General features: G+C 47.3%; 5 protein-coding genes, 1 long non-coding RNA gene, 1 other non-coding gene and 1 pseudogene across 7 annotated transcripts in view; 3 read left to right on the plus strand and 5 right to left on the minus strand.

The window, feature by feature from the left end:
• Nucleotides 1–15,389: 15,389 nt before the first annotated feature.
• Nucleotides 15,390–17,989, minus strand: LOC102273556 (seminal plasma protein A3). Its single transcript, XM_005907167.3, has 4 exons — nucleotides 17,914–17,989; nucleotides 16,797–16,871; nucleotides 16,044–16,175; nucleotides 15,390–15,529 (listed from the first exon to the last, which is right to left on the minus strand). Exons 1-4 carry the CDS (start codon nucleotides 17,987–17,989, stop codon nucleotides 15,390–15,392), a joined length of 423 nt encoding a protein of 140 aa, XP_005907229.1.
• A 12,511-nt stretch (nucleotides 17,990–30,500) lies between these two features.
• Nucleotides 30,501–31,840, plus strand: LOC102274708 (BRISC complex subunit Abraxas 2-like; annotated as a pseudogene).
• Nucleotides 31,841–34,806: 2,966 nt separating this feature from the next.
• TEX101 (testis expressed 101) lies at nucleotides 34,807–39,167 on the minus strand. Its single transcript, XM_070386729.1, has 6 exons — nucleotides 39,143–39,167; nucleotides 37,070–37,171; nucleotides 36,797–36,940; nucleotides 36,467–36,652; nucleotides 35,200–35,328; nucleotides 34,807–35,042 (listed from the first exon to the last, which is right to left on the minus strand). The coding sequence occupies exons 1-6, from the start codon at nucleotides 39,165–39,167 to the stop codon at nucleotides 34,807–34,809; spliced, it is 822 nt and encodes a 273-aa protein (XP_070242830.1).
• Nucleotides 39,168–47,130: 7,963 nt separating this feature from the next.
• Nucleotides 47,131–58,054, minus strand: CD177 (CD177 molecule). The gene is made up of 9 exons (XM_005907169.2): nucleotides 57,874–58,054; nucleotides 57,658–57,798; nucleotides 57,238–57,420; nucleotides 56,390–56,524; nucleotides 56,093–56,209; nucleotides 51,282–51,422; nucleotides 48,509–48,685; nucleotides 48,244–48,372; nucleotides 47,131–47,598 (listed from the first exon to the last, which is right to left on the minus strand). The coding sequence occupies exons 1-9, from the start codon at nucleotides 57,923–57,925 to the stop codon at nucleotides 47,351–47,353; spliced, it is 1,323 nt and encodes a 440-aa protein (XP_005907231.1). The 5' UTR covers nucleotides 57,926–58,054; the 3' UTR covers nucleotides 47,131–47,350.
• Nucleotides 58,055–58,419: 365 nt separating this feature from the next.
• Nucleotides 58,420–82,674, minus strand: LOC138991672 (uncharacterized). The gene is made up of 3 exons (XR_011467541.1): nucleotides 82,038–82,674; nucleotides 73,086–73,134; nucleotides 58,420–60,171 (listed from the first exon to the last, which is right to left on the minus strand). It is a non-coding gene; the product is annotated as an uncharacterized lncRNA (long non-coding RNA).
• A 13,841-nt stretch (nucleotides 82,675–96,515) lies between these two features.
• Nucleotides 96,516–103,090, plus strand: CXCL17 (C-X-C motif chemokine ligand 17). Its single transcript, XM_005909937.3, has 4 exons — nucleotides 96,516–96,824; nucleotides 100,493–100,573; nucleotides 101,515–101,613; nucleotides 102,648–103,090. The coding sequence occupies exons 1-4, from the start codon at nucleotides 96,746–96,748 to the stop codon at nucleotides 102,743–102,745; spliced, it is 357 nt and encodes a 118-aa protein (XP_005909999.2). The 5' UTR covers nucleotides 96,516–96,745; the 3' UTR covers nucleotides 102,746–103,090.
• An 18,841-nt stretch (nucleotides 103,091–121,931) lies between these two features.
• On the minus strand, nucleotides 121,932–122,056 carry LOC138991885 (U6atac minor spliceosomal RNA). The gene has a single exon (XR_011467783.1). It is a non-coding gene; the product is annotated as a U6atac minor spliceosomal RNA (small nuclear RNA).
• A 16,540-nt stretch (nucleotides 122,057–138,596) lies between these two features.
• The window catches only part of LOC102278964 (carcinoembryonic antigen-related cell adhesion molecule 7-like), a 25,498-nt gene continuing 21,780 nt past the window's right edge, over nucleotides 138,597–142,314 (plus strand). Inside the window, 3 exon segments of the mRNA XM_070387608.1 lie at nucleotides 138,597–138,660; nucleotides 139,570–139,700; nucleotides 139,702–139,933. Of these exon segments, the coding sequence (XP_070243709.1) occupies nucleotides 138,597–138,660; nucleotides 139,570–139,700; nucleotides 139,702–139,933 (427 nt within the window).

Raw genomic sequence — 142,314 nt, forward strand, 5'->3', positions numbered from 1 at the left:
AATACTTGGGCCACGTCATGATGAAACAACTGATTCATTGGAAAAGACACTGATGTTGGGAAAGATTGAAGGCAGGAGGAGACGGCGAGATGGTTGGATGGCGTCACCAACTCAATGAACATGAGTTTGAGCAAGCTCTAGGAGATGGTGAAGAACAGGGAAGCCTGGTGCACTGCAGTCCATGGGGTCACAAAGAGTTGGACATGACTGAGTGACTGAACAACAAAAACTCTGCTACAAGTTATAAAAGCAGGGTGACAAAATCCAGCCTTGGTGTACTCCTTTCCCAGTTTTGAACTAGTCCGTTGTCACATGTCCGGTTCTAACTGTTGATTCTTGACCTGCGTACAGTTTTCTCAGGAGACAGGTCAGGTGGTCTGGTATTCCCATCTCTTTAAGAATTTTCCACAGTTTCTTGTGACCCACACAGTTAAAGGTTTTAGGGTAGTCAATGAAGCAGAAATAGATGATTTTTGGAGTTCTCTTTCAACAGATGTTGGCAATTTGATCTCTGGTTCCTCTGCCTTTTCTAAATGTAGCTTGTACCTCTGGAAGTGCTCAATTCAGGTACTGTTAAAGCCTAGCTGGAAGAATTTTGAGCATTACCTTGCTAGCATGTGAAATGAGTGCAATTGTGTGGTAGTTTGAGCATTCTTTGGCATTGCCTTTCTTTGGGATTGGAATGAAAACTGACCTTTTCCAGTCCTGTGGCTACTGCTGAGTTTTCCAAATTTCCTGGCATATTGAGTGTAGCACTTTCAAAGCATCATCTTTTAGGATTTGAAACAGTTCAACTGGAATGCCATCACCTCCACTAGCTTTGTTCATAGTGATGCTTCCCAAGGCCCACTTGACTTCACACTCCAGGATGTCTGGCTCTAGGTCAGTGACCACACCATCGTGGTTATCTGGGTTATTGAGACCTTTTTTTGTATAGTTCTTCTGTGTATTCTTGCCACCTCTTCTTAATCTTCTGCTTCTATTTTGTATATCACTGGTATTTTCTTTATGTCTAATGATGTTGAAAACTTTTTCATGTGTCTATTAACCATTTGTACACATTCTTTGGTGAAGTATCTCTTCAGTTGCTTTAGCTCATGTTTAAATTGTGTTGTCACTTTATTATTGAGGTGTCAGTGTTCTCCACATGTTCTAGATTCAAGTTCTTTATCTGATACCTGACCTGCAAATACTTGTCTCCCATTCTGTCAGTTTTCATTTCTCTGAAAACTAAAGCATAAGTTTAATTCTGACAAAGTCCAGTTTATAAACCTTTTCTTCTGTCATTTGTCCTTTCAGTGTCACCCATAAGAACTCATTTCTTAACCCAAGGTCTTGAAGATTTACTTGTATATTTTTTCTAAGAATTATATAGATTCAGCTTTTAAAATTAAGCGTATGACTCATTTTGACTTTACTTTTGCATATGGTATGAAGTAGGTATCCAGTTTATTTAGTCTGCATGCAGATATACTTGTCTTGTAGAGAAAGGATTGGCAACTCACCCCAGTGTTCATGCCTGGAGAATTCCATGGACAGAAGAGCCTGGTGGGCGATGGTCTATGGGATCGCAAAGAGCGAGTGACTGAGCAACCATCACACACACACAATATGCTTGTCTCAGCACCACTTGTTGCAAAAAGTATAATATTATTCTTGCCATGTTGAGCTATCTTTTTTTTTTTTCCTTGACCACACCTCGTGGCATATGGGATCTTAGTTCCCTGATCAGGATTAGAAATTGCATCCTCTGCACTGGAACTGCAGTCTTAACCATTGGACCTCTAGGGAAGTCCCCACATTAAACTACCTTGATGTGTTGTTGAAGATCAATTGCAAATGTGAAGGATTATTTCTGGACTTTCAATTAGAGTTCACTGATTTAAAAAATAAGGAATGAAAATAAGGTTCATTTTTTATATAACATTTTCTATTTTTTCTTTGGCATGGCCAGTGATATCTAATATACCAATTATTTAGCATGTATTGTCTGAGATGTGCTAGTTTTTTGGTTTGTTTTTGGTAGAAGCATCAAGATTGGTTTTATTTGTATTTATTTATTTATGTTTTGGCTGCACCAAGCAGCATTTGAGATGTTAGTTTCCCCACCAGGGACTGAACAGTGAAAATGCTGAATCTTAACCACCAACTGCCAGGGAACTCCCTTAGAGATTGGTTTTAAATCTTTTTTCTGCCTATGCTGTAGACTTTTCTTTATTCTTCAACTGGGAATGCATGTGTCTGTGTATGTGTGTGTGTGATCTTTCCATTTTTCAGTTGTGTGATTTCAGTGCCATGAACCACTGTGTGAAGGGCTTGGAAAAGACTTCACCCAAAGGCCAGTATTTCTATATAATCTGTTCAGAGAGTCAAAAATGGAAGCTTTTTTGCTCTTTATCTAGGACCAGGAGAGATTTTCTGATCCCTATTAACTGCATAGCCCTTACATTGTCTGGCTTTCTTTTAAAAAAATGTTTTTTAAATTATTTATTTTATTTTTGGTGTGCTGGTTCATCCTTGCTTAGCAGGCTTTTCTCTAGTTGTGGCGAATTGGGACTACACTCCAGTTTCGGTGGGCAGGCTTCTCAATGCAATGGCTTCTGTTGTTGCGGGCACAGGCTCTTCTGTGGTTGCAGCACGTGGGCTCAGTAACTGTGCCTCCCGGACTCTAGAGCACAGGCTCAATAGCTGTGGTTAGGCTTAGTTGCTCCAAGGCTTCTGGGAGCTTCCAAGACCATGGATCAAACCCATGTCTCCTGTATTGCCAGGCAGATTCTTTACCACTGATCCGCCAGGGGAAGCACTGTTTTTTACTTACTTGTATATTTTTATTAAGCATTTTTTTAACATCTTAATTTATTCATTTTTAATTGAAGCATAATTGCTTTACAATATTGTGTTGGTTTCTTCCATACATCATCACGATTGTTTCCTTTTACTTATTTTTATTAAAACATTTATAATGAAAACTTTTTATTTATTACCTTAAAATGTATTTATTTATTTTTATGTCCTGGTTTTAAGTGAGGCTCCAAGTTTCTGGCCTTAAATCACAGAAGACAAATATTCTGTTGATACCTCCTTCCTGCACAGTGATTAAAAGTCTGTGCATCTCTTCCCAGATAGTGACTGAACATCCATCACCAGATCCCGAGGATCCTTAGATAGACTCTAGATGTTTTTGAAGAGGATAAAATTTAGTGTTTAGCCCCTTTCAGGCCCTTCATTATTTCTGACACCTATGAATTTGACCTTTGTTCAGTCAGACCCTGTTAGTGATAGAAAAAATATTTGTCTAAAATTCTATTTGTTTTTTTTTTTTACAAAATTCAAATCAAATTTAATTCTCCCACCCAGATTATTCACTTATTTTGCAGCATTTCCTTTTGATTTTAAAAAATTAATTAATTAATTTTAATTGGAGGCTAATTACTTTCCAACATTGTGGTGGTTTTGCCATACATTGACATGAATCAGCCATGGGTGTACATGTGTCCCCCATCCTGAAGCGTCCTCCCACCTCCCTCCCCATCCCATCCCTCGGGGTTGTCCCAGTGCACCGGCTTTGAGTGCCCTGTTTCATGCATTGAACTTGGACTGGTGATCTATTTCACATATGGTAATATACATGTTTCAATGCTATTCTCTAAAATTCTTTTTTGTTTTTAAAAGGAGAGTAGTCCTTTTGATAAATGCAAAGGATGTTAGGACTGAGGTCAGGGCAAGCACAGTTCTCCTTGTTCCCTTCCTGTCAATTATAGTCCACCTGGAAAGATGGGCAGTTTAACTGTAAGGTGAGAAAGGATAAACTGGGAAGACTCCATTGGGCCTCCTTATACTGGGGAATCAGAGAATAACTCCAGGAAGAAATAACATTTCAGCTATGTTGGGAAAAGACAAATCGTTTATGACAAGGACCGGCCCTCCATACCCTCTGGGACTCTTCTCCCACCCCACCTCAGGTCTCATCACTAGGTCTTCAGCTGTCAATCAGGCCCCCAGGAGGGACAATCAATTGTAATGTGTATTGATGTTCCAACAGGATTCCGAGGAAGGGAAAGGAACACTAGAAGATCCTGCCTGGTTAACCCGAGCATGCTGAGACCCTCCTATTTGATTCATAGGTTTCTTTGTGGGACAAAGAAAGACCACATCTGCAGAGAAAGTGGTTTATTGATTGGACCTATGCCCAGGGGGAACATGGTGGAGATGCTGAGAAAGGATTTCACCTCTGTCATTCAGAGCATCACCTTCATGCTTGAGAGTTCTTGATTTTCTTCACTGAGGTTTCAAAGGCTGGATTGCATCCATGGCCAAGGGTGGATGCACTGGACAGTGACTGAACATAGCTTTGGGGTCAAGGTTAACGAGTCAGTTTTGTTTCTCAGTCAGTCCTACGGAGGGCAAAGGTCTATTTCTCCTTTGCTCTCTGCTCTTTCTATCTCGATTCCTGCTGTCTCATCCTGCTCCAAGATTATGTTGTCCTGTCTCTGCCCCTCTCTCACCTTCTCTTCCACCTCGTCTTGGCAGTGATCCTCCCCAGATCCTCCTCCTTCCATTTGTCATCCTGCAAACTCTCTTTCTCCTTCCCTCTGGGACTCTCCTCTCCATTGTTTGCAGTTTGCCTTTGTCTCTCCCTCTGTTTCCATCTTTTGTCTCCTTTCTCCTCTTCATGCTCTCTGCAAGCTTCTCCTCGTGAAACTCTGCTCCTCACTCTTCCTCCTGCATCTTTCTCCCTCATCCCATCTCTGCACCTGCCTCCTCCCTCCATCTCACTGCAGCATCTGACTCCACCTCTTAATCCAGCTCTGTCTCTTCCCTGCTTACCCTGTCTCTTCCCATCCTCCCCAGAACACACTCACCTTTTTTTTTTTTTTTGCTAGCAATACTTCCAAGCTTTATCCCGGTCATAGTTTGAAGTGAGTGAGCACCAACTCCTCCGGAAAAAACTATGCACCCGTGTGCAACTTTCATAGGATTTCTTGTGATAGATAAAGGGGAAGACACATTCGGGTTCGTCTGAAAAAATAGAAGGAATGGGTGAAAACATTAATGGTGGAGGGCTTACCAAAAGAAAAGGGGGCTTCCCTGGTGGTCCAGTGGTTAAGAATGCCTTGCAATGCAAGAGACACTGGTTCCATCCCTGGTCCAGGAAGAAACCAATGCTGAGGAGCAATTAAGTCCAGGCACCTCAACTACTGAGCCCACACACTGCAATGAGGGAAGCTGGTGCACCCAGACCCTGTACTCCACAAGAGAAGCCACCTCAGTGAGAAACCCACACACCAACGAAGAGCAGCCTCCACTCGCTGCAACTAGAGAAAGACCACGTGCAGCAACAAGACCCAGCAGAGCCAGGAGAAAAATGAGTCGAAAGGGAGATGAATGGAACACAGGGGGCTGGGTCAGAAGAAGCCTGGGTCTTCCATCTAGGAGTCAGTTATGAACCAACCCTCTTCATCTGGGAAGCCACATGCTCCTCACATGAAGACAAGCTGCACACTTACCTCTCTCAGTACAGAATTTCCAGTTTCCTTGATATTCTGTATCGAGGGAACACCATAGTAATACGGAATTTTTGCGTGTGCACATATAATACTTTTTGCCTTTATAGGTGAATGGGAAAGCACATGCAGGACCTGGAAGAAGAAAGTCCTTGTTCCCTTCTTTGACTCCTAGGCTTTCATGATCTCTGGTAACTCTGGAAAATTCTCCATTCGAGACTGTCGTCTACAGAGTCCCCCGCTAAGCCCTGGGCATGTCAAGGTCTGTCTATCATGGTCCCTCCCTCAGGGACTAGTTAGATTTCTTTAACTTTGGACAGTCTCTACTTTAGCATGTGGCAGCAGGTCTGAAACCCAGACCGTGGGTTCAGGTTCCGGTCCCACCATCTCTACGTGCTCACCCTTGATGCTCTCCAGGGTTGCCCCCCTGGGGAATGTGGACACCTGCCTCCTCCTGTGACTGAGAAGATAAAATTCACTCTTGCCTGTAAAGTATCTTTGGAGGATCCCCATCACAGTCACCAGGGCACAGGTGTTAGTTTATTGCATTTGATTGTTGTTTTGCTGTCATTCTATCCCTTGTTGATTACCTTCAAAAACTGCATTAAGATCGTTGGCTTTGCTCAACAAGCTAGGAAAAGGTTTGTCGTCATACGGCACCTCCTCTAGAAGAAGAGCAGGTGTGGAGGAGGTTGATGGAAGAAGAGCAAGAACAAAGTAGGGTTAGGTTTAGGAGGGAGGAACTGCCTGAGTAGCATTGACATATATACACTTCATGAGTGAAATAGCTAGCTAGTGGGAAGCTGCTGTATAACACAGGGATCCCAGCCTGGCGCTCTGCGCCATCAACCTAAAGGGGTAGGATGGAGGGTGAGGTGGGAGGGAGGCTCAAGAGAAGGGCAAATGTATATACTTATGGCTGATTTGTGTTGTGAAATGAACACAACATTGGAATGCAATTATCCTTCAATTAAAAAAAAATAACAAGAAAGTAACAACAGCAAAAGAACATAGCAGAGCCACAACTCAAATATGACCTGTAGTGGGGCCTGCCCTGCATCTCTAACTTTTATTTTCTTTTATATTCTGAAGTCCTGGTACCCTGAACGATAGACCTGATGACTAGAGGGCTAAACAGAACAGGCGAGGGAGACCTTGTCACATTATACACGTGTCTATAGATACAAAGAAATAGATGTAAAGAGCGGCTAGTTGACATGTTAAAAGTATATAAGTTGTGAGGGTTGGTGTACTGATGTGAATCTGGGGAGTTGCTACTTTACCATGTGATACCAGCTCTGAATCCTGGACCCTGGGTTCAGATTCCAGCCCCACCATCTACAGAGGCATATCCCTGATGCTCTCCAGATAAGCCCTCTTGGGGAATGTGCACACCTGCCTCCTCCCGTGACTGAGAGGGTAAAACTAGCTCCTGCCCTTAAGTGTCTTTGGAAGAGCCCATCACAGTTACCAGGACACACACGTTAGTTCGCTGCATTTGATTGTTGTTTGGTTGTCATTCTCTTCCGTGGTTGATTACCTTGAGGATAAATGGTGCGAGGCAAAAATGTAGTAGTGTAAATTTCGGGAGGAAGGTCATACGTCTCTGTCGGCAGCTCATCTAGAAGAAAGGCGGGAGCAGAGGAGATGGATGGAAGCAGAGTAAGAGCAAAGCAGGGTGAGGGTTAGCTGGGATGAATTGAGAGAGGAGCATTGACATGTACACCACCATGTGTGAAATAGAGAGCTGGTGGGAAGATGCTGTATAACAGAGGGAGCAGAGGATGGGGTGGGGTGGGAGGGAGGCTTGAGAGGGAGGGGAGATATAGGGGATATATATATATATATATATATATATATATATTTGTGGCTGATTTGCATTGTCATACGGCAGAAATCAACACAACATTGTAAAGCAGTTATCCTCCAATTAAAAATAAAAAACAAAATAAGAACAACAAAAAAAGTAGCAGCAACAACCAAAAAAGCCCAAAACAGAGCCACAACCAGACTATCGTCGGTAGTAGGACATGCCCTGTGTCTCTTTTGTTTTCTTTTCTATTCTGAAGTCCTTGTTTACTCTGAACAGATACACTCGATGACTACAGGGTAAACTGAACAGGGGAGGGAGACCCTGACACATTCGCATTGCTCCCCTGCCGAGACACATGGATTCAACCACAAAGTCAGACACTCACTGTTCTTTGGACCTGCCCTGAGACCACACGGTCCCTCTTACTTGGTTGGCCCAAAAGTTGGTTCTGGTTTTTCCATACAGTGGTATGGCAAAACAAGAAGCAACATTTTTTGGCCAACCCAATATTTCAAACAGTCAACTCTACAAACATCAGAAACTCTTCATTTGAACAACATAACCAACCCTGGCGTAGGTTGCCCATGTCTGGGACAGTGCAATGGAGATTTAGGAATGAGACATCTCCCAGAAAGGCCCTTCACTCTGTTGCCAAACTCACCCGGGTTTCAATTTCATAGAGTTGCTGGAAAATCAAATAAAATGTGAATGTTATAGCAGCTGGCCCTTCTGACACATTCAAGAGATGGCAGCGGTATTAGTCACAGTATTATTATTGTCATGACTTACTCATCAGTCCATGTCTGGGGTGGGCTTCCCTGGTGGTTCAGCATTAAAGAACTCACCTGCCATTCCAGAAGGCGTGGGTTTGCTCCCTGGGTCGGGAATATCCCCTGGGGAAGAAATGGCAACCCACTGCAGTATTCTTGCCAGGGAAATTCCATGGACAGAGAACCTGAAGGGCTACAGTCAAGTGGGTTGCAAAAGGGTCAGACACGACTGAGCGACTAGCACTGCACAATCGCCGTGTCTGGGGCAGGGTCTTTCTCACCAATTCTAGTCTGTCTCCCCTCCCTCACCTCCATTCACAGGGTGCAGTTGTTGAAACACAGACGCACCAGCCCAAATCAGAAAGAGCCCCACTCTCGGTGCCATGGTAGCTTGCTCTCCTGTGGCTGACCAACGTCGATCTGCTTTTTAACCGGTGACCCCCACGTCCCTTCAACCTGATAAGAATCAACCTCACCTGGTAGATGCTTGATCGTTCCTCAGCCTGAGAGCATGCAGGGCAAGTTTATCTCTCCGATGGAAAGTACAGGACATTGGCTGGCAATGTCCCCAAGCCTCAGGGGTTTGAAATGCACTTAAAACGAAACCTGGGGCTCTGTCTTCCACTGCTGAGGCACAGATTTGATCCCTTGCTGGGAACTAAGATGCTGCAAGTCACACCATGTGACCAATAAATAGGAAAAGACACTAACGAACTCCCAGGCTTAAAGCGACTGATCTCAGAGGGAGAGCAGTGAATAGTCCTCTAGAGAGACCTTAGCTCCCTGCCCTGGAATTAAACCTGTGTCACTTGGATGAAAACTAGGAGTCCTAGCCACTCTACCAGCTTAGGCTAGAGTCTAGAAGCTAAGGAGCCCTGGCTCTTGCCCCTGTTTGAAAGCAAGAAAGTTTCCAGGAATCAAAAACTGTCAAAATAAGTACCAAGGTTATTATTAGAGACATTGCACAACAGATGCGAGACCACACAGAAAAACAGTTTGTTTATGCAGCTCAGAAGTTAGGCAGAGATGCACACCCTGACAGACAAAGGGAATGAGCATCCTCTCCAATGAGAAGAGTGTAGTAGGTCAGCAGTTAGGCAGAGATGCACACTCTGGGAGTAGTGCCGGTGACCTGGAGGAGGAGTGTGAGTACAGAGGTGACGTGCACCACTTTTACAGGACAGTCCCTCAGGGTGTCTGTTCACATTTGGGCAATTATCTTGTTTCTTTCTTCACAGCTGCCTGGTCCATGGACCCTCTGCAAGATGTGTGCTTAACTTTTTGCTAAGATGGATCCCAACACAGAGGCCTATGGCTGCTTGTCTACACTTATTCTGGAGTGGGGCCGCCTCCCTCTTTGACTCCAAGAAGCCTTTCTGGACAAGTGCAGACGGGGCAGTCAGCCTTGACTTCTTGACCTCAGGAGTGGGCACCTTATCTCTTTGTTTTAGCAGAGCTCAGCTCCTGCCTCTAGCTTTGTCCTTGGAGTGTCTGAATTTTACTTGAATTTTACTCCACTTGATGAATACCAGGTGTCCAGCCCAAAGACCCACTATCTCCTACCTTAAGATGACTTATAGTCCATGGTGCGAACTGTTTTAGAATCAGGCAAAATGTCTGTTAGATATGCCTAATCAACCACTTACAACAGTCAGGGTGCTCTGTGACTCTGTCGGGGATACTTTTGAACATTTGAGGCGAACCTAAGGAGTATAATGGCCTTGGTTGCTTGCTCCGAACGTCACTGGTGAAAGAAAGAGGGGAGCTCAGGAATTCCAATTTTCAGTCCAACTGCTGCCTAAATGACTTAAGAGGTTCTTGATCCCTTTCTACTATAGCTGCTGGGCTGAAACTGCTAGAAATCAAACATAGCACCTCATCCTGCCGTTGGCTGATTTGCCAACTTGATTCTAAGACAAGTTGAACTGTCAACTTCTCAGGGTATCTACCGGTTTTTTGGTTTGTCTGTTTTCGCTGGGCCTCGCTGCCTGGTGGCTCACTAGTAAGGAATCTGTCTGCCAGGCTGGAGACATTGGTTCCATCACGGCTCTGGGAAGATTCCACTTTTCCCAGAGCAACTAAGCAACTAAGAATGGGGTTTCTTAGTACAACGACCAGCAGAAGCTCAGAGTGCTAACCCCTGGGCCACCAGGGAAATCCCTGTCTCCTTCTTTTGTTGTTGTCAGCATACAGCATTTATGATATAGAGCTTATTTATTTTTATTAAATAACTTCTATTGCAGTATAGAAGTTATTCTATTGCTTTAGGCTTCCCTGGGGGCTCAGTGGTAAAGAATACCCCTGCCAACGCAGGGGACGCAAGTTCGATTCGTGGATTGAGAAGATCCCCTGGGGAAGGAAATGGCAACCCACTCCAGTATTCCTCCCTAGGAAATCCCATGGGCAGAGGAGCTTTGAGGGCTACAGTCCAAGGAGGTTACGAAAGAGTTAAGACATGACCTAGTGACTAAACAACAGCAACAGCAACATACTTGCTTTACAATCTTGTGTTAGCTTCTATCGCATAGCAAAATACGTCAGCCATATATATCTCCACTCCTTTTTGGATTTCTCTCCCATTAGTTTTATTTATACTTTTTATTTATTTAATTATTTTTTTTTTCCTCCATTGGGTCTTCATTGTAGTTCGGGCTTTTCTCTAGTTGTGGCAACTGGGGGCTTGTCTCTAGTGGGCAGGGGTGTCTCATTGTGGTGGCTTTTCTTGCTGCAGGTCACAGGCTCTAGGGCACTCAGGCTTCAGTAGGTGCAGCTCTTGGGCTCTAAAGTAGGCTCGTAGTTGGGACACGTGAGCTTAGTTGCTCTGGGAAAAGTGGGATCTTCCCAGACCAGGGATGGAACCAATGTCTCCAGCATGGCAGACAGATTCCTTACTACTGAGCCACCAGGGAAGCCCCTGGTTTCCTTTTTATTAAAACATTTTCGGTTAAAACTTTTTATTATTTAACTTAAAAATTCTGTTTTATTTTTACCTCCTGGTTTCAAGTGAAGCTCTGAGTTACTGGCCTTAAATCACAGAGGACAAACATTCTATCAATACCTCCTTGCTGCACAGTGATTAAAAGCCTGTGTATCTCTTCCCCGGATGGTGACTGAAAGTCTATCACCAGGTACCAAGGATTCCTTAGATAGGCACTGAGTGGTGTTTTTTTTTTTTTAATTGAAGGACAATTGCTTTATAATATTGTGTTGGCTTCTGCCATACCTCAGTATGAATCAGCCATAAGTACACCCTCCCTCTTGAACCTCCCAGCCCATCCCACCCCTTTAGTTTGTCACAGAGCCCTGATTTGGGCAAATCCCCACTGGCTATCTATTTTACATACGGTCATGTATTTGTCTCCATGCTATTTCCGTTTGTTCCACCCTCTCCTTCCCCCACTGTGCCCACAAGTCTGTTCTCTCTAAGTCTCCATTGCTGCCATGCAAATAGGTTTCATCAGTACCATCTTCTAGATTCTATACATATGCATTAGTATACAATATTTGTTTTCCTTTTTCTGACTTATTTCACTCTGGCTACCTCCTCCAGTATCCTGGCCTGGAGAATTCCATGGACTGTATAGTCCACTGGGTCACAAAGAGTCGGACACGACTGAGTGACTCTCACTTTGTTCCCAGGAACCACCTTATTAGAACCGACTCAAATGCATTCCTTTTTATGGCTGAGTAATATTCGGGTCCGTCTAGTCAAGGCTATGGTTTTTCCAGTGGTCATGTATGGATGTAAGAGTTGGACTGAGAAGAAGGCTGAGCACCGAAGAATTGATGCTTTTGAACTGTGGTGTTGGAGAAGACTCTTGAGAGTCCCTTGGACTGCAAGGACATCCAACCAGTCCATCCTAAAGGAGATCAGTCCTGGGTGTTCATTGGAAGGACTGATGCTAAAGCTGAAACTCCAATACTTTGGCCACCTCATGCGAAGAGTTGACTCATTGGAAAAGACCCTGATGCTGGGAGGGATTGGGGGCAGGGGAAGAAGGGGACGACAGAGGATGAGATGGCTGGATGGCATCATCGACTCAATGGACATGGGTTTGAATGAACTCCGGGAGTTGGTGATGGACAGGGAGGCCTGGCGTGCTGTGATTCATGGAGTTGCAAAGAGTCGGACACGACTGAGCGACTGAACTGAATATTCCATTGTATGTGTGTACCACAGCTTCCTTATCCATTTATCTGTCAGTGGACATTAAGGTTGCTTCCATGTCCTAGCTCTTGTAAATAGTGCTGCAATGAATATTGGGTTATATGTGTGTGTTTTTTTTTTTTTTTCAATTATGGTTTTCTTTGGGTATATGCCCAGTACTGAGATTGAAACGGAGCAGGACTCTATGATCCTTCACCACCCGCTCATGCCTTCTGCCTGCCTTTTGCCTGTGGAAAACTCTAGTCAAAAGAACAAGTCTAATCAGAGAAATAAGAAATGCTGAAACAAAGGAAAACAGTCTAAGGAGACTAAATAATAGTAACGTAGTCATTAAGCATAGTCAAGGACCTTTAGTTCTTTCTCAAGGGCTGTAGATAATATTCTGAGTCATATCCTGTGGGCTGACTTATAGATAGCAAAACAGCAGGTGGAGAAGTTCACTGCATGATGACCAGACTGTACCCAGGACTTGAGTGGGCAGAATTCCAAGAACTGATCACAAAGAACTGGGGACAAATGGACCCTGGAACTGAAGATTAACTGTACCTAAAACACTCAAGATGATGCTGGTCAGACCACTGATGACCGATTTGAAGATGACTCTTAGAGATGACTGCACTGTTTCTGCATGTAACCCCCACACACACTTTGTCTATAAAACCCTCACCCCCTACTTGTCAGGTGGGGAGTCGGCCTTCCGACAGATGTCCGCCACGCTACCACCCCCAGGTGCAGCATCTGAAATAAGCAAACTTTCTTTTCACCAACCTGGCCTGTTTCCTGGCTTTTGAGCTGCAAGCAGCCGGACTCCCCATGCGTACCTTTAGGTAACAAGATACAGAAAGGTCATATGGTAGGTTTATGCCTACTTTTTTAAGGAATCACCATACCGTTTTCAATAGTGGCTGCATCAATCTACATTCCCACCAACAGTGTAAGAGGGTTCCCCTTTCCCCACACCCTCTCCAGCGTTTATTGTGTGTAGAGTTTCTGATGATGGCCTTTCTGACCGGTGTGAGGTCATACCCCACTGTAGTTTTTATTGACGTGTCTCTAATAATGAAGGAAGTTGAACATCTTTTCATGTGTTTGCTAGCCATCTGTATGTCTTCTTTGGAGAAATATCTGTTTAAGCCATCTGCTCACTTTTTGATGGGGTTGTTTGCTTTTCTGGTATTGAGTTCCATGAGCTGCTTGTATATTTTGGAAATTAATCCTTTGTCAGTTTTTCATTGGCTGTTATTTCCTCCCCACGCTGAAGGCTGTCTTTTCGCCTTCTTTACAGTTTTCTTTGCTGTGCAAAAGCTTTTAAGTTTAATTAGGTCCCATTTGTTTATTTTTGTTTTTATTTCCATGACTCTAGGAAATGAATCATAGAGGATCTTGCTGTGATTTATGTCAGAGAGTGTTCTGCCTGTGTTTACCTCTAAGAGTTCTCAAGTTTCCAGTCTTAAATTTAGGTCTTTAATCCATTTTGAGTTTATCTTTGTGTCTGGTGTTAGGAAGTGTTCCAATTTCATTCTTTTACATGTTGCTGTAAAAGTTTCCCAGCACCACTCACTGAAGAGACTAATCCTTCATTGTCTATTCTTGCCTCCTTTGTCAAGTATTGGAGAAGGCAATGGCACCCCACTCCAGTACTCTTGCCTGGAGAATCCCATGGAGGGAGGAGCCTGGTGGGCTACAGTCCATGGGGTCCCACAGAGTCGGACACGACTGAATGACTTCACTTTCACTTTGTCAAATATAAAGTACCCGTGGGTGCATGGGTTAGTGTCTGGGCTTTCTATCGTAGTCCATTGGTCTGTATTTCTGTTTTTGTGATAGGTACTGAGTGATTTTTTGGGATAAAATTTAGTGATCAGGCCTTTTCAGGCCCTTCATTATTTCTAACACCTGTGAATTTAACCTTCTTTCAATCAGGCCCTGTTAGTGATGGAAAAAATATTTGTCTAAAATCCCTATATATGTGTTAAATTCTGCATTTAGGACTGAAACCAGGGCAAACACAATCCATCTTGTCTTCGCCCACCCCAATTACAGTCCCCTTGGAGAGATGGGCAGTTTAATTGTAAGGAGAGAAAGGATGAACTGGGAAGACATGATGGGACTCCTTATACTGTGGAATCAGAGAATAACTCCAGGAAGAAATAACATTTCAGCTAAGTTGGGAAAAGAAAGATCTCTTATGACAGGAACGGGGCCTTGGTATCCTCTGGGACTCTCCTCCCATCCCACTTCTGGCCTTACCACCAGGTCTTCAGCTGTCAATCAGACCCCTAGGAGGGACAATTGTGATGTGCTTTGAAGTTCCATCGGGACCCCAAGGAAGGGAAAGGAAAACAAGATCCTGCCTGGTTAACCGGAGCACACTGAGACCCTCCCATCTGATACACAGGTTTCTTTGTAGGACAAAGGCCACACCTGCAGAGAAAGTGTTTATTGATTGGACCCATGCCCAGCAGGCACAAGGCAGAGATGTAGGGAAAGAATTTCACCTCTGTCGCTCAGAGCATCACCTTTGCTTGAGAGTTCTTGATTTTCTCCACTGAAGTTTTGAAGGCTTGATTGCATCCGTGGCCATGGGTGGATGTACTGGACAGTAACTGAACATAATTTTGGAGTCTGTGTTAATGAAGTCTGTTTTGTTTCCCAGTCAGCCCCACAGAGGGCAAAGATCTGTTTCTCCTTTGCTTTCTGTTCATCCCATCTTGGCTCCTACTGTCTCAGGCCTGCTCCTAAAACTGTGTTGTCCTCTCTCTGCCCCTTTCTCACCTTCCTTCCATCTTCTCTTGCTACTGATCCTCCCCAGATACTCCTCCTTGCATTTGTCATCTTGCAATCTCTCTCTCTTCTGGATTCGCCTCTCCACTTCTCTCGCATTTCGCCCTTGTCTCTTCCTCTGTTTCCGTCTCTCCTTCCCCCTTTCCTCATCCTCATGTCTGTATCGCTCTCCTCGTGAACCTCTGCTCCTCACTCTTTGCCCTGCATCTTTCTCCTTCATCCCCTCTCTCCCCCTGCCTCTTCCTTCCTCGCTCTGGCATCTTACTGCACCTCCTTACCCAGCCCTTCCTCTTCCCTGCTCACCCCTGTTTCTATCCATCCTCCCTGGACACTCTTACCTCTTTTTACTGCTAGCAATACTTCCAAACTCCATCCTCATCATAGTTTGAAGAGAGTGAGCACCAATAGCTCATAAATGTACTCCCAATTATTGTGCAAGTGTCATATGACTTGCCTTCATAGATAAAGGGAAAGACACATTTGGCATAGTCTGGAAAAATAGAAGGGATAGGTGAAAGTATTAATTGCAGGAGGATTATTTTTAGTGTTATCAAGAGAAAGTGGGGCTTCCCTGGTAGTGCAGTGGTTAAGAATACCTTGCCATGCAAGAGACTCTGGTTCCACCTCTGGTCTGGGAAGATTCCACACACCGAGGAGGAAATAAGTATGGGCACCTCAACTACTGAACCCACGGGCTGCAACGACTGAAGCCCTTGTGCCTAGAGCCTGTGCTACCCAACAAGAGAAGCCACCACAGTGAGAAACCCACACACCAGCAAAGAGGAGACCCCACTTGCTGCAACTGGAGAAAACCTGGGCCCAGCAACAAAGACTGAGCAGAGCCCTCCCCACCTCCCCCCAAAAAAGAGAGAAAGGGACAGGAACGGAACACAGAGAGCTGGATCAGGAGACGCCTGAGGCTTCCCTCTAGGAGGCAATTTGGACTTTCCGCCTTCATCTGGGAAGCCAGGTGCTTCTCACACGAGGACAGGCTGCATGCTTACCATTCTTAGTACAGTATTTCCATCTTCCTGTATAGTCTGCATCGAGGGAACACCACAGGAATAAGGAACCATGCAATGTGCAGTCAAAATACTTTTTGTTTCCATAGATGAATGGGAAAACACATTTATCATCTGAAAGAAGAAAGACATTGTTCGCTTCTTTGGCACTCAGGGTTTCATGATGTCTGTGGTAACTCTGGCAAAATCTCCTTTCACGCCTGCCCATCAGCGCCAAGCCTGCTGTGTACAGAGCCCCTGCTAAGCATCGGGGATGCCAAGGTCAGTGTGGCGTGGTCCCTCCCTCAGGGACTAGGAAGGCTTCTCTAATTTTGGGAAGTTTCTACTTTACTGTTTTTTGATAGTGAAAAAAAAAATCATTTGGATATATACACCTGTCTGTAAATACAAAGAAATACAAATGAAAAGTGACTAGTTGACATGTTAAAAATATACAAATTGTAAGGACTGGTGTACAAATGTGACTTTGGACAGTTTCTACTTCAGCATGTGGCACCAGCGCTGAAGCCTAGATTCCGGGTTCAGATTCCAGCCCTGCCACGTACACATAGTTCTGCTGTCTGGGATCGCCCCCTTGGGGGACGTGCACAGCTGCCTCCTCCCGTGACTGAAAGGGTGCTATGAGCTCCTGCCTGTAAAGTATCTCTGGAGAATCCCCATCCGTTCCTCTGCCGCACATGTGAATTCGTTGCCCTGGACTGTGGTTTGTTGTCATTCTCTTCCGCTGTTGATTACCTTTGGTTTCTGCACCAGAAGCAGGGTCTTTCTTTTCTTTAGGAAGAATGACGTTGTCCTCAGACAGCTGCTCATCTGGAAGAAAAGCAGGAGCAGAGGAGATGGACGGAGGAGGAGCAGGAACAAAGCAGGGTTAGGCTTAGGTGGGACGAATTGAGAGAGTACCACTGGCATATCTACACCACCCTGTGTAAAACAGACAGCTAGTGGGGAGCTGCTATATCACGCAGGGAGCCCAGCCCACCCTCTGTGTTTTCAACCTAGAGGAGTAGGATGGTGGGTGGGGCTGGAAGGAGTCGCAAGAGGGAAGGGATATATATATATATATAAACTCTGTAAAGCACTTATTCTCCAATTACAATTTTTAAAAAACAAACACACACACAAAATAACATGAACAACTAAAAAAACCAAAAACAAAACAAAGCAGGGCCATGACCAGAATATCATCTATAGTAGGACCTGCCTAGCATCTCTAACTTTTATTTTCTTTTCTATTTTGAAGTCCTTGTTTACCTGAACAAGATACTCGAAGACCAGGAGCTAAGCAGAATAGGGGAGGGAGACCCTGACACGTTCTCACTGCTCCCCTATGAACATCCATGAATTCAACCGCAAAGTCAGGGTCTGCTGTAGTGCACTGTTGATTGGACCTGCCCTGAGACCACACTGTCCCTGTGACTGGGTTGGCCCAAAAGTTGGTTCTGGTTTTTCCATATGATGTTATGGCAAAACCAAGTGGACTTTCTTCTTGGCCAACCCAAGATTTCAAACAGTCAACTCTACAAACATCAAAAGCTCTTCATTTGAACAAAATAACCAACCCTGGGAGTAGGTTGCCTGTGTCTGGGACAGTGCAATGGAGATTCAGGAATGAGGCAGCTCTCAAAAAGGCCTTTAGCTTTGCTGTCAAACTCATCTGTGTTTCAATTTCATAGAGTTTCTTGGATATTAAATAAAATGTGAAGCCCTTCATAATGTCTGTCCTTTGGGACGTACTCAAGAAATGGGAGATGATTTGTCACTGCTATTATTATTATTATTATGACCTTAATTATCAGTCCATGTCTGGGGCAGGGTCTTTCTCACCATTTCTAGCCTGTCACCCCTCTCTCACCTCCATTCACAGGGTCCAGTTGTAGAAACATAGACACGCCAGCCCAAATCAGAAAGAGCCCCAAACGCAGTGCCATGGTAGCTTGCTCTCCTGTGGCTGACCAAGTCATTTTGCTTCTTAAATAACTGGGGACCCCAACACCCCTTCAACCTGATAGGAATCAACCTCACCTGGTCAGTGCTTGATCATTCCTCAATCTGAGAGCATGCTGTTCAAGTTTATCTCTCAGATGGAAAGTACAGGACATTGGCTGGCAGTTAAATGTCACCAAGCCTCAGTGGTTTGAAATGCATTTGAAATGAGACCTAGGGCTTTGAATTCTGCTTCAGGGGTACAAGTTTGATTCCTGGTTGGGGAACTAAGATCCTGCAAGCTGCGTGGTGTGGCCGAAATAAAAGACACTAATGACCTCCCAGTTGTAAAGAGACCACTGATAGGCAAAACATCTGTTCAGTTCAGTTCAGTCACTCAGTTGTGTCTGACTCTTTGTGACCCCATGAATTGCAGCACGCCAGGCCTCCCTGTCCATCATCAACTCCTGGAGTTCACTCAGACTCACGTCCATCGAGTCGGTGATGCCATCCAGCCATCTCATCCTCTGTCGTCCCCTTCTCCTCTGCCCCCAATCCCTCCCAGAATCAGAGTCTTTTCCAATGAGTCAACTCTTTGCATGAGGTGGCCAAAGTACTGGAGTTTCAGCTTTAGCATCATTCCTTCCAAAGAAATCCCAGGGCTGATCTCCTTCAGAATGGACTGGTTGGATGTCCTTGCAGTCCAAGGGACTCTCAAGGGTCTTCTCCAACACCACAGTTGAAAAGCATCAATTCTTCGGCGCTCAGCTTTCTTCACAGTCCAACTCTCACATCCATACATGACCACTGGAAAAACCATAGCCTTGACTAGATGGACCTTTGTTGGCAGATATGCCTAATCAATCACTTAAAATAACAAGCAGGGTTCTATGTGACTCTGTTGATAATACATTTGAACATTTGGGGAGAAACTAAGGAATATAATGACCTTGGTTGGTCGCTCCTAATGTCATCAGACAAAATGGTGAAAGAAAAAGATGAGCTCAGGCACTCACACTTTTAGCCCAAGTGCTGTCTAAATGCCTTAAGACTTTCTTGACCCCTTTCTCCTAGAGCTGCTGGGCTGAAATTGCTGGAAATCAAACATAGAACTTCATCCTGCCATTGGCTGATTTTCCAACTTGATTGCAAGGCATGTTGAACCCGTAGTCACTCAAGTTGTCTTCTGGTTTTCTTTCTGTTTGCTTGTTTGGCTGCATCTCATGATACAGAGGTTCTTAGTTCTACAGCCAGGGATGGAACCCAAGCCCCTTGCACTTGAAGCTCAGAGTCTTAACCACTGGCCCACCAGGGAAGTCCCTGTCTCCTGCTTTTGTTCTGCTCTCTGCTAAGTCGCTTCAGTCGTGTCTGACCCTGTGCAACCCCATAGACGGCAGCCCACCAGGCTCCCCCGTCCCTGGGATTCTCCAGGCAAGAACACTGGAGTGGGTTGCCATGTCCTTCTCCAGTGCATGAAAGTGAAAAGTGAAAGTGAAGTTGCTCAGTCATGTCCGACTCTTAGCGACCCCATGGACTGCAGCCTTCCAGGCTGCTCCGTCCATGGGATTTTCCAGGCACGAGTACTGGAGTGGGGTGCCATTGCCTTCTCTGACTGTCTTCGTTAGCATATAGTATTTATGATATAAGCTTATTTTTTTATTAAATAATTTTTATTTCAGTATAGTTACTTTGGGCTTCCCTGGTGGCTCAGTGGTAAAGAATCTGCCTGCCAGTGCAGGAGACACGAATAGATCCCAGGGTCAGGAAGATCCCCTGGAGAAGGAAATGGCAACCCACTCTGATATTCTTGCCTGGGAAATCCCAGGTGCAAAGGAGCCTGGTGGGCTACAGTTCATGGGGTCACAAAAGCGTCGGTTATGACTTACTGACTAAACAACAGCATCATAGCTGCTTTCCAATGTTGGGTTAGTTTCTACTACATAGCAAAATGAGTCAGCCATACATACGCACATATCCGCTTCTTTCTCGATGTCCCTCCCATAAGTCCCTGTGTACTATCAGGATTCCCAAGTGTCTCATTGGTAAAGAATCCTCTTGCCAATACAGGAGACCCACAAGAGGCAGGAAATAAGGGTTCAGTCCCTGGGTCGGGAAGATCCCCTGGAGAAAGGAATGGCAAGCCACTCCAGTATTCTTGCCTGGAGAATTCCATGGACAGAGGAGCCTGTCGGGCTACAGTCCATGAGGTCGCAAAGAGTCAGACTCAACGGAGTGACTAACTTTCACTCATTCACTCAGACAAATATCATATGATATCACTCACATTTGGGATCTTTTTTTTTTTTTTTAAGATATAAACGAACTTATTTACAAAGCAGAAGCAGAGTGTATACAGTTTGAAAACAAATGGTTACCAAAGGGGAAACATGGAGGCTGGAGGGATAAATCAGGAGCTTGGGATGACCGCATTCACCCTGCTCTATATAAGATAGACGACCAATGAGGACCTCCTGTGTAGCACGGGGAACTCTATCCAATACTCTGCGATAACCTGTATGAGAAAAGAATCTAAAAGAGAATTAATATATGTATATGCATAACTAAATAACTTTGCTATACGCCTGAAACTAACACAACAGAATGTGTGCTCAGCCACTTCAGTCGTGTCTGACTCTTTGCCACCCTATGGGCTGTAGCCCACCAGGCTCCTCTGTCCATGGGGATTCTCCAGGCAAGAATACTGGAGCGGGGTCCCGTGCCCTCCTCCAGGGGATCTTCTCGACCTAGGAATCGAAATCACGTCTGCCTGCATCTCCTGCATTGCAGGTGGATTCTTTACCCACTGAGCCACCTGGGGAGCCCACATAACATAGTAAAACAACAACACTCCATAAAATTAAAATATTAAATAAATAAAGGATTTGTTCTTTCCTGACCTATCTGAAATGTTATTTCTGTCTGGAAATATATTGGGACTCCTCAGTATGAGGATCTCTGGTCAGGTCTTGCCAGTTTTCTCACTTCCTTCTTGCAGTTAAATTGTCCCCCTTCCCCAGTGGACTGTAATCTTTGGAAGAACAAGATGGACTGGGCTCTCTGCCCTGGCATCATTCCTTAATGTAGAATGTGGCACAAATTTGGTCCCCTGATGTTTTTCAAAGGGCATGTTGCCCTTTTAAAAAAAATCAGATATTCTGGAGAGCAATGTATGAGTTAGTAGCTGAACTTGAATAAGACAAAGTTAAATTCACAAGTGTCAGAAATAATAAAGGACCTGGAAGCCAGAGCCTAATCTTTAGAGGCTGTGGGAGCTGGTGATGACCTTTAAGTCACCATTCAGGTGAGGTTGCCATTCTTGGCTTCTATGATGTGGAGACTGATAACTGAGACTAAAACTAAAAACCTGGAGAAGAGCACAGCAACAATCCAGTATTCTTGCCTAGAGAATCCCATAGACAGAGGAGCCTGGCGGGCTGCAGTTCATAGGGTTTCACAGTGTCAGACACAACTGAAGCGACTTAGCGCGCACAAAACTAAAAACCAGGTGATATTAAGGGCTATCCAGTTAGGGAACCTAGAAAAACTTCACCTGTGTGTCCAGAAAAGCAGTAAAGAAATTTTCATTTTTGTCACTCTAAATGGATTACATAGAAACATTTATTTAGGGACCTGCCCAGCAGTCCAGTTGTTAAGACTCTGAAGTTCCATCCCTAGTTGGGGGAACTAAGATCCCACATGCTAGCACTGTGTGGCCAAAAAAAAAAAAGAAGAAATATTTCTTTAAGGAAATACACTGAATATCAGTAGAACAGCAAAAGTCTGTGAGATTTGGAATAATGCTCTGCATGCACCTCCAGCTCTGGGTGATGAAAGTAACATTAACTGGGTGTAGCAAAAAGAAGGTTCCTGGGCTTCCCTGCAGGTCCAGTGGTTAAGAATCCACTTTGAAATGCAAGGGACACCAGTTCGATCCTTGCTTCAGGAAGATCCCACATGTCTCAGGGCAACTGAACCCATGCACTGCAAGTACTGAGCCCATGGGCCACAATTACTGAAGCCATCACACCATAGAGCCCGGGCTCTGTGACAAGAGGAGCCAGAATGATGAGAAGACTTCAAGCAGTCCTGGAGAATAGTCCCTGCTTACCAAACTAGAGAAAGCCCTCACTCAGCAAGAAAGACCCTTAAAAATAAAAAATTAAAAAATAGAAGCCAGATTCTCTCATCCCCCTTGTCCAGCCAACGACTATATAGCATCATTGTCAGTGGGGCAGGCTTCCAGCTTTACTCACCCCACTCAATTCCGTGTCGCAGATGGATAGAGGGAAATTTCAGGCAGGTGCGATCAAGAGGCTAGAGACTGTCTCCTCCAACGCAACTTCAATCATGGGGCTGAGGAGCCATTCAACAATAGCAAGCTGAGAATACAGGGATCTCCATCACCCTTACTCCAGCCTGCTTGTAGTGAAGATTCTACACGCCAGGAGAAGCAAGCCAAGAAGACCAGAGGCTACCACCCCTGCCAAGTGTCCTGTTTGCCGGGAGCCGGCAGTGAGGAGCTCCACTCGTGGCAAAGGTTGTGAGGAAGGAGGCTCAGCATACGCAAAGGCGGGATCGAGCCTCAGGAGTCCCCCTGGAAATTCTCGAGCATCTACCCCCAAAACCAGAGTCTGCCTACTTTCTGCTTTGTGCTCTCACCTACACCTCTGACTTTACGGGAGGCTGTCCCCCGCTACCTCTCTATGAAAAAAGAAATAACTTACAGCTCCAGTTAATAATTCCTGCGTGTGACAGTGTTTCAACCTACAAATTCCTTTGGAAGTCCTCTAGCCTGCCTGAATAGGTTTTTCCGGCCACATGTGATTGTTCAGAGCCTCCCAACTGTGAGAGGCATGAGATGTTCTAAACTGTCTAAATACAGATTCCTTTGAGCAGTTAAAAGATTGATTAGAAATTGTATTGGTGAAGGGTTTTTCACTTGTTGGGCCAATGTTTGCTGCTAAGTCTCCATATCCCTTACCTACTGTGTCCTTGGTGGTGTATTGATTGATATAATTGGTGTATAGAGATGTAAGTAGTAGCCTCAATGTTTGTAACCTTGGACCCTTGGGTTAATTCTTTTCTTGATTGAGCCCACCACACCTTTGCCCTATAGGAATGCAACTTTATCTAATGCTTTTTGGAGGCTGGCGCCTGACTTTAGAATAATCACCTTTAGAGAAAAATAAGTTTCCTAAAATGTTAACAGGCTTCCTGGCCAGAAGATGATGTAAATCACCTAAACTTTTGCATATGATAAGTTTGAAAGCCTGGCTTTGATTAGGATCAGGAACTGCTGTCCTTGCATGACTCTACCCCTTCCCCATTATCCTCTATGCATAACTTAAGGTATAAAAACTACTTTGGAAAATAAAGTGCAGGCCTTGTTCATCAAAGCTTGGTCTCCCCATGTCGTTCTTTCTCTCACCTTCTGGCTGAATTATTCAGCCTCTTTTCTCCACTAAATTTTCTCACTGAGCTATCCTTATTTAACCACTCTTTATATCTTTAATTAACATTTAAGTAAGCAATTGTTTCCTGATCCTCGCCGACGCCGTCCCCGCTTCGAAACCCCTGACTCCACCGGGGCTGGCCCCCGGCACCTGTTAATAATAAAGCAGGTGTGGCATTCTAAAAAAATCTCTCCACTGTCCTTGCCTCCAGCTCCCAAACTGTGGCTCAGAGATACAGATAAGAACAAAGAGCTTTAAGGTTCTACCCACAGAAAGTGACTTTATTTGGAACAGAAAGGGAGGCTGGGGGTGGGGGGTGGGGGGGAGTTCATGACTAATGACACTCTGCAAACAATGCAGATCAAAAATAATTTTTTTTGATGAAGGCCATTTTTTAAGTCTTTATTGAATTTGTTACAATATTGCTTCTGTTTTATGTTTTGGTGGGGTTTTTTTTGGCTGTGAGGTATGTAGGATCTTAGTTCGCTGCTGCTGCTGCTAAGTCGCTTCAGTCGTGTCCGACCAGTGCATACCCTTCAGTGGAAGGTGAAGTCTTAACTGGACTGCCAGGGACATCCCCAACAATGGAGATTTTGGTGGTAAGCAATAAAGAGGAGACTAGTAGCCCCACCGTGTCAACTAATTAAACCCTAGGCTCACTGTCTAACAAAAGAGAACTAGGGAAAGAGATAACTAACAGGAGTCCTCTGGGGTCAGGACAAACTCAAAGCTTGGCCTCAGAAATGACCCTTGACTGAATTTAATAGAGTCTGAATGTAAAGCAATTTCTATCCCAGGCACTGTCAAAAACAATAGGATAGGTGCTTTCCTGGTGGTCCAGTGGTTAAGAATCCACCTGCCAATGCAGGGAGCACGGGTTCCATCCCTGGTCCGGGAAGATTTCACATGCTTTGGGCCAGCTAAGCTCATGGGCCACAATTACTGAGCCCTAGAGCCTGTCCCCTGCAGCAGGGGAGGCCACAGCAATGAGAAGCCTGTGCACTGCAGCAAGAGAGCAGCCCCTGCTCACCGCAACAAGGCAGTAGCCTGTGCACAGCAGCAAAAGCCCATTGCAGCCAAAAATAAATTTAAATTAAAAAAAAATAATAATAGAATAATCAGCCAGAAACTAGTGGAACCTAAGGGCTGGGTGTGATAACCAGAGAGATCGAGGGAAAGACAGACGGCTTTGGTAGAACCAGTGTCTTTCCAGGTAGACTGTGTGTATGCCCAAAGGAAGTGCCCTCCCAAAGGGAAGACTAACATCAGAGGCTCTCTGCAGAGAAAACAGACATCGCTGAAATAGTCTAGTCAAGTCACTGAACAAACAAAAAGACAAGCAAAGAACAACAAAAGGAAGCCTTGTTGTTTATTATGATTGCTGGTTATAATCAGTATTCAGAGTAGGGACAATATATTATATAAAATGTTCAGGTTTCAATAAAAATGTTGGACACTTATAATGATACAAGAAAGTATGACTCTTGTACAAAGTTGCAGGTTACAAAATAAATGTAAAAATCAATTGTATTTCGATACACTGGCAATGAATACTCTAAAAACAAAATTAATAAAAATATCAAAAATAATAAAACACTTGTTCAGTTGCTAAAGAGGCACAAGAGTTATTTTAAAAAATCAGAAAATATTTCTGAAAGAAATTAAGAAAGGCCTAAATAAATGGAAAGACCCCATGTCCATGGATTGGACGACCTAAAATACTGTTAAGATGGCCCGTGCCCTTGCGCTTCGTCACTCAGTCGTGTCCGACCCTTTGAGACCTCAGGGAGGGACTGTAGCCCGCCAGGGTCCTCTATCCCATGGGATTTCCCAGGCAAGAATGCTGGATTGGGTTGCCATTTTCTTCTCCAGGGGATCTTCCTGATCCAGTGATTGAACCCACGTCTCCTGAATTGCAGGCAGATTCTTTACTGTCTGAGCCACCAGGGAAGCCCATTAAGATGGCAATACCCCCTAACTGATCCAGAGATTCAACTCAGTCCTTATCAAAATTCCAGCTTTCTTCTTACTCTAAAATGTGTATGGAAACTCAAGGGACCCAGAATAATCTAAACAGTCTTTTTCTTTTTTTCAAGATTTGTGGTTTAAAGTCATTTAATTTTTTTTTTTACTTTGGCCATGCCACACAGCTATTGGGATCTCCGTTCCCTGACCAAGGATTGAATCTGGGCCATGGCAGTGAAAGCCCAGAATCCTAACCACTAGGTCACCAGAGAACTGCCCAAACTAGTCAATTTATACAAGTGATATTTTGCTACAAAATAATTTACTTACTTTAAAAAAATACATATAGTGCAAATTTAATGTGTTGCACACCTAAAGATTATGTCTGCCACATTTTGTTTATCTGTTCCCCTGGTCATGGATATCTGAGTTGCCTCCGACTCCCTACAAAAATGCACAGAGGGATTATACAAATTGTAGTTCTAAAGTTTTTAGTGTAGAGCAAGGAATGGATAAATTGCCCAATAAATGATTATTGTCTTCATTAACATTAAACAATAATAAAAGAATCTGAACAACTCATTTTGCAACCCCTGATCAAAATCAACTCCTACTCTGACATTACTGCCCTAAACCAGGATGTGCCCACCTGGCTACTAAAACATCATCACAAAATAGAGGAATTTTCAAATTCTTACCTTTCTGCAGTGCTCATCCTTCTCAGACTTCTGCCTCTCCTGTTGTCTACTCTCTAGAACTTACTGCCTTTTTTTTTTTTCTCATTAGCATCAAGTTTCAGGTAATCAGCGGCAGTTGTTGGTGATGGTTAGTTTTGTTGTTTCTTTTTTTAAAAGATTTCTTTGGAGAGGGTTATTGGAGGAATAAGGAGTTTAGGGTTTTATTATTCAGCCTTTACATTTTATTTATTTATTCGTTTATGGCTGCACTGTGTCTTCATTGCTTTGAGTGGGCTTTCTCTACTTGTGGCGAGCTGGGGCTACTCTTCATTGCGGTGTGTGTGGGCTCTATACTCCAGCTCAGTACTTGTATCGTACAGGTTTAGTTGCCCCACAGCATGTGGGATCTTTCCAGGCCAGGAATTGAACCCATGTCCCCTGCATTGGCAGACAGATTCTTAACCACTGGACTGCCAGAGAAGTCCCTAGTTTTGTTGTTCAAGAGGAATGTGTGTGCATGCATAGCAGAAGTTTGAAAGTGAAAAGTGAAAGTGTTAGTCAGTCGTGTCTAACTCTGCGAGTCCGTGGACTATAGTCCACCAGGCTCCTCTGTCTGTGGAATTCTCCAAGCAAGAATACTGGAGTGGGAAACCATTCCCTTCTCCAGGGGAGTCTTCCTGACCCAGGAATCAAATCCACATCTCCTGTATTGCAGGCAGATTCTTTACCATCTGAGTCACCAAGGAAGCCCCATCAGCAGAAGTTTGGTTCACTTCAATAAGCAGTTCTGGAAGACCCATACATCAAGTTGCCAGTCACATTTTATGGATGCTATTAAGTCGTAAAGCTGTCGGAAACAAAGCCTGTCCCTGAAGTGTTGTTACCTTGTCTGGGGAGGTTATACATTGTGTGGGAACAGTATGATATTGAAGGGAAGCTAGCAGGTAGGTACGCCAGGGCTCTGCGGAGGGAGATCAGTGCCAGCAAAGTCAAGAAAGGTCTGCTGGAGTTGCAGGGAGGCATCTAGTGGGACCCTCCAGGGTGGGTAAGTGGGAACAGGAGATGGAGTTTCAGAGAGGAAAGGACATGAACACAGCCCTGGAGGGAGCAATGGGTATCATGGGTGATGTGGAGGCTGACGTGGGTGGGTGAAGTATCTACATGGCAGGGTTATATTTTGCTATCACTTGTATCTGCCCACATTCCCGTTCTTTTTTTTCCCCATATTTTTGGCTGCACTAGGTCTTCCTTGCTGCGCACAGGCTTTCTCTAGTTGCAGTGCCCGAGCTTCTCGTTGTGGTAGCTCTCTTGCTACAGAGCACAGGCTCTAGGGCATGTGGGGTCAGTAGTTGCCACGCACCCGGGCTTAGTTGCCCCGCAGCATGTGGGATCTTTCTAGGACAAGGATGGAACCAGTGTCCCCTGCACTGCAAGGTGAACTCGTGACCACTGGACCAAGGGGGAAGCCCCCCATTCTATAGATTACTTCTCTTGCCCCGTCTCCTCTGGTCAGGCAGTAGGCCTATTACCCTAGAAATGCAAGGAGCCAAAAACACCTTTATGTTGAGCCTTGAAGTTTCAAAAGAGATTATGTAAATTGAAATGGAAGTAGATGTGATTCCGAAGGCCTAACTTTTGCTTATTAGACATGGAATTTTTAAGTTTCAGTGTAAGAATGAAGGCTTTATGGCATGATAGGTTTTTTTGTTTGTTTGTTTTTAAGCTGTCCATCTTATAGAATTTCAGTTTCTTGGTCAGGGATTGAACCTGGGCCCTAGTGTTTGTTGGCGGTCAAAATCTTGGCTTTCTCTGCCCTCCAGAGAGAAATAAAAATAGAGACAGAGTTGAAAAAAATAGGTGGCTTTAATTCTCAGCTGGTGGAGGGGGAACACTAGGCTCATGCCTCAAGAACTGTGCCCACCCCACTGTGAGGAGTCTGCTGCTGCTGCTGGTAAGTCGCTTCAGTCATATCCAACTCTGTGCGAACCCATAGACAGAAGCCCACCAGGCTCCCCCGTCCCTAGGATTCTCCAGGCAAGAACACTGGAGTGGGTTGCCATTTCCTTCTCCAATGCAAGAAAGTGAAAAGTGAAAGGAAGTCGCTCAGTCATGTCCAACTCTTAGAGACCCCATGGACTACAGCCTACCAGGCTCCTCTATCCATGGGATTTTCCAGGCAAGAGTACTGGAGTGGGGTGCCATTGCCTTCTCCAGTGAGGAGTCTACAGGCTTATATAAGATGAAGGCTCGAAATCAGGGGTCAGTGATGAGGATCAAAGGTGTTAAGATCTTGTCTTCTTCCTCTTGCATTGTTTCCAGATAGTCACAGGCTGGTGTCAGGTAGCCTCTGGCAGTCTGGTGGCCCAGAAGTTGGGTCCATTGTCTTCTGTGCATTGTTACAGAGGTCTTCTTTCTGATCTGTAAGAAGAAAAAAACTACAAGGGTGGGTTTGCAGAGAGTGGTAAGCACCAGATACAGGATGTAATTAGAATAGAATCAAAGGATAAGAGGTGTGAAATGTAGCTCATGCAGAATTAGGGGTCAGAAAAGAAAATTTAGTTGCAGACTACAAATAAGAAAGTGAAAGTGAAGTTGCTCAGTTGTGTCTGACTCTTAGTGACCCCATGGACTGTAGCCTACCATGATTCTCCGTCCATGGGGTTTTCCAGGCAAGAATGCTGGAGTGGGTTGCCATTCCCTTTTCCAGGAGATCTTCCTAACCTAGGGATTGAATCCAGGTCTCCCACATTGTAGGCAGATGCTTTACCATCTGAGCCACCAGGGAAGTCACACAAATAAGAAACAAAGTAAAAACATCCCTGTGGCTCAAATGGTAAAAAAAAAATTTGCCTGCAATGTGGGAGATCCAGGTTCAATCCCTGGGCCAGGAAGATCCTCTGGAGAAGGGAATCGATACCCACTCCAGTATTCTTGCTTGGAGAATTCTATGGACAGAAAAGCCTGGCAGGCCATAATCACTGGGTGTTGCAAAGAGTCAGACATGACTGATCTACTAACGTTTTCACTTTCAAAGTAAAAACTAGGAATGTTCAGGCCTGTTCACTGTTCTGTTTATCTTTGTTCTCAGAAAAGGGAAAGAAAAACTCATTCCTCTTTTTTCCTTTTCACTGCAAAATAGGCCCTCAGCAGTGAGAGGGCCAAGTCCCCAACCACTGGACTGGCAGGGAATTCTTATGGCATGATTGCTGAAAAACAAAAAATGGATATGAGAAGAATGTAGCTAGTGGCCTGTGGGTGGTGGGTAATAAATTCCAGGGTCTAGGTCCCATCTCTTTCCCAAGGACCTTAGGAAAAAGCAAGTCTCTATGAAATTATCTTTTCTCCAGAACTTGGAGGAATTTCATCAATTATATGGGATTCCTAGGCTGCTTCAGATTCCTGAAGGACCTCAGTGGGATTTGAGGGCAGTTGGAAGAGGCTCCAAAGTGGTTAAGAGGGATGGCAGAGCTCACAGGGCCTGCATGGAGCCCATGAACACCAGACTGGATCAAAGGCTTCCCAGTGGAAGCCAGCAGGAATTGAAGCTGAGAACCAGACATCAGTAAGAACTTGAACTTCAGCAGCACGAGGGGTGAAAACTAGACAGTCCATCCTTCCCACCAGCACTACTGCAAAGCTGTGGATAAAGAGAGTGGAAAGGAAAAGAAGCCCTGAATTGATTGATTAGAACTGAAATGAGGCTTCCCCATCTGCCTGCAATGCAAGAGACCTGGGTTCAATCCCTGGTTCAGAAAGATGCCCTGGAGACGGGAATGGCAACCTCCTCCAATATTCTTGCCTGGGGAAATCACATGGACAGAGGAGCCTGGCAGACTACAGTCCATGAGGTTACAGAGTCAGACACGACGGAGTGACTAAGCACGAGCAGGGGATCTGAAATGACTGAGAAAACCCCGACTGAATTTATAACAATTTATTCAAACAGGTTAAGTTTCTTCTTCTTCTTCTTTTAATAATTACTTGGCCCTGCTGGGTCTTAGTTGCAGCATGAGAACTCTTGATTGTGGCATGTGAGATCTAGTTCCCTGACCAGAGATTAAACTGGGCTCCCTGCAGTGGAAGCAGAGTCTTAGCCACTGGATCACCAGGGAAGTCCCAAACTGATTAGGTTTTACCTACCACCAGGTAGCAGCAGCAGGTAGAATGGGGAATTGCTATAAACAGAAGTATCATAAAAATTAATCATACATTTGAATAGCTTATATATTTATATTACGAAATTAGAAAGTTTGCACACTTGAGTTTTTGGCCTGAGAAATTTGTTCCTGCCATGTCAGGCTTAGTAGCATATTATAATTTTTAAAATACTAAAACTATTCACAGGCCAAATTTTTTTAAATGGTAGCTCTCCTTCATTCACTCAGGAATGTCTTCTGCAACTGTATTCAGCGCCATTAAGAAACCAGCATCAGATTTCCATCATGGCAGCTTCCATTTCAGGCCACACCTTCAGGGCTGTGTGTTTCCACAGCAGCAACAGCAACGCTGACCACCTGCAACTCTTTTCTTCCATTCCTCTCAGGAAGGATTTTTGCTGGGAGAGGTAAGGCAAGAGGAAACCTTCAGCATCAATGACTCCTAAGTCAGCAACACAGAATTTCTGCAAGTAATTGAAATCCATAACCATCATCCTTGTTCAAGACTTTTTAGTTTTTATGAGTATGCAAGCAAAGTTAATGAAGAGAGCTTGGACAGGATTCTTAAAGATCAGAGAAAGAAAGTTATTGGGTGGTACCGATTCCAGTGAAACACAAAGCAGCAGATGTCATACAGACAGCAAGTGATCCATAAGCAGCTCACCTGCACCATCGGGGTGGCCGACCTCATCTTCCTCCCCTTCAGCTTTATCTCCACGCCAACAATTCCACTCATGCTTTAGAATATGTTCTCTTTAGATAGAAGGTATAATTAAAGGCTATCCCTCACTATTCCCAATCTAGGCAATACTAGCCAGCAAGAGTATAAGGTATCTTCAGTGCCAAATACTTCTCAGAATTATGCCAAAGTTATTAAAGAACATGGTACTGACTTTTTTGACAAGGACAGACTAATGAAATACATCAGGGCAATTTATCAGGTTTATAATGCGCTTCAGGAGAAAGTCCCAGCAGTGTGTGCAGCCGTAGAAAAGAGCGAGTGAGTTGTTGAATCTTGTCAGGCAGAAGTGAATCAATTAAGAAGACAAATCACTCAGAGGAAGAATGAAAAGGAACAAGAAAGATGATTGCCACAGGCAACACTAAGCAGACAGATGCCATCTGAAAGTGTGGACCCCACCTTCAGCCCTCAGATGCCCTATCCAGGGTTCACAGCAGAAGGTCCAAGTACAGCTGGAGATGCAGAGCCCTCAGACCCGCCTCCGCCTAATTCTGATCTTCACCCAAATAATCAAGAAAGTACTCTGAGCCATTCTCACATGGAAACTAGCATCTTTATGCCTCGACCTCAAGCCATGGACTCCTCCAGTTATGCCTCCACCAGTGCTGGACTGACATATCTTGAAAGTGGAGCAGACCCCCTCCTTCCCACAGAGCAGCTGGAGACAGTGCAGAGTAATCAGACGACAGTGATTGTGAAAATTTGATTGACCCTACAGAGTCCTCTAATAGTGAATACTCACATTCAAGGGATTCTTGACCCATTGACACATCCTGATGAGGGCTCCAGGAATGCTCAGACCTCCCAGATTTACCTGAATGCAAGAAACTCTCCAGTTAGCACTGTTTTTCTTAATTGCTAATTGAGAGAGTTTTTGAGGACTTCCTCTTGGGGAAGAACTGCTTTTACAGACCCCTGGACTCCCCAAGACAAGAGTTTTTGGGCACAGACTTTGGAGGAACCTCCAAGGGGCCCATTCGGGGTCCTCACGTGCAGACGCAGTGTGCAAGGCTCACAACAAAGTCATTAAGATAATCAAATTGTCCGAATTCTGGTGCAATTCATGATGTACTGGTAAATTTAGGCAAAGATAAATTTATCAATGCCATTTCTGTTCTTTAAAATAATTTGGAAATTAGAGACCAAGCACAATTAGTCTATAAATGTTCTATAAACAAAAACCTTGTCTCTTGCACTATCATGCCTTGAAATTTACTTTTTCAAAGGAAAACTAGTTTAGCAGCAACGTTCAAAGATTGGAACAAATCAGATGTACCTTCTTTTGTCTGCATGACTTTGTGAGATCAAAAGAGAGGGCTTTGTTTCCACTTGTTTTCTACTAGCCTGCCATGTGTTGTCACTTAAAATGGTTGCCTTAAAAAAAAATGTAGAAATACTAATTACCAGTGAGTAATCATCCAAATAAGTATGTTATAAAATAAATTACTTATTTTTCTTTCAGGGAATTCCAGTGACTGTTATGTTGCACTAGCCATGTTTATGGTCTCTGTTCTGGAGTCTTAAATGAAGGACACACAACAGTATAACAGAAAGGAGTTATGTTCTAGACCTGAGTTTTACAAGGAACAGACTCCAGACACCGTGGATTTAGCCAAGTTCGTACATAAAGGTGATAACTTGTGTAGATCTTCTGACAAATCCTAGTGTTAGTCTTATTTATGGAAGAAAGACATCTAATAAACTGTTTGGGAAGCTTGGTTATTGAATAGAGATTCATTTTCAATCGGAATAACCATACTTTTTTAAGTTACCGTTCAGCATATAGCTGTGGAATGTGTAGAGACTTTCCTTGGGGATGCACTTAACATTTTTATTTACTGCTTCTTTTCTAGTTTTGCCCAGAATGTGTGAAACCACTACAGACGTTCATGAGTATGACATACTCCTGGTTTGGAAAAGACAAGACCCCCTCCCCCATTTATGGCAGGGTCAACCCACAAAGCTAATGCCATGGATTATAACTGCCTTTTCTTTGGACTAGTTACAACCTGTACGAATAAGGAAGTTGTTAAAAAAGCTTAAAATCCAGGTTCAAAGTAGTTTCATTTTACAAGAAAGAAGTTTTAGTCTGACTGGAAATTAAGTGCTCAAACTGCCATTCTTCAGGTAGCTACTCGACAGATTCTGTGTCTTCCTACTCTCCAGTTTCATTGGGCTTATACCACTGCCATTTGATTTGAAATGTTTCAGGGCTTCCCTGGTGGCTCAGCTGATAAAGAATCTGCCTGCAGTGCGGGAGACCTGGGTTTGATCCCTGGGTTGGGAAGATCCCCTGGAGAAGGGAAAGGCTACCCACTCCAGTATTCTGGCCTGGAGAATTCCATGGACTGTACAGTCCATAAGGTCACAAGGAGTCGGATATGACTGGGCAACTTTCACATCACTTCACTTCAGACGCTTTATCTGTGAATGTGTTCCAGTGTTTACCAGCCACCTTCTAGTGGCTTCAGCACCAGTGTGATTTTTTTTTTTTTCTTTTTAAGTGCCATCGCCATCTCCTCTGTTCAGATTTTTACATTCAGGAAAATATTTTCATTTTTATGCCATACTGAAACCTACAATGTATATCTGACAAAGCAGTTAAATGTGACAATAAAAACTTAATCATGAAAAAAAAAAAAGAAACCTGTGTCCTATGGGAAATACCAACTTGGCTTTTTTGGTTTATTTAGTTTGTTTCTGATTTTGTGTTTTACCCCAAATAATATTTACCAGTCATGCCTCTGAATGCTTGTAATTTCCCACATTTATATGTCCCCTCATTAAGTTAAAATTTTGTTGGTGTTTCTTCTCACTCTTTAGAGAGATTTACCAAACTGACACAATGGAGAGCTGGATGCCTAAGAACAAAGATAAAATATTAACTTGTGTGGGGAGACTTTAACTCCAAAAGTTAGTTAGAACTAGAGAACTTTCTAGAAAGAACTTGGCTGGACTATGCTATGATCAGGCTCCCTGTCCTTTGTGGGAGGGGTCAACAGTCTGCAATAAAAGTCTTTCCTCCCACCTCCAGTGCAGTTTATTGTATGTCAGTTAAGCCTCAATAAAGCTGCTTTAAAAAAAATGAAAAAAGTCTGTTTCTCTTTACTGTTTTACTTTGCTCTATATAGCTCCTGTATCACGGGAGTCTTTTACAATAACATAGACTTTATGTATTCTTGAGTAATAAGTTAAATAAAAAAGTGTAAGAATTTGAAAAAAAAAAAGTCTCCCCATCCACATTATCGTTTGGCTCACACTCACCAGAACCTATGGAGCCCTAGCTCCATCCTAAGTTCCCTCTGTCCACTGAGCAGGCATTATGTAGGCCTGAAAAGGAATGATTTAAAGTGGGCAAGGAACAAACAGGATAGGGGAGACAGGGCCCATTGTAACTGAAGAACTGGAGTCTGATTTTTCTGACACACCTCCCCAGGAACTATTAGAACCCCAAAGCACATGATTTTGGCCTTACGACTGGGTTGGGAGTGTTCTAGAGGAGGATAATGTTAGTCTCCTGTCTAGCCAGCAAGAGAAGGAAGTCTACTACAGTGAAAGGAATACCAGACTTTATGGCTTTGTCCATAGCTATGTAAGTGTAAGGAATTCACTCAAGTTTTTGAGATCTTTGATTCCCTTTCTGCAAATGTGTGGGTTGGACAGCACAAATTTTAAGGACCCTCTTCTTAGCACAATAACACCACTTCTAGACTTGAGGCATACACAAATCACAGCAGAAACTTTATTAGAAATGTCAAATACATTCACAGAAGCTACTCTTCAAATCTCCACCTGCTCAAGCTGCCGATGATCAGTCTGAAGAGATGATTAGGGACCAGAAGCACTCCCTCCAAGGATGAGCAGTAACAGCATCAGCAGTAGCTTTAACTTCCAAACTGAAGTGTGAAGCCACGTGGCCCCATTGTCAATCTTTCGGGTCGAGATGGACATGGAGGGGCAAGTTTCCTTCACCCACAGGGGTCCTATTTTAAAGACCCCAGACATCAGCCTGCAACCAATGATCGATGTACAGCCTTTGATCTCCAAAAGTGAGTTGACATTTCCTGTGGAACAAGGATGGGGCGACACACAGATGTTTGAGGAAATCAGAGAGGAATCCAGTCCTCACCTCACTTCTGGAACTCAGTGTCAGAACCTCTTAGGCTACACGCAGATGCCTGAGGTTTTCTGGCCTCTGAAACCATCAGATGTTCAGCTTACCTTCAGAGACCTGAAGTTTCCCCTGATAGCATCGATCTGTATTGTTGGGGCAGGCAACAGAGGGAGCATTCAAACAGGACCCCAGAGCCAGACAGGTTGGGCAGTGGAGGCTTGTTGTCCCTTTGGTTTCTGAAGAGCGAAAAGAGAGAAAGTTAAGGATGTGTCCTGCCTCTGGAGTTCTCTCTCCTTGCTGCCTTCTCTTCCTCGAGTCTTTCCTGCTGATGCCTCTCTACTCAACGCCTGTTACTACCACCTCCCCATCCCTCTCCAACTGATTTCTGTGTTGTCAGAACACAATCCAACGTGACTTCCAAACTTTGTACAGGTGTGGAGGTACAGATAAACAAAGGACACAGTTCCTGCCATCTAGGAGCACTGCCCTGAAAGAGACAGACATGTAAGTAATTTACTACCATACAACTCTGTGGGCCAGATAAACAAAGGACACAGTTCCTGCCATCTAGGAGCACTGCCCTGAAAGAGACAGACATGGTAATTTATGGTACCAAACCAAAGAAATGGAAGAACGCTGAACTATCTAAAATAATTTGGTGGAATTTTTTCCCAGAATGGACACCTCAGTTGAGATGGAGGAAGAACAGAGGTTAGTTGTGTGAAATGGGGGTTGCATGAGGGTAAAAAAGCCAACAGCAAGGACAGTGGCCTGAGACCTGGAAGTGTGAGCTGGCTTGGTGGATTTGGAAATTGTGAGAAATCACCAGGTGTTGATATTCAGCTGGCAGGCACAGACAGGCAGGGCTGGACTGTTTTTTATAGCCAGCATCCATTCTGATTGGTCAGTACCATCTCCATTGTTAAGTATTTTGAATCCTGCCCTAGCTAAAACACAATAAATGAGAGAGGGAAGAGAAGAAAATGACCTGAAAAGGTAGGTGTGGCCAGGTTACTGTAGACTTTGAGGACAAATGCAGGAACTGAGCTGTGGCCACATGGCAATGGGGAAGCTGGAGCAGTTAGACCGCCACCAGCCTGCTCAGAAACCTCCACTGACATCTTATTGCTTAATAAACCCCAAATCCACTTTACACTGCAGCCTTCACTGATGTCCTCTGCTCAGAGTACACTGTTTACAGTACTCCAAGGTGACAATTTAGAAAAAGAGAGACAAGCAAAAGGTCTGAGGTCCTTTTGTGTATGGCCCACTTGAACCTAAACCAAGTAAGAACACAAAGAAGGAAGCCTCCCGTTTTCTTTTCCGGAGTGTATAGAGTTTCCCTTAGCACCCATCTCTTCCCTCGCAGGGTACCTTCTTCAGTCTCTTGTATATTCCATATATCATATAATCCCTCTCTGTTATTGCAAAAGGGATCCTCGCAGTAGTTACTGTAGGAGATTGCAGCTAGACTGGGGGCTGCAGTGTGCTGGATAAACGTTATTGCCGGTGTCCCATCCAAGCTGCAGCTCTTAGTGGCCAAAATCGCTGTCTTGGTCCCTGCTGTGAGACAGGAAGGAAAGAAAGTGGGTGGGGACGCTACTGTTTGGCCTGGGGAAGGTGGAACAGTCTTAACATAATGAACATAATCATCTCCCCCCGTCCCCTGCCCCCACCAGCCCAATTGCCCCTTTCTCATTTTACCAGTTTTGATCAGCAGGATGGTTTCCTGGCACAATGTTCCATTGTCACAAGCTTCAACTTTCTCTGAGGTCCAGTTGAACATGTTTGTTGCATCCTCCTGGATACCCATGAATGTACCCTTTTGACAAAACAATTTCTGTGCCACTGGGGAGAAAAGGAGATAAAGATGAGCACTTGTCCTTCTCTGCCGGAGCCCCAAATCCCTCTTTTTTCACCAGAAATCCATCCTCCTTGACCCAACCACTCCCCCACCCCCACATCTCCAATACATACTGATCAAGGTCGGGGCTCCTACAAGAAAGAGGAGCAGCAGACCCTGAAAGTGACAGGCTCCCATGGCTTCTTTTAGAGACGTTTGGAAGAACTGATCAGGATCTGTGGTTTGATAGACATGGACAGGAAGCTTTTCAGCCACATGGAATAAGATAAAATCTAAGCAAGCACCGACTTAAGGGCAGAGCTTACTGGTATATATAAAACGATGACTTCTAAAGTCAGTCTGTCCCGATCTAGCTTGTGAGTTTGGGCAACTTAACTAGTTAACAAGCCTCAGTTTCCATAGCTGTACTTCTCAGACTCGGCCACCCAGACCAATGAGCTCAACAATCCGTACTCTGCAACCTCTGGAGCCATAATCCGGCCTACAGGTCCCTTCTCCCTCAGACTCTGGAGTCCAGATTAAAACCTATGCCCTGGAGGCTCAGGTCTCTCGGCCCCCATCTTCATCCGAACCCGGATTCTGAGGTCTCAGCCTGGTCCTAACTAAGGATCCAGGAGTTTGGGTTCAGCCACCTTTTCTGGCAGGACGCGTGATTCGGGGTACCCAGCCCTCTCCCCCTCTCAGATCAACGAGGCCAAGACTCCAGCCTTCGCCCTGCTAGCTCAAGGAGTCCCGCTCCCACCCCAGCCTTATCTTTACCCAGGACCCAGGAAACTGGGTCCCCAGTCTCTCTTTTTCTCTTTAAGGGACCAAAATTCCTCCTGACTTCCAGATAATCTCACAAAAATATACTGGTGCTGAAGTAACGCCTTGGAACGCTACACTCTCGCAACCCGGCCTTCTCCTTCAAGCTCCCCGAGGCACGGAAGGCGGGACCTGTTTCACTCGACAGCTCATTCGAAGCCCCATTGGTTGACACAAAAGCATCTGATAGCTCATTGGATGAGCCTGGAGGAACCCCACACCCATTGGCCTACTCCTGACCGGCTTGGAACATACACATACGCAGAATGGCGAGTGGCCTGTAAGCCGGAGGACCGAGAACTCGCTGGTCTTGGCAGTGCTAGGCCCGCTAAGTGCGGGGGCGGCACATCCCCAAATGACTTTGCTTAAACTTTTCTGTTTGATCTACAGAGTTATACTTCCCTAGCCGCACTAGGAAGGCAAACCTTTGGCTTTCATCCCCCGAACTCTTCTCCTAGCCCAAATTCCTGTCATGGTACCAGCTTGGCCCGTTCCCAGCATCCATCCGGTGGCCGTATCTGTTGGGAGTCAACTTGGTCCCCTCACTCTTTACTTGCAGTGGTTCCTGCTCAGCTCAGGCCTCATCCTCTGTACACACCAGGGCGCCAGCCTCCTCCGTGGTCTTTTGGAAGACTGAATAGAGGGATGCTGGCTTCAGCGTTATTTCTGGCACCCTTGAACGGCAGAATGCCATTGTAGCTAACTCACATATTGGTGTCAGTATCATGAACAAGATGCATCATTCAGATTTCTTGTTTATGGCTGGAAATCATTTATATATATATATATATATAACATATATATATACTTAAATATAAGTTCTCTGGATGTAACAAAGATGCCATATGTGTTCTTTCAGACTTGATACTGTTTCTATGAGTTTTGTGGTATAAATGAATATTTATTTTTCATAGAGAAAATGCCACAGTAAGAATGGTGTTGGTAAAACTCTTAACTTTATGTGAAAATATATTAACAGCTTCCAGTTGGGGACTGTTAACATTAAGAATATAATTATTAATATTGTTATTCATGTAAATATTAGAAAGAGTTAATATACATAATAAGAGAGCATTCTGGTCCAAACACCCTGCCCCTCAGGACCCAGGAATCTGAGCCACACTCCCTTATTTTGGGGACTCAGGCCTCCAGAACTCACTTCCTCTGATCTGTAACAGTATGTGGTTTTCCTGGGTTATTGTGTAACTATAGGTCTGGAGCAAGGTCTCAGATCTTGGCCACCATTGCCAGTGCGGGACCAATGAGTTAGGGGGAACTGGAGGGCAGAGAGGGTGGTTGGAAGCTGCATAGACACCTGCTTGGATCTCCAGAATCTTGTCTTAAGACCCTTATCCCTTCCCATGCCTCTGAGTAGCACTCACCCTGCCTCTTCAGTTCTAGCCCCATACCTGGCATTTAGCAACTGTAGTGAAGGTCATCTTAAATAACACATTGGCCTGTTGATTAGTTTGCTGAGGCTGCCATAGCTAAGTACCATGGGACTGAGAGGCTGGAAGACTCTTTCTGTGTGAGCTTTGGACATTGTTCCATGTATTTCTCCCTGGAAGGTTGTTTGCACCCAAATGCACAAGCTTAAATAAAGGGCTTCCCCCACGCCGCGCCTGCTCTATTCTAAAGTAAATTGCCTGTGTCTGCTCACTTAGCCCTGGTAGGGAGACATGGCATTTTACTTGTGTGTTTTAAATTAACTTTTGGCATGATTAAGATGGCCCCAAACCACCTCTGAATAAAGTAACTAAAAGCAGACATTTTAACAAGAGCTAGTGCTGCTTTAAAATGTTAATCACTGATATAAATATAGTAAATCTTTCTTTGGGTTCAGTTTTTAAAGCCATCAGTAACTCGGTAGAAATTCTTTTTTTTTTTTTTATTTCTTTATATTTGTCTGTGCCAGGTCTTAGTTACCACACATGGGATCTGTTAGTTTCAGCATGCGGTATCTAGTTACCTGACCAGGGATTGAACCCAGGCTCCCTGCATCAGGAGGTGGAGTCTTAGCCACTGGACCACCAGGGAAGTCCCCATCCTTCTCATATCCTGGGAATTGTAGGTGTTGGTCATCTCGGGTAGGTTCTCAAGACGTAATAGGGAGACCCACAGTGTTGCTGGCTTCAATGCTCACACACCACAAATCTTGGATATTGAGGTGCCCGTGCTTCTGGCAGTGAGCCAACTTGGTCCCTTACCCACCCACACTGGGTGAGGTTACCCTGATGGGTTTAGAGATGGAAGGAAGAATAAGGATCTGTTCTTTAAGAATTGAGAGCTCAGGGGATCTTTGAGGGCTGTCAGGGTAGGTTGTGCAAGAGCACTTGTGCTCACTGGCTCTCTCTGGGATATGGGCCATGCTGTGCTGGGAGTGGTTCAGTGGTTCCACCTGGTTCATGAGAGTCAATTTTCAGTTTTTCAAGCCAGTTGCTAAATACAACCACTATTAAAAATTAAATTTTGTCAACTTAAAACTAAATTATGTTGAAGCAAAGGTAGGACTTCCCTAGTAGTCCAGTGGTTAAGAACCTTCCTGCCAATGCGAGGGGACCCAGGTTCGATCCCTGGTCTGGGAAGATTCCACATGCTTCAGGGCAACTAAGCCCACGTGCCACAGCTATTGAGCATGTGCACTGCAGCTACTGAAGTTCGCACACCCTAGAGCCTGTGCTCCACAACAAGAGAAGCCAGCAAAATGAGAACCACGTACACTGCAACTAGAGAAAGCCTGCTTAGCCATAAATAAATAACATTTTTAAAACAAAGGTAATAAATACTCAAAAATCATCACTTCCTAAATTATCTACTATTTTACTATTATCTATGCTCTTGAGGCTATTTATAACTATTGTATTTGTATGGTGTGTGTGTGTGTACACAATCTCTCAATCGTGTCTGACTCTTTTATGACCCCATGGACTGTAGCCGGCCAGGCTCCTCTGTCCATGGGATTCTCCAGGAAAGAATACTAGAGTGGGTTTCCATTTCCTCTTCCAGGGGATCTTCCTGACCCAGGGATCAAACCTGTGTCTCCTGCATGGTTATTTCTTCCCAACTCCATAGGCAGGGACATCGTGATAGCTTGAAATCAGCCACAGTGGGAGTATTTACACCAAGGACATTGGCAAATGCTACAGATCAGAGCTTTTATTTCTCCCTTCAGGGAGGCAGATGTTCATTTACCAGCACACCATGAGTGCACGTGGCTTTGTGTTCGAGTGTGGATTTATGTAGAAAGGAGCTCTCTCCCGATGTGGGGAGCGAACTCCGCCCGTGACAAAGGTCATGAGGAAGGAGGCTTGACATACGCAAAGGCGGGATCAAGCCTCAGGAGTCTCCCTGGAAATTCTCGAGCAATCTACCCCCAAAACCAGAGTCTGCCTACTTTCTGCTTTGTGCTTTCACCTACACCTCTGACTTTACGGGGGGCTGTCCCCCACTACCTCTCTCTGAAAAAAGAGTTAGCTTACAGCTCCAGTTAATAGTTCCTGCGTGTGACAGTGTTTCAACCTACAAACTCCTTTGGAAGTCCTCTAGCCTGCCTGAATAGGTTTTTTCCGGCAACATGTGATTGTTCAGAGCCTCCCAACTGTGAGAGGCAGGAGATGTTCTAAACTGTCTAAACACAGATTGCTTTGAGTAGTTAAAAGATTGATTAGAAATTGTATTGGTGAAGGGTTTTTCACTTGTTGGGCCAATGTTTGCTGCTAAGTCTCCATATCCCTTACCTACTGTGTCCTTGGCGGTGTATTGATTGATATAATGGGTGTATAGAAATGTAAGTAGTTGCCTCAATGTTTGTAATCTTGGACCCTTGAGTTAATTCTTTTCTTGATTGAGCCCACCTCACCTTTGCCCTATAGGAATGCAACTTTCTCCAATGCTTTTTGGAGGCTGGTGCCTGACTTTAGAATAATCACCTTTAGAGAAAAATAAGTTTCTTAAAATGTTAACAGGCTTCCTGGCCAGAAGATGATGTAAATCACCTAAACTTTTGCATATGATAAGTTTGAAAGCCTGACTTCGATAAGGATCAGGAACTGCTGTCTTTGCATGCCTCTACCCCTTCCCCCATTATCCTCTATGCACAACTTAAGGTATAAAACTGCTTTGGAAAATAAAGTATGTCCTTTTGTTCACCAGAATTTGGTCTCCCCATGTCGTTCTTTCTTTCACCTTCTAGCTGAACTTTTCCTCTGAGGCAGGGAAGCTCGTCAAGCCTACTAATTTTGCCTGGGCTTCTAAGATCTGACCGGGGAGGCCTTAGCATCTCCTCTCCTTCGGGAGAACGGGAGGACGCCTGCGGCCTTCGTAGGTGACGTAAATTCCCTGCTTTGGAATTTTATTCAGCCTCTTTTCTTCACTGAATTTCTTCGCTGAGCTATCCTTATTTCACCACTCTTTATATCCTTAATAAACGTTTAATTAAGCAGTTGTTTCCTGATCCTCACCAACGCCGTCCCCGCTTCGAATTCCCTGGATCAGCCAGGGCTGGTCCCCGGCACCCCCATTTCAGTACTGGGCCTTTTCATGCCAGTTATAAATCGATGAAGTGCATGGCACCCCTCGCCCTAGATGTAGAGCATTTGTGGTCAGAGCAATCCTCTTTGTTATATATTGTTGCAATCATATGTTTCAAATACATGGAGGAGTTCCCTGGTGGCTTAGTGGATATGATTCTGGGCTTTCACTGCCATGGCCTGGGTTCCTAGATGGGGAACTGAGATCCTACAAGCTGTGCAGCACAGCCAAAAATAAATAAAATTAAATAAAACATATGATTACTCCCAACTCCTGCACCATCCTTTGTGGTTTCCCTGGATCCAGTATTAATAATTGTAATCAGCTCTCCCCTTAATAAAATTCTACTTGTTACCCAACTTGGGTGAACAATTTATTTCCTGCTACCAGGTAGCTCAGTGGTAAAGAATCCATTGCCAATGCAGGAGATGAGGGTTCAACTCCTGGGTCAGGAAGATCCCTGGAATAGGAAATGACAACCCACTGCAGTATTCTTCCTTGGAAAATCCCATGGACAGAGGAGCCTGGAGGACTTGGCAAGCTATAGTTCATAGGGTCACAAATAGCTGGACACGACTAAGCGACTGAACCTGAAGCCAGGACCCTGACCAATTCAGAAATTTGGATCAGCAGTGGCATCCAGCAACAGACAAACAAAACTGTATTCTGGGATTAGGTTTCCACTACATGGGAGAAGCACAGGGATGACCACCTTGATGGAAAAAGATAGGGCACAGGTGAGAGAAGTCCTGTGACAATTTCGTAGTTGGTCAAGTTATCACTGGGGTAGCAGTGAAAGAAGTGCAGATGGAAAGCAAGGTGTTGGGAGCTGAAGTGGGTGTGGCACTTTGTTACTACGGCAACAGTGGTGCTGCACAGGTTGACTGGGGAGTCGGCTGTTTCTTCCGATGACCCTAGTGAGCAAACGTGGGGGAAGAGGAGCAATGGAAAGATAAGATTGTCCAAATGGAAATGTGATAGACAATCAGAAAACTCCCTTGGCAGAACATCTCTTGTTTCCAGTCACAGGGCAGATATGGCTGAGGACCAAGCCTAAGGCTTGAGTGAAAGGGTTGCAGAGATGCACTGCCAGGAAAATGTTCAATGTTGCCAGTCTGTGTTAAGGGAGTGTGACTCTCAGATGTGGGATAGAGACCACTCATAGGAAACTGCTTCTCCTCCAGACCCACAAGAACGAATTTCTAATGTAGTCCAAAGAAGCACAGGACTTGGTTTAGCATGTACATGCCACACATTGAGAGCGTTTGAGAACCTCACCAGTTTGCACGGGCAGGAATCCCAGAGCGTGTGTATGAGCAGATTCTGTGCCAGTTATGGCCTCTCAGCTCCAGATTAGCTCTTCATTGCCCTGCTGGATCCTGCAAGCAATTTTGTTCATCTCCAGGCACAATGTTAGGCTTTGCCAGTAGAGGGTGGTAGAGGGACACTGCAGGCTGAAGAGCTTGTCTTCTGGCCCCAAGTAAGGAGGTTCCTCCCTAGATGAACTATTCTCTTATCTTTGTCATAAGCTAAGTCGCTCAGTCGTGTCCGACTTGGTGCGACCCTATGGACTACAGCCTCCCAGGCTCCTCCATCCATGGAATTCTCCAGGCAAGAATACTGGAGTATGTTGCCATGCCCTTCTCCAGGGGATCTTCCCGACCCAGGGATCAAACCCCTGTCTCTTACATCTCCTGCACTGGCAGGCAGGTTCTTTACCACTAGCGCCACCTGGAAAGCCCTGTGTTCTTTAGGCTTAGTAACCAATTCCCTCTTAATCCTCACCCCGTGTTTCTAGATAATGATTCTTTCTTTCCTTTTTGGCCTTATGGATCTTAGTTCCTGACTAGAGATGGAACCATGTCCCCCGCAGTGGAAGCTCAGAGCCCTAGCCATTGGACCACCAGGGAATTCCCTCATGATTCTTTTATTTTTAAATATTTCCCCTTTTTAATATTTATTTTTATTTATTTTGTTGTGCTAGGTCTTAGTTGCAGCACTTGGGGTCTTCAGTCTTTGTTGCAGCGTGTGGGATCTCACTCCCCGGCCAGGGATTGAACCCAAGCCCCGTGCATTGGAAGGGCAGAGTCTTAGCCACTGGACTCTCAGGGAAGTCCGATAATGATTCCTTATACTAACTGGGGTTCAATCCCTGGTCAGGGAACTAAGATCCCACGTGCTACGTGGCCAAAACAAAAACAAAACAAAAAACTTTACCTGTTAAAATTAGCATGTGGTTCCTGACACATGCCTGGACTCCGACTGATACCGATTCTAAGGGTGTGAGACTAGACAGGACCAAGGGGAAGGCTTCATGGGGCCAAAATCTTTCACAGGGAATATAGGAGTGGAGGTATTAGTTCAAGCATCTGGGGATAGAATTACTACTCTATTGGGTTAGTGAGTTAACTAATGTCTCCATGCAGTGACAACAAGTGAGCTAACTCTCTCCAGGTGACCTGGCTGTTGACTCCACTCAGTACCCAAACCCACAAAGGCAGAGGCCAATCTCAGCCTGTTATGACATCTTTCTACAGCAGGACTCTTCAGGACATATACCCAACTCTCGGGACTGACCTTTCTCCCCACAGGGTAATACACTCTGTGGATGCTGTTCTGCCTTCCTTGTCCTCACTGCTTCTGTCAACACTGCCATCTGGGGACTTAGGAAATGTCTGCTCTATTGCTACAGGATCCCACGAAGTTTTTTAAAGTTAATTAATTAGTTAATTAAATTTCTTTCTTTTTTTTTTTTTTGCTGCCCTAGGTCTTCCTTGCTACATGGGCTTTCTCTAGTTGTGGTGCACAGGCTTCTTATTGCTGTGGCTTCTCTTGTTGCGGAGCATGGGCTCTAGGGCGTGTAGGTTCAGTAGTTGTGGCGTACAAGCTTATTTGCCACATGGCCTGTGGGATCTTCCTGGACCAGGGATTGAACCCCTGGCCCCTGCACTGACAGGTGGAGTCTTAATCACAGGACCATCAGGGAAGTCCTCCCATGAAGTATCACTTCCAACTAGAGGACATATTTTAAGGCAAAGGAACTGAGGCAGTTAACTCCCCGCATGGAGCTCACTGACTTCCAGGTGCCCCACTATACAGACACAGTTGGCTTATCAGAAGGGTCGAATGGTCATGACGGCTTTTGAAGGCACCAGGTAGAGAAGGTACCTTGCCACCCAACAGGAGATGCTCTAGGTCTCAAAGTGGCCAGTCTATCGTGTCACCTGCCCTAGAGCCAGAATGCAGGGGTCCATGACACAGGGGAGGATAAGGGAGTGTCCCCGCCCATCAGTACACATGACAACCCACTTAAAGCATTTTTGCTCCTGGTCTCTGTGACCTTGGGCTTGGTGTGGGTGAGAAACCCAATCAGAGCTCTAATCAACCAGAAGCCAGGACTGCCCCCATGCTATTTTGTGTTCCTTCTGCTGCTGAAACAAGAGGCGGAGAAGACGACCAGAGGGACCGTGACCACCAGAGGAAGGCTGGTTTGCCAGGTCAAGGAGGACTATGTTTGGAAGCCAGGGGATGCGTTGTAGGTAATACTGACTCGCCGGTGGCCCTGTTTAGCAGAAAGTGGCCAAAAGCCAATAAAGACAAGACTATTGAACACTTACTTCCTTTAGGAATGAAACCTTGTGTCTCAACGATGTCCAGAGGAGGTGTTGGCAGGTGGTAAGAGAACGTAGAAGGGGTGGTAGAAGCAGGTGGCTCTCATTACCACCAGCCGCACAGTCAGGGCCTTTGCAGCTCTGTTATAGGTTTTCCCCCATCTTCCTCTGACTGTGGTTCATGAAGAACTGGTCATCTAAAGCTGTGGGTGTGTGACCCCTTGCCATTAGCACAAGACAGTTCTATGATTAAGTACCAGACGGGAATTGTGTGTCTTCTGTATTGCGGACTCAAGGGGTGGGTTGTGCGGTTTCCTTTTTCACATTCATTCTCTCCCCTTCTCCCCCTGCCCTGTGCCGTGGGGACTGTTAGTGGGATCTCCCACCTTCCAGCTGGGTTCAGTCGATGGGGAGCCCCAGCAGGAGACCCACAGGGAGGACACTAAGTGAAGTTGGGGTGTTAATTCCCCAGCTCCCTCCCTGTAGTGTCGCTGTGGGTTGGGTGGATTTTTCAGCCTGAGATCACAGCTCCTGTCAGGCACCCCTCTCTAAACACCACCCCCTTCCAGATTCTAATAACAGTAATGACTTCTTAGTCTTTCAAGCCTATGACAACAGACCCAATGATATCAGCCTCAGGAAATGGTGCCAACCCTCTCATTTCTCTGCTTCACATAAACCATTGTGTCAATTTATTCAAGTGGGGTGAGCCCCCTGTTGGTGCTGGCTACTAAAATAGAAGCCTCATTGGCACACCTTCACTTCCCAAGTCATTTTATGTGTGTGCTGAGTGGCTCAGTCCTGTCTGACTCTTTGCAACACCATGGACTGTAGCCCGCCAGGTTCCTCTGTCCATGGAATTTTCCAAGCAAGAACATTGGAGTGGGTTGCCATGCCCTCCTGTGGGGGATCTTCCCCACTCAGGGATCGAACCCAGGTCTCCTGCATTGCAGGCAGATTCTTTACTGCTGAGCTGCCTGGAAAGCACCCCCCTCCCCAAGAGGCCCTAATACTTCTGCTTGCAGCACCTGGAAGACTCTGCTACCACCCAAGCTGGTCCAGGGGGGCTGTGGACCAGATCAGTGAAGGATGACCCGAGATGGTGACTCTCTCACCAGCTTCCTCTCCTCCCTCATGTCAGATCTCTGGGAGCCCTGCCCTACCCTCACATAGAGAAACCCTTGCATGTGGCAAAAGGACAATGTCTTTATTATCACACACAGGTGGCCACTGGTTGAATGTCCCTCCTCCCAGAGGATCAGTTCAGCTGTTCTCAGGCCCTTCCATATGCTGTCACCAGGTCAGATAGTGTGTGTGTGTGTGTGTGTGTGTGTGTGTGTGTGGTGGTGGTGGAGGGGGTGGTGATGAGGACTGGGGCATGATTCAGTGTCCAAGGCTGTTGAGTTATGAGGTCAGAGGGAGAGGTGGGGCGTGGGGAGTCAACAGGAGCTAAGGATCCTGGGGGAACAAGGTCAGCAAGGAGGGAGCCCCACACCAAAGGGCTAGGGCCAGCCCCACTGCCCAAGCCAGGGAAGGGCCAGGGGCAGCTCCACTTGAGATTAGAGGCTCATCCACCTCAGCGCCACCCTCACGGGTCTCAGTCACAGTGAAGACCCCGATACTCCACCTACGGCCCAACAAGGTGCTGGAAGGGTGGGCCACGCAGCCCTGGATGTCCACTGGGGCGGTCAACCCACCTAGACAGAGAAGATAGAGTCAGGGAGGGTTCAAAGCTCCTCATGCTTAAGTTCCTAGACCCTATTATTCCTAGGCCTTCCCCTACTCCACCTCAGACCAAGAGACCAGGCTCTTAGTCCCCTCCTCCCTCAGACCTAGAAAATCTGGGTCCCCAAGCCGCTCCACCCCCAAAGTCGTGAGCCAGGTATGGAGCCCTATACCAAGGTCATAGGTGTGGAGCCCTGTACCAAGGTCACAGGATAAAAATCTCTGGAACTGACCAAGCCCCATAGCAACTGTTGCCATGAGCCTCTGGATCTAAACCGACCAGTTCCCTGATCCGGTAGTAGATAAAATACCCACCCCATAGCATCCTAACCAATCACCTAATGCCACCATTCCAGTAGGAATTTTCTCTGTCTTGAGGCTGTAAAAATTGGCTACTAGCCTGCGAAAGGGTTTGGCTCTCCCTTGAACCAGCCCACTGTTTGGTTTTCCCAGTCTATTAAACTTTATTCTCCTCTCGTTCTGCCCCATATCTGGAAATTCTTTTCCAGCTGTGCATGGACCGCAACACCAGGGTCTCAAGCACTCTCCCACCTCGGGACCCTGTGAATCCAGCCCCCTAGCCCATTCCTCCTCGGGACCTGACATTCAGTACTCACCTCCCCGGAGAAAAATCTGACCCTTGTAACAGTGACTGGTGCCCTTAGGACACATCACGTTAGAGCTTTGTGAGCAGGATCCAAGGGCCAGACAGACGGGACATTGCAGGTGTCCTGGGGCCGGGGGGGCTGGGGAGCAGAGAGAAGGTTGGGAACACACAGCCCTGCGCCTAGCCGCGGCCACCCTCCTTGAGCGCTGAGATGTGTCTCTGGGGCCCCATCTCTCCCTACCCCGGGTCCCACCCAGCCCGCTGGCATCACACACCTGGACGAGGGAGGGCATTGACCAGGACGCTGCTGCTGGCAGCCGAGTTGCAGTAGTCGGAGGAGCAGACCCGGGCATAGGAGGCGACCAGCACTCCGGGGGGCCTCGAGTGCATGAAGTCACCCTGGATATTGACCTGGCTGCAGCCTTTGCTCCCCAGCAGGATCGACCTGGGTCCTGAGGGGTGAGAGAGAGAAAGCTGGGCGGCGAGAGTGGAGGCTCCAAGGGTGGCGGAGTCAGGGGCTCGTCAGGCAGGGGACAGGTATGTGACGATGACCGGGGCACAGGTCCTGTAGAGAGCACAGGGCAGCCTGGGGCCAGAGTCGGGTCCTCTTCCAGATCTGCTGCCTCTCATTTCCGGCTCAAATGTCACCTTCGGAGTAGAAGGTCCTCGGAATTTCCCGTGGGAAACGGAACGTTTTCTGCTCTAAACCCTACCAGTCAACACGTCTTTTTCAAATGCAAATTTCTGAGCCCAGACGAAACAAAGCCAGGTTTTTGGAAGCCAGTAGGAGCTCTGCGTGTGTGTGTGTGTGTGTGTGTGTGTGTGTGTGTGTGTGTGTAATGCAGATTTCTGAGCCCAGGTGAAACTAAGCCATGTATTTGGAAGCCAGCAGCTACTTCCTCCCCTCTGAAAGTGCTGAGGAGCTGGGTGTGTGTGTGTGTGAGAGAGAAAGAGAAAGAGAGAGAGAGAGAAAAAGAGGCAGCCATCCACCACATTTGCCATCTCTTATGATAAACAAGAAATTAGTTTGTGAACAATAAAAAAAGCAGGACTGGCCCCAGATAGCTAGATGCATATGAAGCTACAATATTCTGGCCACCTGATACAAAGAGCCGACACACTAGAAAAGACCCTGATGCTGGGAAAGATTGAGGGCAGGAGGAGAAGGGGACGACAGAGGATGAGATGGTTGGATGGCATCACCGACTCAATGGACATGAGTTTGAGCAAGCTCTGGGAGATGGTGAAGGACCGGGAAGCATAGTGTGCTACAGTTCATGGGATTGCAAAGGGTCAGACACAACTGAGCGACTGAACAACAACAACAACAAATACGAAGGAAATGATTTCAGCAAGTCTGGACATTTGCATCTTCCCATAGAGGATAGAAGATTGCTAAATCTCTTCATGTGAGACATTTAGTTTTCTCTTAACAGTAATCTTTCCTATTCAGATTACCTGCCGCTTGCTGCAAATGTGTATAACATTCCCACTGAATAAATAACTCTCAACTTCTAGGTTTGGGGGTTTTTTAGTTGACAGGGAGCCTTCAGAGCACAAATTGCAACCTTCACATCATTCTCCCGATCTCCCGTCCCCACTGGACTTCTGTCCACAGCTCTTGTCTTCACACATGATATCTCACTCTTTTGTTTCGTTTTGCCTGCAGCTTCTCCACTGGCCTGTAAAGCTACAAGAACAGTGCCTGACACACCACAGCAGTTCCTTAGACTTTGAATGAAATGAGTTAAGAGCTGGACACGACTGAAGTGACTAAGCAAAAGCTTTCTTTGTGCCGGCTCTGTTCTCAGCCCTTTGCCTGGACTACCGGCTATATCCTAGTCACCACCCTGTGAAGTAGGTTACTGTTACTGCCATCATCTCATCCCGATTTTCAGAAGGGGAAACCAAGGCACAGATAGAGGAAGAACTGGACTTAGAAGTGCAAGCCTGAAGGGACTGTGGCAGGAAATTTAGTGCACAGAATCCAGGGCAGGGGGCTTCCCTGGTGCTCCAGTGGTTAAAATTCCTTAACCCCTTAAGGAGGATTCCTTGCAATGCAGGGGACACCGGTTTGATCCCTGGTCCAGGAAGATCCCACAAGCTGCGGGGCAACCAAGCGCGTGAGCTGCAATTACTGAAGCCCGCATGCCCTAGAGCCTGTGCTCCCCAACAAGAGACCAGTGTGAAGCCGGTGCACAGCAACTAGAGCATAGCCCCCGCTCTCCGCAACTAGAGAAAAGCCCATGCTGCAACGAAGATCCAGAGCAGCCAAAAATATTGTAAGTATTTTTTTTTAAATCCAAGGCAGGATATGACCCAGCAATCCCACTCCTGGGCATACACACTGAGGAAACCAGAATTAAAAGAGACATGTGTACCCCCAATGTTCATTGCAGTACTGTTTATAATAGCCAGGACATGGAAGCAACCTAGATGTCCATCGGCAGACGAATGGATAAGAAAGCTGTGGTACATATACACAATGGAATATTACTCAGCTATTAAAAAGAATGCATTTGAATCAGTTCTAATGAAGTGGATGAAAATGGAGCCTATTATACAGAGTGAAGTAAGTCAGAAAGAAAAACACCAATACAGTATATTAACGCATATATATGGAATTTAGAAAGATGATAACGATGACCCTATATGCGAGACAGCAAGAGAGACACAGATGTAAAGAACAGACTTGGACTCTGAGAGAAGGTGAGGGTGGGATGATTTGAGAGAATGACATTGAAACAGGTATATTATCATATGTGAAACAGATCACCAGTCCAGATTCGATGCATGAGACAGGGTGCTCAGGGCTGGTGCACTGGGATGATGCTGAGGGATGAGATGGGGAGGGAGGTAGGAGGGGGTTCAGGATGGGGAACACAGGTACACCCATGGCTGATTCATGTCAACGTATGGCAAAACCACTACAATATTGTAAAATAATTAACCTCCAGTTAAAATAAATTAATTAATTTTTTAAAAATCCAAGGCAGGGAGACACAGGACCCCATGCAGGGGTCTCGCCCTCTTGCGCAGCCCACGCACCTACATCTATGAGCAGAAGGGTCTCCTGACACACCTCCCCAGGGTTACACTGCTGCTCCGTAGTTGTGGACCAATCGACAGGGTCCTGGCTCAGGTTTGGAGACATCTGCAGCATGATACCCCGATAACAGGTCAGAGCACCTGCGGAGAAAGAATCACCAGGGTCTGTGGAAGCCAGGGACCCGCTGTGTGTCTTCCTTCTGGTCCTATGCTTGGGAAGATGCTCACATTCTTGAACTACCCTGCAAGCCCGATGGGCCACTGGGTCCCTCAACCTCAGATTTAGAAGGGACCTTCAGGGCTTCCCTGGTGGCTCAGATGATAAACAATCTGCTTGCAATGTGGGAGATTCGGATTCAATTCCTGGGTCAGGAGGATCCCCTGGAGAAGAGAATGGCCACCCACTCCAGTATTCTTGCCTGGAGAATCCCATGGACAGAGGAGCCTGGCTACGGTCCATGGGGTTGCAAAAGAATCAGACATGACTGAGTGACTAACACTTTCACTTCTTTCGTTTTGGAAGTCTGAGCCCCATCCTTATTCTTTACCCTGTTTCTGCTCAAACACACCGCAGAGGCTTTTCTCAATGCCCCCTGAGGACAGCTGCTCTTTCCATCAGCTGTGATGGAGACAGATGGCTCTTCCTTAGCCTGAGTCAATCTCTACTTCCCTCTCTGGGCCTCAAGGTCCTCATCTGGATAAAGAGAAATGTAGCCTGACACCATATATGTCTTCACTGAGCAACGCTATGTTCCAAACAGAAATACTCCAATGCCTTGTGTGCACTGAACACTTAAAAGGTGCCCAGCTGCCGTGATCAGTTTCCAAGGATGAACCCTCCCCAGAAGTTCACCTCACCTGGATTGCTTCATTTCCTCCTGGCACCCCCCTACCCCAAGCAGGTTGTCATCATCATCACCCCGATTTTCAAAGTGAGAAACAGAGGAGTTTTGAAAGCAGCTTGCCCAGTGTCCCACTGCGAGTGAGTTAGGAGCTAGGCTGGGAACTCAGGCATTATTCTGGCTCCTTGCAGGGAGTGATGGGGAAGAGGAGGATTGATGACCATCCTGGGACGCCTCAGCCCCTGTAGCCCTCTGCAGTCTAGTTTGAAAACCATTAGACCAACTCTTGAGACCATCACATGATCAGCTGGGATGTGTCTCCTGATGCAGAAACTGTCAGGGCTGACCGTGCAAGTAACCCACAAATGTGTTAACCTTCACAACAGCCCCCATGAAGGAGGATCACTCATTCCCCCACTTCACAGACACTTCATGGGTCCTGCAGCCTTCCTCCCAGCCTGGTTCCCACTCTGCCTACCCCTGTCTTTCCCGTCTTGGCCAATGGCACCTCCTTTCTTGCAGTTGCTCAAGTTGAAGACATTGCTGTTATTCTCGACAATCCCTCCTCTCTTACACCCCATGTTGCACCCATCAGGAAATCCTGTTGGCTGAAGCTGCAAAATCCCTCCAAAACCTGACCACTTCTCACCTCCTCCACAGCTTCCACCAGGGTCTAAGACTCCTTGGCTCTCACCTGCTTCTTCCTGAGTCTCCCTGGAGGGTCCCCTCCCCCATGCCCACTTCCCCTTCACTCTATTCTCCACCAGGCATTCAGAATGATTCCTATAAAAGAAAGGTTGATTCACATCAATCCTTTGCTCAGAAAACTCCAGTAGATCCTCAACCCATTCAGAATAAAATTCTAAGTCCTTAAAATGGCCCCAAAGGCTCTACCTGAGGTGCCCTCCTTCCTCTGCACAGTCCTCCTGTCCTGCTCTGCTCCCACTTAATCACTCTGTTGGAGTCCCACTGACTTCTGGAGTCTTCTTTGAAACACACATGGAGGCACATGTCTGCCCTAGTGCCTTTGGATATGCTCTGCCACCTCTGACCATCAGTGAGAGTCTCCTCCTCTCTGAACTTGGTGAAAGAGGCTCTAAGCAGTGGTAATCCTCAAAAGCTGGTTCAGTGGCAGAGCCCAGACTGAAACCCATGTCTTTCCATTCAGATGCTAAGCTCTTAACGGTTGTGCTCTCCCAGGCTGGGCTGGCCCACTGCTCTAGCTGGAACCAGGATCCAGTTCCTTAGGGGGACAGTCAAGGCTGTTAAAATCCTGGACCTTCGGTTCTTCTTCAGTCTGGGCTCCTGCGGTGGCCCGTTTTGCACCCTGTCCTTTCCTGCCCCCGTGCCTTCCAGGAGCTGTTCCCTGGGATGCCCTTCTGTTCTCCACTTACTCCCTGACATCTTGCTCCACTCTAGCTGGGGGCTTCCCTTTTGGTCCAGTGGCTAAGACACCACAGTCCTATTGCAGGGGGCCCAGGTTCAATCCCTGGTTGGGGACTAGACTCCACATGCCACAACTAAGAATTCACATGTCTCAACTAAGACCCAGTGCTGCTGCTGCTGCTGCTGCTGCTGCTGCTGCTAAGTCGCTTCAGTCGTGTCCGACTCTGTGCGACCCCATAGACAGCAGCCCACCAGGCTCCCCCGTCCCTGGGATTCTCCAGGCAAGAATACTGGAGTGGGTTGCCATTTCTTTCTCCAATGCATGAAAGTGAAAAGTGAAAGTGAAGCCGCTCAGTCGTGGACGACCCAGTGTAGCCACATATATCAATAAATAAACAATTTTTAAAAAAGATCTGGCTTTGATGCTGAAAGCCAACAAAATAGGGACATATATGAGGAATACCCATTTGTGGCGTAATGGCTGTGTTTTATGTGACACATGTGTGGTCTGGGCAGCACACATATGTGGGATATGTGTGGGGTGTGTGAATATGTAGCGGGCCTGTGGAGGGTGTGGGGTAGTATGGGAATGTGTGAAATGTGCACGGTGGGTGGGTGTGTGATGTGTGGTGTGTACGTATAGTGACAGAGTGTGTTGGTGATGAATGTGGTGTGTTTGTCATATGAGTGTACCATGGTGCATGTCCCGCATCTCTGTGCTGTGTGTGTGTGTTGGGTGTTGGGTGTGTGCTGGGTGTGGCATGTGGTGTTGTATGGTGTGTGAGAGGTAAGGAAACACGTGTGTGGTAGTACATGGCACAGTGTGCATGGTTGTGTCTCTCGTGTGTATTGCGTGTTGTGTGCATTGTGATGTGTGGTGCATGTGGCATGTGTCTGATTTGTTTCTGAGTGTCTGCTGGATTATGTTACCTAATATGCCTGCTAGTCCCAGAGATGAGGGCCAAATAAATAAACTAGCATTAATTAAAAATAAAGATGCAGACTCTGTCCCTCCCTAACCATGGCTCCCCTGCCTTTAGCAGAAAGGCCAGCCCCATCAGTCTGGCTAGGAAGCTATTTGACCCACCACCAGGACCCCCACCTACCTCTCTGCTCCCCCACCAACATCCAGTCCCAAGACACAGCAGGGCATTCCTTCTGCTTGGAAGGGCTCTGCCTTCACCACCCACACTCACCTTGTCCACCTGGAAAACTTGTCATTGCTGACTGCTCCCAGCTGTACCTCATCCTCGCCATGAGCCCTCCTCAGGCAGAGCCCAGGGAGCCTTCTTGAAAGCAGCAGGCTGCCCCCACCTCCAAGCCTTTGCCCATACTGTCTCCTCTGCCTGTTTGCGCCCCTTTCCTCTTCTGTGAATGAACAGCAGCTCATCATTAAGACATGGGTCATAGGTCACCTCCTCTGTGAAGTCCTCCCCGATCTCCCCCTCCCAGAACATCAGTATCTTCTTACTCTGAGCTCCCCCAAGCCCCCTCATGACAGCCTCATGGCTACCTGTGTCTGTGATGTCTCTGTTCCCAGTCCCAGAGGCCCTTTAGGGCAGGGCCAGGGTCTGAGTCCTCTGGAGTCTCCACGGGAGACCTTGGAATGCTGTATGGACTCCTGTCAGCAAACACATCCTGGGGAACCCACCCTTACCCAGCCCTTGTGCTGCCCAAGGCTGAAAACCTTGGTGTCAGGAACATCCGGGTTCTGTCCTCAAAGCTCCCAGTCCAGCCAGAGAGATCCAAACAGGAACGTTTGCTGAACTCACTCAATTCTCTGCCTGAAGCTTGGTCAGGGAGGACCCTCCTCCCACTTTCTCCAGACCCCACTTCCCTCCTCGCCCCACCCCTCTCCTCATCCTGCTCCCTGACATCAAGACACGCCAGGCCATGCTCATCCACCGGTGTTCCACCTGGACTGGGTTTCCATGCGTGAGTGGGAACCCTCCACGGGTCCTCATTTGGCTCTTACTTTCCCTGTCACACCTGAAGCACCCTTGACATCCTTCTGATCACTTTTTCTCTGCAGCAGGGCTGCTGGGGCCTCCGGTACCAGGGGTGGGGGTTGGGCGAGAGTGGAATGCCAGAGTTGGGGTGGGGGTCAAGGGGAAGCCAGAGACCCCAAGGTCGGGGAGGTGGAGAAATAGAATCAGAAGCAGCTAGTCACGCCCAGCAGGGAAACCAGCAGGCAACTCCTGCAGACAATGGATAGAGTGGCATTCGATGTGGCCCACCCTCTTTGCCTCTCTGACCTTTCTCCTAGCTCTGTTGCTCCTCTCCCACCTGGACAGGCTGTCCTAACTGAGCCAGGCTCAGCATCATTTAAAACACCTGTCCTATAGATCTCCTGTCCTATAGATCTGTTCCCTGGACCACGTATCTTCTCTGTTTCCTGGCATCCTCGCCCGAAGTGCCTACTGGGACAATCCCTCCCATCACACCTGCCTGAGTGAGTAGTAACATCTGAATGACCTGTGATGCTGGTTTTGGTGGGATATGTTTGGATGCCTGCCTTTCGCAGGGTTATCATACCCCGGAACTTCCGCCCCTGTCACTTGGTCTTGTCGCCGTGACATTCACCTTTAGGAATGCAAGTCTCCCACAGGCTGATGGGCCCGACTTCCTGGGTCCCATTCAGCAGGTTGCAGCCTGCTTGAGAAACGCATCCTTGGACTTTGAGTATGCTGGTGCTGCTCCCTGGAAAGTGGGAGAAGGCGGAGACACTGTTACTGGGACCAGCCAACACTCAGGGGGAAGCCAGGCCCGCCCTCCTCAGGGTCCCCATCCTCACCTCCCTTTCCTCCCCAAGAGACTCAGATCTTGATCCTCAGCCCCACACCACCCCCCAGCCTCCCCCAAACCTGGCCTCAACCCCACCTCCCGGTGGGTCACCAGCAGTGAGCTGGAGGACCCCATTGTAGCAGTGTGAGCTCTTGGCCGGGCAGGTCATCTCTGGGGCCGACAGACAGCCTTCTCTAGACAAGCAGACTGGACACCGCACAGAACCTGGGACTGGAGAGGTGGGAGACAAAGGGAGGGAGGAATAAGGGGGCTCTGAATTCAGACCAGGCGCCTTCCCTCCACCCTCCTCGGCTTTTCAGCTCCTCACGGCTCCCAAGAATCAGCTCCCTTAGCCTCCCTGGCCTCCTCTCAGGAAGGTCTGGGGAGCAGGGCATTAGGACCCGTGACTAGAGAGAGACCAAGGCGGGGAGGGAGCATGAGATTTGGGGAGGGCTGCCTAGTAAGGGGAGGGGAGGGGTGCCCTGGGAGGACCCAGAGGCTCCACTGAACCGTGGAAGAAGACGAGATGCCCATGTCCACCAGCGATGCACAAGAGTAGAGAAACACAAAGGGCAGAGCGAAATCCGATTTATGATCTCAGACAGAAGAGGACAATGGGAAGCCACAGGTCAATTTCAGTTCTGAAGAGGAGATGCTGAAACCCCAAAGGGCAAGTTCCCAAACCCCACGGGAAAAAAAGAAGGAGTGGGCAGCAGGTTAGGGCCAGAGCCGCAGTCGGAGGTGGGTAGTCGAACATGAGGGAACATCAGTCCAGTGCCCTGCTAAGGGACTGCTGGAAGAAGCTGTGCTGGGGAGGCTGGACGGGGCCGAGGGGAGGCAGGGAGGCATTCTAAAAGAACATTGCCTGTGTGCTCACCCCAACCCCCTCAACCCCATTGCCCCCCTCCTCCGGGCAGTCCCCTTCTCCCGCCAACCTCCGGCACCTGTGGGTCGGAGCGGGGTCCAGAGAGGGAGGCTGGTGCTGAGATCGTTGCACAGATTCTCCCGGCATACCCGGGTGTAGGAGACGATGGACAGGCCGGGGCCTGCCCTGTGGTCGGTGACGCGGGCCTCCTGATTGGCTGCCTGGGTGCAGCCCTTGATGAGCACCAGGTACAGGAGGGGGTCTGCACGGAGAGAGAAGCAGGCCAGGGTGGGGTCAGACTCCAGGGTCCTAGAGGGAGGGTGTGCATCCGAAAGGGTGCAGAGGAGGCCCCTGGGCAGCTAAGGTGGGCGCCGCTCCTGGTATTTCGGGGAGCGGTCTTCTGAGTTTGTACACAGAATGCAGGTAGGACTGGAGGGTGGGGTGATAGGGACATCTCTCCAAGGGAGAGGCTGCAAGTCAGGCGCGGGGCCCGTCTCACCGTTCTGGGTGATCAACACCATTTCCTGGCAGCCCAAACCTTCTCCACAGTTCACTTGGGAAGTCGTCCACCGAAAGGGCTGTTCCGATACATTCTTTATGGTCTCCGCTACCCCCGAGTAGCAGTTCAAGGCCCTCGCTCCTGAAATGGGAGGAACAAATCCATCTAAGCTCAGCCTCCAGGTGGATCCCCTCCCTGGCCGGGTCTCTCACTCACCGGGCAGGGCGAGGGTGATGCCCAGCAGGGCCAGCAGCAGGGCAGGGCTCATCGTCTGGGTGGCGGGAATGCTCGCTCCCGCTCTTTCTCCCCGGAAACAGCACTTTTATATCTTGTCACAACCCAGGTAGTCCAGGAAAGGGTGGGGACAGGGTCTTGCTAAAGGAGGCCAGGGCCTCCCTCTGAGTCTCCATAGCTTAAAGGTGGTGGCGGGTGCGGGGGGGTTGGTGGGGGGTGAGGTGAGTAGGGTGAGGATCCAGGGGGAGGACGGGGCAGGGTGGGGGGGTGGGGGGAGGAACCTGTGTCCTCCTTCCTTCCCTAGACCCAGGATTCAGCCCCCTCCCCCGCTCCCCCTCTGACCCAAGAGTCTGGGCCCACAGCCCCTCTCAACAGTTAGAGACTGAGGCATCCTAGCCCAGAGACCTCATTGGTCCAGGTCCCCAGCCCTCCTTCCTGCAGAGCCCAGCTCTGCGGGTCCCCACCCCCACCCTGTTTAAGGGTAGTTTGAGAAGGTGGTTTCCCCATCTCCTAGCAGCTCAGCCACCTTCTGGCCCAAGATGGGGAAATGACCCAACTGCCTGTGAGGACACTGGGCGGTGAGTCTTGCCTGGTCCTTCTGCTCTCTCTACCTGAACCCTTGCCCCCCATGGATTCCTGCTTCTCTTTCCTTCTCTTTCCTTCCTGTGTGCGTGTTAGTCGCTCAGTCATGTCTGACCCTTTGTGACCCCATGGACTGTAGGCCGCCAAGCTCCTCTGTCCATGGGATCCTCCAGGCAAGAATACTGGAGTGGGTTGCCATGCCCTCCTCCAGGGGATCTTCCCCACCCAGGGATGGAAACCATGTCTCTTAGGTCTCCCGCACCGACAGCCGGGTTCTTTACCTCTAGCGCCGCCTTCCTATACTGCTGTCCTTTTTATTCCCTTTTTCATGAACTTCCTTCATGCTTCCTCTTCTTCTGTTCTCTCCACTGTCAGCACAACACGGTCCTAGAACCTCCGCTTTCCCACCACCCAGGAGGGAAGTGAGGAATGGCGGGGGTGGGAGAGGACAGGTGGTGGTGGAGACTGGATATCTATCAGAGAATTAGGATATTCCTTGGCAAAGCAAAGTGTCCTTGCCAGAAATAGATGGAATAGTGGTGTGCTAGAAGATCAGCTTTTCAGAAAAACAACATCATAGCATCAGCCTATTTCTGTGGTGTAAATTCTCTTATCCTGTCTGGTTTTAAGCTACTAATCATTTTCACAACCAGCTCGAAAAATTCCTAAGTATTTAACAATTGGCTTTTGCAAACCTGCACAAACCAGCTCTAGCATGCTGGCTAGGAAGAGACAGGGAAGAATAGGAGGTGTCTATCTGTGACTGCAGAGGCCAGATGTGAATGTGTGAGAAAGAGAGGGGAAACGGAGAAAAGATTGAGAACAGCAGCAGAAGACAAAGAAATGAATATGAAAGTTGCAATTACATGTTTATTTCAACATCCTTATACATTTTATTTTTCTTTGCATGTACAAGTTTATTTTTTTAAGAATTTTTAAAATAATAATTTTGCTTATTTATATTTTTGGCTGTGTTGGGTGTTCATGGGTGCGTAGACTTTTCTCTAGTTGCAGAGAGCAGGGGCTACTCTTCATTGCGGTGCACGGGCTTCTCATTGTGGTGGCTTCTCTTGTTGCGGAGCATGAGTGCCAGGGTGCACAGGTTCAGCAGTTGGGGCCCGTGGGCTCGATAATTGCAGTTCCCAGTCTCTAGAGCATAGACTCAATAGTTACGGCACAGAGGCTTAGTTGCTTCGAGGCATGTGGAATCTTCCCGGATCAGGGATCGAACCCACATCTCCTGCACTGACAGAGCAGATTTACCACTGAGCCACCAGGGAAGCCCCTGTTTTGCAGGTGTAAAATTTGCTCCATGGACAGAGGCATGTTCTGGTCATCTGCTACTGTGTCTCCACCACTATCGTGACGGAGCCTAGATGCTCAATAAATATTTATTGAAGGAAGGGAGAGAGGAAGGAAGGAAGGAAAGATACAATGGAGCCATCACTACATTTGTATGGGTTGTGCGCTATGATTCACACGGTGGCTGTGTGAATGGTGGCCTCTGGAGTTGTGTGCGTACTGAAGCAACGTCCCTGGAGGAAGAAGGAAAGGGGCAAAGAGGCCCATAGGTCGTTGCTGTTATTGATTAGTTGCTCAGTTGTGTTTGACTCTTTTGCGACCCCATAGACTGTAGCCCATCAGGCTCTTCTGTCCATGGGATTCTCCAGGCAAGAATACTGGAGTAGGTAGCCATTTCTGGAAGAAGCCAGACACAAAAAGTCACATATTGTATGATTCATTGATGACATAATCAGAATAAGTAAATCCATTGAGACATAATTGGTGGTTTCCAGGCGTTAGAGGATGGGGGAATTGGGAGCAACCTCTTAATAAGTAGAGTTTTATTTGGAAGCGATGAAAGCATTTTAGGACTATCTAGGTGGTGGTCATTGGAGAAGGAAATGGTAACCCACTCCAGTGTTCTTGCCTGGAGAATCCCAGGGACGGGGGAGCCTGGTGGGCTGCCGTCTATGGGGTCGCACAGAGTCAGACATGACTGAAGTGACTTAGCAGCAGCAGCAGCAGCAGGTGGTGGTCATACAACCTTGTGACTGAGCTAAATGCCACGGAATTGTTCACTTTAAAATGGTTTCCATTTGGTGAATTTCATTTCAATAAAAAATTATTACACTGAATGAAAGAGGCCAGATGAAAAAAGAGAACATACTATAAGATTTCATTTATATACAATTCTGGAAACTACAAGCTAATCTATAGTAACTGAAAGAAGGTGAGTGAGTGCCTGGGTACTATCAGGGTGGGGCTGAGTACAGAGGTAGGGATTACAAAGGCTCATGTGGAAAAATATTAGGTAAACATGTAAAATTGTTCAAAATTTCAGATTCTCTTCTTTTTTTCTTTAGTTGACTTAGTTGCCCTGAGGCATGTGGGATCTTCCCAGACCAGGGATAGAATCCCGAGTTCCCTGCATTTCAAGGCAGATTCTTCACCATGGGGCCAGCCAGGATGTCCCCAGGTGGAAGTCCCCATGTGGAAACTTGGGTGGAATGGATACATTCACTATCTGAACTGTGTTGATGACCTTACAGAGTGTGTGTGCACATGAAAATTCATTGAACTATATACTTCAAACGTGTGTGGTTTCTTGCCTGTCCATTACAGCTCCCTAGAGCCGTAATTGGAGAAGGCAATGGCACCCCACTCCAGTACTCTTGCCCGGAAAATCCCATGGACAGAGGAGCCTGGTGGGCTGCAGTCCATGGGGTCACTAAGAGTCGGACACGACTGAGTGACTTCACTTTCACTCTTCACTTTTATGCATTGGAGAAGGAAATGGCAACTCACTCCAGTGTTCTTGCCTTGAGAATCCCAGGGACGGGGGAGCCTGATGGGCTGCCATCTATGGGGTCATACAGAGTCGGACACGACTGAAGCAATGCAGCAGCAGCAGCAGCAGAGCTGTAATCAAGGCTTGAGGTTATGGATTGCCTGTGTTGTCAGGAGGAGAGAATATTACTCCACCACTAATACGCCCAAGTTGGTATACCCTGGATGTGTGCACACTGCTGCTGCTGCTGCTAAGTCGCTTCAGTCGTGTCCGACTCTGTGTGACCCCATAGACGGCAGCCCACCAGGCTCCCCCGTCCCTGGGATTCTCCAGGCAAGAACACTGGAGTGGGTTGCCATTTCCTTCTCCAATGCATGAAAGTGAAAAGTGAAAGTGAAGTCGCTCAGTCGTGTCTGACTCTTAACGACCCCATGGACTGCAGCCCACCAGGCTCCTCCGCCCATGAGATTTTCCAGGCAAGAGTACTGGAGTGGGGTGCCACTGCCTTCTCCGGTGTGCAATAATTATACCTGCTGGCTTTTACGTAGCACTCACTGTGTACAGGGTACTTCAGGTGTCTTAGCTCATTTAATCACCCAAGTGAGTTAGTTGAACTTTACTTGACTCAACTGTCTTACCCCCTGGCCTTTGCACATTCTGGGTCCTCTGCCTGGAACTCATTTCTGCCCTTTTGTGAAAAGTGAAAGTGAAAATCTGAAAGTGTTAGTCGCTCAGTCGTGTCCAATTATGTGTGACCCCATAGACTGTAGCCCACCAGGCTCTTCTGTCCATGGGATTTTCCAGGCAAGAATACTGGAGTGGGTTGCCATGCCCTTCCCCAGGGGATGGTCCTGACCCAGGAATCCAACTTGCATTTCTTAGTCTCCTGCATCGGCAGGCGGGGTTTTTTTTTGTTTTTGTTTTCTTTAACCACTAGCACCCCAGGGTGCTACAGTCAAAAGTATGTGCCCATGACCGTGACCTCGGAGGTGAAGGTATACTTCAATACAGATTCTCCCTAGCAGTCAGGGCCCCAGCTCAAATGGGGACCCATTCCACCTGCATAACTTGAAAAGAGATTTTAAATGAGACAATTTGCAAAAGCATGAGACTGTTTTGGAGACATAAGGGTTAGAGCAGTTTCCTGGTTCTGATAGCACTGTGTTTCTGTTGCTGCTTTACTGCAACACAGAGGGGTTGCAAACAGAGACTCAGAGAACCCGCTCTGGAGATGGCTATTTGACAGGAGCTCCAACTTCAGGCTGAAAAATTCACACAGCCAACAGCAACAGTACAGGGAGGGAGCTGGGGAATTAACACCCCAACTTCACTCAGTGTCCTCCCTGTGGTCTCCTGCTGGGGCTCCCCATCGACCGAACCCAGCTGGAAGGTGGGAGATCCCACTAACAGTCCCCACGGCACAGGGCAGGGGGAGAAGGGGAGAGAATGAATGTGAAAAAGGAAACCGCACAACCCACCCCTTGAGTCCGCAATACAGAAGACACACAATTCCCGTCTGGTACTTAATCATAGAACTGCCTTGTGCTAATGGCAAGGCGTCACACGCCCACAGCTTTAGATGGTCAGTTCTTTATGAACCACAATCAGAGGGAAATGGGGGGAAAGCCTATAACAGAGCTGCAAAGGCCCTGACTGTGTGGCTGGTGGTGATGAGAGCCGCCTGCTTCTACCACCCCTTCTACATTCTCTTACCACCTGCCAACACCTCCTCTGGACATCGTTGAGACACAAGGTTTCATTCCTAAAGGAAGTAAGTGTTCAATAGTCTTGTCTTTATTGGCTTTTGGCCACTTTCTGCTGAACAGGGCCACCGGCGAGTCAGTATTACCCACAATGCATCCCCTGGCTTCCAAACATAGTCCTTCTTGACCTGGCAAACCAGTCTCCCTCTGGTGGTCACGGTCCCTCTGGTTGTCTTCTCCGCCTCTTGTTTCAGCAGCACAATGAACACATGGGGGCAGTCCTGGCTTCTGGTTGATTAGAGCTCTGATTGGGTTTCTCACCCACACCAAGCCCAAGGTCACAGAGACCAGGAGCAAAAATGCTTTAAGTGGGTTGTCATGTGTACTGATGGGCGGGGACACTCCCTTATCCTCCCCTGTGTCATGGACCCCTGCATTCTGGCTCTAGGGCAGGTGACACGATAGACTGGCCACTTTGAGACCTAGAGCATCTCCTGTTGGGTGGCAAGGTACCTTCTCTACCTGGTGCCTTCAAAAGCCATCATGGCCATTCGACCCTTCTGATAAGCCAACTGTGTCTGTATAGTGGGGCACCTGGAAGTCAGTGAGCTCCATGCGGGGAGTTAACTGCCTCAGTTCCTTTGCCTTAAAATACATCCTCTAGTTGGAAGCAATACTTCATGGGAGGATCTCTGGTTATCCCAAGATTAAGACTCCACCTGCCAGTGCAGGGGATGGGGTTCAATCCCTAGTTCAGGAAGATTCCAGAAGCTGTGAGGCAACTAAGCCAATGTTGCCACAACTGCTGAAGCCTGTGCACCTAGAGCCTGTGCTCCACAAGAGAAGTCACTTCAGTGAGAAGCCTGCCCACTGTAACAATGAGTAGCCCTGGCTCACAGCAACTAAAGAAAGCCCACCTGCAGCAATGAAGACCCAGCAAAGTGAAAATTAAATAAATCAATTTTTTTTTTAAAGAATAGAATTTTTCTTACAGTTTTGGGGGCCGGAAGTGCTTAGGGTGCTAATGTGATCAGGTTCTGGCGAGGACCTTTTTCTGGACTGCAGATGGTAGATTTCTCATTGCATCCTCACATGGCTGGAGGAGAGCCAACTAGCTCTGCCTTCCTCATAAAAGGGCACTGTGGTAATTAATGTTCAACTTGCCACATCTAAGGGGTGCCCAGATAGCTGGTAAAACATGATTTTTGGGTGTTTCTGTAAGGGTGTTTCCAGGAGACAATAGCATTTGAATTGGTGTACTGAATACAGATTTTTGTTGTTGTTCAGTCACTGTCATGTCCAACTTTTTGCGACCCCATGGACTGCAGCACACTAGGCTTCCCTGTCCTTCACCATCTCCTGGAGCTTGCTCAAACTCATGTCCATTGAGTCGGTGATTCCATCCAACCATCTTGTCCTCCATTGTCCCCTTCACCTCCTGCCTTCAATCTTTCCCAGCACCAGGGTTTTCTCTAATTAGTCGGCTCTTCTCATCAGGTGGCCACAGTATTGGAGCTTCAGCTTCAGCATCAGTCCTTCCAATGAATATTCAGGGTTGATTTCCCTTAGGATTGACTGGTTGGATCTCCTTGCTGTCCAAGGGACTCTCAAGGGTCTTCTCCAACACCACAGTTCGAAGTATCGGTTCTTCAGCACTCAATCTTCTTTATGGCCCAACTCTCACATTCTAACATGACTGCTGGAAAAACCATAGTTTTGACTATACAGATGTTTGTGGGCAAAGTGATGTCTCTGCTTTTTAATTTTGCTGTCTAGGTTTGTCATAGCCTTTCTTCCAAGGAGCAAGTGTCTTTTAAAGATGAATAAAGATGGCCCTTGTAGAAGCAAGTGGACTTCTAGTTCACTGAGGGCCTGAGTAGAACAAATAGGTAACAGAAGGAAGAATTTGCTCTCTGCTTGAGCTGAGACATCACCGTATCCTCCCCTGGGACAGCAGTTCATTTCAGTTCAGTCACTCAGACGTGTCCAACTCTTTGCGACCCCATACACTGCAGCACGCCAGGCCTCCCTGTTCATCACCAACTCCTGAAGTTTACTCAAACTCATGTCCATCATGTCGGTGATGCCATCCAACCAGCTCATCCTCTGTCCTCCCCTTCTCCTCCCGCCTTCAGTCTTATCGGGCCTTCTTATATCAGGGCTTTTACCTTAGACAGGGACTTAGACTGCTTGTTCCCCAAGTTAACAGGCTTGAAGTTTCAACTGTACTGCCAAATTTTCTGGGCCTCCAGCTTACAGACAGTAGATCCTGGGAATTCCTAGCTTCCATAATCTCATGAACCAATTCTTCATAATATATCTACATATGTTTCTATATATCTGTTTGGGCTTCCCTGGTGGCTCAGATGGTAAAGAACCCACCTGCAATGCAGGAGACCCAGGTTTGATCCCTGGGTTCTGGAAGATCCCCTGGAGAAGGGAATTGCTACCCAATTCCAGTATTCTTGCCTGGGAAATTTCATGGACAGAGGAGCCTGGTGGGCTACAGTCCATGGAGTCACAAAGAGTTGACACAACTGAGTGACTAACACACACACACACATATCTGTTTATGCCCTATTGATTCTGTTTCTCTGAAGAATTTTGATGAATATGGGCACTAATCCCAGCATTAGAGTTCCACCCTCATGATCTTATGACCTCCCAAGGACCCCAGCTCCTAATACCTTCATACTGGGATTAGCATTTCCAGTGCACCAGGCATTCAGCCTCCACTGGGGCCCAGAATAAGCCTAGATGGCTCACTGGTAAAGAATCTGCCTGCCAATGTAGGAGATGCAGGTTTAATCCCTGGGCCAGGAAGATCCCCTGGAAAAGGAAATGGCAACCAGCTCTAGTATTCTTGCCTGGGAAATCCCATGGATAGAGGAGCCTGGCAGGCTACAGTCAGGGGGTCTTAAAAGAATCAGATATGACTTAGTGACTAAACAACAATAACAACAAGCCTAACGCCCCTTTCCAAATGTCTGATTGCAATCTTCAGAAGAAGGCATGAATTTTCTCCAAAACAAGTTCTGCACTGTGATTCTATTAGACTCTGTAAGATGTTCCATGTTGTAATATACTGGGTTTGAAACATAAACATTCTTACAGTCATTATTTTCTGAATAGAATCACTCAGGAGTTACTTAGAAGAACACTTTAATATTTCCAGGGGGGAGGTTTCTAGTATAAGTCTTTTGTAGTTTAAATGGTTTGTTCTTTTTTCTAATTTATGGCTACTTCCTATATGGCCGATGGCTTACTATCCCTACTGTTTGATATTAAAATGTATCTGCATTTATCAACTTGCAATTGTACTTTTTCAGAACCTGTTGAGTATTAGCCAAGTCTGATTTCCTCTTACAGAAAGTTAAGGCTTTTACCCAAGGATATTTGTGAAACAAGGTTACAAGATTTTAAAAATCAATTTCAGAGAAGTTAATTTGTGTACCAGTTCCAGCTTCTCCATTCTTTGGCACTGAGTAAAGCTTGTTTTATTCTAGTCTAAAAAAAAAAAAAAATCAGTCAGAAGTTCCTGATTCATTACAAAAACTCAACAGTGGGTTAAAAAACAAGTATTTGAATTTAGATTTTACTTATTTATTTGTAGAGCCTTGAACCAACTAATGCTCCTTTGGTTTCTAAATTATTCCTGTTGGAACTAAAGTCAATTTCAGTTGGCAAAGAATCAACTTTTCAAGCTGTTTAAATTCTTCTAGTTTGAGTTGCAAAGGTGGAGGAGAAAGAAGAGGGATTAAGAAAAAGAGAGGAGAGAAAAGAGAGAAAGAAGGGGAGGGAGAGAAATGAAAGATAAAACCAAAAGAAAATTCGCAACAGAATGGAGAAGGAGGGAAAATACTAGAGACAGAATGAGGTTTAGGTTTGTGATATCTAAAGATCAGCCTCTCTCTTTTGGACATCAACCTCTAATCTGATCCCAGAACCAGACTGATTCTTAACTCTGATCCCAGGTCAAGCCCACATTCTGACTATCAGCATCTTCTCACAATCAGTTCCTGATCCTGACCAGGCTAAGCCCTAACCCTGACCCTAAACCCCAGTTCTCTCTACACTGCGAACTCAAACTTTAAAGAATCTACAATAGTCATTCGCCAAGTGGACATTCACATCCAGAGATGTGGTTTCATGGTTTTGTGGGGTTACTGTCTGTGCCCTGCCAGCCTTCAACTTCCCCCTCTGCATCTGCTTTGTCCCCCACCCTCCACATCCTCTAAAGCAATCTGCTGAAAAAAACTCACTTCCTTGATCTTCCATCCCATTCACTGCTTCTTCCCTTCTGGGTCAAGCATCTTCAACTATCTGGACTCTTTTTTTTAATTTTTTGGCTGCCCTGGGTCTTCATTGCTTGTGGCTTTCTCTTGTTGTGGAGCACAGGGGGGCTGCTCTTCACTGCAGTGCACAGGCTTATCGCAGTGGCTTGTCTAGTTACAGAGCATGGGCTCTAGAGTGCTGGCTCAGGAGTTGTGGCCCATGGACTTAGTTGCCCCGAGGCATGTGGGATCTTCCCAAACCAGGGATCAAATTCCCATTCCCTGAGTTGGCAGGCAGATTGTTAACCACTGGACCACCAGGGAAGCCCAGAATTTTTTTTTCTATTTTTTTACCTTTCACTCACTCCTTCATGCTTTCTTTCTTTCTCTTCTTCCTCTAAAATTGCTTTTACCAAGGTTGATGTAGGAGATGGATGGGCCCCTGATCCAAACTGCTGGTGTCTGTCCAGTGGAGTAAAATCGAAGCTTGGTTCTCATCCAGACACTCTGAGGATAGAGCTAGTGGCAGGAGCTGAGCTCTGCTGAAGTAAAGAGATAAGACGACCACTCCTGAGGTCAAGGAAAACTTCCCTGTATGTACCTGTGTAGGAAGGCTCCTTGGGAGTCAAAAAGGGAGGGGGGCTCGTCACCCAATACATGTGGACATGCCTCTGTGGTGGGATCCATCTTAGCAAAGTTACCCATGTGACTTGGGGTGGCTCCTAGGACAGGTCTGATGTGGAAAAAGAAGTTATATAACTGGCCAAAGGTAAACAAAGACCTGGAAGGACTGTCCTGGATGACTGATTTAAATCATGTCTTAACTGTGCTTCTCATTCAGGACACCCACATTCTTCTCTGGGAGTGTATTTCTGCCTTGCTTCTATCTTGAATAAGCAAACTGCTTCTCTGTGTGCTCTCCCACATATTATGCTGTGTCTCTAATAAAATTTGCTATTGTTTTTAGTTTTTGCCTCCTTGAAACATTCTTGCTTTCAGTGGGGGGTAAAGCCAGGGGAACCTTGCCTCTAGCCCCTGGTGGCCTCACGACTAGGATTCCTGGTTTTCATTCAGTTCAGTTCAGTTCAGTCACTCAGTCATGTCCGACTCTTTGTGACCCCATGAACCGCAGCACGCCAGGCCTCCCTGTCCATCACCAACTCCCGGAGTCCACCCAAACCCATGTCCATTGTGTCAGTGATGCCATCCAACCGTCTCATCCTCTGTCGTCCCCTTCTTCTGCCCTCAATCTTTCCCAGCATCAGGGTCTTTTCAAATGAGTCAGCTCTTCACATCAGGTGGCCAAAGTATTGGAGTTTCAGCTTCAACATCAGTCCTTCCAATGAACACCCAGGGCTGATCTCCTTCAGAATGGACTGGTTGGATCTCCTTGCAGTCCAAGGAACTCTCAAGAGTCTTCTCCAATACCACAGTTCAAAAGCATCAATTGTTCCGTGCTCAGCTTTCTTTATAGTCCAACTCTCACATCCATACATGACTACTGGAAAAACCATAGCCTTGACTAGACAGACCTTTGTTGGCAAAATAATGTCTGCTTTTTAATATGCTGTCTAGGTTGGTCATAACATTTCTTCCAAGGAGTAAGCGTCTTTTAATTTCATGGCTGCAATCACCATCTGCACTGATTTTGGAGCCCAGAAAAATAAAGTCAGCCACTGTTTCCACTGTTTCCCCATCTATTTGCCATCAAGTGATGGGACCGGATGCCATGATCTTAGTTTTCTGAATGTTGAGCTTTAAGCCAACTTTTTCACTCTCCTCTTTCACTTTCATCAGGAAGCTTTTTAGTTCTTCTTCACTTTCTGCCATAAGGGTGGTGTCATCTGCATATCTGAGGTTATTGATATTTCTCCTGGCAATCTTGATTCCAGCTTGTGCTTCCTCCAGCCCAGCGTTTCTCATGATGTACTCTGCATATAAGTTATATAAGCAGGGTGACTGTATACAGCCTTGACGTACTCCTTTTCCTATTTGGAACCAGTCTGTTGTTCCATGTCCAGTTCTAACTGTTGCTCCCTGACCTGTATACAGGTTTCTCAAGTGGCAGGTCAGGTGGTCTGGTATTCCCATCTCTTAAAGAATTTTCTACAGTTTATTGTGATCCACACAGTGGCTCAGATGGTAAAGCATCTGCCTACAATGCAAGAGACCTGGGTTCAATCCCTGGGTCAGGAAGATCTCCTGGAGAAGGAAATGGCAACCCACTCTAGTACTCTTGCCTGGAAAATCCCATGGACGGGGGAGCCTGGTGGTCCAAGGGGTCGCAAAGAGTCGGACACGACTTCACTTTCACAGAGTCAAAGGCTTTGGCATAGTCAATAAAGCAGAAATAGATGTTTTTCTGGAACTCTTTTGCTTTTTCCATGATCCCACAGATGCTGGCTAACCAGGTTCAGTCCCTGGGCAGGGAATCATTACCCATATACATCCACTACATTTTCATTAGTATTGTCATCTAAAAATATCAAGTCTCCTAGTACATGAGCACAGAATATCTTTCCACTTATTTATGTCTTCTTAATTTCTGTTGCTATGTGTTCTCCTTTTTAAAAGTTGTTTTTTAGTTTTTCTGTGTACAAGTCTGCCACTTACCTGGTTAAGTTAATTCCTAAGTATTTTATTCTTATTGATGCTATTGTACATGGAATTTTGAAATTTTCCTTTTCATACTGTTCACTGTTTATGTATAGAAATATGGTGAGTGTCTCTCCCGGGACTTTGTCTCCAGGGAATCTTACATGGCTAGGCAGGGTGTGAAGACTTATCCCAAACTGAGGCTGGGACACTAAAAATTCTAGAGGTAGAGATTCGTTTGGAAACCCAGGATTCCCTGGTAGGGTAGGGAAGATCCGTGGAGAAAGATCGTTTCTCAGAATTGAGATTGAATTCACTACTGGGAATCCCTACTGGGAGCCTGTGTGAAGTGTTTCCTCTGTGCAAAGGGGCAGTGAATTCAGAGGGCCTTCCATCAGTAAATCCCCACCCCAAGATACCTGAGAGGCATATTCATACCTAAGACACCTGAGAGGCATATTCATACCTGTCACACCTGGTACCCAGAAAGCTGCAACCATGAAAAGGTGGGAAGTTATAACACACAACATAACCATCAGTCCTTTTTACATTTCCAAAGCTTTCAAAAATATCTGAGTGCCGAAAGGCCAGACTGGAACTGAGTGAGAGCTGGTTTGTTCCACCACGTGCCCTGACCGACCAGGGAATCCCTACCTTCTGAAATATGAGAGATGATCTCAGTCCCCACCCTCAGTTTGGCACAGGTCCTCACACCCTTCCTAGTCATGTAAGAGTCCCTGGAGACATGGCCCCTCCGAGGCCACAGAAGCCAGGCAGCCGTGAGATGGCCGAGCTTCCAGGAGCCCTTTCCTCATCCTGCCTCCTTCCCCTCCTGCCTCTGTTATGGATGTGGGCATCTCCTATGGTGAGACTTTCCCTGCTTCTGGTGCTCTGGGTGCTGTGGGCTTCAGCCCCTCCTGCCTCTGGAGCCTGCTGCCGAGACACACACCTGTGAGACACACCTGGGCAAAACTCAGGCCTTGCGAACTGGCAGAAATCTTCAGAAGTGCACTGAGGCCTCCCCTCAACCCCCCCACCCTGCCCCACCACCACCTCGGTCTAATGCACTGGGGTCTGGACCACAGACTGAGGGAAGCGAAATCCTTAAGTCTTAATCATGGGCCCCCAACCCGCCCACCACCTGCCACCTCCTTCACTAGAAGTCACATCAGCTTAGGAACAGCCTGTTCTGAGGCCATAAGGCAACTCTGCATTTTCATAGTACAAACACTCTTAGCTCCTAGAAGACCTTCTCAGGTCCTAGGCATGAGGCTCCCTCTATCTCAGTGACTCAGAGAAGTATAACTCAGAGAACATCCCTTAAACCCAATCCCTCTTAAACTTCCAATCTCACTGATTTCTTTTCGGAGGCCAGCTGAAAAAAAACAGTCTGTTTTCAAAGTGCTCCTGTGATTACATTAAGCCCACTTAGATCACATCTCTTTTTGTTAAATTCAAAGTAAATTGATGAGTGACCCTACTTACAGGATATCTGCAAAATCCCTTAACACAATTACCCACAGGATTACTCATCACATGTTCTCAGTCCAGGGATTAGGAGTAAGTCTTGAGGTTCCATCCTAGAATGCTGCTTACAACAGCACCATATGGAAGCTGTTCTTGTTCTCAGGGAGCTCCTTCAGGGTCTCTGTTCTACAGAAGCAAAAAAGCCAAACCTGGTCGGTCCAGACTCAAGTTGATGTTACAAGACACTGAAGACAAAAAACAGAGATGAGAAAGCAAGGGCCCCTTCCCTGCTCACCTGTAAATCTGAGTCACAGGTGCATATATTGCCCTCAGACCTTTAGTAGTGGTCACAGGCACTGAGAGTAGCTAGCACCGAAGTTAACTCCTAACTAAAGTCATCAGAAACCAAAAGCCATCCCGACAAACCAACCAAAAGCGACAGTAAGGCTGCAGTAATTCAACTAGGATTTGTTATAGACTTCTGCTGATTCGTTCATTCAGCATCATTTACTGAGGATTTACTATGTGACAAACACTAAGCCACTTGCTGAGAACCATGTGATGATTATAAAATAAAGCCCTTATTTGCATCTTTATTCAAAAAATTCGACTCTAAAAAAGGGAGGGGAGATATAGAGGAAATGAAGGAATAAAGAAGAATGAGACGGGAAGGGAAAAATTGTGAGAAAATTGCTAAAATTCAAACATTGAATACTTTATGATACTTAACGAAATATAACTTTTTAGTGGGACAATGATACTAGGATTATGTTTTTTAAAGACCCCTTCTATTTTAGTAACACAAATGAAATATTTACAGAGGCAGTGAAGTGATATCTGGGATTTGTTTCTAAACAATGCCAGTTGGGACTTCCCTGGTGGTCTACTGGTTAAGAATCTGTCTGCCAATGCAGGGGTCATGGGATCGATCCCTTGTCCAGGAAGATCATCCATGCTAAGGGGCAACTAAGCCCATGGACCACAACTACTAAGCCTGTGCTCTAATGCCTGTGAGCCTCAATACTGAGCTGTGTGCTGCTACCACTGAAGGCTGTGCGCCTACAGCCTGTGATCTGTGACAAGAGAAGCCACCGCAATGAGAAGCCCATGCACCCCACTGAAGAGTAGCCCCTGCCTGCCGCAACTAGAGAAAATGTGCACACAGCGACAAAGACCCAGCACAGCCAAAAATAAAACAACAACAACAAAAAATCTAGGTTGGAGAGGAAGTACAGATGCTGCAAGACTGGCCATAGAATGATCACTGCTGTAGTTACACGATAAGTACAGGTAGATTCATTATATTATTGCTTTCATTTTTGCAACTATTTTTGAAATTTTCCAAAATAAAAAGGTACCTCCTCTCCAGAAGCTTATAACACAAAGAGTCAGATATCCCAACAAACGGACCATGAAGCAGTTTAACAAAACATACGCAAAGTGCTAGTCAAGCTCTGAGGACACTGACCACCTCGGGATACACAGGAGTCAGACAAGATGTCAAAGGAGTCTCCCTTGACCGGAGTCTATAAGAAAGAGTCTTCCAGGCAAAGGGCTGGGCAAGTGGACCCAAAGGCATGTGAATGTGAAGTCACAGAGCTCTGTGGTCTTCATATGACTTACTAGAAGCTGTATTACTTCAGAGCACCTGTCCTAGAGCCAGACCAGCCGTGCTGGAGCGCCTGCTCCTGAGTCCCTACTGTGAGACCTCAGGCAAGCTGTGTGTGTTGTCTCTGTGCCTCTGATTCTTCATCATGAAAGGGGACTTGTAACAATACCTACCTCCCAGGACTGTTGTCAGGAGTCAGTGAGTTAATCCACGTGCAGAGCACTTAGAAGAAAATGGGGGAAGAATAAACATTAGCTGTCAGTGATGGAAGCAGTAATCTCAGCCCACGATACCACACATCTTGAAAACCTCATCTGATTTCTATTTGTTACTATCTTCTTTTGGTTAGTTAGAGTGTACACTTGTACAGTAGGGGCCACGCCCATTGATCTCTGCAGCCCAGAACCTAGCCTAAGCCTAGAATCTGCCAATAAAAGGCAGGGATCAGGCAACTCTTCTTGCAGGCAGCAGGGCTGGGACCACCCAAAGGCTCTGTCTAGCCACCTCTTCATTCCCCTGTGGATTTGGTGGTTTAGTCTCTAAGTCCTGTCCAGCTCCTGCAACCCCATGGACTGTAGCCTGCCATGCTCCCCTGCCCATGGGATTTCCCTGGGGCAAGAATGCTGGAGTGGGTTGCCATTTCCTTCTCCAGGGGATTTTCCAAACCCAAGGGTCGAACCCAGCTCTCCTTCATTGCAGACAGTCTTCTGCATTGCAGGCAGATTCTTTACCAACTGAGCTACCAGAGAAGCCTAAGGCCATGACCACAACAGGCGACAATCAGGCAACTCTTCTTTCAGGCAGCAGAGCTGGGACCACCCAAAGGCTCTGTCTAGCCCCCTCTTTGTTCCCCCAGGAATTAGACTCTCAATGCTTACAACTCTTGGCTTCCTGTCGCTTCCTTCCTTGTTGGCACCTCGCCCTTCACTCTGCTGCAGAGCTGTTCATTCACTAAAGGTGTTCTCTGCTCCCCTCCCTGGCAGGTGAGCCACTGCTTCCTTGCTCTCTCTCCCCACCGCTGTGTTATGTAAACAGACACAGCCACACTTATTCCGCAACTAATAAAGGGTGAAATGAGGATGAATCTGTAGCTCATGGGCCTCATACTTACTAGTGAGAAGTAGACTCCTCTGGAAAAGAGAAAAGCAAGTAAGATAGTAGCCAGGACATAAAGCCTTCAAACATAACCCCACCGCCGAGGAGACCCTGTAGACGGATTTGTACAATCAGCTTACATCTCACTGGGGTTTGGTGCTCAGAAACTTCTGGGGAGGAGAGGGAGTCACAATGAGCAGGGAGCCCAGCTTTAGGTTGTTATTTGCAGTGCAAACTGATTTCTTTTTCCTCCATCAACAGACATTCTCATTTTCACACAGCCCTCCCCCACAAGAACAGTGAGGAAGAGAAGAAGAGCCAGAACCTGAGACCTGAGAAGATACAAGACCACAATGGACACAGACTCTAAGGTGAAGTGTGAAGCTCAGAGGCAAGTCTCTCTGGAATCTAAGTTGTCTGGACAAAGTGCCCTCTGCCCTGAGCAGTGATGCAGGGCTGGAACATGGTCCTGGCCCCCGACAAGTGGGAAGTGCTGGTAGGACATTAACTAACCACCCAGGGGCAGAAGGAAAGGGAGCCTCAGAAGGGCCTCTCTCTACATGTTCTCCCCAAGTTACCCCTGAAAAGTGAAAGTGAAATCGTTCAGTCGTGCCCGACTCTTTGTGACCCCATGGACTGTAGCCTACTAGGCTCCTCTGTTCATGGGATTTTCCAGGCATTAGTACTGGAGTGGATTGCCATTTCCTTCTCCAGGGGATCTTCCCAACCCAGGGATTGAACCTGAATCTCCCGCATTGTAGACAGACGCTTTACCATCTGAGCCACCAGGGAAGTTACCCCTGAGGGTTGGGCAATTCAAGGTTATGACCCAGCCCTAGGATTTGATGGTTCTTTTCTGTTATAAAGGTGGGTGAGGAATCACAGAGCAGAAATGGGGCACAGGAAAGGAGAGACTAAAAAGAGCTGCATAAGCATGCTTTCGGAGAAGGCAACGGCACCCCACTCCAGTACTCTTGCCTGGAAAATCCCATGGACAGAGGAGCCTGGTAGGCTGCAGCCCATGGGGTCGCAAAGAGTCAGACACGACTGAAGCGACTTAGCAGCAGCAGCAGCAGCAAGCATGCTTTGTTTAAAGGTCAAGGCTTTTTGAGCCAGGCCAACTTCCCTTCCCTGCTGGGCTCTCTATGACCATAAGCCTTGCCGTGTACTTTGAGCCCCACTGAACCCAGAACTCTTCTTGCTTGGGGACTAGAGCAACACATTAATAAGAGAACTGGAAACAGGAAGACAAATGAGAAAAGCAGAGTGGCAAGACTCCTGAAATACTCAGTGTGATTACAAGGAAGAGAAACTAGTTTTCTCATAGGGCTCAGACAGGTTTTGAGAGTAACTTTTACGTAGGCTACCCAGGTGATGCTAGTGGTAAAGAACCCATCTGCCAATGCAGGAGATTTAATAGGAGACACGAGTTCAGTCCCTGGGTCAGGAAGTTCCCCCGGAAGAAGGCATGGCAACCCACTCCAGTATTCTTGCCTGGAGAATACCATGGACAGAGGAGCCTGGTGGGCTATGGTCCATGGGGTCACAAAGAGTGGGACACAACTGAGGTGACTTAGCACAGCATGCACCACATGATAAGTGGGCAAAATATTTTCAGTAATGACAGAACTTTTAGAATAAATGCCTAGTATTTATCTGGACTTTTAGAATAAATGCCCATATTTATCTGAATATGACATACTTGTAAAGGAAACTGAAAACTCATTTGAGTCTCATAATTTTATTGTCTTAACTGACATAAGACTGGGGAACATTTTGATACAACCAGGAGTTTGAAGAAGAAAAGAAAAGCAGGAATAAAATAGGAGTATGTGTGGTGGCATAGGTATGTGAAGAAGAAAAAAGGAGAGCCAAAAAAAAAAAAAAAAGAGTAATACAAAAGGAACAATAAATTCCCATCATAATGCAAAGAAGGAAGCAGAGAGTTAATTATGGCTAAAATCAGCTAGCAGGCCCTCTCCCCCAGTTGAAACTTTCTCAACCCAACAAGGGCTTTATCACTGTACAGTGGAGAGCTAAATTTTGTTGGCTAGTTTACATTAGACGGGGACTCCCCTGGTGACTCAGATGGTAAAGAATCTGCCTGCAGTGCAGGAGACCCAGGTTCAATCCCTGGGTAAGGAAGATCACTTGGAGAAGGCAATGGCTACCTACTCCAGGATTCTTTCCTGGAAAATTCCATGGACAGAAGAGCCTGGCAGTCTGCAGTCTATGGGGTCACAAAGAGTCAGACACAACTGACTAAAACCCACCCACTTATATTAGAGAAATTTGATTAACATCAGTTCTTCAAAGAACCAACTAAACATGTGACTCTCACTAAATTAACAAGTTAAACAGCAAGAGTCATTCAAAGTGCTTCAAGTGTTCATGAGCTTATTCTCTAAGGCGAGGTCTCTTCTTTTAAAAAAAAAAAAAAGTATTTATTTAATTATTTTGGGCTGTGCTGGGTTTTCATTGCTGCGTGGACTTTGCTCTAGTCGCGGCAAGCAAGCAGGGGCTACGCTCTAGTTGCAATGCATGTGCTTTTCATTACGGTGGCTTCTCTTGTTGCGGAGCATGGGCTCTAGGGTGCATGGGTTCAGTAGTTGCAACACATGGGCTCAGTAGTTGAGGCTCTCGGGTTCTAGAGCACAGGCTCAGTAGTTGTGGTATATAGGCTTAGTTACTCTGAGGCATCGGGGATCGAACCCACATCTCCTGCATTGGCTGGCGGATTCTTTACCACTGAGCCACTAGGGAAGCCCCTGTGTCTCTTCTTAAGAATCCTAAGGCCTCCACATGACTCAGCAATTTTACCCCCACTTTTATATGGAGAGAAATGAAAATCTATGCCCACATAAGAACTTGTACACACACTTGGAGGGAGATTAAGATGGCAGAGTAGAAGGACAAGGAGCTCATCTCTCTGTACGACCCATCCAAACATACATCTACAAATGATACAAACGAACCTACAAAACAGAAAGAGACTCACGGACTTAGAAAACAAACTTGCGGTTGACTTGCGGCGGGTGGGGAGCGGTGGTAAGAGATAGAGGTAGTTAGGAAGTTTGGGAAGGTCATGTACACATTGCTGTATTCAAAACAGATAACCAACAAGGACCTGTTGTAGAGCACATGGAACTCTGCTCAGTTTATGTGCCAGCCTGGGTGGAAGGTGGGGGTTTTGCGGGAGAATGGACACATGCATATGTATGGCTGAGTCCCTTCGCTGTCCACCCGAAACTACCCCAGTATTGTTAATCGGCTATACCCCAGTACAAAATTAAACATGTAAAGTTTGAAAAAATATATATATCTTCATAGTGAGGCTGGCAGAGCAATGCACACAAACTCTGGTAGGCAGAGAAGACAGGCGATCAGGTCAGGACCTGCGCCCCTGGGAAGGGACACGGAGAAGGATGGGGGTTACAGGGGTTACAGGGCCTGAGAGATCGTCCCTGGGGAGTAAGCTGTTCGAACCACATTCTGGGTGCTGCTGACGTGGGGTCCAAAACTAGGAAGACAAGAGATTCAAAACCAGTGGGACTAACAGTGGGGCTCTTTGAGACCGATATGTCATTGAAGAACGCACACACGCTTGCTGACTCCCAAAACAGGAGGGAGGCGGCAGATTGACATTGCACAGGACTCCGGCTGGTTTCCTAGGAGTGCCTGGGCACGTGACCCTGCCCCACCCAGCGCCCAGCCCAGCTTCTCCTGCTCCAGCCTAGCTCCCTTCTGGGGCGAGGGTGCCAGCTGGGGAGGGCAGGGACACACACTTAGCGGGAATGGAGCTGCTTACAGACCGGCCCTGGGGGTTTCTGCTCCAGCAGCTTGAGACTCACCCCCGGCCCGAATAGGGTGATGCTGGCCACCGTGCAGAGAAGCCCCAGCTCAGGCCTGGCTCTCGCTTTAGCCCCTCCGCCTCCTACCAAGTTGATGGCTGTCAGCACAGCCAGGGAAAAGACGGGACTCATGTTCACATCAGACTCAGCTCTCCCACTGGGCACGCATGTAAAACCAATAGGGACAGTCCTGCAGGAGGGCGCACCTAAACAGGTAACCATTTCACTTAATTTCCGACAGAGACAGCAGAAACCAGCGAGACATTGTAAAGCAATTATCCTCCAGTTAAAAACAAAAATCAAAAAAAAGCAAAGACTAGATGAACACAGTGAGAATTTTAACAAGGGATTAGAAAACATGTTAAAAAAAAAAAAAAAAAACTGAAGGAGACAATAACTGAAATGGAAAAATACCTCTATGGAATTACTAGTAGACCAGGGGATACAGAAGAATGCGTAAGTGATACGAAAGACAGAATAATGGAAATCGCCCAGTCAGAACAGCAAAAAGAAAAAAAACATTTAATGAGAGCAGTTTAAAGTATCTCTAGAACAACATCAAGCCGACGGACATTAGCATTATAGATGTCCCAGGTGGAGAAGAGAGAGAAAGCTGTCCAAAAGCTATTTGGTGAAATGGCGGTTGCCAGCTGCCCAAGCCTGAAAGAGCAAACAGCTATCCAGGGACAAAAAGCACAGAGGATCCCAAACAAAATGAACCCAAACAGACCCACACCAAGATAGGTCATCATGAAAATGGCAGGAGTTGAATAGAGAAAGAGAAAACCCAAGAGCTGCATACAAGAAAACCATCATAAGGCTGTCAGCTGATTTTTCTGCAGAAACTGTACAGGCCAGAAAGGAGCGGTAATATATATTTAGACTGCTGAAACAGGAAACCTACCAGTTAGGATACTCTACTCAGCAAGATTATAATTTTGAATCGAAGGAGAGATTTAAAAAAAAAAGCTTCTCAGAGAAGCAAATACTAAGAGTTTATTAATACTGAACTTTATTGTTGTAGCTTAGTTGCTAAGTCATGTCTGACTCTTTATGACCCCATGGACTGTAGCCAGCCAGGCTCCTCTGTCTGTGGGATTATCCCAGGCACAAGTACTGGAGTGGGTTGCCATTTCCTTCTCCACTGATCTTCTGACCCAGGGATTGAACCCATGTCTCCTACAATGTCAGGGGGATTCTTTACCACTGAGCCACCTGGGGAGCCTTGAAAAGTTGATCTATTAATTAAGGTCAGCGTTTAGTCACCGGCCCCAGGGCCCAGGTTCCTTGGCCCACAATTCTGCTTCTCCTGCCAACAGACCTAGAAAACGCTCCCAAGCGCAACTGTCTGGGATTTCCATAACCTTCCCCTGCGCGTAACTCAGGACCCCCCTACCCTACAAGCTACGGAACAGGGAACCTCAAACCACGGCACCAGTCAAGGGTGGAAACTCCTGAGAACAAACACGAGGGCTTTTGACTGTAGAGGGAAAAATAAGCCCCTTGTCTTAAAGGATGGAAGCAAACCACAGCAGGATCAAGGAAACCAGTTCTATATCCAGAGATCAGGACGTGGCACCACAGTATCAAGGTGGAGAGGAATCAAGAGAACCACATGCTTTAAGAAAATAAAGGCAATTGCAATAGTCCTTACTCGCCCCTGGTTTTTTATTTTCATTGGATTTTTATTTTGTTTTTCATTTCTCACACAGGCCTCTGAGTCCCCTGAGGATCTAGAAAGACCAGGAAAAGGAGTGGCTCCCTGGAGGGTGGAGGACACAGGATGAGATTCGATGGCTCTCTTTTATGACTGTACTGTTAGTAGAAAAAGAAGTCACTCTATCAGTTCCCTAACTGCTGGTGAGAGAAAAAAACAAAAAACACTCCACCCCTAAAAATACTCCCCTCTGCAAAATACAAGGGCCCTATTTGGGGACCAGGGCCCTGCCCCTCTCAGTACGGCAAGAAACAGGAGTGGGGGGCGGCGAGCAAAAAGGCCTGAGCCTTAAACAACCATTTCATGAGCACATCCTCCCAGCCAGTAAGTCTGAAGCCACTTGCTGTAATTTCGAGTTGCCAGAATGCCTTGCCTGGCTCCGTAAAACGTCTCTGACTGTCTTCCTTGATGCCCAGAGACCCATTCCTTTGGGTCTTTTTGCCAAAGAACTTTTTTTTTTTTTTTTATTGCCACACTGCATGTCATGTGGAATCTTAGTTCCTTTTTTTTTTTTTTTTGCCACACTGAATGTCACGTGGAATCTTAGTTCCTGGACCAGGGTTTGAACTTGTACCCCCTGAAGTGGAAGCACAGAGTCCGAACCACTGGACAACCAGGGAAGTCCCTGATGGAACATTAAGACTGAAGAACAGAGTCTTATGCTCAGCCCCAGACAAAGGCTACCATCCCCGCTTCCTGCCGTTGCACAAGCCTCTCCTCCACCATAAAGTCCTTCCTTCTCCAGCCCTTGCCCCCAGCACACTCGAGTGGCGAGCTCTCTCAGGGGCCCACAGGCAGACGAGTAGTGGTTCCATCTCCGTGCGCCCACAGTTCGTTGGATGTGCCTCCGTTTGTAACTACACCCCATAATGATTTTGAAAATTAAGATAAAGTATGAAACAGAAAACTATCATCAAGAATTCCATTTTCTACCCATAGAAAGTGAAAGTGTTAGCCACACACTCAGTGGTGTCTGACTCTTTGCGACCCCTTGGACTGTAGCCCCGCCAGGCTCCTCTGTCCTGGGATTTCCTAGGCAAGGACACTGGAGTGGGTTGCCATTTCCTCCTCCAGGGTTCCCAATCCAGGGATCAAACCCATGTCTCTTGCATTGCAGGCAGATTCTTTACAGTCTGAGGCATCAGAGAAGCCCTTTCTACTCACTGCTGCTGCTGCTGCTAAGTCGCCTTGGTCGTGTCTGGCAGTCTAGACTTAATCATTATTTAGCAACTTGGCATGTTTCTTCCAATTTCCTTTTCTGGGGTGGCAAACTGTAACCTCCCGGAATGCAAGGATGATATACTTTTTTCTTGTCCATGTGACATGCAGTATCTTAGTTCACAAACCAGGGATTGAACCTGTGCCCCTGCAGTGGGAGCACAGAGCCCTAACCACTGGACTGCCAGGGAATTCCTAATGACGATATACTTTCCCCGTGTTCGTACAGTTCTGGAGGTTACAAGTCCAACATGGTGTCACTGGGCTCACATCAAGGTGTTTGGCAGACGGTGTTCTTTCTGGAGATCCAAGGAGTGAATCCGCTTCCTCTCCTGATCCAGGCTCCAGAGACGCCCACATTCCTTGGTGCCCCGCCCCCTGCATCCGCCAACCCATCTGGGATTCTGCTTCCATCTTTCTTCAGATGGAGTCTGATATCACTCAAGATAGCTCACTGCATTTACATGGAGAGATCTGCTTCGTATAAGGGGCTTCCCAGGTGGCACTAGTTGTAAAGAACCTGCCTGCCATGAGAAGAGAAGTAAAGACGCCAGTTCTATCTCTGGATCAGGAAGATCCCCTGGAGGAGAGGATGGCAGCCCACTCCAGTTTTTTTTTTTTAATATATAAAGTCCTTTTCTGCTCACATGAAGCTTATATAGACATCTTTGTAACTTATACCTGCCAGTCCTAATTCTGCCCTGACAATTTCTACATGCCTTTTCTTATTTCATCTTTTTTCAGTCTTTCCTTTTCATATTATAATTAAGGATAGTACATAGACAAAAATAATGCATGGACCACAACAGGGAATTCCTTCAACAAGATGAGTGTAAGGCATCCCTTCTGAAGCCTGCTTCTAGGCTTGGCATTCAGCAAAGCCATCTAACTCTAGGACGCACTCCCAGACCCCCAGAGACAATAACTGTGACACAAGCCCCACGCCTTCTGAATATTCCTGTCTTCGGATTAAGACATTTTCCAGAATGTCACTCACGAGTTACAGCTACCCAGTCTTTCTGGTCCTGCAAGGTAAGACTTGCCCATCATGTTCGTCTCCAGCTGGCCTGCCCAGACCCTTGGCTACAAGACCCCTCCCCTCAGATGACCAGGGTGACACTTTCACCCGTTGCCATAATTATAAGAGCTCACACTCACTCACACTCACCAACTGCCAGGCAAATACCAGGAGTGTTATCACCCATGTTTTGCCAGGTTAAAAAAAAAACTAAGACAGGACTTACCTGGTAGTCCAGTGGTAAAGAATCTGCCTGCCGTTGCAGGGGGTCACGGATTTGATCTCTGGTCTGGGAAGATTCCACAAGCCCCAGAGCAATAAAGCCCATTTGCCACAACTACTGAGCCTGTGCTCTAGAGACCATGCTCGGCAGCAAGAGAAGTCACTGCAATGAGAAGCCCCTGTGCCTCAATGAAGAGTAGAGAAAGTCTGTGCTCAGCAACACAGCACAGCCAAAATTTAATTATAAAAAATTATTTAAAAAATACAACAAAAGTGAGACAGAGAAGTTAAGCATCAGAAGAAGACAGCATCGTAACAACATAATTTAATCTCCTCTCCCACCCAAATAAATGTTAATAATTCCATCTTTGCAGAGGACACCATAAGATTTCTGAGGTCTCCTGCCAGGAGCCGGCGTGAGAAGCTCCGCCCATGGCAATGGTCATGAGGAAGGAGGCTCAACATACGCAAAGGCAGGATCGAGCCTCAGGAGTCCCCCTGGAAATTCTCGAGCATCTACCCCCAAAACCAGAGTCTGCCTACTTTCTGCTTTGTGCTCTCACCTACACCTCTGACTTTACGGGGGGCTGTCCCCCACTACCTCTCTCTGAAAAAAGAAATAACTTACAGCTCCAGTTAATAATTCCTGGGTGTGATGGTGTTTCAACCTACAAACTCCTTTGGAAGTCCTCTAGCCTGCCTGAATAGGTTTTTCCGGCCACATGTGATTGCTCAGAGCCTCCCAACTGTGAGAGGCATGAGATGTTCTAAACTGTCTAAATACAGATTCCTTTGAGCAGTTAAAAGATTGATTAGAAATTGTATTGGTGAAGGGTTTTTCACTTGTTGGGCCAATGTTTGCTGCTAAGTTTCCATATCCCTTACCTACTGTGTCCCTGGCAGTGCATTGATTACATTCAGGAATGTAAGTAGTAGCTTTAATGTTTGTAACCTTGGACCCTTGAGTTAATTCTTTTTCTTGTTATAGCCCACCACACCTTTGCCCTATAGGAATGCAACTTTAATGCTTTTGGAGGGTGGCGCCCGACTAATCACCTTTAGAGAAAAATATGTTTTCTGAAGAAAAGGTCTTAAAATGTTAACAGGCCTCCAGGCCAGAAGATGATGCAAATCACCTAAACTTTTGCATATGATATGTTTGCAGGAAGAAAGCCTGGCTTACTGCGTGACTCTACCCCTTCCCCCATTATCCTCTATGCATAACTTAGGTATAAAAACTACTTTGAAAAGTAAAGTGCGAGCCTTGTTCACCGAAGCTTGGTCTCCCCGTGTTGTTCTTTCTCTCACCTTCTGGCTGAATTATTCAGCCTCTTTTCTCCACTGAATTTCCTCACTGAGCTATCCTTATTCTATTACTCTTTGTATCCTTAATTAACATTTAATTAAGCAATCGTTTCCTGATCCTCGCCGACGCCGTCCCCGCTTCGAATTCCCTGGATCCACCGGGGCTGGACCCCGGCAGTCTTCTGAGTGAAATCCACCTTCTAGAGGGATTCTTTTCCCCTTCCATTTCCAGGATTTTGCCCCTTTCCATTTCCACACTCAGCCTTTTGTTTCCTGTCTTGCTCTTCACGTAGGCACCTGTTCTCTAACACCACACTCACAATTACACGTCGTTCTTCATAAGAGCTTGCTTTTATAAACTGCAGCTGCTGTCCGGGAAGAAAGGGGCAGGATCCCTGTCCCCATAAAACGTCATTTTTATTGAACTGTCAGCTGTTTGCACAGCCATTCTCTGGCCATGGAAGGTGTGCACTGGGGAAAAAAGTGTGTAGTAAGGAGGAAGCAGGAGTGGGGAGAGTCCCTGGAAGGGTCACAAAGAGCAGGAGATCGCAAATGCAGAAACGGTCAGAAAACACACCCAGAGATTAGAGCCTTTCAACAATGGCAGCCCCATCCGCCTCTTTCCATTCCTGTTAACCTCTGACTTCCTCAGCCCGTCCCGCCAGGCCTTGACTTCTTAGACCAGAACTAGAGGTCTGTTGCTGTGCTGGGTGTGTGTTCAGCCTCTCAGTTATATCCAACTCATTGCAATCCTATCAACTGTAGCCCACCAGGATCCTCTGTCCAAGGGATTCTCCAGGCAAGAATACTGGAGTGGGTTGCCATGCCCTCCTCCAGGGGATCTTCCTGACCAAGGAATCAAACCTGCGTCTCCTGTGAATCCTGCACTGGAGGCAGATTCTTTACCATTGAGGCACCAAGGAAGCCCGATATGACGGGTAAGGGAGTAATATCCAACATATATAAATAGCTCATAGAACTCAGTATTAAAAAACAACCCAACTGAAAAATAGACATTTTTCCAAAGAAGACACACAGATAGCCAACAGGTTTATGAAAAGATGCTCAACATCTTTATCTTTAATCAGAAAAATGGAAACCAAAATCAAAGTGAGATATCACCTCATTCTGGTCAGAATGGCCATCATCAAAAATACCATAAATAACAAATGCTGGCAAGAAGGTGGAGAAAATGGAATCCTTGTATACGGTTGCACGCATACTCAGTCACTAAGCCGTGTCCGACTCTGTGACCTCATGGACTGTAGCCCACCAGGCTCCTCTGTCCAGGGGATTCTCCAGACAATAATACTGGAGTGGGTTGCCATTTCCTCCTCCAGGGGATCGTCCCCACCCAGGGATAGAATCCACATCTCCGGCGTTGGCAGGTGGATTCTTTACCACCAAAGCCACCTAGTAAGCTCCTCATAATAAGTAGAGTATAATCTATAAATGTATCGAATCACTAAGGTGTACACTTGAGTCTAATTTAATATTATAAATACACTATACCTCAATAAAAAAGAAAGAAAGGAGAAGAAAGGAAGGAAGGAAACAGGATACTTAGAAACAAACAAACAGAACAATTAAATGCCTGCTTTCCTGGAACTTGTGTGTGCTCAGTGCTCAGTTACTGAGGTGTGTTCGACTCTGTGCGACTCCATGGACTGTGTAGCTCCTCTGTCCGTGGGGTTCCCAGGGATACCGGTGCTATTTACTCCTTGACAATAAGAACGCCTTCCCAGGCGCCAAGGCCATACTAACTCTGCTGACCTGTTTTCATTTGAAATCTTGAAGGAATGTACTCCTGACATGTTTGGTGGACTTTCTTCTGACAAGATACAAGCTGTGCTGAAAACCATGCTTCTCCCAAGCAATTCCTCAGAGCCATCTAGTCTCCTAGGCTGCAACCCTCACTTTGGCTCAAAAAAACAACAACCAAAAAAAAAAACCTCTTTTCTATTCTTATTATAGATGGGCTATTGATTATTTCCATAAACACAGGTTAAGCAAAGTGACGCCTTGAGCAAAAACCAGAGGGGATGGTGGTGAAAATGGGAGTTCTAGGCTACAGAGATGCCATCACAGCAGTAAAGGGGGCCACAGCATATAGTGGAGTAAAAATCGGACTAAGAGAGTGAGAAGCTTGGGTTAAGATGTATAAAGCTAAGTGCCGAAGTCACGGCTATGTCAGGCAAGAAACCTCTCTCTCTGGATGTCAGTCTTTCTTCATCCATTAATCAGGGGAAGGGAGAACTAATCTAACGACTTCTTGGGCGGGGGAAGAGGGGAGTAATTTCAAGTTTTAATTACTTAGACTATAATCACTTTATAAGCCATCTATAGATAATACAGAAAATTTAAACAAGGTGAATACGTTACACAATTGATTACAATCTATTGTTTTTTATTTTAGTTATTTATTTTTGGCTACAGTGAGTCTTTATTGCTTTTCGGAGGCTTTTCTGGTTATGGTGAGCCGGGGCTACTCCTCATCGTGATGTGCGGGATTCTCACTGCCATGACTTGACCCAAAGCATGTGGAATTTTCCCAGACCAGGGATTGAACCAATATCTTTTGGACTGGCAGGTGGATTCCTATCCACTGTGCCACCAGCGAAGTCCAATTACAATATATTATTGATACTATGGCTTCCGTCTCAACATCTCCTTCAATTTATGGCAAATTACACCGATGGCTCAGCAGGTAAAGAATCTGCCTGCAACGCAGGAGACGTAGGAGACTCGGGTTGGATCCCGGGGTCATTTGTCCTTGAGTCTACTTCTGTTTTGTAAATAAGTTCATTTGCATCATTCTTTTAGATTTCACATATAAGTGATGTCACGTGATGTTTGTCTTTGTCTGACCTACTTCACTTAGTATGATTATTTCTAGGTCCATCCATGATGTTGCAAATGGCATTATTTCATGATTTTTGTGGCGGAATAATATTCCATTGTGTATATACACACCACATCTTCTTAGGGTGGCTCCATGTCTTGGCTATTGTAAACAGTGCTGCTATGAGCAGTAGGATGCAAGTATCCTTTTGAATTATACTTTCCTCTCGATAAAGGCCCAGGTAAATGACTTCTAAGCGTTATGACTCAGAGTGTGGTCCAATAGCCAGTAGGAATGGCATCATTCAAAATCTTATTAAAAAATGCAGAATCTTGGGCTTCCCCGGTGGCTCAGAGGTAAATCATCTGCCTGCCAATGCAGGAGACACAGGTTTGATCCCTGGTCCGGGGAGATTCCACATGCTGCAGAGTAACCAAGTCCATGAACCATAACTATTGAGCCTGTGCTCTAGAACCCAGGAGCCATAACTAGAGAAGCCTGCGTGCCCTTAGAGCCCATGCTTTATCACAAGAGAAGCCACCACAATGAGAAGCCCTGGACTGCAACTTGAGAGTCGTCCCTGCTTGCAGCAACTAGAGAAGAGCTCGTGCAGTAACAAAGACCCAGCACAGCCAAAAATAGACAAACAAATATTTTTTTAAATGCAGACTCTCAGGCCCCACTAGAAGAATCAGATCTGTATTTGATCAAGATAATCAGGAGATCAATTAGCACCTTAACGTGCCTGCCACTTTTACAAAGCAATTGCTTGAGACTCACCTCAACTCTGTCACTTAGCGGGGGGAAAAAAAGGTTCGGCCGGGAGGACCAACCCCACGCCCAAGGAGCAGTGGCTGCGTGGGCGCAGGAGGGCCTAGAGGAGTTATCCCACGTTGAAGGTCAGGAAGGGTGGCAGTGAGGAGATACCCCTCGTCCAAGGTAAGGAGCAGCGGCTGCACTTTGCTGGAGCAGCCGTGAAGAGATACCCCACGTCCAAGGTAAGAGAAACCCAAGTAAGACGGTAGGTGTTGCAAGAGGGCATCAGAGGGCAGACACACTGAAACCATACTCACAGAAAACTAGTCAATCTAATCACACTAGGACCACAGCCTTGTCTAACTCAATGAAACTAAGCCTTGCCCATGGGGCAACCCAAGATGGGCGGGTCATGGTGGAGAGATCTGACAGAATGTGGTCCACTGGAGAAGGGAATGGCCTTCAGTATTCTTGCCTTGAGAACCCCATGAACAGTATGAAAAGGCAAAATGATAGGATACTGAAAGAGAAACTCCTCAGGTCAGTAGGTGCCCAATATGCTACTGGAGATCAGTGGAGAAATAACTCCAGAAAGAATGAAGGGATGGAGCCAAAGCAAAAAGAATACCCAGCTGTGGATGTGATTGGTGATAGAAGCAAGGTCCGATGCTATAAAGAGCAATCTTGCATAGGAACCTGGAATGTCAGGTCCATGAATCAAGGCAAATTGGAAGTGGTCAAACAAGAGATGGCAAGAGTGAATGTCGACATTCGAGGAATCAGCGAACTAAAATGGACTGGAATGGGTGAATTTAACTTAGATGACCATTATATCTACTACTGCGGGCAGGAATCCCTCAGAAGAAATGGAGTGGCCATTATGGTCAACAAAAGAGTCTGAAATGCAGTACTTGGATGCAATCTCAAAAACAACAGAATGATCTCTGTTCATTTCCAAGGCAACCCATTCAATATCACAGTAATCCAAGTCTATGCCCCAACCAGTAATGCTGAAGAAGCTAAAGTTGAATGGTTCTATGAAGACCTACAAGACCTTTTAGAACTAACACCCAAAAAAGATGTCCTTTTCATTATAGGGGACGGGAATGTAAAAGTAGGAAATCAAGAAACACCTGGAGTAACAGGCAAATTTGGCCTTGGAATACAGAATGAAGCAGGGCAAAGACTAATAGAGTTTTGCCAAGAAAATGCACTGGTCATAACAAGCACCCTCTTCCAACAGCATGAGAGAAGACTCTATACATGGACATCACCAGATGGTCAACACCAAAATCAGATAGATTATATTCTTTGCAGCCAAAGATGGAGAAGCTCTATACAGTCAGCAAAAACAAGACCAGGAGCTGACTGTGGCTCAGATCATGAACTCCTTATTGCCAAATTCAGACTTAAATTGAAGAAAGTAGGGAAAACCACTAGACCATTTGGGTATGACCTAAATCAAATCCCTTATGATTATACAGTGGAAGTGAGAAATAGATTTAAGGGCCTAGATCTAATAGATAGAGTGCCTGATGAACTATGGAATGAGGTTTGTGATATTGTACAGGAGACAGGGATCAAGACCATCCCCATGGAAAAGAAATGCAAAAAAGCAAAATGGCTGTCTGGGGAGGCCTTACAAATAGCTGTGAAAAGAAGAGAAGTGAAAAGCAAAGGAGAAAAGGAAAGATATAAGCATCTGAATGCAGAGTTCCAAAGAATAGCAAGAAGAGATAAGAAAGCCTTCCTCAGCGATCAATGCAAAGAAATAGAGGAAAACAACAGGATGGGAAAGACTAGAGATCTCTTCAAGAAAATTAGAGATACCAAGGGAACATTTCATGCAAAGATGGGCTCGATAAAGGACAGAAATGGTATGGACCTAACAGAAGCAGAAGATATGAAGAAGAGGTGGCAAGAATACACAGAAGAACTGTACAAAAAAGATCTTCACGACCAAGATAATCACGATGGTGTGATCACTGACCTAGACCAGACATCCTGGAATGTGAAGTCAAGTGGGCCTTAGAAAGCATCACTACAAACAAAGCTAGTGGAGGTGATGGAATTCCAGTGGAGCTATTTCAAATCCTGAAAGATGATGCTGTGAAACTGCTGCACTCAATATGCCAGCAAATTTGGAAAACTCAGCAGTGGCCACAGGACTGGAAAAGGTCAGTTTTCATTCCAATCCCAAAGAAAGGCAATGCCAAAGAATGCTCAAACTACAGCACAATTGCACTCATCTCACACGCTAGTAAAGTAATGCTCAAAATTCTCCAAGCCAGGCTTCAGCAATACGTGAACTGTGAACTTCCAGATGTTCAAGCTGGTTTTAGAAAAGGCAGAGGAACCAGAGATCAAATTGCCAATATCCGCTGGATCATGGAAAAAGCAAGAAAGCTCCAGAAAAACATCTATTTCTGCTTTATTGACTATGCCAAAGCCTTTGACTGTGTGGATCACAATAAACTGTGGAAAATTCTGAAAGAGATGGGAATACCAGACCACCTGATTTGCCTCTTGAGAAATTTGTATGCAGGTCAGGAAGCAACAGTTAGAACTGGACATGGAACAACAGACCGGTTCCAAATAGGAAAAGGAGTACATCAAGGCTGTATATTGTCACCCTGTGTATTTAACTTATATGCAGAGTACATCAGGAGAAATGCTGGACTGGAAGAAGCACAAGCTGGAATCAAGATTGCCGGGAGAAATATCAATAACCTCAGATATGCAGATGACACCACCCTTATGGCAGAAAGTGAAGAGGAACTAAAAAGCCTCTTGATGAAAGTGAAAGAGGAGAGTGAAAAAGTTGGCTTAAAGCTCAACATTCAGAAAACGAAGATCATGGCATCTGGTCCCATCACTTCATGGCAAATAGATGGGGAAACAGTGGAAACAGTGTCACACTTTATTTTTTGGGGCTCCAAAATCACTGCAAATGGTGACTGCAGCCATGAAATTAAGACGCTTACTCCTTGGAAGGAAAGTTATGACCAACCTAGACAGCATATTCAAACGCAGAGACATTACTTTGCCAACAAAGGTCCGTCTAGTCTAGGCTATGGTTTTTCCTGTGGTCATGTATGGATGTGAGAGTTGGACCATGAAGAAGGCTGAGCGCCGAAGAATTGATGCTTTTGAACTGTGGTGTTGGAGAAGACTCTTGAGGGTCCCTTGGACTGCAAGGAGATCCAACCAGTCCATTCTGAAGGAGATCAGCCCTGGGATTTCTTTGGAAGGAATGATGCTAAAGCTGAAACTCCAGTACTTTGGCCACCTCATGTGAAGAATTGACTCATTGGAAAAGACTCTGATGCTGAGAGGGATTGGGGGCAGGAGGAGAAGGGGACGACAGAGGATGAGATGGCTGGATGGCATCACTGACTCGATGGACGTGAGTCTGAGTGAACTCCGGGAGTTGGTGATGGACAGGGAGGCCTGGCGTGCTGCGATTCATGGGGTCGCAAAGAGTCGGACACGACTGAGCGACTGAACTGAACTGAGTCATTTCACTTGTGCCCGTTTTCTAATCCAAATCAGAGCTCTCAGATTTGCCCACATCCCAGAATAGAGTGGAGCCTTTGTAATGGCTTAGACAGTAAGAATCCGCCTGGAGTGCAAGAGACGCGGCTTCGATCCTTGGATCTGGAGGATCCCCTAGAGGAGGGCAGGGCAACCCACTCCAGTATTCTTGCCTGGAGAATCCCCACGGACAGAGGAGCCTGGTGGGCTACAGTCCAGGGGATTGCAGAGAGTTACACGACTGAGCGACTAACAGAATAAAGTGGTTGGAAACACAGGTGGGGCAGTGCTGCCACCTTGTGGGTATGAACATGCAATAAATACACTTGATTTTGACCGTTCTCAGCTATAAAGGCACCCCACTCCACTAATCTTGCCTGGAGAATCCCATGGACGGAGGAGCCTGGTGGGCTGCCATCTACGGGGCCGCACAGAGTCGGACACGACTGAAGCGACTTAGCAGCAGCAGCAGCAGCTATAAAGGAGGCGGGAGGTTGGCGGAGCGGGTGAAGTCCAAGTCTCAGCGTAGGTAAGAGAATCACAACCACCCAAACTGACTGGAAACGAGAGTCACAGAGACCTGGGCTGACCTCATAGAGTAATGTCACTTTTCAAAGGGCAGATTTTACAATACCTAATAAAATGTGGTATTAATGGAATCCTGGGTTCCAAGCCAAGCTCTACTCTTGGAATCTTCAAGAAACAATAAGTCACTGTGACAGTTATTTTCAGACACCCCGCTCCTGCCTGAACTCTGCCAGTAAACTTGGAGCTTTCCAAAGAAACTTACTTTCATCTGACAGTTCTTTTTCATCCTGAGCCAAAATGTGTCTGGTGCAGACTCGCCAAGCCTCCTGTTACTCTCTGTAGGCATGGAAACAAGTCTCAACCCTTTTCACACAACAGACCTTCAAATACTTGTAAAGAACCACCATGCACCCCCTACGTCTTCCCTGAGCCATTTCCAAAATGACGTATTCTGAAGCTCCCCGACACTTTCCGGTCACTTTCTGACAGGTAAGTGAAGTATGTCAACCAGAGCAGAGACTCCAATCCTGGGAGCGTTCCAAGCACAGCTGCAGAGCTATAGGATGAGCCACGTCCTCATGCCGAGCACTTCCCCTGTATCTAGAAGTCAAATTCCACCTCAGTTCACGCGAGGAGATTGGAGTCTCGACTTATGCTTCTGCCCCAGTCACTCCATATCTGTGGATGTGTATACTTTTTGTTGTTTTACTTACGGTCTGTGCTGGGTCTTCACTATTGCACGGGCTTTTCTCTGGTTGTGGCTATCGGGGGCTATTCTCCAGTTGCAGGGCACAGGCTTCTCATTGCCGTGGCTTCTCTTGCTGCGGAGCACGGGCCCTGGGGCGCTCCAGCTTCAGCAATTGCAGCACGTGGGCTCAGTAGTTGTTGATCCTGGGTTGTAGAGCGCAGGTTCAGGAGTTGTGGTTCACGGGCTTAGTTGTTCCACGGCATGTGGGATCTTCCCGGGCCAGGGATAGAACCCATGTCTCCAGCACTGGCAGGCAGATTCTTTTTTTTTTTTATTTTTTATTTTTCATTGGAAGATAATATACTTTACAATATTGTGATGGTTTCTGCCATACATCACCATGAATCAGCCACAGGCAAACACATGTCCCCCTCCCTCTGAAACCTCCCTCCCACCTCCACATCTCTAGGTTATCATTACCACTGAGCCTCCAGGGAAACCCTGTTGTTTTATTTTTAAGAAATATTTAGTGAAATAAGTCAGAAAGAGAAAGACAAATATCGTGTATTAACGCATATATGTGGAATCTAGAAAGACAGTACCGACAATCCTACGTGCAAGGTAGCAAAGGAGACACATATGTAAAGAACAGACCTTTGGACTCAGTGGGAGAAGGGGAGGGTGGGATAATTTGAGAGAATAGCTTTGAAACATACACATTACCATATGTAAAATAGATAACCAACCCGAGTTTGATGTATGGAGCAGGGCACCCAAAGCTGGTGCTTTGTGACAACCTGGAGGGTAGGGAGGGAGGTGGGAGGGGCTTTCAGAATGGGGTGGGGGGACATATATGTACCTATGGCCGATTCATACTGATGGATGGCAAAAACCATCACAATATTGTAATTATCCTCCAATTAAAATAAAAAAATTTTTTTAAAAAAGAAATATCTATTAGAGCCTGCATTGCGCTAGAGACACAAGGATGAATCAGACCTGGTCCCTGCCCTTACTGAGGGAGAGAATCCAACCAAGCATCAGAGCACTGCAGTCTCGTGAGAAACATGTTGATAAGAGGTAAACACGGGCGTCTGGGCACAACTGATCAGCCCCCCAAGAAAACCATCCACTCCGGGTTTTCTAGGCTCTCGTTTTCCTCATTCCAAGTTCAAAGCGAAAAAGAGAGAGAATGCAAGTGTCCCAGATTTTTGCAGTCACGATTCAACCAGACATTTACCTCTGGATAATGCAGGGTATTGGTGGGCCCCCCCACCCACCACACTGGCGCACACAGCAGCCAGGCAGCTGCCCACTAAGGCAATTCCAGCAAGTCAGGGAACTGGAGTTCTTCTCTGGCTTGGACTGGCAAACTTCACTGGCAAACTGACTGTGACCTTGAACAAATTACGGAGCAGTTGGACTAACCCTCCACAGGTCTATGTGTGGGGTGAGAGCCCTTCAGAGAAACGTCACACCTTCTTCTTCTCAGAAGCCACCACCCAAATACACTGGGGACTCCGATGCTCCCTGACTGTGCGTGCTAAGTCACTTCAGTCCTGTCCAACTCTTTGCAACCCTATGGACCGTAGCTCACCAGGCTCCTCTGTCCATAGGATTCTCCAGGCAAGAATACTGGAGAGGGTTGCCATGCCCTCCTCCTACATCTCTTGTGTCACTGACTGTGTGTGTAAATAAATGACTCTTCTTAGAGCAACAGGAAGCATGGGTATGATACAATCAACAAGCATTTTTGAATGTCTAAGTGCACTGTACATGGACAGAGAAGCCTGGCGGGCTACAGTCTATAGGGTGGCAAAGAGTCAGACACGGCTGAGCACACACACACACGCACACACACACTCACACACACACACACACACTAAGTATACTGAAGAGTGTGGAAACGAAATAACAGTAGAAAATGGTTATTTCTCCCACTTTCCCCTCACCTCCTTCCTGGAAGGAGACCTTTGTAAGACACAAACATTGTGCTTGACATAACTGAAGCTCTCGGGATGAGCTCTAAGTGTGCGTGCTCAGTCGTGTCTGACTCTTTATGACCCGATGGACTGCAGCTCCCCAGGCTCCTCTGACCGTGGGATTTTTCAGGCGAGAATACTGGAGAGGGTTTTGCCTACTCCAGGGGATCTTCCTGACCCAAAGAGCGAACCTATGTCTTTTGCGTTTCCTGCATTGGCAGGTGGATTCTTTACCACTAGCGCCACCTGGGAAGCCCTAAGTGGTTGTCTGTATTAACAAGAGAAAAGTCTGTCTCGGGAGTGTCTTACATCAATGCAGTTGAGAGACCCAAAGTCCTCTCCCATGGGAAACAGGACCCAACATCCCTTTTCAAGTCCATAGAGGGGAAGATTAGATGGAGTGAACCGCTAGGGAGCCAGGACTTGGGGAGATGATGGGGGTGAACAGACTGAGGGGACCTGGAGGAAGCTGCGGGGAGGAGCCCCCTGATTAGCAGCCTTGGGGCAGACTGGAGGAGGACTCGATGGGGAAGTAAAATACCACCTCAGGCTCCACGTGTGTGCGTGACCTTCTATCAGAAAAATGTTTTACCGATAATGGACTGCACTGTCACATGCTTTCTAACATACCATGTCTAGATAAAGGCTTACAAAAATATCAGTCAATTCAACAAATATTTGTAGAGCACCCACAAAGTGCCACCCTACATAAGTTTAGGAACTTACAAGTGAACAATTAACAGCCCTGCCTCAAAAATCCCCACCCAGTCAGCTCTGTGCTCCTTCTCGGTCCTGCCCTCCTCCCTGCCCTACATCAACAGAAACCCTACCCCACCCTCCAGACCCAGCCCGAGTTCCACTGAACCCCAAGTTTTTTGAGCTACTCACCGTCCACAGTGAACTGCTGCCACTTCTGAAGTTTGATTGCATAATATCCCTAGGTTTTATGAAGTGTTTGTCAGCTCCCTGGTTAAACTTGAGCGTCCTAAGGACTGAGACCATGGTTAGAAATTTCCAGGGAGTAGTGGCTCAGTGGATAAGAATCCACCTGCCAAAACAAGGGACATGGGATCGATCCCTGGTCCGGGAAGACTCCACATGCTATAGAGTAACTAAGCCAGGGTGCCACAACTCATGAGCCCGTGTGTCTAGAGCCCATGTCCACAACTAGAAAAGCCACCACGATGAGAAACACCACAATGAAGAGTAGCCCCCACTCACGGCAACTAGAGAAAGCCTGTGCAAAGCAACAACTCAGGGCAACCATAAGTAAATGAATAAAAAAATTTTTTTAAATAATAATTTTCCAGGGAGGAGCCACATTAGTACTTTACACATTAGACCAAGCTCAGACGGAACCTTCAACTCAAGGACAATCTCCACTGTCCAGTGAAGTGCCAGGCAGCTGCAGATGCTCATCAACTTTGTAGCAAAGTCTACAATCAAGGCTCCACCAGGTCCACAGGTGAAAATAATCTGAAATTGATAGGGTAGGAATGAGCAAACAGAAGCCATGCCTGGCCTCTTCCCTCCTCTTGACTAGAACAAAGTCACATCACCTTCTCTCACACTTGCCTGGAGGAACAGGGAGGACTTCCTTTTTAACCTTCCCCTCAGCCTCACAAGGGCTTCTTCAATGGCTCAGCAGGTAAAGAATCCACTTGCAATACAAGAGACACAGGAGACTCAGGTTCAATCCCTGGGTCAGGAAGATCCCCTGGAGGAAGAAATGGCAACCTGCTCCAGTATTCTTGCCTGGAAAACCCCATGGACAGAGGAGCCTGGTGGGCTACAGTCCAAAGTGTCGCAAAGAGTCAGACATGACTAAGCACTTATTTTCTTTCTTTTAGCCCCACAAACATCTCTCAGCCCTTAAGACCAGCCTCTCTTCTATTTTTGAGCCCAGTTCCCGAAGTCTCTGGAATGAGTCACGTCAGTAAGTGCTGCCCTTCTGGACCCTTGATGTTTGCTCCAAGAAGTATCACCTCTCTCTTTCATCTTGGACTGATTTCAAACAAGATCCATACCAGGAGCCCCAACAGCCTGGGCAGACACTGTCCCTACTGTGTCTTTTGCTTCTCAAATCCTCTTGGACCTGAAGCCTTGAGGGTCTTCCGCCAACCCATGTCCCTCTCCCCTAGGCAGGAGCCATGAGGCCATATACCACAAAGTTCCAATACTTTGGCCACCTGGTGCAAAGAGCTGACTCACTGGAAAAGACCCTGATGTTGGGAAAGATTGAAGGCAGGAGGAGAAGGGGACGATAGAGGATGAGCTGGTTAGATGGCATCACCGACTCGATGGACATGAGTTTGAGCAAGCTCCAGGAGTTAGTGATGGACGGGGAAGCCTGGCATGCTGCAGGCCATGGGATCGCAGACAGTTGGATATGACTAAGCAACTGAACAACGAGGCCACGGCCACCAGCCTGACCAACAACAAGGAGGCCTGCTTTGACCCAGTGCCCCAGGGCAGGGTTTCGGCAAGGGAGAAGAGCCTCTCCTCCATCCTCTCTGCCTCCCTCCTTACATGGCCACAGACGTGGAAGACGCTGTCCACAGTGGGGGACACGGCAACATCTGATACTGTGCCGAGGCTGGGAGCGGGGAGGACAGAGGGGAGACAGGCCGTGTCACCCTCTTTGCCAACCCTTAGCCCTCACTTTTCCTGCCAGACACTGAGCTAGAAAACGTTACTCAAACGTATAAGGAAATTCAAACAAGCCAAAAGAAGAAATCATAGCACATTGCAGGGTGGGGAGGCAGGAGGGAGGGAGGGGACGAGTACAGCGGCCAGGTTACCAGTCACCCTCTCATGTTCCTATAAAGGCTTCATTTGTTTGGCCAGTTTTGCCTCCCAGATTCCCATAAAACACATGGTCCAACCTGTTACCTAACAAGGCCAGCGCCACTCGGCCCTTCCCGCCCTCTAATGAGAATGCTGGCCTGGGAGTAAAGTGCAGATCCACCCCCCAACCCGAGCCACATACCACGAACAGCCTGAGCCGCCAGGAGCAGTGGAGACCCTCTCACTGGGAGCTGCTGAAGAGTCGACGCGCAGCAGCATCGACAGGTGAAATGAAGGTTCTGATCTCTTCCCTCCTCCTGTTGCTGCCACTAATGCTGATGTCTGTGGTCTCCAGCAGCTCACACACAGGTAAAAAAAAAGTCCACTTTCTATGAAAGATAAAAAGAGGGGAGAAACGTGGCAAAACAGGAAAGAGCATGACTGCACACGCGGTAAAATGTAGCCCCTGCAGGCTACGGGGTTAGCGGTGATTTAGCCTGTCTGGGCGCCTGTTTCTTTATTTACAAAAATGAATGAACTGAACGTAAATCCTAAGAGTGTCGTGAAGTTAAAGGAGCCCGGGTGTATGGAGTGTCTGCAAGGGTAGCTGGCGGGAGAGGACCTTACCTCTCCCCCAGTCCCTGTTTGGGGGTATTGAGTGTCCTGGGGGCCGGGCCTGGAGGCCGTGCAGAGAGGGTGTTGAAGGCAAGTGTGCATCCAGTCAGTCATCCTCGATTATATTTTTCCTAGTACACTAGACGTGCCCCAACAGTTCTTAATGCTATTTCATGGTAAGTTGATAAACCGGAAAATCACATCACCAGGTAGTACCCATGTTTGAAGCTGTGACCACACCGAGCTGTTGGGGCAATCCGAGTGCTGGTTGGAAAAGAATTTCCAGACACAGAGCACTGCAGAAGGGAGTGAGCTTATTAAGAACAAAGAGCAGAGATAACGTGGGCCCTGCAAGCACAGCGGGCCGACAACTCCTGACAGGCCAGGGAGAGTCGATAGTGTTCGTGGGTTAATAGCCAATTTTTATAGCCTCAAGACAAAGACAATTCCTGCTGGAAGGCTGGCGTTAGGGGACTGGTTGGGGCTTTATAGGGTGTTTACTGGAGTGGGCATCTTTGACTAATTTGGAGTCAGGAAACCTGTTAGTGATGATCATGGGCTTTTGGCAATGATTACATGCGTGTGTGCGTGTCACTTCAGTCAGCCACGTCAGACTCTTTGTGACCTATGGACTGTAGCCCGCCAGGTTCCTCTGTCCATGGGACTCTCCAGGCAACAGTTACAAAGGGGCTCAGTCAGCTTTGGAGGCGACTTTGGTTCTCAGCTCTGCTTCTGTGTTCTTGGTACATGGCCTCACGCCTGTGGCCTGGCGGGGGGCAAGACTGACACAGGCCCTGTTCAAACAGCTCACCTTTAGGAAGCAGATCCTGGTTTAGGAGCTCCGAATCCACCCCACTGTTCCCTATAGCCGGAGTGGCCCAGTTCTTAGCAGAACAACTGTGCAGACGGGGCCCCCTCCCCACCTACGTTCCCACTCTAAGTGACCATCTCCCCAAGCGCTACTTAGAGGTGAAGTAGCTTTGTTACACACTCAGCATCAAGTGGGTCCTAAAATCAGAAGTCTACCCTCCTGCACCCATTTCCAGCATCTTCTCCCTTATACACTTCTGTGGAAGCCGCTGAGCCCCATGGCCCGGCGGGGGAGGCCCTAGACCTGCATTCTGGGAGGGAAGTCTTTTCCACCGCTGTGACGAGCCCCCAGGCTGGAGACCTCTGCCTGGACTCCAAGCTTCAGTTACAGCCGCCTTTCCCGGCCATCCCCCCACACCCTGCACTAACAAGGGCCCGTGTTCCTCTCAGCCAGAATCTCGGAACCTCGGCTGCTCCCCAGCTGCTCTTGTGTCTTCCTACCAGCTCGGTTCTGCTCCCACCGCTGCCCTGATGTGACCCAGAGGCAGACATGAGCCTCCTCCCTCCCCTGCACAAGCTTGGCCCCGACTGCACTCTCTCTGCACGATCCACATTCCACCTTGAGTGTTGGTGCGTCTCCTACCCCCAACCACTGCCCTTCTGCGCTGTAACCTCGCCACTGGCACACCCTAGTGTCTTGTTTCCATGTCCCTCCTGTGACCCGGCAAGGTGCTAGGTAAACATATCTAAGTGGAAGAATAAATCCTCAGGTTTCTAAGTTCAAAATGTTCCCCTTTGGAGACTGGACACCTTGGTTTCATAGCAGCTCTGTTGACATTAGAGATTAATAATTCTTCTTGCAAGGGGGGTAGGGTGCACTTCTATGTTCTTTCTAACCTGTTTAGCAACGTCCGAGTGGCCTCTACCCTCTAGAAGCCAACAGCAGCCTCTTCCTGCCCCTACCCCGTTAATACAGCCAAAAATATCTCCAGACATGGCCAAACATCCCCTGGAGGGGGACCCACTCCCCAGGGGAGCCACTGCTTTACCAATAATTCTCAAACACGGTGACACATTTAGACCCACCCAGACCTTTAGACTCAGACTTGAATTCAGGGGATCGACCGTGATCCAAATCTTGGCTCCTGGCGGGGGGTGTGTGTGTGCGCGCGCTCAGTCATGTCCGACTCTTTGTGACCCCATGGACTACAGCCCATCAGGCTCCTCTGTCCATGGCATTCTCCAGGCAAGAATACTGGAGTGGGTTGCCATTTCCTTCTCCAGGGGATCTTCCCCACTCAGGGATCAAACCCATGTCTCCTGCTTGGCTGGTGGATTCTTTGACCACTGCACCACCTGGGAAGCCTCTTGGAAGCCTGGACAAGATGCTTAACTTTTTTAAGCCTCATTTTGAAATGAGTGAAATACCACTTAGCATGTACAACTGTTGCGAAGAGTAAACGATGGATAATGTGAACTTACTCAGTGTTCAGTAAATGGAGTGAGTAAAATTTCATCCTCAAGTAGCTACAAAGGCACAAGGGCAATGAGATGGGGAAAGCTCACTGGGGCCACCAGGGGTGCATTTACAGGCTCAATTCCCATTTCCCAGGCAAGGGTAGCTGCAATGTCGGACCAAGTCTGGTGAGCAGAAATAACACTACACAATCCTCCTGCCCAGAAATCTCCAAACAAAACCTGATCTTGCTTTATCTCTTACAATAACCACATACCTGCTTAATATGCTTTTCATGGAAAAATAAATAACTGAGAAGCAATGACAAAGTTAGGAAATAAATGACAATAACAGAGTAATTCCTTATAAGATTGCCTACTAATTAGAAAATTACTTACGATAAATAGCTCCCATGACATTAGGTCATGTAGGTTTGAAGACAGAATAATAGGCTAAGAGCCTTGGACCTAGGTTTTAGCTCCTGATGAGTCACCTGTGAACTTGGGCATTGCATTAACTGTCTCTGGGCCTCAGTGTTCTCACCTCAAAATAAAAGAGATGGTGATTCACTTAATTAGTGCAATGCTATAACAACAACTTGGTAATGATATCAAGAAACACAAAACGGAAATCAGAGAGCATCAGGCGACAAGGCAGACTTGAATAGAGACAAAAGGAGAAATGGATTTGTTCCAGAGGGACAAAGATAAATACCATCCTCTTATATTAATAGTTAAACTGGGACTATGGATTCAAATACAAGCAAACACAGAGGCCAGGTGAAGTTCCTGGCTGGTTTATGGAATAATCTACTCTTTGCTCTTATTTCTTGAGTCAGGAGGATTATAATGAGTGCAGGGCAGGGACCTTAATGGGGAGGTTGTCAGGTCTTATCAACACCCCGACCTTTTGTCCTCTCTTCTATCCAGAAGCTGTTCTTTCTCTGCCTACCTCCAGCTAAGCTTTTCTCTAGGCCAGATTTTACACTTCAATTCCTTATACATAGAAAATACTCCTCTCTTGAAGTACCCTAGACCCCTGAGTAAGAAGGAAGAGCAATGGAGCTGCGCTGACCCAGAGGCACAGTGATCAGGGATCGAGTCTCTTGGTGCCTTCCCCTTCCAGTGCCTGGAAGTGACCAGTTTCCTTCCTACAGGGGTCGCGAGAGGCCAGAGGGACCAACGCCAGGCTTCTGGGAGGTGGCTCCGAGAAGGAGGCCAAGAATGTGAATGCCAAGGTCAGCAACACAAATATCGACAACAGTGCGCCGTGGAGATCCCCACTTGCTCTCCTGAATCCCTCTGAGAGCAGAGCAGATGTTACCTGAGCTGTCCTTGCCCCCTGCCCTCTCCCCCAGCCCACCACTCATTTCTTCCTGAGTCTCATATAAGAGCCAGACTCCTCCAGGGTCCAGGGGAGCTGGCTGAAGGTCTGGCTAGCCCCCTCTCCCTTGCCCTTTTCCCCGACAGCCCAGGGCTGCCTTCCAAGACCTTACTGGACCCCATTCTCAGCCTTATTTTACTCACAGGCAAGACAGAAATCAGAGGGGCAAAATGGCTTAGTCGAAGTAAAGCAGCCACTGAAAGGCAGACACCTCTTATTCCTCGTTTTTTGAAATTTATGTTTAATTCGAGGATCATTGCTTTACAATATTGTGTTGGTTTCCGCCACACAACAACGTGTATCAGGCCTATGTGTATATATGTCCCCTCCCTCTCGAACCTCCCTGCCACTCATTGCTCATTTTTTTGGTCTCCTTAATGACACTCTGATGCTTCCTCCAAACCTGCCACCAAATTCTTGCCCTTGAAAGTGAAACACACTCAGTCATGTCTGGCTTTTTGCGACTCCATGGACTGTACAGTCCAGAGAATTCCCCAGGCCAGAATACTGGAGTGGATAGCCTTTCCCTTCTCCAGCGGATCTTCCCAACCCAGGAATTGAACCAGGGTCTCCTGCATTGCAGGTGGATTCTTTACCAACTGAGCTATCGGGGAAGCCCATTCTTGTTCATACAGGTCAGCAAAACAACTTAGAGACCGTGGTGGTCATATGACTGTTCTGTGTTGACCCTTTCCCACTGCATATGAAAAACAACTGGGAGGCAAGGGAGATGGTAAGTCAAGTCCTGGCCCTCCAACACATGAACCGTCCTAAGCAGCAACCCCCTTATTTCAGATTGGTTCCTGAGAGCCCCCAGAAGAACGCTCATGGCAGCGCCCAGGCTGACAAAGCCGTGTCCCTGTGATCGTTTCAAGGGCAGGATGAAGAAAACCAGTAAGTTGTCAAAGAATGACCCTTCTTAAACCAGAGTTGCTCTGTGGAATCAAGTAGGGATGAGAATGAAAGTGTCAGTCACTCAGTCATGTCTGACTCTTTTAGGCCCCACGGACTGTAGCCCTCCAGGCTCCTCTGTCCTTGGGATTTTCCAGGCAAGAATCCTGGAGTGGGTTGTCATTTCCTTCCCCAGGGGTTCTTCTTGACCCAGGGATCAAACCTGGGTCTCCTGCACTGCAGATGGATTCTTTACCATCTGAGCCACCAGGGAAGCCCCAGCTAGGGACGAAGCAGAGGTTAAGAGACAAGAGAGATTAAATGAAGATCAGGATTAGCATGCATCTCAGCTCATCCCACTCAAGGTCAACGTGTGGGGAAACAGGAAGAGCAGGAAAAGCAAAACACAATTCCCCTAATACTAGAGATGGCTCGCCAAAGCCTCTGATGATAGAATGCCATTGCTTATCAAAGTGGAGGGAGATGGGGCTGTTGGGGACCTGGCCACTGATCTCTGATAACACCACCAGTATCGGTGTCAAACAATGGGATTCCTCCCTAGTCTAGGTATAATTAAATGTCTTATAAAAAGTATACTGGCAAGTGTTAAACTGATGGATATTGTGGCATTATTATGATATTACATGATCAAGAATGGGATTATCCCTGGAGAAAGAAATGGCAACTCATTCCAGCATTCTTGCCTGAGAAATCCCACAGATAGAGGAGTCTGGCGGGCTATGGGGTGGCAAAGAAATGCCACTTAGTGACTAAACAACAACAACAATTATGTTTATATACAAAAGGTATGGAAAACTATGCCGCAAACTAGTAACAACAGTCTGCTCACCAGAATCAGGAGTGGAAGACAGGGTTGGGGCATCCTTTATCTCCTTACTGTAGATATTTTTTCATTTAAAATTCCGCCCCCCTCCCCGGGATGAGTCTCACTGGTAACATTTTAAAAGCTCTCATAAGAAAATTTAAATTCTAAGAATGTTTTTAACTGCATTGTCTCCCTTTCCTCTTCACCCTAGGACACCAGAGACATCACAGGAAGTCAAACAAGCCCTCCAGAGCCTGCCAGCAGTTTCTCACACGATGTCTGCTAGAAAGCTTTGCTCTGCCCTTATAGGTGCTCTGAGACCCCACCCTCCAGATGAAACATTCTCAGTCAACAAAGCCGAGAGTGCACCTAGAGGCCGCTCTTCTCCCATCTCACGTTCCCCTATTCCTGTCCCCACTCCCTAAATCATCCCCAAAGCATTTCCCCTGAGATTACTGCCCCCTCCAGTGCCTTCTTCACTTGTCAGTCTTTTCCTGGGGCTGCCCCTTCACACAGCCTTACGCTTACTTACCTGAAAGAAACCAAGAATTTCTGAGTACCTAGGTGGTCCTCCCGACTGTAAACAAAAGCAGGAAAATAGCAAACAAAATCAATAAATATACTTAAATGTAATAAATCAAAATCATTTTGAAACGGGGTCTTGAAATGCACTTTCAATCCCGATGACCCACTTAACCCTGTTCATTCCAAACCGTTCCCAGATTATATGCACACCTCTATCCAGCACCGCCTTCAGTCTGTCTCCGCTGCCCAAATTTTTACTTTTACTCATCCAGCAAACCTTCCTGAGGCAAGAGCTAGGTAGGGCAAAGAAAAGCAGTGAGAGCAATGAATCAGACGTCGTCTTACTAATGATCATGTAAGTTTAAAAAGAGCCTGGCACCATTTCCTAGCACATAATATGCCTCCCCAGTATTTGTGATTATCACCACCGTCACCATCATGAATGGTCACCGGACTCTGTGAGTTTCCAGGCAACTTCAGCAGACATACGTGCAGAGGCAGGGCTCAAGCAGAGTGCTCGGTCGCTCAGTCACGACGGACTCTTTGTGACCTTACAGACTATAACCTGCTGGGCTCCGCTGTCCATGGGATTCTCCAGGCAAGAATACAGGAGTGGATTGCCATGCCCTCCTCCAAGGTATCTTCCCGACGCAGGGAATCGAACCAGCATCTCCTGTGTCTCCTGCATATAAAGTGAATTCTTTACCACTGAGTCACCTGGGAGAGACAATGTGGAAGATCTCAAATGCCACTGAAAAGGGCTTTCCAGCTGTAAAAATGGGAAGATATCTTTTTTTTTTCTTTTTTAACACAGGAATAAAATGATCAGAACAATAATATAAGGAAATTAAAGTGGGAACCATTAGAAAGAATAAATAAAGAGGGGAAAGTTACAACAGGGTAGATCCCGCTTCCCTCTCTGACCCTTTCCTCAAACATCAGATGGAGAAGTAAGAAAAGGAACAGTCGAGACTTCCCTAGAAGTCCAGTGGTCAAGACGCCACACTCCTGATGCAGGGGGCCCCGAGTTCCGTACCTGGTCAGGGAACTAGATCCTACATGCTGCAACTGGGAGTTTGCATGCTGAAACTAAAGATCCTGCCGACAGGAAGATGTCAACAGGAAGATCCCACGTGCTACAACTAAGACCCAGTGCAGCCAAGTAAATTTTTTTTTAAATCGAGAAAGAAAAGGAACATTCCTCCAGAGTCTAGCTGCTGTCATCTGGATGAAACAGAGGACTCAGCTGGGATGCTGCCTTCATGAGAAGAAATATTTTATCTGAGTGGGGAGTGGAATGGGGCCCCTTCAAGACATAACCCTCTGGTGGGAGGGTGATGGACACCCAGCTTCCTTCTGTCCCCACCCTTCCTCCTACAGCAAGAGACACCGGTGCTTCTCTCGGCACAGGAGCGGGGAGCCAGCGGTGCTCAGCCCACGTGCCAACCGCCTCTAAAAGGAAGACCAGGGATGCCAGGTTGAAGGAGTGGAACCCAAGGTGGTGGGAGAGCCATCATGAGTAACCCACAAGGCATCTGTGACAAAGGAGGTCTGTGGGGACCCAGAGGGATGAAGCCAGGGAGATCATTATCTCCCACAAGGGCTTCCTTGGTGGCTCAGGGGTAAAGAATCCACTTGCCAATGCAGGAGACACAGGTTTGATCCCTGGTCCGGGAAGATCCCACATGCCGCTAAGCAGCTAAACCCCGTGCATCACCACTACCAAGCCTGTGCTCCAGAGCCTAGGAGCCGCAACTACTGAGCCCACGTGCTGGAACTACTGAAGCCAGAGTGCCTAGAGCCCGTGCTCCTCAGCAAGAGAAGCCACTGCAACTAGGGAGCAGCCCCTGCTCACCACAACTTGAGAAAAACCCGTGCGGCAGCCAAGACTCAGCACAGCCAAAAATAAATAAATAAAATTATTTAAAAAAAATGTATCTCCCTTGAGGAGAAAAGCACAGTAGAGCCAAGTTCTAAGTTGGTATTTAAGCCTGTTAGAGAATCAAAGCCACACCAGACAACTATAACCCAGCTGGTGAGTGAGTGAAGTCGCTCAGTCGTGTCCGACTGTTTGCGACCCCATGGACTGTAGCCTACCAGGCTTCTCCATCCATGGGATTCTCCAGGCAAGAATACTGGAGTGGGTTACCATTTCCTTCCCCAGGGGATCTTCCCGACCCAGGGATCGAACCCGGGTCTCCCGCATTGGAGGCAGACGCTTTAACCTCTGAGCCACCAGGGAAGCCTGCACCAGGAAAAACATCCAGACCAGCCAGCATCTGAGGATCAGCAGGGACCCAATAGACAGGGATCCAATAGCCCACTGCACAGCAAAGACCCTCACTCAGCAGGAGCCCCTTGCCCATCACCAAGCTGAAGCCCAGCAGGAACCTCAAGCACAACAAAAATCCACTCTGCACCAGGAATTTTGTGCCCCACAGGCCTCTGCCCCCCTTCCAAAGGGTGCCCTTCAGTAAACAGGAAGCTGCCTCACAGCACAGACCTGAGCCAGGAAAAGAATCTAGAACTCAACAGGACCCAGAACTGAAACAGGGATCTGGACCCCAGTCAGAACCTGGTCCTATAGAGCCTCTTGTAGCCCCACAAGAAGCCGGATCAACCACCTTTGGCCCAGCCTAGACCTCAACCCAAAAATGGACCACTGGCCCAGACTAAACTTATGTCCTGAGAAAGATGGCGAGAGTCGGACCCTGCGGGCTCAGCACACAGCTCCAGCCCAGGGAGCCAAAGGCCAGCCGGGGTCTTTACCATGAAGATTTCTAGCAAAACCAAACCAGGGCTTCCCTGCTGGTCCAGTGGTTAAGAATCCACCTGCCAATGCAGGAGACAGGGGTTTGATCCTTGGTCTGGGAAGACCCCATCTGTTGAGGAGCAACTGAGCCTGTGCACCGCAACTAGCAACTCTAGAGCCCAGAAGCCACTACTGAAGTCCGTGTGCCATGGGGCCCATGCTCTGCAACAAGAGAAGCTGCTATGATGACAAACTCTCGCACTGCAACTCGAGAGTAACCACAGCTCGCTGCAACTAGGGTAAAGCCTGCATAGCAATGAAGACCCAGCATAATAATTAATTAATTAATTAAATATATATATATATATATATATATACACACACCAAACCTACCACCATGCAGAAACCCACTTCAGAGCAGAAGACATTTCTTGAATGGGTAATAGAGTTTGGTGCAGATTCGGAAGTGGGGTTTACTTTAGAGACCGATTTGCCAGCCAGGAGGGGTGAACAGTGGCTCCCAGAATGAAGCTGGCCTTCTAGAGGCAACCTGGTTATGAAGTGATGCCAGGATTCAGTGGGACACCAACAGTTCAGTCAGTCAATCGTGTCTGACTCTCTGCGACCCCATGGACTGCAGCGTGCCAGGCTTCCTGTCCATCACCAACTCCTGAAGCTTGCTCAAACTCATGTCCATCAAGTCGGTGATGCCATCCAACCATCTCATCCTCTGTCATCCCCTTCTCCTCCTGCCTTCAATCTTTCCCAGGGTCTTTTCCAATGAGTCAGTTCTTCGCATCAGGTAGCCATAGTATTGGAGTTTCAGCTTCAGCATCAGTACTTCCAACGAATATTCAGGACTGATTTCCTTTAGGATGGACTGGTTGGATCTCCTTGCAGTCCAAGGGACTCTCAAGAATCTTTTCCAACACCACAGTTCAAAATCATCAATTCTTCAGTACTCAGCTTTCTTTATAGTCCAACTCTCACATCCATACATGACTACTGGAAAAACCACAGCTTTGACTAGATGAACCCTTATTGGCAAAGTAATATCTCTGTTTTTTAATATGCTATCCCTTGGACTGCAAAAAGATCCAACCAGTCCATCCTAAAGGAAATCAGTTCTGAATATTCATTGGAAGGACTGATGCTGAAGCTCTAATACTTTAGCCACCTGATGCGAAGAACTGACTCATTTGAAAAGACCCTGATGCTGGGAAAGATTGAAGGCGAGAGGAGAAGGGGATGACAGAGGATGAGATGGTTGGATGGCATCACCGACTCAATGGACATGAGTTTGAGTAAACTCCAGGAGTTGGTGATGGACAGGGAGGCCTGGCGTGCTGCAGTCCATGAGGTCTCAAAGAATCAGACACCACTGAGCAACTGAACTGAACTGAGGTTGGTCATAGCTTTTCTTCCAAGGAGCAAGTGTCTTTTAATTTCATGGCTGCAGTCACCTTCTGCAGTGATTTTGGAGCCCCCCAAAAATAAAGTCTCTCACTGTTTCCCTTGTTTCCACATGTATTTGCCATGAAGTGATTGGACTGGATGCCATAATCTTAGTTTTCTGAATGTTGAGTTTTAAGCCAACTTTTTCACTCTCCTCTTTCACTTTCATCAAGAGGCTCTTTAGTACTTCTTCCCTTTCTGCCATGAGGGTGGTGTCACACCAACATCCAGGAAGAAAACCAGCAGCCAGAATCCCAGACAGTACCGGTATACGGATGAGTTGAACTTGGAGGAAGGGAGAGGGGGTGGCCTCCCAGGGATGGTCACTCATTCAGTCAAGAACTAAGACCTGCCAGACGTCAGGTGAGCTCAGGTCACCGTCCAGCAGTCCAGACACAGAGCCAGAGCCCCCTTTGATGGAGGAGGGAGCTGAGGCCTGGAGAAGAGAGGGAGCCTGTAGGGGACTGGGCAGTAGGGGTGGCCGGCGGCACCAAGATCCCCAGCCAGCCTCGGAGTCCTTGCCCTGTTCCAGGCCACCTGCCCGCGGGGACAGGGGGAATCAAACAGAAACTAAGGCTGTGGGCGAGGGTGGGTGCTCATCCCCCGGGCCCAGAACTCTGAGCACTGCTGGGGGCAGGCGCCTCGCTGACCAGGGACACTTACCCTCGGCGGGTTGCCACGCAGGCCAGGCCGGACGCTGGGCGGGGGCAGCCTTTCAGTTCTCCAGGGTGCCCAGTGGGCAGGAGGACACTCATCCTAGGGAGTCCCAGTCCTTCCAGGCCCGTGGCCACATGGAGTATGATCTCAGGAAGTAAGTTAAGAGAATGGAGCTGCCTTGGCCACTGGGGCCCCGGCCTGAAAAAGGGCCCAAGAGGGGTCCAAGAGCCATAGCCACCACCGTGGTGGCTAAAAGGCAAAGCCAAGGGTGAACAGGTGGGGTTGGGGAGTGGCCCTGATGGTACCTTAGATATCCTACAAGAAGCAGGACAAGAGTGCACTGACCCACCGCCACGAGAAGTGGGGAGCCCATGGACTGGCTCACTGGGTGGGTGCGGGCATAATCCATTGAGAGAAGGGGGTGATGTGCCAACAGAATGTCACACATAGCATAGAGACTATTGGATCTGGAGGAGAGTCCAGAATGTGAGTGTCCCGAACCAGGGTTCCTGCTCTGGCTCCAGACTCGCTGCGTGACCGTGGCCAACTCCTGCCCTCGGTGTTTCCAACGTGGGAAATGGTTCAAGTGCGATTTTCCTGTCTCTGACACTCTTGAGACGGTAATGGGGGAGAGGTTTAGAGAGGAAGTTAAGCAGTGAGTCAGGGAAAGGTAGGTGGAAGGGGCATGCCTGGAGGAGGGGTGAAATACAGCTTCAAACAACCAGGTTCCAGGATTCTTCACTCAATCTGCTCATCTATGCATGGTCAGCCCACCAACCTCAGTTTCCTGACTCCTACTCTTAGGACAAGGGGTTGTGGGTCGACTTGGGACAGCCTGACCTTCACTTGGGCTTCCCTGGTGACTCAGAAGGTAAAGAATCTGCCTGCAGTGTAGAAGACCCAAGTTCAATCCCTGGGTCGGGAAGATCCCCTGTAGAAGGGAATGGCAACCCACACCAGTATTCTTGCCTGGAGAATCCCATGGACAGAGGAGCCTGGTGGGCGACAGTCCATGGGGTCAAAAAGAGTTGGATATGACTGAGAGATTAACACTTTCACTTTTAACCTTCACTTGGGAGAAAGGAGAGCTGCCACCTGGGTTCCCTAGGTTGTCACGTTATTTACACGTCTCAGCAGGCTGGAGAAACTGACAGACAAGACATCCTGCCAGCCTCAGGCCCACGTGAAGTCCCTGCTGGATTAGGAGTGTCGACCCAAGTGAAGACCTATGGGAATTTCCTCTGCAGGAAAGAAGCTGACTTAGCCCTCAGGCCCAGAGACCCCAAACTCATCACCGTCCCTCCCATACACGTTATCAGTAGCCAAGGGGAGAAGTGCAGCTGGCTCCAGACGCACACAGGAAGGCTCAGACCTCAGACGGGGGCCCGAGGGCATTCCTTGAACACTGCAGGACACAGTTTCACAGACAGGACCGAGTGCCCAGAGGCAAGACGATGATCAGGAAATGGGCCTTGGAGACCTGGTTCCTCAGGCTGTGAGGGGGTGGTACACTAGACAGAGGCTCCCTCCCTCCCTGCCTCAACTTTCCGAGCTATAAAATGGGCATAATGACAGGAATGCCTATCACTGGCAATTGTGAGGCCTGGAGAGTGTAGGAGGGTGTTTGGTGCTACAAGCCCTCAGGAGGGTGGAAGTGATTCTTACTGTCACCCCAGCTATACTGTGAGTTCCCTGAGAGCTGGCTGTGTCCACTTTGTTTACCCCACAATCGCAGAGTCTGGTATGCCAGGCACACAGGCTTCCAAAAGTTCATTTGCTTAATCAGGGAAGGCATGCATGAACTGTAACCACGTCCACTATATCAGGGAACTGGAAACTCCAGGACCCTGCACAGCCCAGACAGACATCAGGATCAAAGCAAAGGATCGGAGTGACCCACGTGATGTCTCGGGGACAGTCTGAGTGACAGATTCACTCAGAGTATGCTGTGAGGGCTGAGATGGAACAGTGGTGGATAGATGGTCTCAGAAGTGTTGGCAGGAGCTCCCCGTCCCAGCACCCCAGCTCCTGATCTGGGGTTGACGGTGAACCTGGGACCCCATCTGCCCCCTCAGGCCCCGGGAGAACCTGCGGCACAGTGATGGGTGCATCTCCCCTGACTCTTCCTGGCACGAGGGCTCCTGAAGTGCCCGGGAGGACTTGTCTCCTGCTGTGGAGGGTCCGTTCTGGAAGGTTCCTCAGCAGCCTAGCCAAGGGCACGTGCACAGATCCTGAGTGACGGAGCCGAAGGTTCACAGCTGTTTCCCCCAGTGCCCTCGCTGGTGGCCTAGGTGTCTGGGCACCCGTGTCCAGCCCACACTGCCCTCTGTGCCTGGAGCCGTCCCCCTCAGCAGTGACTTGGGTCCTGGGCTGGGTTCCAGGTCGTCAGTCCATCCTGCCACCTCCTCCATGTGAGGTTCTTCCTGGAGGACCCTGATGTCTGTCCCAGGAGCTTCGCCCAGAGCAAATCTAGAGAGTGTTTGAGGGCTGGTGGTTGTGGCAATGAACACACGGGCATTTGTCTCAGGTGATGGCAAAAGCGGAGCGTGAGTGCCCTCTAGTGGACTGATCGTGCTAGAAGAGGAGCAAAGAGGATTCTGGGGAGTTGAGATTGGGGCTGACCTTGGACAAAGGGCACATTCGGGTTCAGGAGGCATATTTAGGGCGGGTTAATGAAATATCAATAACCTCAGATATGCAGATGACACCACCCTTATGGCAGAAAGTGAAGAGGAACTAAAAAGCCTCTTGATGAAAGTGAAAGAGGAGAGTGAAAAAGTTGGCTTAAAGCTCAACATTCAGAAAACGAAGATCATGGCATCTTGTCCCATCACTTCATGGCAAATAGATGGGGAAACAGTGGAAACAGTGGCTGACTTTATTTTTTGGGGCTCCAAAATCATTGCAAATGGTGATTGCAGCCATGAAATTAAAAGATGCTTACTCCTTGGAAGGAAAGTTATGACCAACCTAGATAGCATATTCAAAAGCAGAGGTAATTGCTAACAAAGGTCCATCTAGTCAAGGCCATGGTTTTTCCAGTGGTCATGTATGGATGTGAGAGTTGGACTGTGAAGAAGGCTGAGTGCGGAAGAATTGATGCTTTTGAACTGTGGTGTTGGAGAAGACTCTTGAGAGTCCCTTGGACTGCAAGGAGATCCAACCAGTCTATTCCGAAGGAGATCAGCCCTGGGATTTCTTTGGAAGGACTGATGCTAAAGCTGAAACTCCAATACTTTGGCCACCTCATGCAAAGAGTTGATTCATTGGAAAAGACTTTGATGCTGGGAGGGATTGGGGGCAGGAGGAGAAGGGGACAACAGAGGATGAGATGGCTGGATGGCATCACCGACTCGATGGACATGAGTTTGAGTGAACTCCGAGAGTTGGTGACGGACAGGGAGGCCTGGCGTGCTGCACTTCATGGGGTCGCAAAGAGTCGGACACCACTGAGAGACTGAACCGCACTGAGTTTATGGTTGCCTGTGGCATTAATGGTAAAGAACCTGCTTATGAATGCAAGAGATGTGAGTTTGATCCCTGGGTCAGGAAGACCCCCTGGAGAAGGGAATGGCAACCCACTCCAGTATTCTTGCCTGGAGAAACCCATGGATAGGGCTATGGTCCATAGCGTCACAAAGAGTCGGACACGACTGATTGACTAACATTTTTACTTTTCACTTTCATTTCCATTTAAAATCAAATAAAAAACTGGAGGTTGCTCCTGGGCCATTTCCCAGAGCCAACTGCCTGTGACCAGCAGCAGGATAAGCTGAGGCTCGGGCTCCCCTGGTCCTCAGGAGAACAGAGAAGCCACCCCCAACTGTCCCCCTGAGCTGGCTTTCAGCCACGAAGCCCCTGAATTCACTGGAAGGCTAATTAGTGGATACAGGGCCCTGCAGTTGCCCAGGGGGGTCTCTGGCTCTTTTAGTTGCTCAGTCCAAAACATTACCACCATAGGCTTCACCTCCAGCCCTGTCCAGGGACATTGGAAACTCCTGAAGCTTAATCCTACTGGAAGGCAGTGATTCTACCCTCAGGTCTCATGGGCACCGGAACACCTCCAGCACCTGATCTGCGCCCCCTGCCAAGATGCCACTGGGAGGAACCCGCCAATTCCCTCAAGAGGTGGTCAGCAAGCCTTGGAGGCAAGTTCCTACAGACTGCCTGATGCCGTCACCTGGACCTTCTCCCCAGCACTAGAAGAATCAACTGAAGCTCTGGGTTGCGGTCAACTCGGCTTCAAGAGCACCCAGAATGCAGACTGTTGTGCCAGGGAGGCTGTGTGAGACCTCGGGCAACTCAGGGATACGAGGCAGAGTTATGAGAGCCAACTGGGAGAACAGGGGGCGGAGCCAGGGCAAGGGACTTCTGCATTAAGCCCCTGACAGCAAATGTGTTCATCGGGGCTTCCCTGGTGGCTCAGTAGCAAAGAACTCACCTGCCGGTGCAGGAGACACAATCTTGATCCCTGGCACGTGCCTCGGAGCAACTAAGCTGCAACTACCGAGGCTCTACTTTTTACAGCCCATGCTCTGCAACAAGAGAAGCCACCACAATGAGAAGCCCAAGCACCGCACCTAGAGGGAGCCCGCCTAGCACAGCCATAGCTAAATAAATAAGATTACTTTTTAAAAATGTGTTTGTCATTTCCTTGAGACAGGGGCTTCCCTGGTGGCTCAGATGGTAAAGAGTCTGCCTGCAATGCAGGACACTCGGTTTCAATCCCTGAATTGGGAAGATTCCCCTGGAGAAGGAAATGACAACCCGTTCTAGTGTTCTTGGCTGGAGAATCCCATGGACAGAGGAGCCTGGTGGGCTGCAGTCAATGGGGTTGCCAAGAGCTGGACACAATTGAGCAATTAACAGTTACTTGAGACCACAGGGAGCTCTGAACAGAAGGTTCTGCTCTAGCAACGACATCTGGAAGGATGAAACGAAAGCCAGAAAAGATATTCAACAGTATGTGTGCACTCAGTAATAGATGATCAATAAACACTCATAAAATGGATGAGGGACGCCACAATGGTCCCCCCCTAGTGTGACACCTAGAGGTCAGAGAACATTTCCTGTGGACACAGGGGCACTGGCATCAGCCTGGGAGGAGAACTGCAAGTGTCTACGGCTGCTACTCCGTGACAGGACTTGATTCCTCTGGGAATCAGGAGAGAGGACATGCCAAGCGCTAAGTCGCTTCAGTCGTGTCCAACTCTTTGCAACCCTATGGACTGGAGCCTTCCAGGCTCCTCTGTCCATGGGATTCTCCAGGCAAGAATATTGGTGTGGGTTGCCATTCCCTTCTCCAGGGGATCTTCCTGACCCAGGGAGATGACAGGATCCGCTTAACTGTGAGGAGTTATACTCCTGCTCATTCCCGGATAATCACACCCCTTCCCATCTCTACTGGGGAAGAATCTTGTAGTCTCCCTGGAGGGCCTGGGCCGGCAGCTTGAGACCTTCCCCTTCTCACGGAGAAATGACCTGGCTCAGACTCTCGATCTTCCATCCCATCGGGAGTCACCCTGCGGAGGGGGGAGCCCCAGCATGAATTCACGGGAAAGGGGGAGCAGCTCCTTATCCCAAGGTCCCTGATCTGTGGGGACACCTGGGTCTGGTCCCTGGAGACATCTCAACCTCCCCAGCCATCTGGGGAAAGTTGGGGAACTTCTGGAGCAGGGTGGAAGAGGGGAGCCCAGCTTCTGCAGTTGCTCCATCTCAGAGGGGCTGGGGTCCCATGTGGGTCTCCCATCCCCTGACAGGGGAGCCTGTGTGACAGAGTCTCCAGATAGAGCTGCCCCAGGTCTTGGCACCTTGGGGAGGCCAAGAACAGACCACTGATGGGGCACAGAGAACTAGGGTGCAGCCCCAGTGCTGTGAGAAGGGAAAGAACAGGGCCTTCTGGGTCCAGCCCACAGGCCACCACCCTCTCCCCAAAGCCCCAGAGACTCCCCACAGCCCTTCCTTTGATGTCTCAGGGACTGAGAGCTCCTCCTCAGCACATGTCCACCTGGATGGATGGTTCTCCTGACACTGGATAATGCCCATCCTCTCCCCGGGCTCAACCTGTGCTGGGATGAAGTCAGGAAACCTGGGGACCCACAGTGACCAGGGACCAGGTCTGGGGGTCAGAGCCCACCTCTGCCCAGGGCTCAGGGCAGGCTCACACCCTTTGGAGCCTGGTTAGCACACCTGGTACATCCTGACACTGGCCCCAGGTCTGCTCATGACCTCCAGCGGGCGTCATCGGGTCATACAGAGAACATACAAGAAATTAACAGGTGAACTTCACTTTGGTTAAAGAGGTGGAGACATTACTTTGCCAACAAAGGTCCATCAAAGCTATGGTTTTTCCAGTGGTCATGTATGGATGTGAGAGTTGGACTATAAAGAAAGCTGAGCGCCGAAGAATTGATGCTTTTCAACTGTGGTGTTGGAGAAGACTCCTGAGAGTCCCTTGGACAGCAAGGAAGTCCAACCAGTCCATCCTAAAGGAAATCAGTCCTGAGTGTTCACTGGAAGGACTGATGCTGAAGCTGAAACTCCAATATTTTGGCCACCTGATGCGAAGAACTGACTCATTGGAAAAGACCCTGATGCTGGGAAAGATTGAGGGCAGGAGGAGAAGGGGATGACAGAGGATGAGATGGTTGGATGGCATCACTGACTCAATGGATATGAGTTTGAGTAAACTCTGGGAGTTGGCGATGGACAGGGAGGCCTGGCGTGCTGCAGTCCATGAGGTTGCAAAGAGTCGGACATGACTGAGCAACTGAACTGAACTGAAGGAGGTGGAGAAGGAGCCTGAAATCCATCCTTCCCTCTAAACAGACCCTCGGGGCCCCTCCTATTGTGCCTGCTCTATGCTGCACACTCCTTCTAGGGGCCTAAGGACACCCTGCCATGCCAGCTACCATCCCTCCTGCACCACCCATGGGAAAGGTCACAGTGACCACAGGAAAATCAACCAGGGTGACAGGGCTACCTCTAACGGCAGGGAGGAACATGGACAGTTTATGAGCGAAGACTCAGCCAACAGAACAAAGCAGGAGGGTCTCCCCAAACACTTCCTCCGAGGACCAGGGAGCCCACAGTCAGCCCACTCTCCAGCGCCAGGTTCCTCTCTTCCCAGGACACACAGGAAACCTTTCCCTTCTCACCTGCAATCTGCAGCTCCTCCTGACAGACGCCAGGCTGGTGATACTCGAAAGTGGACGTCAGGTCCCCTCACCAGTCATCACTCAGCTGACCCCTTTCTCTCCTCCAGAGTCATCTATGACCTTAACCTTCTCAGATATTTGAGAACAATGGGAAGACCTGGGGCACCCATCTGGGTTTCTATGTCACCACAGAAATTATCACCAATTTTGGAGATCCCGGGGTCTCTGTGTTGTGCTGACAGACCCCAGACCAGAACACGGCAGAGGCCGACACTGGGTGGGGGAGACCTCTCATCTAACTTGTCACCATCAGCCTTGCTATTGAAAGTGTGCCCCACAGTCCAGTATGGTCAGCATCACCTGAGAGCTTGTTAGATGCAGACTCTCAGGTCCACCCCACACCTGCTGAGTCAGGCTCTGCATTTTAATAGGATCTGCAGACCCTCCCTGTGCACAGAAGTTGGGGAGAGGCTGCCCCGCCCCATATTATGAAGTCTCAGCCAGGCTGGGGAAGCGCATGACCTGAGCAGCTGCTAAAACATTTCAAAAGTGTCACCTGGGGGTTTGCAGTCTTCATGAGGCTCCACAGGTGATTCCCATGCATTGTGGGGATGACGTCCCTGTGATAATAGTTCCTGATGAACCTCCCCTGCCAGGCTCCTGCTCTGACGGGAAAAGCCAGAAGGGGATGAGGGAGGGCTGTGGGGGAGGCTGAGTGTGCATCTGGTCCAGAGGAGTGGGGACCCCGGAACTGGACACCCCAGGTTTGTGCTTGTCCACACAAGTGTGTGTGTAGGGGTGTGTGTGCAGGGGTGTGTGTTGATGTGTATTTGTAGGTGTGTTTGTATAGGCGTGTGGAGTGTGTGTGTAGGAGTGTGTGTAGGGGTGTGTGTGTGTAGGTGTGTAGGGGTGTGTGTACGTGTGTGTGTGTAGGTGGAGAATCACTGCTGTAGAAGGCAGAGGACTCAGCAGAGTTCAGGGAATAGAAATACAGAGGGGGAAGGGGGAGGGGGGCCACTAGGGAGGGAAGGAGGAGAGGGGAGGCAGAGGGCGGGGCCTGGGCAGAGGCCCCAGGGCCACGTGACCCAGTGAAGTGCTCCTGCCCCCAGAGGAGGCCCAGCTAACAGGGGAAAGGACAGCGGAGCGCGCACAAGGACTGCAGGGCTTGTGAGCGTTTCTCGACTAGAAGTTCTCCTCGCAGAGAGAGGGACACAGTAGACAGCAGGCACCATGGAGCCCCCGTCAGGCCCTGCAAGCAGGAGGCATGTCCCCTGGAACAGGCTCCTCCTGGCAGGTGAGAGGGGACAATTTTCAGGGAGTGGGCAGAGACTGGAGAACAAGAGACTGGCTGGTGTCTGGAGGAGACAGGGCTCTGAGAGGGGACAGAGGGCTTGTGTTCAGACCTGAGGGCAGAGGACAGTGGAGCAGGGGAGGGTGGGGGGGCTCAGCCAGAGGAGACTCTCCAAGAACTAGAGCTGGTGAGGGGCGGGAAGACCTCAACTGCTGTAGGTTTTACAAGTTATTTAAGAAATTATTCTTCACTGAGCAATAACTGTTAAAGACTGATGACAATAATAACAATTTATGTCTGGGTCTTACTCCAGAAAGAACACACCAGGACACTAAACAACACCCTTCCCTACAACTCTTAAAAGTTGACAAACACCAGGCTGTAGAGGTCCTTCACCAGGAATTTGGGTACAAGAAAATCGGACAAGCCCCTGCCCTCACGGAGCTTACACTCTGTGGGGAGGAAGACAGACAAGCAGAGAGATCGAAAGTGTGCTGGCAGGTGCTACAGGCGTCACGCAGCAAAGGGAGCCGGGAAGGGTCAGCAAGTGAGCACAGAGGGTCTTTACAGCAGCTGGTCGGGGGGAGGAGCATCTCCCAAGAGGCCCTGAGTGTGAGCAGGCGTGTGAGGGCAGCGAGGGAGTGAGCCAGGGGACAGCGGGGAAGCAGAGGGAAAAATGAGCCCAGAGGCGCTGAAGTGATGGGGGTCATGCTGCTGACCTTGAACCAACAGGATGTATACATACACGCACGCGCGCACACTCACACACACACACACAGTATAAAAACACACCAAGGCTGAGGGATGAAGAGACCTGCTCAGAACCCAGCGCACCATTTCCCCATCCCCCACACAGGTCAGAATATTAACTGATTCCTCTCTCTTCCGTCCTAGTCTCGCTCTTATCCTTCTGGACCCTGCCCACCACTGCCCGCCTCACTGTTGACACGGTGCCCCCACTTGCTGCAGAAGGGTCGGTCGCTGTTTTTAACATCCTCGAAAAGGAAGGGTTGATCATCGGCTATGGCTGGTTCAGAGGGAACAGGATAGATCAAAGAGCTGCGATTGAAGCCTACCAAATAATTAACAATTCACACACACCTGGGCCTTCACACACCGGTCGAGAGACAATAAAACCCAATGGCTCCCTGGTAATCCAGTCCGTCAAGAAGCAGGACGCAGGAACCTACACCATGATCACTGTCAAGGCTGATTTAACGAACGTTTCGGCTTCTGGACAGCTCCAAGTATACAGTGAGTGCTTCCTCTCTGCCCTCGGGGTGTTGGGTGAGGTGCATTCTACTCACACTGGCAGGACTGACCGACCCGGATGGCGCCTCCGTCTCCCTCTGCGCTATGTCCCGTGTTGGGGTTTGAACATTTAGTGCAGAGCACACACTATCGAGACAAACTCCAAAGGGTCCGATCCACTCAGGGGATCTGGACCCTGCAGACACTGCAGAGAGGAGGACGGTCTGATGGGAGGGACTCAGCAGAGGGAGAGCACTCTCAGTCCAGCCCCCCTGGCTCCCTCCCTGCGACCATGACCCTGAGGAAGACCCTGCAGGACCAGCAGGGCCCTGGCCTGAGGGATCCTCAGAGAAGCCCAGGCCCACGGGGAAGCCCCTCCCAGACCCCGTCCCAGGGTCCCGGCTCCAGCGACCATGGGGAACCTGTGCCGCTGGTGGGTGCTGGCCTCCCAGGCGGGGCTGACTGGGGTGGATGATTCCCCAGATCCCTGAGGCCAAGGTTTCTCAGCAGGTCACCAGCCAGGGCTCAGCCCCAAGAGCCGCGTCTGAGCAGGGGTAGAGTCCAGTCCTTCCCCTGAGACTCAGCATGGAGAGCAGGCTAGGCTGGGTCCCTACGCCGTTAGCTGACCCCCTGGGGGTCAGAGGAGACTCCAGAGGAAGGTCAGCGTCCCCAAGAAGAACCAGAAGAGAGAAGACGCTCCCGACAGCTCCTCACCCCTCAGTGGGTAGCCCAGGGAGCCCTCTCCTGTGGACGCAAATAATAGTAAACAGTTTATTTGGCGACTCTTCTATGTTCAGCTTTAGGTAATTAATTATGAATGATTTGGGCTTCCCAAGTGGCGCTAGTGGTAAAGAAACCAGCTGCAATGTAGGAGACGCAGGTCTAATCCCTGGGTCGGGAAAATCCCCTGGAGAAGGAAATGGCAATTCACTGCAGTATTCTTGCCTGGAGAACCCCATGGACAGAGGAGCCTGGTGGGCTACAGTGCATGGGATCACACAGAGTCGGGCAGGATTGAAACGAATTAGCACAGTACTATGCCCAGCTTCAGACCATTAATTATGAATGACTTAAGGTCATTACAGAACACCAACAGTCCAGAGATCATTTACCATTTATCCTATTTTATGGAAAAGAAAGTGAGGTACAGGGGGATACAATCAGTGAATCAGAGCTCATCACACAGACCATAACTGCCCAATCAGGGTCAGGCCAGCAGCACAGCTCCACCTCTCCTCCATCCCAGGGGCCTTATTATAATATCTAGGAATACAGAAGCCAGCTGTTGGTTCAGATCCTTTCTTTTGGGGCATCCCCAACTCAGAGGGAGAGAGTGTCACAGGGAAACAGAGAAATAATTCTGAATAAACAGAATTATTTCTCTGTATTCTAGAACTAAATTACCTGCATCAACCATCAAGTCAGTGACAGGAATGTCCAGGCCTCCCCTCCTTAGGTAGCCAATGGACAAGCTCCTTGCACTGAGTGAACCAGAGATCATTTACTTGCTGGTTACTGGAGGTGCTGGGTGTCACTCCCACTGGAGTGAAATGGAAAGGACTCAATCCCTCACTCCCCAGTCTATACCTGCAGCCAGCGCAGGGCCTGACAGGCAACAGGCTCTCAGTGTCTCTTTGGGGAGGGAAGGGCGGAAGGAATAAGGACGGATGAATGATCTGTGATCTCTTCAGGCGCTGGAATCTGGATGCAGAGTCCTAGGAGGCTCTGGCCATGCCTGCGCCTGTCTCTCCAGGGAGGGGAGCCGTGTTTTATCCTCTGATCACCTGCCCCTAAAGCGCACTGGGAGCCGAGTCTCATGGTGACTGTGGGGTGCTCCGCCGTGGGAGGGTTTCCAGGGGTGGGGGGCAGGGATCCTGCTTCTGGGCAGTGGTGGGGCTCTTGCACCTCTGGATGTTTGAAGTCGCTTGTAAATGGACATTTCTCGCTGTCTCTGCCCCTTCCATGTCTCTCACCTTCTTTATCCTTCATTCCGCCAAGGACTGGCCCTGATCTGCACAGCTTCCCTGCCCTTAGGCGCAAACGTGTGCGCTCAGTCACGTCTAACTCTTTGCAACCCTATGGACTGTAGCCCGCCAGGCTCTTCTGTCCATGGGATTCTCTAGGCACAAATACTGGAGCAGGTTGCCATTTCCTTCTCCAGGGAATCTTCCCGACCTAGGAATCGAACACACATCTCTTGTCTCCTGAATTGGCAGGCAGGTTCTTTATCAGCTGAGCCATCGGGGAAGCCCCCACCCCCTGCCCTTAAGCCTTCCACAGATATTTCCCTAATTGACTGACTTCCCTGTTCCCAGCCTGGCTTGTGGCCAGGCGCACCCTCCCAGGTGATAGTAAAGGACTGAGAAATCTGGGAGCAGCAGCCTCTGTGAGGCTCCAGCACGAGCTAGTTTCCCCAGGTCACCAGGAGAATGAGCTTCAGCTGTCATCACCATATGATGGGAGTAACACATTAATGTCTCAGACGCAGAGTGATGGAAAATGAGGGGCGGTTATGGTTGGAAATCTTTCCAGCAACATTGTACCAAGCTCAGAGGGTCACTGTCACTATACACATCCAGACCAGGAGATTGGACATGGCCATCTTCATTCCCTAATAAATTTTTTGTTGTTGTTGCTTAGTTCTTCAGTCAGGTCTGACTCTTTGTGACTGCATCGACCATAACCCGCCAGGCTCCTCTGTCCATGGGATTTCCCAGGCAAGAACACTGGAGTGGGTTGCCATGGCCTTCTCCAGGGGGTCTTCCCGACCCAGGCATCTAACCCACGTCTCCTGCATTGGCAAGCAGATCTTTTACCTGTAAGCCTCCGGGAAAGCCAGTAATAAATTTTTAAAAGAGAAGTAATTGCCTTTCCTGCTTTGTGTAAAGTTCCCTCGGCCCCACAGATACACAGGGGTGGCAAAACTGTCTTCCGTAACATGCACAGAAGGGTATATAACGAATGAGACCTGAAACTTTTTAGAACCAGAGGAAGTTCTAGGAAAGGGTCCATCAAAGTTCACAGGAAAAGTTTCGCTTCAGGCTGAGGATGCTGTACACGTGGATTGAGTAGGCACTACAGAGATGTCTAGTGGACAGGTCAGGGTCATCCAGGTATTGGGTGAGGGAGGAAAGGGAGCCTTCTCCTCACACATCCGCTCTTGAAGAGAGACCCACAGCCTTGTTCACAGGCTCAGGGTCCTCCTCGGGGTCACCTTTACAGAGCTCCCTGGGCCCCGGCAGTGGCTAAGACACCTGAGGAAGGAGCTTGGCCCTCGGCCGCTGACCTGGCCTCAGTCAGTCACCTCCTCCGTTCTCTCCACAGGCCTGCTGCAGCAGCCCTCCATCCAAGTCAGCGACCCCATGGTCAGAGAAAAAGAGAACAAGGTGGTCATGACCTGTATCACAAATGAAATGGACATCACCATCAAGTGGATCTTCAACAAGAAGCAACTCAAATCCGCAAAGAACATCTTCCTGTCCGAGGACAGCGAGAACCTCACCATAGACCCCATCAAGAAGGAAAATGCCGGGGATTATCAGTGTGAGATCTCCAACATAGGCACTTCCAACAGAAGTGAGACCTTTGAGCTGAAAGTGAAAGGTAAGTGACCGCTTGTCCCATGCTCCGTCTTCCCAAGAGCGTGGCTCCACCTACGGGGTGCACGATGGATCGAGGTCACAGCAGGCAGAGTATCAGTGAGGAGACTATTACAATAAAAAGATGGCAAAATCTTCATAGCTCCATCTCTGAAAAAAAAGGTGGAGGGCTTCCCTGGTGGCTCAGAAGATGAAGAATCTGCCTGCAGTGTAGGAGATCCGAGTTTGATCCCTAAGTTGGGAAGATTCCCCTAGAGAAGGGAATGACTACCCACTCCAATATTCTTGCCTAGAGAATTCCATGGACAGAGGAGCCTGGCAAGCTACAGTCCATGGGGCTGCAAAGAGTTGGACACAACTGGGTGACTAACACACACACACACACACACACACAGAAAAAAAAATACAGTAAGTTTCTAATTCCTGGGGCTGGGATTTACTCTGTGACCTTGTACAAGATTTTTTTTTTTTCTGGTACACTATCTTTATATGGTAAATTTTAAAAAATGTAAGATTTATCATGGAAATAATTTTGAAGTTTATAGCTCAGTGGTATTAAGTCCATTCATATAGTTTTGCAATCGTTACCCACATATATCCAGTACACCTTGGTTAGTATTGTCATCTAAGCGATATTAAGTCTTCCAGTCCATGAACACTTTTCATTTATTCATGTCTTCTTTAATTTCTTATACTATGTTTTTCTTTGAAAAAAATTTTTTTTTAGTTTTTCTTGTACAAGTCTGTCAGCTCCAAAATTCCTAAATTTTATTCTTATTGATGCTGTTATAACTGGAATTTATTTTTATAAAAATGATGGTTAGATACTATGATTCAGGTAGCAGTTCCTCAACTGTATGCATATTGTCAGGTCCAAAGGCCTCTGCCGTTTTTGTCAAGGGGAGTGTTAGCCTTATCTCCTTCGTACAACATATAAAGGGAAGTTTTTAATTTTTCTTTTCATGTTGTTTACTGTTCATATATAGAAATACAATTGCATTTATGTGTTGGTTTCATATCCTGCAGCTCTATCAAATTTGTTTATCACACCTAATAGTTTTTCGTGAAATTTTTAGGGTTTTCTGTTAATAAGGCCACATCCTCTGCAAACAGTTAATTTTGCTTCTTAATTGACAATTTCGGTGTCTTTTATTTTTTTCTTTCTTTGGCACCAAATTGGTCTATTACCTTTTTTAAAGTAATTTTTTGTAATTCACAAAGTTTTATTAGAATTAAACGAGATACCTGATACAGGTTCTTAATGCAATGGGCACTTTTTTATTAATTAATTTTTAAAATAATTTTTTTATTTATTTTTGGCCGGGCTGGGTCTTTGTAGCTGTGTGGCCTTTTTTGCACAGGCTTAATTACTCCATTGCATATGGGATCTTCTCAGACTGGGGTGGAACCCATGTCTCCTGCATTGGCATGTGGACTCTTCACCACTGAGCCACCAGGGAAGCCCTGTCTATTACTTTTAATATTGTTTTGAATAGAAGTGGCAAAAGCAGGCATCCTTATCTTGTTCTTGATCTTAGAGGGAAAATTTTCAGTCTTTCACACTTAGAATGGTGTTAGATGCGGGTTTTAATATACGGTCTCTATAACACTGGAGCTTCCCAGGTAGCGCTAGTAGTAAAGAACCTGTCTGCCAAGGCAGGAAATGTAAAAGATGCAGGTTCAATCCCTGGGTCAGGAAGATTCTCCTGGAGGAGGGCATGGCAATCCACTCCAGTATTCTTGCCTGGAGAAGTCCCTGGACAGAGGAGCCTGGCAGGCTACGGTCCATGGGGTCACAGTCTTTGTGATTCCACTTTGGTAGCATCTGTGTTTCTAGGAATTTGTCCATTTTACTGAAGTTATACAATTTGTTGGCATACAATTATTCATAATACTCCTATAACTCATTATTTCTTGAGAATTAGTAGCAATGTCCCCACTTTCCTTGCTGATTTTAGTAATCTGAATCTTCCCTGTTTTTCTTGATCAGTCTTGTTAAAGTTTTGTCAGAATTGTTCATCTTTTCCCCCCAATTATTTATTTACTTTGCTGGGTTGGGTCTTCACTGCTGTGCTGGCTCTTCTCTAGCTGTGGCGAGTGGGGTTTACCCTCTAGTTGCGGTGCACGGGCATTTCATTGCGGTGGCTTCTCTTGTTCTGGAGAATGGGCTCTAGGGCCTACGGACTTCAGTAGTTGCAACCCGTGGGCTCAGTAATTGCAACTCCCTGGCTCTCGAGCACAGGCTCAGTAGTTGTGGAGCACAGGCTCAGCTGCTCTGCGGTGTGTGGGATCTTCCTAGATCAAGGGTCAAACCCATGTCTCCTGAACTGGCAGACAAATTCTTTACCACTGAGCCACCAGGGAAGCCTTTCTTATTCTTTTTTGAAGAACCAATTTCTCGTTTTATTGTCTTTTCTCTTATTACTTTTCCATTCTCTATTTTATTTATCTCCACTCTAGCTGTTATTATGTCTTTCCTTCTGCTAGCTTCTGGTATGGTTTGTTCTGCTTTTGTGAGTTCCTTCAGTTGTAACGTTTGGTGGTTGATTTGAGATCTTTCTTCTTTTTTAAGGTAACCATTTACAATTATAAATTCTTGCATGAGATTCTTAACTTCACTGAGCCTCAGAGTCCTCAACTGAAATCATACTAAAAGCTCTCTGCTTCATGTCATTGTTTCAGAGATTTAACATACTATTCAATTAAACCCTTAGTAAAATGCCACATGCTGAGGAAATGTTCGATAACTATTAGATGCTATTATTACTATTACTACCATTGGGCTCTATAAAATCAGGTATTCCTACAGTCGAGGACTACACTAGATCCACCTCTTATTAGTTATATGACTTTGGGTACCTTCTTTTTTATCATCACTGGAAGTCTCGGGTTTTTCATCTATTAAGTGGAAATAATGTTGACCTGCACTCAATATGCCAGCAAACCGGGAAAACTCAGCAGTGGCCACAGGACTGGAAAAGGTCAGTTTTCATTCCCATCCCAAAGAAAGGCAATGCCAAAGAATGTTCACACTACCGTACAATTGCATTCATCTCACACGCTAGTGAAGTAATGCTCAAAATTCTCCAAGCCAGCTTCAATAGTATGTGAGCTGTGAAATTCTAGATGTTCAAACAGGATTTAGAAAAGACAGAGGAACCAGAGATCAAATTGCCAAAATCCATTGAATCATAGAAAAATCAAGAGAATTCCAGAAAAACATCTACTTCTGCTTTATTGATTACACCAAAGCCTTTGACTGTGTGGATCACAACAAACTGTGGAAAATTCTTAAGAGGTGGGAATACCAGACCACCTTACCTACCTCCTGAGAAATCTGTATGCAGGTCAGGAAGCAACAGTTAGAACCGGAATAACAGACTGGTTCCAAATTGGGAAAGGAGTATGTCAAGGCTGTATATTGTCACCCTGTTTATTTAACTTATATGCAGAGTACATCATGAGAAACGCTGGACTGGAAGAAACACAAGCTGGAATCAAGATTGCCGGGAGAAATATCGCCACCACCCTTATGGCAGAAAGTGAAGAGCAACTAAAAAGCCTCTTGATGAAAGTGAAAGAGGAGAGTGAAAAAGTTGGCTTAAAGCTCAACATTCAGAAAACGAAGATCATGGAATCCGGTCCCATCACTTGATGGGAAATAGATGGGGAAACAGTGACAGACTTTATTTTCTTGGGCTCCAAAATCACTGCAGATGGTGACTGCAGCCATGAAATTAAAAGACGCTTACTCCTTGGAAGGAAAGTTATGACCAACCTAGATAGCATATTCAAAAGCAGAGACATTACTTTGCCAACAAAGGTCCGTCTAGTCAAGGCTATGGTTTTTCCTGTGGTCATGTATGGATGTGAGAGTTGGACTGTGAAGAAGGCTGAGCACTGAAGAATTGATGCTTTTGAACTGTGGTGTTGGAGAAGACTCTTGAGAGTCCCTTGGACTGCAAGGAGATCCAACAGTCCATTCTAAAGGAGATCAGCCCTGGGATTTCTTTGGAAGGAATGATGCTAAAGCTGAAACTCCAGTACTTTGGCCACCTCATGCGAAGAGTTGACTCATTGGAAAAGACTCTGATGTTTGGAGGGATTGGGGGCAAGAGGAGAAGGGGACAACACAGGATGAGATGGCTGAATGGCATCACTGACTCGATGGACATGAGTCTGAGTGAACTCCGGGAGTTGGTGATGGACAGGAAGGCCTGGCATGCTGTGGTTCATGGGGTCGCAAAGAGTCGGACATGACTGAGCGACTGAACTGAACTGAATACAGAGTACATCATGCAAAATGCTGGGCTGGATGAAGCATAAGCTGGAATCAAGATTGCCAGGAGAAATTTCAATAACCTCAGATACGCAGATGATACCACCCTTATGGCAGAAAGTGAAGAGGAACTAAAGAGCCTCTTGATAAAAGTGAAAGAGGAGAATGAAAAAGCTGGCTTAAAACACAACATTCAAAAAACGGAGATCGTGGCATCCGGTCCCATCACTTGATGGCAAATAGATGGGGAAACAGTGGAAGCAGTGACAGACTTTATTTTCTTGGGCTCCAAAATCACTGCAGATGGTGACTGCAGCCATGAAATTAAAAGACACTTGCTCCTTGGAAGAAAAGCTATGACCAACCTAGATAGCATGTTAAAAAACAGAGACAAACAAAGGTCCATCTAGTCAAAGCTATGGTTTTTCCAGCAGTTATGTATGGATGTGAGAGTTGGACTATAAAGAAAGCTGAGTGCCAAAGAATTGATGGTTTTGAACTGTGGTGTTGGAGAAGACTCTGAGAGTCCCTTGGACTGCAAGGAGATCCAACCAGTCAATCCTAAAGGAAATCAGTCCTGAATATTCATTAGAAGGACTGACACTGAAGCTGAACTCCAATACTTTGGCCACCTGATGCGAAGAACTGACTCATTGGAAAAGACCCTGATGCTGGGAAAGATTGAAGGCAGGAGAAGGGGATGACAGAGGATGAGATGGTTGGATGGCATCACTGACTCAATGGACATGAGTTTGAGCAAGCTCTGGGAGTTGGTGATGAACAGGGAAGCCTGGTGTGCTGCAGACCATGGGGTCACAAAGAGTCAGACAAGACTGAGCGACTGAACTGAACTGAATGTTCAGGGTTATTATATGAATCAAATGTGGTATGTGTGAAGTATATAGCAGAGAGTTTGTCATATAATAAGTATCTCATAACAATAGCTAACATCAGTATTAATCTTCAGATTTGAGTTGACTAGTAAGGAAAACAGAAATAAAAAACAAAGTGATGCAAAAAATATTACATATTGGAAGGGAGGGAAAGAATAAAACAAAAGACTCATAGGAACATGTTACTGACTAAATATGGGAGAGGAAGAAAAAAAGGATTTGACTGGAAGGTTTCTTGTCTGGTATGATACTTTTCATCCTTGAGATGCAGCCAAGATGGCATTAGACATACAAGACATTTACTGGGAGAATGCCTGTTTAGGAAAGTGGGGCAGGAGTGGGAGGAGCCTGGGAAAGTCCTTAGACCGCAAGGCATATCTGACCCAAGTGAAAAAGAAAGAGAAGGAAGGAAGTTTTAGGCTGCAGTGCAGTTTTAGAGAGTGTCTGCAAAGCTGATGGGGAGTCCTTGAGCTAAAGTCACCCATGGAGGAAGATCATTTCTCATCAGTTCAATTCAGTCGCTGGAACTGGAATTAAATCACCTCTGCTAGCTTTGCTTGTAGTCATGCTTCCTAAAGCCCACTTGACTTTGTGTTCCAGGATGTCTGGCTCTAGGTGAGTGATCACACCATCGTGGTTATCTGGGTCATGAAGATCTTTTTTGTATGGTTCTTCTGTGTAGTCTTGCCACCTCTTCTTAATATCTTCTGCTTCTGTTAGGTTCATAACATTTCTGTCCTTTATTGTGCCCATCTTTGCATGAAATGTTCCCTTGATATCTCTAACTTTCTTGAAGAAATCTCTTGTCTTTCCCATTTTATTGTTTTCCTCTATTTCTTGGCAATGATCACTGAGGAAGGCTCTCTTATCTCTCCTTGTTATTCTTTGGAACTCTGCATTCAGATGGGTATATCTTTCCTTTTCTCCTCTGCCTTTGGCTTCTCTACTTTTTGCAGCTATTTGTAAGGCCTCAGCAACCATTTTTCCTTTTCGCATTTCTTTTTCTTCAGGATGGTCTTGATCACTGCCTCCTGTACAGCGTCGTGAACGTCCATCCATAGTTCATCAGGCACTCTGTCTATCAGATCTAATCCCTTGAATCTGTTTGTCTCTTCCACTGTATAATCATAGGGGATTTGATTTAGGTCATACCTGAATGGTCTAGTGGTTTTCCCTACTTTCTTCAATTTAAGTCTGAGTTTTGCAATAAGGAGTCCATGGTCTGAGCCACAGTCAACTCCTGGTCTTGTTTTTGCTGACTGTATAGAGCTTCTCCAGGCCAGAATACTGCAGTGGGTAGCCTATCCCTTCTCCAACAGGTATTCCCAACCCAGGAATCAAACCAGGGTCTCCTGCATTGCAGGGAGATTCTTTACCAGCTGAGCTACCAGGGAGGGCCCGATCATTTCTCATAGAATTATTGAATTCACATCCTTACTGGGAGCCAGTGTGAAGGGTGTTCTCTGTGCAAAGGGGCAGTGAATTCAGAGGGCTTTCTGTCAATAAATGCCCACCACAAGACACCTGAGAGGCACATATTCATAGCTGTCACACCTGGTACCCAGAGAAAGATGCAGTCATGAAAAGGTGGGAAGTGATGTGTGGGCTATAAGGTAGAGTTCGGGCCGAGGCAGAAAAAGGAAAGATGACCTCAACAGAAGTAGGTTACCTTTATTCAGGCAAGGAGGGGCAACAGTTGGCCTAATGACCAGGCTGAGCACGGAGAGGAATCAGGGAGGCTCCATATTTATAGGGAGGTTTGTGGAAGCGATAAGGGAAACGTTAATCAGGTGGGATGTTTTGGGTATTTTTTAGTTGAGATGGCATTTGTAGTTGGGCAGGGGGTGATAAGTCTTCTGGGCAGATGTAGGGGGTGGAAGGTTTCTGGACAGGGGATGATAAGTCCCAGATAGATGCAACTGGCCTGGAGCATCAGAGGGGCACCTAAAGTTCTGTTTTGTTTTCTCCAAAGTTAGATGATTCAGCAAGGGCCTTTGAGACTGTTGTTTTCTTTTCTAGGCCCAAAAGACTCCTTCATGGGCTAGTCACTCAGTCGTGTCCGACTCTTTGCGATCCCATGGACTGTAGCACCTCAGGCTCCTCTGTCCATAGAATTCTCCAGGCAGGAGAAAAATAAATGACCCAATCAAAAAATGGGCCAAAGATCTAAATAGACATTTCTCCAAAGAAGACATAAAGATGGCTAACAAACACTTGAAAAGATGCTCAACATCACTCTTTATCAGAGAAATGCAAATCAAAACCACTATGAGGTACCATTTCACACCAGTCAGAATGGCTGCGATCCAAAAGTCTACAAATAATAAATGCTGGAGAGGGTGTGGAGAAAAGGGAACCCTCTTACACTGTTGGTGGGAATGCAAACTAGTACAGCCACTATGGAGAACAGTGTGGAGATTCCTTAAAAAACTGGAAATAGAACTGCCTTATGATCCAGCAATCCCACTGCTGGGCATACACACTGAGGAAACCAGAAGGAAAGAGACACATGTACCCCAATGTTCATCGTGAGCACTGTTTATAATAGCCAGGACATGGAAGCAACCTAGATGTCCATCAGCAGATGAATGGATAAGAAAGCTGTGGTACATATACACAATGGAGTATTACTCAGCCATTAAAAAGAATACATTTGAATCAGTTCTAATGAGGTGGATGAAACTGGAGCCTATTATACAGAGTGAAGTAAGCCAGAAGGAAAAACATAAATACAGTATACTAATGCATATATATGGAATTTAGAAAGATGGTAACGATAACCCTGTATACGAGACAGCAAAAGAGACACTGATGAACAGTCTTATGGACTCTGTGGGAGAGGGTGGGAAGATTTGGGAGAATGGCATTGAAACATGTGAAATGTCATGTATGAAACGAGATGCCAGTCCAGGTTCAGTGCACGATGCTGCATGCTTGGGGCTGGTGCGCTGGGAAGGCCCAGGGGGATGGTATGGGGAGGGGGGAGGGAGGAGGGTTCAGGATGGGGAGCATGTGTATATCTGAAATTAAAAAAAAGAAAAAAAAAAAAGAATTTTTGTATAGGTCCCATTAATTAATGTGTTTGAAAATAAGTTTCAATGTTCAAATAAAGAAAAAGAAAAGAAAAAAAAAGAAAAGAAAATACATCCACCAAATGTTTATCAAATAAAAAAAAAAAAAAAAGAAATTTCACACTGATTTAGGATAACTCTGGATATCAGAAAGTTAAAGCATTATCCTGGTATGTTTAGGAAGAGAACTCTGTCAGAGGACCATAAATGATGTCTTCTCCTAAAAGGTGGACTTTGACCATCCCAGTGGATGAAGCCAAGCATCTCTCCTAAGAAGCTTCCTTCAGATCGGCAAATGCAAGTCAAAAAAAAAAAAAAAAAGAGAATTCTCCAGGCAAAAATACTAGAGTAGGTTGCCATTTCCTCCTCCAGGGGATCTTCCCAACCCAGGGATCAAACCCACATCTCCTACACTGCAGACAGATTCCTTACCATCTGAGCCACCAGGGAAGCCCCAGGAAAAGGTGGGAAGTTATAACATACAAAATCATGAAGAGGTGGGAAATAGTAACATACAAAAATAACCATCAGTCCTTCTTACATTTCCAAAGCCTTGGGAAATATATGTGTGCAGAAAAGGCCAGATTGGAACTGAGGCAACTCTGGTCACCAACCTAGAAATATATGGAGAGAGAAAGAAAATCACAGGGATCTAGTCACCTAATCACCACACAACAGCTCTCCCATAGAAAATCGATCTTGAAGGCAGAAGTAGAGACTACTTAATGTTGACAACTCTTTCGTAGAGCACCTCCCACTGTAAAATAATGTCACTTTCATTCATTCTATTCTTTTCTTTTCTTTCCACAACAGACTCTCAGTTTAAACTCACAACCGGTACCATTGCCGCCATCATAATTGGAATCTTGGTTGGTTTGGCTGTGACAGTAGCCCTGATGTATTTTCTGTTTTCAAATAAACTGTAGGGTATGCCGCCTTTCCTCTTGTTCTGCTTTCTCCGAGGCTGACTGCCCTGCTTGGGAGAGGGAAGGAAACTTCATCTCCGTCTCTGGCCTGGATCTGCTCCTCAATCTTCCTAAAGCTCTGCTTCTCAGCACTGATTTTTATGGGTCTCCTCTTCCCTGGTCTTCATGCTTCCTGTACCCCGCTCTCCCCTGGACGTGGCTGTTCCCACCCCATCTGATTTAGAAGGGTGCCGACTGAAAAAGGTGATCAACTTGAGAGCTGCGAGTTAGGTTTCACTGGGGGCAAAATGAGGACTGCAGCCCGGGAGGCAGCACCTCAGATAGCTCTGATAGCCTGCTCCGAAGAGGCAGTCGGGGAAGGTCAAAATAAAAGATTTCGTTGAAGGAGGAGTTCAAGGCAATTAAGTGCCCATGTTATAAGAGCTTTTCTGCTGAGGAGGTGATGTCGTCATGATGGGATTTAGTGCTTTTCTAGAGATGAGATGCAAGGATGGGAATCATGAAATCAGTTCCTGAGAATATCCAGCTACCCCACCAGATTCCCTGGAGCACAGAGTGCCTCATGCCCCCCTGAATTCCCTCGGGGGGTGTTGAAAGTCAACAGCTGCAGAAGCACAGGGTTCAGTCTCCACAGAAAGTGAAAGTGTTAGTCGTTCAGTCGTGTCCAACTCTTTGTGGCCAAACAGACTGTAGCCTGCCAGGCTACTCTGTCTATGGGATTCTCCAGGCAAGGCAACAAAAGAAGCCACTGCAATGAGAAGCCCGCGCACTGCAATGAAAAGGATCCCCGGCCACCCACAACCAGAGAAAGACTGTTTGCAGCAACGAAGATCTAGCGCAGCCCAAAATAAATTTTTTAAAGCCTGTTTCTAAAAAAATCTATGAACTTTCAGGAGTTGAACAATCCATGTTAGCAACACCCAAATCAATCAATATGTCATTCGTACCCTAAAGAAGACCTCCAGTTACTTCCCTTCAAAGAGTAACCAGCATCCTCACTTCCAATGCATGAGATAGGTCTGCCTGTTCATGCTTTTCCACATAGGAAAAACACAGTATGTCCTTAACATGTGTCTGATTCTTTCATTCAAAATTATGAGAGTCATCCATCTCATTGTACACTGTTGTGCTTAATTTATTCTCATTGCTGTATCACTGTATCTGTTGTAACCACACGTTCCGGGAAACAAACTCACTCAGAAGGACAATGCAGATAGTGGAGTGCAGTTTATTACACCAGCGGGCCCAAGGCAGAGTCTCCTCTTAGCCAAAGACCCTGACCAGTTTTTGTGAAAACCTTATATACCCTAAGCATACATGCCCAAACCCACCTCCCCAAAACTCCCTGAAACTAGCTGAACAAAGGAAAAAGAAAGATACAATCAATCAAAGTTAACCCATGATTCATATGCCTTATCAATAGGCTTGTGGTCATACCCCAATAAGCGTTTTAGAATGTATGATTCTATTCAGTTACACAGATAATTAGGGGTTTTTTTAGGTGATAGAGAGCCCTGGGGCTCTTCCTTCTGGGGGTCTGGTTTTCCAGTTGGTATGTCGTTTCCATAGATACTGGGCATATAGCTCAAAGTCCACAGTCCAGCCCAAGATGGAGCTCTGCTTTCAAGATACAGCCTATTCTGTTTCCTCCTTCATATCCATTGTAGAATTTCACAATCTATCTCTTCTAATGATCACCCACCAGAATGTTAGCAAGCAGCAAAAAATGGGTAATAAAAGCCTTTCTCTGAAGCTAAAAGTTTCAAAGGGATGAAAGCCTGGGATGCTGAGTCACCCCGGACATGGTGAGGGCCTGGCCCATGACGCTGACTTACACAACCATTGCTGATGCCTTTCAGACTGACAAAGTTGCAGTCTTCTCTGAACTTTAATGCCCAGGACATTAGCATAAGCAACTTCAGGTCCCCCATCTCCAACAGCCACAGAAACAGATTATGGAGAAGTGAAGAAGAAGAGGGAGGAGGAGGAGAGAAGAAGAGAAACAAAAAGGAGAAGTAATGCAAAAACGAAGAGGCAGTGCTCACGACACTGCTGCCATCTCAAGGTTCTCATTCCGTCACCAGGAGATTCTTTCACCATCAGGGAAGATGGAAGACAATCTTTCCCCAACTCTCCTGTAATCCTCTAACAAGGCTCCTCCAGGCTGCCTGGTCACAGCCCTTTCCTTCGGTGTCAATAGATGAAAAGGCACATCCACGAGTAAGTCTGTGGAAAACCCTACCTTCCTGGTCATTGAACTTCGGCAAACAGGACCTTGGGAGACAGTTGTCAGAATCTCTGCCCCTCCCCATTTGCTGACCTAGGCCTCCCCATTTGCTTATTCAGAGCACACTGGCTGAGTAGTATTCCATTGTATGTATGTCCCTCAGCTTCTTTATCCATTCGTCTTGTGATGGACACCTAGGTTGCTTCCACGTCTCAGCTGTTGTAAACAGTGCTTCCCACCCCAGTCCTGGCCTATTGGAGTCTAACTTGAATTTGCCACACATTTGCAAGTTATGTTCCTTCTCACTGAAATGCATGTGTCAGAAAAGAAGAGAGAAGAAAAGGGAAAGCTTTTCCTAGCTCTTCAAAGTCCAGTAGGAACTCACCATCCACAGGAAATACATATATAATTGAGTTAGGACTGCAAATTCGACAGCTTTGTCCCCATCAAGGTTGTCTACCTGCAAGACCAGGGCTTAAACACCTTGATGCTTACCTAGAAGACCACCTGAAGGAAAGTTACATGGCTCAAAGTAGCCTGGAGTTAAAACTCCCCTGCGGGTCCTCCCTACCATTCTATGCAAAACAAAGAACTCTCTCACTGAAGGAAAAAGAAAATGGACATTAAGGTTGATTACGCCCAGCTTCCAGCAGGTCCAGCCTCTGGCCGATCTCCAGAATTCCTTGCCCCAGCCGTTTAAGAGATAACTACTCCGAACAACCTTGGAGAAGAACAGGCCCCCTTAAGACAGATTTCTACATATATGCCTATATATACTTACTCTTTTCTTGGGTTGGTGCAGCAGCTCACTAATCTGACTGCTGCCCCTTCTCGCCTCGTTAAAAGTGATCTGTTCCTGTAAAGTGCCAGTCTCATTCTTTTTCTGAACCTTGCCTTCTCTTAACTCCCTTACCCTACACCACCAGTTCCTTTGGAAAGCTCGTCTTCAGAGAGCCTACTGCGTGAGTGTATGCGTGCTCAGTTGTGTCCCATTCTTTTGGACTCCATGGACTGTAGCCGGCCAGACTCCTCTGTCCATGGGATTTCCCCCAGGCAAGATTACTGGAGTGGGTTGCCATTTCCTCCTCCAGGGAATTTTCCCGACCCATAGATTGAACCCGTGTCTCCTCATTGGCAGGAGAATTCTTTACCACTGAGCTACCAGAGAGCCTACTGCTGCTGCTAAGTCACTTCAGTCGTGTCCAACTCTGTGTGACCCCATAGACGGCAGCCCACCAGACTCCCCCGTCCCTGGGATTCTCCAGGCAAGAACACTGGAGTGGGTTGCCATTTCCTTCTCCAATGCATGAAAGTGAAAAGTGAAAGTGAAGTCACTCGGTAGTGTCAGACTCTTCAAGACCCCATGGACTGCAGCCTACCAGCCTCCTCCGTCCATGGGATTTTCCAGGCAAGAGTACTGGAGTGGGGTGCCATTGCCTTCTCCAAGAGAGAGAACCTACTAGAAGCAACTAAACAACTACTTGTCTAGGTCCATAAGTAACTCATAATTTTTAAAATGCAGGTATGTTTAAAGAACTTCACGGAGTTCATTTCAAGAAATGCCCACAGAGGAAGGGATTATCACTTTGGGGTGGGGGGGCAGTCAGCTCTTGTTATTGTTGTTGTTCAGTCACCCAGTCATGTCCGACTCTTGTGACCCCACAGACTGCAGCACGCCAGGCCTCTCTGTCCCTCTCCGTCTCCCGAAGTTTGACCAAGTTCATGTCCATTGCATCGGTGATGTCATCCTGCAATCTCATCCTCTGACATCCTCTTCTCCTTCTGCCCTCAATCTTTCCCAGCATCAGGGACTTTTCCAATGAGTCAGCTGTTTGCTGGGAGGGATTGGGGGCAGCAGGAGAAGGGGACGACAGAGGATGAGATGGCTGGATGGCATCACTGACTCAATGGACATGAGTTTGAGTGAACTCTGGGAGTTGGTGATGGACAGGGAGGCTGGTGTGCTGCGATTCATGGGGTCGCAAAGAGTCGGATATGACTGAGCAACTGAACTGAACTGAACTGAACTGAACTTGCATCAGATGACCATAATAGTAGAATTTCAGCTTCAGCATCTGTCATTCCAACAAGTATTCAGGATTGATTTCCCTTAAGATTGACTGGTTTGATCTCCTTGCTGTCCAAGGAACTCTCAGGAGTCTTCTCCAGCACCACAGTTTGAAGGCATGGATTCTTTGGTACTACTCCGTCTTCTTTATGGTCCAGCTCTCACAACCATATGTGACCACTGGGAAGACCATAGTCTTGACTACATGGATCTTTGTTGGCAAAGTCATGTCTCTGCTTTTCAACACACTGTCTAGGTTTGTCATCATCACATTCCTGCCAAGAAGCATATGTCTTCTGATTTCGTGGCTGCAGTTACCATCTGCAGTGATTTTAGAGCCCAAGAAGAGGAACTCTGTCACTACTTCCACCTTTTCCCCTTCTATCTGCCATGAAGTAATGGGGCCGGATGCCATGGTCTTAATTTTTTTAATATTTAGTTTTAAGCCAGCTCTTTCACTCTCCTTCACCCTCATCAAGAGGCTTTTTAGTTCCTCTTTGCTTTCTGCCATTAGAGTGGTATCTGTATATCTGAGGTTGCTGATGTCAACAACAACCAGATACAATCTGGTTTCATCTAGTCAGCTCTTATCAGATACAATCTGCTGGGACTGGGGAAAAGACTCAGAAATTTACCCTCTAGAGATTATTTAAATAATGGTCAAAGAATGTACAGTTTAGGTTATTTTTTTTCCCTTTTCCTTCTGAGACATTCTGCCATTTTAATTTTTGTAACTGCTTGTTTATGTGAAAGGGGTTCTGTTTAACTTGCTGCATAAGCCAGTCTGACTGCTTTAGAGGAAAGAAGCCACCAAAATCCTGCACATTCCCCTTGCCAGGAGCTCCCCAAACCTTCTGTGTGAGGGGCTCCACACAGAAAATAAGAAGCAGCAGTTTTCTACATTCATGCCCAGAAATGGATCCCACTCCCTTTCGAGGCACCTCAGGCCAGTCATCCTGCTCAGTTGCTCAATCATGTCTGACTCTGTGCGACCCCATTGACTGTAGCCCTCCAGGCTCCTTTGTCCATGGGATTGTCCTGGCAAGAATACCGGAGTGTTTTGCCATTCACTTCGCCAGGGAATCTTCCCCATCCAGGGATCGAACCTGTCTCCTGCCTTGGCAGGCCGGTTCTTTACTACTAGCACCACCTGGAAAGTCCCAGGCCAGTCATCAACCCCCTCCTCTTCCGTCCGTCTGCCCCGCTCACTTTCTCAGGATGCCTTGGTCTCTGCTGAGGTGTGTCTGGTCCTTGAGAAGCAGGAGCGCCCTGAAGGGAACACGCTCCCTTGTTTTGTTGGCATTGCTTACAGCCTAGAAAGCTGCACTGGTGCGCATGCTCCTTAGGACACAGGGGGCGGATTATGACTCAGCCCTGGGCTTCTTGAAGAGCCTCTGGAATTCTCCCATGGGGTCCATGGGAGGCGGAGAGACATGTCTGCTGCTGCTGCTGCTAAGTCGCTTCAGTTGTGTCCAACTCTGCAACCCCATAGACGTCAGCCCACCAGGCTCCGCCGTCCCTGGGATTCTCCAGGCAAGAACACTGAAGTGGGTTGCCATTTCCTTCTCCAATGCATGAAAGTGAAAAATGAAAGTGAAGTCGCTCAGTCATGTCCGACTCGTCACGACCCCATGGACTGCAGCCTACCAGGCTCCTCCATCCGTGGGATTTTCCAGGCAAGAGTACTAGAGTGGATTGCCATTGCCTTCTCCGAGGCGCGTCTACTTCCCACCAGCCTTCTGCACAGACGGGGCCTCCTTGGGCTGCCGAGAGAAAGGCTTTATTCCACCTTCATGATGGACTTCCTGCTGTGTGGAACTGGACCCCCAGAGAGGGGTGGCTGGGAGCGCTCTGTACTCAGGTAACTCTGTCAGGGTTTTCTCACCCTGATACAGACTGTGTACACCTCCCCTCATGCACACACTTTTGCATAATGTAATTTTGCCTGGCTAAGGCCACTTCTGAATGATTTGTAAAATTTGCTCTAGATTTATAATAAAAATTATATATCATACACCAACATGCTGCTTCGCAGTTGGTACTGCTTTCTGCATTGCCTTCCTTACAGGCAGAAGAAACATAAACTGCTCAACAGAGAGTCAGAGTGAGCCTGTTTCTAAGTCCAGAGGTATTTGATCCTGGGATCCGAAAGCTCGATAAATTCATGCGCACACTTGCTGAGAAAGTGCGTCCACCTAGAGCCACAGGTCACTGCTGCAACCTGCCTGGAAGGACCTGCCTGTCCTCCTCTGAGGGGAGAAGGAGAGATGATTTCATGAGTAAAAGGTCTGCTGGTCTCTTCACTAGGGACACACCGCACTGCCCACGCAGATGGCTCCAGTGCGTCCCACGCCTGATCCAGCGTTCACTCCCGCAGTCTCCATGGGCTCAGGTGTATAGGAATCTCTCCAGCATGTCCCACCTCCTCGTTCCCTGTCCCTTTTTTCTGCCCCTCAGAGAGTCAGAGCTGTTCTAACCTGGATGAAGTGCAGTCACTCAGTCGTGTCCAACTCTTTGAGATCCCATGGACTGTAGTCTACCAGGCTTCTCTGTCTATGGGATTTTCCAGGCAAGAGTACTGGAGTGGGTTGCCATTTCCTTCTCCGGGGGATCTTCCTGACCCAGGGATCGGGCCCAGGTCTCCTGCATAGCAGTCAGACGCTTTACCCTCTGAGCCACAATTCCACCAAGAATTAGCCTGTCATCTCATTTCCTCCACTTCAAGCAATTGGAACATGTGCTGTGTTTCCCCTCCTTATCCCCTGACTTCTCCTGGCCCTCTGCTGTGGTGCCTCCTTCCCAAGACCGCTGGAAGCAGCACTAAAATCAGTACCCAGGGGGATTCCCTGGTGGCTCGGTGGTGAAGAATCTGCCTTCACCCTGAGGTGGCAGGGGGTACCAGTTCAATCCCTAGTCCAGGAAGATCCCACATGCCATGGAGCAACTAAGCCCACGGGCCACAATTACTGAACCCATGCTCTGCAGCAAGAGAAGCCACCCCAATGACAAGCCAAGCACCACATCTAGAGAGTAGCCCCCACTCACTGCAACTAGAGAAAGCCTGAGCACAGCTACGAAGACCCTGTGTAACCAAAAATAAATAATTAGAAAGAAATACTATGCTGGCTTCTAAGTCTGTAAGTGAAGAAAGAGTCAAGCAGACTTCATTGTTGTCTTATTCCAAGAAATTGCCACTGACACCAACCTTCAGCACCCACCACCCTGATCAGGCAACAGCTGTCAGCTCACAGGAAGGACCCTCCAGCAGCAAAAAGAAGACAACTCACTGAAGGTTCAGATGGTGGTTAGCATTTTTGACAATAATGTACTTTTAAGTAAGGTCTAGTACACTGGTTTTTTGGACATAATGCTATTGCATACTTAATAGGCTACAATAGAATAAACATTATTTTGTATTGAGGTAATGTTGATTTCCAAAGTTGCAGGTATACAGCAAAGTGATTCAGTTATATACATATTTTTTCTTTTTAAAATTCTTTTCTATTATACATTATTACAGGATATTGAATATAGTTTCCTATGCTATAAAGTAGGTCCTTGTTGTTAATTTTATATATAATAGTGTATATCTGTTAATTCCAAATTCCTAATTTACCCCCCCTTCCCCTTTGGTAACCGTAAGCTGTTTCCTATGTCTGTGAGTGTAAGTGTGAATGAATACATTCTCCAAAAATGCCCTGAGATACCCCAAGTTCATGCACTTGCTTTTCCAATGGTCTAGAACCAAGCCACAATATCTCTGAAGTATGTGTGTGTGTAGAGAGAAAAAAGAGGTAGAGGGACCAGAGAGGCAGGAAGGAATGAGAAGAGAGGGAGAGGGAGGGGCCTGGGCAGAGACCCCGCCCCCGGGTCTCGTGACCCCGGGAAGTGCTCCTGCCCCCGGTGGAGGCCCAGCCAGAGGGGGAAGGACAGCAGAGCTCACACGATGGACATCAGTGCTTGTGAGCACCTCCTCACAGAGAGAGGGACACAGCAGACAGCAGGCACCATGGGGACCCCCTCAGGCCCTCCCCGCAGACGGTGCATCCCCTGGAACAGGCTCCTGCTGGCAGGTGAGAGGGTCAAGTTTCAGGGAGGGGGCAGAGATGAGAGAACAAGAGACTGGGTGGTCTCTGGGGAAGACGGGGCTCTGAGAGGGGACAGAGGGCTTCTGTTTGGACCTGAGGGCAGAGGAGAGCGGAGCAGGGGCGGGTGGGGGGAGGGGAGAAGCAACAAGGGAAACATCTCCATAAACTAGAGCTGCTGAGGGGCACGAATACCTCAACTGCTGTAGGTTTATCAGTTATTCTTCACTGAGCAGTAATTGTTGAAAACTGATGATGATAACAATAATTTATATCTTCATTTCACTACAGAAAATAACAGAACCAGGACAGTAAACACTGTCCTTACCCTGCACCCTTAGAAGCTGACAAATAATCACCAGGCTGTGGAATTCCTGGGAACTCTCCTTCCTTCATCCCCAGGTACTAACATCTGGAGCCTGGTCCTGGCCCTGGGTTTCAAGCAGGATCAGACAAGCCCCTACCCTCACGGAGCCCACTCCCTGTGGGGAGGAAGACACACAAGTAGAGAGAGATCAAGAATGTGCTGGCAGGTGCTACAGGCGTCACGCAGGAAAGGGAGCAGGGAAGGGTCAGCAAGTGAGCACGGAGGGTCTTTACAGCAGCTGGTCGGGGGGGGAGGGGCATCTCCCAAGAGGCCCTGAGCGTAAGCAGGTGTGTGAGGGCAGCGAGGGAGTGAACCAGGGGACAGCTGGGGAAACAGAGGAAAAAACGAGCCCAGAGGGGCTGAAGTGATGGGGGTCATGCTGCTGACCTTGAAACACATACACACACACACACCCACACACACACCCACACTCCCAAGGCGGAGGGACGAAGAGATCTGTTCAGGGCACCATTTTTCCATCCCAACGCACAAGTCAGAATATTAACTGGTTTCTCTCTCTTCCCTCCTAGTCCCACTCTTACACTTCTGGCCCCCTCCCACCACTGGACAACTCCCTGTTAAATTGTTGCCCCACCTTGCCACAGAAGGGACGGATGTTCTCCTACTTGCCCACAATCTGCGAGAGAAGCCTCTAGGCTATGCCTGCCTGGTACAGAGGAGAAAGGGTAGACAGCACCCAGCTAATTGCATCATACAGAGTAGACACTAATGCAACTACCAAAGGCTCTGCCCACAGTGGTCGGGAGACACTTTACCCCAACGGAACCCTGCTGATCCAGAACGTCATCCAGAAAGACACAGGATCCTACACCCTGCTCGTTGCAAAGAACGATTTAGAGACAGAAAGACAAATCGGACATCTCTGTGTATACTGTGAGTGCTTCCTCTCTGACCTCGGAGTGTTGGGGAGGCGGGTGAGTTCTGTTCACACACTGTGGCATTAAAACGTGGAGCTGAGACTCAACACCTCCTACATGTTGTGGATCAACAATCAGAGCCTCCCCAGCAGCACCAGGCTGGAATTGTCTGAGGACCACAGGATTCTCACTGTACTCACTGTGACAAGGAATGACACAGGACCCTATGTGTGCGAAGCCAGGAACCCAGTGAGTGTCAGCCGCAGTGAGCCACTCACCCTGGATGTCCTCTGTGAGTAACCTCTGTTCCTATGTGGTCCAGGCTGCCTACCCAAATCCATGCTGCCAGAGGCCAGGCCATACCCATCCCTGTCAGGCCTAGGCACACAGACTCCCACCCCCGGACACCGAGACTGGCCGTGAGTTCCTGTTTCAGGCAAGTTCAGGCAGGCCCCCCTTAAATCAAGATGGAGAGGGAAGGGGCTGCACTCTCTTGAGGGGCTAAGGATCACCAGAATATGATGGGAGAAACAGATGAATATGTCAGACTCAAAATGAGTGAGTATGAAGAGTAATGATGAGAAAATTTTCAGACATGTGTGTGAACAGCTCAGAAGAACCTTGGGGCCCTAATACAGACCAAGAATTTCCCTTCCCTCTGATTGCACCATGTGGCTTTATGCTCTTTGCTTCAGATGGCCCGGCCGCCCCCACCACTTCCTTCTCAGACTCCTGTTACCATCCAGAGGAAAACCTCACCTCTCCTGCCACACAGGATTCTTGGCTTGTCAATGCGAAGCCTCAGAAATACGCCCAGGTTCTCTTTATCCCCAACCATTCCGTGTACTCTCAGATCCAACATTACCTGACAGGCCTGGATAGCACCACAGTCAGAAAATTGGGGTCTCTAATAAGTGGTCCCTGGAGCATTCTCACTGAGCCTCAGGTGGAGATCTCTCTGGTTTTCTTTCTTCCTTTTTTCCTATCTTCTTTCTCTCTTTCAAGAGAAGGTTGGAGGGGTGGGAGGGAGAGAGAAAGAGGCAGAGACAGAGAAGTGAAAGTGAAAGTCGCTCAGTCAACTCTGTGACCCCATGGACTGTATAGTCCATGGAATTCTCCAGGCCAGGATACTGGAGTGGGTAGCCTTTCCCTTCTCCAGGGGATCTTCCCAACCCAGGGATCGAACCCAGGTCTCCTGCATTGCAGGCAGATTCTTTACCAACTGAGATATGAGGGAAGCCCAGAGACAGAGAAGAGAGTGAGAAATAGAGAAGGGGGAGAGAGAAAGAGGGAGAGAGACACAGAGAGAGGCTTCTCTCATCTTCTAAAACATCCGGGAAATAATTATTAACCAAGCTGTGTCCCATAGACAGTTCCCCTAGTTTATAGAAGGACTAGTTTTTACAGCCTTTTGTTAAAACAATAACCACTTCTCTCTAGAGATTTCCTTCACCATGATATTCACTCCACAAGCCAGGATTAAAAGACTTCTTCAGATTAAGAAACCATTCAACTATAATCTCCCATGGTCCTAAGATCATGAAAACTAACCGGATCACCTTCATTCCCAACTAAATTATTTCACAAATGGGAACACGTTCCTTAATAATATAAAGCTGTTCTACCCAAAACATGGAGAGGGCTGGCAAGCCTGCCTCCCCAAAATAAACAGATGTGTGAAGGTCCATATAGTCAAAGTTATGGTTTATCCAGTAGTCAGGTAAGTATGTGAGAATTGACCATAAAGAAGGCTGAATGCCAAAGAATTGATGCTTTTGCACTGTGGTGCTGGAGAAGACTTTTGAGGGTCCCTTGGACAGCCAAGAGATCAAACGAATCAATCCTAAAGGAAATCAACCCTAAACATTCATTGGAAGGACTGACGCTGAAGCTGAAGTTCCCGTACTTCGGCCACCTGGTGCAAAGAGCCGACTCATGGAAAAGACCCTGATGCTGGGAAAGATTGAGGGCAGGAGGAGAAGAGGGCAACAGAGGATGAGATGGTTGGATGGCTTCACCGACTCAATGGACAAGAGTTTGAACAAACTCTGGGAGATAGTGAAGGACAGGGAAGCCTGGTGTGCCGCAGCCTGTGGGTCACAAACAGTCAGACATAACTGAGCAACTGAACAACAATGTTCTGAATGAGAGGGGCTAACATTTATTCCTTTGGATAGGGCCACGTGGAAGCATCATAGAAGATTTCCACCTGATGATGAGGTTGCTGGATACATGGGCTGAGAAGAGGTTCCCGGGGCTGATCCCACAAGCTGTCCAATACTAAAATGTTGTCCCAGCAACCAGGCAAGGGTCCCCCTGGTGTGATCTGAGGGTCAGAGGAGATGTGAAGTCATCTCTTTCCCATTGTCACCTGAACAAAGACCCAGGGCCTTCCTT

This window comes from Bos mutus, chromosome 18 (assembly GCF_027580195.1).
Source record: "Bos mutus isolate GX-2022 chromosome 18, NWIPB_WYAK_1.1, whole genome shotgun sequence".
Taxonomy (NCBI): Eukaryota; Metazoa; Chordata; class Mammalia; order Artiodactyla; family Bovidae; genus Bos; species Bos mutus.

Coding starts and splice junctions, on each gene's coding strand:
- TEX101 (XM_070386729.1), bottom strand. CDS start 39,167: ATGGGGCTAGAACTGAAGAGGCAGG. Junction 36,653..36,796: donor CATCCTGCTGATCAAAACTG/GTAAAATGAGAA, acceptor GTCTCACAGCAG/GGACCAAGACAGCGATTTTG. Junction 35,329..36,466: donor TATACAAGAGACTGAAGAAG/GTACCCTGCGAG, acceptor TTCGCTCTTCAG/AAACCAAAGGGACAACAAGC.
- LOC102273556 (XM_005907167.3), bottom strand. CDS start 17,989: ATGGCACTGCGTTTGGGGCTCTTTCTGATTTGGGCTGGCGTGTCTATG. Junction 16,872..17,913: donor ACTGGACCCTGTGAATGGAG/GTGAGAGAGGGG, acceptor CTTTTCTTCCAG/ATGAGCAGCTGTCTGAGGAC. Junction 15,530..16,043: donor GAAATACTGTACTAAGAATG/GTAAGCATGCAG, acceptor CTATTTTTCCAG/ACTATGCCAAATGTGTCTTT.
- CD177 (XM_005907169.2), bottom strand. CDS start 57,925: ATGAGCCCTGCCCTGCTGCTGGCCCTGCTGGGCATCACCCTCGCCCTG. Junction 57,421..57,657: donor GGTGTTGATCACCCAGAACG/GTGAGACGGGCC, acceptor CTCTCCGTGCAG/ACCCCCTCCTGTACCTGGTG. Junction 51,423..56,092: donor GGAGACTTGCATTCCTAAAG/GTGAATGTCACG, acceptor CTTTCTCCGCAG/GTGCTCTGACCTGTTATCGG.
- CXCL17 (XM_005909937.3), top strand. CDS start 96,746: ATGAAGGTTCTGATCTCTTCCCTCCTCCTGTTGCTGCCACTAATGCTG. Junction 100,574..101,514: donor CCAAGAATGTGAATGCCAAG/GTCAGCAACACA, acceptor CCCTTATTTCAG/ATTGGTTCCTGAGAGCCCCC. Junction 101,614..102,647: donor GGGCAGGATGAAGAAAACCA/GTAAGTTGTCAA, acceptor TCTTCACCCTAG/GACACCAGAGACATCACAGG.